This window comes from Chiloscyllium plagiosum, unplaced genomic scaffold (genome assembly GCF_037043375.1).
Source record: "Chiloscyllium plagiosum isolate Xiang-an unplaced genomic scaffold, Cpla_swu_hap1 HiC_scaffold_30, whole genome shotgun sequence".
Classification (NCBI taxonomy): Eukaryota; Metazoa; Chordata; class Chondrichthyes; order Orectolobiformes; family Hemiscylliidae; genus Chiloscyllium; species Chiloscyllium plagiosum.
The window spans coordinates 56,162,274-56,294,252 of NW_028270168.1; the positions used below are offsets into that span (position 1 = coordinate 56,162,274).

At 44.0% G+C, this 131,979-nt stretch overlaps 1 protein-coding gene and 1 pseudogene across 4 annotated transcripts; one reads left to right on the forward strand and one right to left on the reverse strand.

Annotated features, from left to right (window-relative positions):
• Positions 1 to 27,995: 27,995 nt before the first annotated feature.
• Positions 27,996 to 110,967, reverse strand: LOC122563772 (uncharacterized). 3 transcript variants are annotated; one of them, XM_087976967.1, is made up of 4 exons: positions 110,852 to 110,967; positions 74,154 to 74,225; positions 52,291 to 52,578; positions 35,812 to 37,255 (listed from the first exon to the last, which is right to left on the reverse strand). In XM_087976967.1, exon 4 carries the CDS (start codon positions 36,928 to 36,930, stop codon positions 35,938 to 35,940), a length of 993 nt encoding a protein of 330 aa, XP_087833093.1. In that variant the 5' UTR covers positions 36,931 to 37,255; positions 52,291 to 52,578; positions 74,154 to 74,225; positions 110,852 to 110,967; the 3' UTR covers positions 35,812 to 35,937. The 3 variants fall into 3 exon arrangements, with proteins under 3 accessions (XP_043573924.2, XP_087833093.1, XP_043573925.2); XM_043717989.2 differs by lacking the exons at positions 74,154 to 74,225; positions 110,852 to 110,967 and adding an exon at positions 55,079 to 55,206 and having other exon boundaries at positions 27,996 to 37,255; XM_043717990.2 differs by lacking the exons at positions 74,154 to 74,225; positions 110,852 to 110,967 and adding an exon at positions 52,719 to 55,019.
• A 1,167-nt stretch (positions 110,968 to 112,134) lies between these two features.
• Positions 112,135 to 117,922, forward strand: LOC122563776 (uncharacterized; annotated as a pseudogene). Its single transcript, XR_015752188.1, has 2 exons — positions 112,135 to 112,256; positions 115,451 to 117,922. The product of XR_015752188.1 is annotated as an uncharacterized LOC122563776 (transcript).
• Positions 117,923 to 131,979: the final 14,057 nt, after the last annotated feature.

Here is a 131,979-nt window from a genome sequence, read left to right on the forward strand (position 1 = left end):
TTCTCAGAGGGTGGTAGATGGGGTCTAACTCAATGTGCTTGTTGATAGAGTTCCGGTTGGAATGACCACATGACTTCACCACAGGAAATGACATCACCAACCCAAAGAAACTCAAACATATAAATAGAAAGCAGGAATTTTCAGCATTGCTTCGCACGACGTCCACCGAAGATGTCACCTAGTAAGGTAACGAAACATCTGGAAATGAACCTTTCAGCTCAGCAAGCAAACCTACATCCAAAACCTCAACCTGAGCTACAAATCTTCTCAAAACTTGCTAAGACTTCCTCATATTCCTCTTACAATCTGCTGGAAATAACTGACAATGTATCATTTGTCCTCCTCATGAGTAGCTCTACAATCATTTTAAATATCTGATACCATAAACCCCTCTGGACAATAATATTTAATAGTTTCTCACCATTTTAAACCCAAACATTCTGTTTTTCCTATTCTTCGACAAACATGAATTGCATTTCATTACATTATATCTCCTCTTGGCAATGTTTTAAACACCGAAATGTGTTGCTGGAAAAGCGCAGCAGGTCAGGCAGCATCCAAGAAGCAGGAGAATCGACGTTTCGGGCATGAGCCCTTCTTCAGGCTCATGCCCGAAACGTCGATTCTCCTGCTCCTTGGATGCTGCCTGACCTGCTGCGCTTTTCCAGCAACACATTTTCAGCTCTGATCTCCAGTATCCGCAGTCCTCACTTTCTCCTAGAATGTTTTAAATACTGTATACCTCACACAATATAGGCAGCAATGTGGATGACATGATGATCTCTGTCACAGAGAATTCTGTCACACTCAGTACCTCACGTTGCAATGTTATAATATGCAGTCAGAAAAATGTTCTCCCCAGCAATAAACCTCACTGGGTCCAGACTGGGCAGGGCACACATATTTTAATCTGTCACCGAGTTAGTTTGGATCTCTGCGCATGGATATTTCTCCATACTTTATTCTACCTGCCAATTACCTGCCCATTCAGTGAACCTATCCATATCTATTTACAATTTCTTTGGTCTTCCCCACAGCTTTCTCTCCCATTCAACGTGGTCTTCTCAGTGAACCAGGAGACATTACAATTGTTTTCTTTGTCTAAATCATCGATAGCAATTGTAAATGATTGTGACTTTAGCAGTGACACTATTGGCACTCCTACTAGCACCAGCTCACTAGATAGAAATAACCTGTTTACTGTCCACCAGCAAACCCTATACACTGCAGGACACAGCCAACACCGTTACATTGATAGGAATAACAGCAGTTCTTAGGTGAAGGTATTAAATTAGGGGAAGGCAACCGCCAACAATATGATTGGCAGGAACTGGAGAATTTTGATTGGAGGTGGCCATTTAAGGGTAAATCTACATCCAACATATGGGAGTATTTCAAATGTCAGTTAATAAGTGTTCAGGATAAAATGAATAGGTATGGCAAGTTATGTACGAACGACCATCCGAACAGTAACCCATTCCCCTACCCTATTATCCTATAACTACCCCTGACTAATGTAATTTACCTACACATCCTGAACACTATGGGCAATTTACCGAATCTTCACATCTTTGGATTGTGCGAGGAAACAAAGCACACGGCAGAAACCCATGCAGGCACAGGGAGATTGTGCAAACTCCACACACAGTCGCCTGAGGCTGGAATTGAACCCGGGTCCCTGGTGCTGTGAGATAGCAGGACTAACCACTGAGCCATCATGCTGCCCCAAGTAGGAAAGAGCGTAAACAAAGAAATTAGAAAGGCTAAAAGGGATCATGAAAAGTTGTTAACAAACAGTTAACAGTTGGACCTGGTGTTGGGGAATGAGCCAGGCCAGGTTGTAGAAGTTGCAGTGGGTGACCTCTTTGGGAATAGCGACCACAATTCTGTAAGTTTTAGAATACTCGTAGACAAAGATGAGAGTGGTCCTAAGGGACAATTACTAAACTGGGCCAAGGCCAACTGTATCAAAATTAGGCACGAGCTGGGAAATGTGGTTAGGACACAGCTATTTGAAGAAAGTCCACACTTGATATGTGGGAGGCTTTCAAAGATAGGTTGAAGATAGTGCAGGATAGGCATATCCCTTTGAAAACAAGAGACAGGAAAGGCAAAATTCGTGAACCGTGGATGACAAGAGAAATCGTGCGACTAGCAAGAGGAAAAGGGAAGCGTACATAAGGTCCAGGCAGCTAAGAACAGAAGGAGCCTTGGAGAAATATCCAAAGAGTAGGACCAATCTTAAACGAGGAATCAAGTGGGCTAAAAGGGGTCATGAAATAACTTTAGCGAGCAGAATTAAGGAGAATCCCAAGGCCTTTTATTCTTGTATAAGAAGCAAGAGGGGAACCAGAGAAAGGGTTGGTCCATTAAAGGATAAGGAAGGAAGGTTGTGTGTCGAACCTGATAAATGGGTGAGATTCTCAATGATTACTTTGCATCAGTGTTCACTGAGAAACGAGAGGTGATGAATGCTGAGATTACAGATAAAAGTTTGTTTTCTTTGGATCACATTGATATAAGGAGGGAAGATGTGTTGGGTAGGCTAAAGGTGGACAAATCCCGAGGACCGGATGGGATCTATCCCAGGTTGCTGAGGGAGGTGAGAGCGGAAATAGCTGGGACCCCGACAGATATCTTTGTAGCATCCTTAAACACAGGTGAGGTGCCGGAGGACTGGAGGGTTACTCATGTTGTTTCCTCCTGTACAAGAAGTGTAGTAGGGATATTCCAGGTAACTACAGACCAGTGAGCCTGATGTCAGTGGTGGGAAAGTTGCTGGAGAAGGTACTGAGGGATAAAATCTATTTATATTTGGAAATGAATGGGCTTACCAGTGATAGGCAATATGGTTTTGTGGGGGGGAGATTGTGCCTTACCAACTTAATAGAGTTCTTTGAGGAAGTGACCAAGTTGATAAATGAAGGAAGGGTTATAGACGTCATATACATGGACTTTAGGAAGGCATTTGATAAGGTTCCCAGTGGTAAACTAATGGAGAAAGTGAATTCATATAGTTCTAGCCAGGTGGATAAAGAACTTGGAGACAGAGATTAGTAGTTGAAGGGAGTTTCTTGAAATGGAGAAAGGTGATCAGTGGTGTTCCACTGGGATCAGTGCTGGGGCCACTGTTGTTTGTAATATACATAAATGATCTGGAAGAGGGTGTTGTTGGTCTGATCAGTAAGTTTGCAGATGACACGAAGATTGGTGGAGTAGCAGAAAGCATAGGGGACTGTCAAAGAATACAGGAGAATATAGATAGACTGGAGAAGTGGAGGATAGACTGGGCGGAGAAGTGGCAGATGGAGTTCAATCCAGGCAAATGTGAGGTGATGCATTTTGGGAAGTCTAATTCTGGAGTGAATTATACAGTAAACGGAAGCGCCTTGGGAAAAGTTGATGAGCAGAGAAATCTGGGAGTTCAGATCCATTGCACAAGTGGATAGAGTGGTCAAGAAGGCATATGGTATGCTCGCCTTCATCGGATGGGGCATTGAGTATAAGAGCTGGCAAGTCATGTTAAAATTATTCAAGACATTGGTTCAGCCGCATTTAGAATACTGTGTACAGTTCTGGTCGCCACATTACCAAAAGGATGTGGATGCTTTGGAGAGGGTGCAGAGGTTTACAAGGATGTTGCCTGGTATGGAAGGTTCTAGCTATGAAGAGAGGTTGAGTAGGTTAGGTTTGTTTTCACTAGAAAAAAGGAGATTGAGGGGGACCTGATTGAGGTTTACAAAATCATGAAGGGTATCGACAGGATGGATACAGACAAGCTTTTTCCCAGGATGAAGGATTCAATAACGAGAGGTCACGCTTTCAAGGTGAGAGGTGGAAAGTTTAAGGGGGATACACGTGGCAAGTACTTCACACAGAGGGTGGCGGGGGTCTGGAATGCGTTGTCAGCAGAGGTGGTAGAGGCAGACACGGTAGATTAATTTAAGATGCATCTGGACAGATACATGAGTAGGTGGGGAGCAGAGGGATACAGGTGCTTAGAAATTGACCGACAGATTTAGACAGTACATTTGGATCGGCTCAGGATTGAAGGTTCAAAGGGCCTGTTCCTGGGCTGTAAATTTTATTTGTTCAAACAGGATTAAGGAGAATTCCAAGGCTTTTCATATGGATATAAAAAGCAAGAGAGAACCAGGGACAGGTTAGCCCACTCAAGGACAAAGGAGGAAAGCTATGTGTGGAGCCAGAAGAAGTAGCTGAGGTCTGCAATACATACTTTGTGTCGGTATTCACCAAAGAGAAGGACTTGGTGGATAATGATTTCAGGGCAGGGAGTGTCGAATTCCTCAGCCAAGTTGCTATTAAAAAGGAAAAGGTGTTGATCAGCTTAAAAGGTATTAAAGTAGATAAGTCCTCGAGTCCTGATGAGATCTATCCAGAATATTGAGGTAAGAGAACAAATTGCTGAAGCATTGACAGACATCTTTATATCCTCTTTAACCACAGGTGAGGACTGGAGAATAGCAAAGGTTGTACCACTGTTTGAGAAGCAGGCACAACCCTGGAAATTACAGGCCTGTGGGCCTCACATTGGTGGTCGGGAAATTATTGGAAAAGATTCTCAGGGGCAAGATCTGTACACATTTAGAAGCAAATTGACTTATTGGCAATAGACAGCATAGTTTTGTGCAAGGGAGGTCATGCCACACTAACGTTTTGGAATTTTTTGAGAAGGTAATGAAGATGATTGATATTATCTACATGGACTTCAGTAAAGCCTTTGACAAGGTCCCTCATGGCAAACTAGTACAAAAGATGAAGTCACATGGTACCAGGGGTGAGCTGGCAACAGCCTCAAAAGAGTGAGGGTGCAGAGTTGAGTATGGTGGCTATCACCAAGGAAAAGGTGCCAGAAAGACTGAATGGCCTGAAGGTAGATAAATCACCTGGACCAGATGGATTACAGAATGATTAGCCTAATGTCAGTCGTGGATATGATCCTGGAATCCATTGTGAAAGGTTCTGCACGATTTCATCAAGGGGAGGTTAGGCCTTACAAATCTGATGGAATGTTTTGGGCAGTAATGAGCAGGTTAGACCAAGAAGACCCAATGGAAGTTACCTACCTGGGCTTCAAGAAGGCCTTCAACAAGGTGGTCGCACAGGAAGCTATTGAGTAAATGATAAGGGCCTATGGGTGTCATAAGTATGGTGCTAGCACGGATAGAAGCTTGGCTGTCTGGCAGAAATAAGAGAGTTGCTATAAAAGGGTCATCAACCGGATGGCAGCTGGTGATAAGTGGAGTTCCACATGGCTCAGTATTGGGACCACAACTTTTCACTTTATACATGAATGCTCAAGATGAAGGAGCTGAGGGTATTCTGGCTAAGTTTGCAGATGATACAAAAAATAGTTAGAGGGAGAGGTAGCATTGAGGAGGTGGGGAAACTGCAGAAGGGTTTGGACAGGTTAGGAGAATGGGCAAAGAAGTGGTAGATGGAGTGCAATGTGGGAACGTGGGCAGCCATGCACTTTAGTAGGAAGAATAGAGGTATGGACCCCATTTTCTACATGGGAAGAAAATTCAGAAGTCTGAAGTGAAAAGAGACTTGCCAGTTCTCGTCCAGGGTTCTCCCAAGGTAAACTTGCAGGCTAAGTCCATAGTTAGGAAGGCAAATACAATGATGGCATTTATTTTTAGAGGACCTGAATATAAAAGCAGGGATGTGATTCTGGGTAGTCCAAGATGGTGAACAAGAAATATTCTGGCTGTAACAGGCTGTTCCTTTTTTTGAGTTATTTTAGATGTTGGAGGTGATTTCCTTGAATTCCAGGAGCAGCAATTACTACTTTATATTGTTTTGGAACTTTGGAGAAAAAATGTCAAAACAACGGCATTTTTAAAAGGGAGACAAACAGACAATGGCAGCACATGGTGAGGTCAGTGCAGGAGAGAGAGAGAGAGAGAGAGAGAGAGAAAGAGAGAGAAAAAAAAAATCCAAACTGTTAACGGTCACAGCAGTGAACCTGCGCAGTTACTGCCTTTGCTGTTGAATTTATGTATCGCTGGATATTGGAGTGCATTTGGAAAATTAACAAACAGTGAAATTCACAACTAATCTTGGAAGAACCTGTATGGGAGAGGTCACAACATAGAGACAGATAAGTAAATAGTTTTAAGTGTGGTCTTGGGGCCTTGCTGTAAGTCTATAATAGTGAACAGAGTGGGTATTATCAGAATTATATGTTTTATGGAGATATGTCTCTTGATTAAATTTAAAAATATAAGCCATAAGTATTGAGTTAGCCTGGAGCAGTGTTTTGTAGAGGAATAAGACGGGGCTATTTTCTGCATCTGCACATTTGGAGAAGCAGAAATGACCCTTAGTAGAGTGATATGCTCTTTTTAGATTGGATTCCCTACAGTGTGGAAACAGGCCGTTCAGCCCAACAAGTGACCCTCCAAAGAGTAACACACCCAGACCCATTTCCCTACCCTACATTTACCCCTGACTAATGCATCTAATACTATGGGCAATTCACCTGACTTGCACATCTTTGGATTGGAGGAGGAAACCGGAGCACCCAGAGGAAACACACACAGACACGGGGAGAATGTGCAAACTCTACACAATCGCCCGAGGCAGGAATCGAACGTGGGTCTCTGGCACTGAGAGGCAGCAGTGCTAATGACTGAGCCAACGTGCTGCCCTCTTCTTGTGGGAATTGAGAGTTTGTGAGTTACTGAGGATTACATCTGAAATAAATGTCATTGGATGCAAATCCTACCATATCGAATGGATCAGCTGGAGGGACAGTTAGAGGTAATGAGGCATTTACAAGAGCAAGGGGTTGTGATGGATGGCAGTTACAGGAAGGGCGAAAAGTCGCAGATACAGTCACATCGATGGTTTAACTCCAGGAAAGTTAAGAGAGGTAGGCAGGTAGTGCAGGAGTCTTCTGTGGTTATCCCTATTTCAAACAACTGTGCTGTTTTGGAATATGTAGGGGGTGATGGACTCTCAGGGGAATGTCGTATGAACAGCCAAGTTTCTGGTATTAAGACTGGCTTGAATGCAATGACGGATACACTGAGTTCCAAGAGATCGATTGTGTTAAGGGACTCTAATCCGAGGCACAGACAGATGTTTCTGTGGCCAGCAGTGAAAAATCAGAATAGCGTGTTGCTTCGCTGGTGCCAGGATCAAGGATGTCTCAGAGAGGGTGCAGAATGCTCTCAAGGGGGAGAGGGCCCAGCAGGCGGTCATTGCACACATTGGAACCAATGACATAGGAAATGAAAAGGTAAAGATTCTGAAGGGTGAATACAGAGTTAGGCAGGAATTTAAAAAGGAGGTCCTCAAGTATAATGATATCTGGATTATTCCCAGTGCTATGAGCTAGTGAGGGTAGGAATAGGAGGATAGAACAGATGAATGCATGTCTGAGAAGCTGGTATACAGAAGGGTTCACATTTTTGGATCATTGGAATCTCTTCTGGGGTAGATGTGACCTGTACAAGAAGGACGGATTGCACCTACATTGGAAGGGGATTAATAGAAATACTAAGGGCAGAGAAATTTGCTCAAGCTACTCAGGGGGATTTAAAGTATTAAGGTGGGGTGGGGTGGGGGGGGGGGGGGGGGGGGAGGAATGGTGGGACCCAGGGAAGTAGTGAGGAAAGAGATCAATCTGAGACTGGTACAGTTGAGAAAAGAAGTGAGCCAAACAGTCAGGGTAGGCAGGGACAAAGCAGAGAGTAAGGTAGGACTGATAAATTAAACTGGGGTTTAGATTAGAGCTGTGCTAGAAAAGCACAGCAGGTCAAGCAGCATTCGAGGAGCAGGAAAATCGATGTTCCGGGCAAAAGCCCTTCATCAGGAGACAGGAGGGGGAGTGGGGTTTTTGATAAGGGATAGCATTACTGCTGTACTGAGGGAGGATATTCCTGGAAATACATCTAGGGAGATTATTTGGGTGGAACTGAGAAATAAAAAAGGGATGATCACCTTATTGGGATTGTATTATAGACCCCCTAATAGTCAGAGGGAAATTCAGAAACAAATTTGTAAGTAGATCTCAGTTATCTGTAAGAATAATACGGTAGTTATGTTGGTGATTTTCACTTTCCAAACATACTCTGGGACTGTCATAGTGTTCAGAGTTTAGACGGTGAGGAGTTTGTTAAGCATGTACAAGAAAGTTTTCTGATTCAGTATGTGGATGTACCTATCAGAGAAGGTGCAAAACTTGACCTACTCTTAGGAAATAATGCAGGGCAGGTGACTGAGGTGTCAGTGAGGGAGCACTTTTGGGCCAGCAACCATATTTCTACTAATTGTAAAATAGTGATGGAAAAGGATAGAAGTTGAAGTTCTAAATTGGAGAAAGGCCAATTTTGACGGTATTAGGCAAGAACTTTCAAAAGCTGATTGGGGGCAGATATTCACGGGTAAAGTGATGGCTGGAAAATGGGAAGCCTTCAGAAATGAGATAACGAGAGTGCAGAGACCGTATATTCCTGTTAGGGTGAAAGGAAAAACTGGTAGGTACAGAGAATGCTAGATGACGAAAAATTGAGGATTTGGTTAAGAAAAACATGGAAACATATGTTAAGTATAGACATATACTTAGAAGTGAATCCTTAGAAGAGTGAAAAGGCCGCAGAAGTATACTTCAGAGGGAAATCAGGAGGGCAGAAAGGGGACATGAGATAGCTTTGGCAAATAGAGTTAAGGAGAATCCAAAGGGTTTTTACAAATACATTAGGGACAAAAGGGTAACTAGGGATAGAATAGGTAAAGATCAGCAAGGCGGCCTTTGTGTAGAGCCTCAGGAGATGGGGGAGATACTAAACCAGTATTTTGCGTCAGTGTTTACTGTGGAGAAGGACATAGAAGATATACAATGTAGGGAAATAGATGGTGACATCTTGAAAAGTGTCCATATTACAAAGGAGGAAGAGCTGGATGTCTTGAAACATATAAAAGTGGATAAATCCCCAGGACCTGATCAGGTGTACTCTAGAACTCTGTGCAAAGCTAGCGGAGTGAGTGCTGGGCCGCTTTGTATCATTGATAGTCACAGGTGAGGTGCCGGAAGACTGGAGGTCGGTAGATGTGTTCTATGTTGTGGTTCTGTTTGCCGAGCTGGGAATTTGTGTTGCAGACGTTTCATCCCCTGTCTAGGTGACATCCTCAGTGCTTGGGAGCCTCCTGTGAAGCGCTTCTGTGATCTTTCCTCCGGCATTTGTCGTGGTTTGAATCTGCCGCTTCCCAAGCACTAAGGATGTCACCTAGACAGGGGACGAAACGTCTGCAACACAAATTCCCAGCTCGGCGAACAGAACCACAACAACGAGCACCCGAGCTACAAATCTTCTCACAATCTTTGAAGATGTGTTCTATATGGCCTTCAGTTAGACAAGGTACCTCACGGGAGACTGGCTAGCAAGGTTAGGTCTCATGGAATACAGGGATAACTAGCCATTTGGATACAGAACTGGCTCAAAGGTAGGAGACAGAGGGTGATGGTGGAGGGTTGTTTTTCAGATTGGAGGCCTGTGACCAGGAGAGTGCCACAAGAATCGGTGCTGAGTCCACTATTTTTCATCATTTCTATAAATAATTTTGATGTGAGCTTAAGAGGTATACTTAGTAAGTTTGCAGATGACACCAAAATTGGAGGTGTAGTGGACAGCGAAGAAGGTTACCTCAGATTACAACAGGATCTTGATCAGATGAGGCAATGGGCAGATGGAATTTATTCAGATAAATGTGAGGTGCTGCATTTTGGGAAAGCAAATCTAAGCAGGACTTATACACTTAATGGTAAGGTCCTAGGGAGTGTTGCTGAACAAAGAGACCTTAGAGTGCAGGTTCATAGCTTCTTGAAAGTAGAATCGTGGGTAGATAGGGTAGTGAAGAAGGTGTTTGGTATGCTTTCCTTTATTCGTCAGTGTATTGAGTACAAGGAATTGGGAGATCATGTTGCAGCTGTACAGGACATTGGTTGGGCCACTTTGGAATATTGCATACAATTCTGGTCTCCTTCCTATCGGAAGGATGTTGTGAAACTTGAAAGGGTTCAGAAAGGAAATATAAGGATGTTGCCAGGGTTGGAGGATTTGAGCTGTAGGGAGAGGTTTAATAGGCTAGGGCTGTTTTCCATGGAGCGTCGGAAGCTGAGGAGTGAACTTACAGAGGTTTATAAAATCATGAGGGGCATGGATAGGGTAAATAGACAAGGTCTTTTCCCTGGGATGGGCGAGTCCAGAACTATAGGGCATAGGTTTAAGATGAGAAGAGAAAGATATAAAAGGGACCGAAGGGCAATATTTTCACGCAGCGGGTGGTGCACGTGTGGAATGGGCTGCCAGAGGAAGTGGTGGAGGCTAATACGATTGCAACATTTAAAAGGCACCTGGATGGGTAGATGAATAGCAAGGGTTTGGAGGGATATGGGCCGGGTGCTGGCAGGTGGCACGAGATTGGGTTGGGATATCTGGTCGGCATGGATGAGTTGGACAGATCGGTCTGTTTCCATGCTGTACATCTTGATGACTTTATGATTCTATGTACCTCTGAGGCTCTATAAAGCTCTGCTCAGACCACATTTGGAGCACTGTGCACAGCTTTGGACCCTATACATCAGTAATGATGTTGTGGCCCTGGAGTGTGTTCAGACAATGGTCCCAGGAATGAAAAGCTTAGCAATATGAGGAAGGTTTGAGGACACTGGGGCTATACTCAATGGAGTCTGGAAGGATAAGAGAGGATCTAACTGAAACATACAGAATACTGAATGGCCTGGACAGAGCAGATCTATCCATTGTTAGGATAGACTGGAACCCCAAGGCATAGCCTTAGAGTAAAGGGAAAAACTTTTCAAAGAGAGATAAGGAGAAACTTCTTCAGCCAGAGAGTGTGAATCTATGAAATTCATTGCCACAGCAGGCTGTGAAGGCAAGATCATTGAGTATATTTAGGACTGAGATAGATAGGTTCCTGAGTATCAAGAGGATCAAGGGTTTTGGGGAAAAAACAGGAGAATAGGTTGAGAAACTTATCAGCCAAGACTTATAGGAGAATAGACTTGATGGGCTGAATGGCCTCACTTCTACTCCTATGTCTTATGTTCTTATGGATACATAACTGGCTTAGTTTCGGAAACAGAGAGTAGCGGTAGGAGGTTGTGACCAGTGGAGTCCAACAGGTATCAATGCTGAGACCTCTGCTGTTTGTGATCTACATAAGTGATTTGCAGGAAAATGTAACTGGTCTGATTAGCAAGATAAATGGAGTTGAAGATAGTGAGGAGGACTATCAGAGATACAGCAGGATATTGTTATAAAATTGCATGTGACTCTGAGAAAAAGATGAAATTATTACTGAAATAGTGCAACATTTAAGTGTGCGGGAAAAGCCATTAGAATCTTTGGAAATTGCTAAAATTCAATTGCAAATGAGGCAACTGGAGTTAGAAGATAAAGAAAGGGAAAGAACAGCCATGTTAGAAGATAAAGACAGGGAGAGAAGGTTCTTAGCTGAACAAAAAGTACAAGGAGAGAAAGAGAGAGAGAAGAAAGAGAAAGGGAGAGAGAATTTGTGAATTAGTCAGGAAAGTCAATTTAACAGGATGGAGATGAAGGGAGAAAGTAGGAATGTGTCCAAATATGTTAAAACATTGCCACATTTAGATGAGAAAGATGTTGAAACTTTATTTCATATGAATAATTGGCTAGATAACTGTGGATTATGCTAGTTCAGACCAAGCTGGTAGGCAGAGCTGGTGAGGTATATACGGCACTGTCACAGGAGGGATCCAGAGATTATGCAAATGTCAAACAGGCTATTTTGAGTGCTTATGAATTTGTACCAGAAGCACAGACAGCAGTTCAGAAACATAAAGAAGGAACAGGGTCAGACTTATGTTGAGTTCGAAGGAATGAAACATAGTAATTTTGATAGATGGGTGTAGGACTGAAAAATAGATAAGACCTATGAGGCTTGAAGCGAGATTATTCTGCTGGAGTAGTTTAAAAATGAATTCCAGAGATATTAAGAATTTATGTGGATGAATAGAAAGTTCAAGAAGGTAGAAAAGCCACAGAGATGGCAGATGAAGATGCATTGGTGCACAAGCTGAAATTTTACCTCCATCCCGTGATGGATAGAAACTGGGAAAAGAAGAGATCTTTAACTACAAAATAAAGAGTAGATCACCCTGGAAATAGTTTACCACAGGTGAAAAAAAGAAGCCCAAAGAGGTGAAAAGGAGTGGAAAGGCTGATAAATTCTGTCTCCTATGTTCTTGCCCCGCTACATGATGAAGGAGCCACACTCCAAAAGCTTGTACTTCCAAATAAACCTGTTGGACTATAGCCTGGTGCTGTGTGATTTTTAATTTTGCCCACCCCAGTCCAACAACAGCACCACCACATCATGGCTCTTTAAGGAAGTCATTGATAGTTTCGAAATATAACATTGTGTGCCATCCTGAATCGCAGGAAGCCTTGGAAAGGTGGCATCAGATCATGAAGACCATGTTAAACATATACCATCAGGGTTACCCAAATGATTGAGATAAAGGCATTGCACTCATATTGTTTACCATGCCCCAAACAAATCTACTCAATTCACTCATTTTCAGTTAATATTCGGACATGAAGTGAAAGGGCCGTTGAAATTAATTAAGGAAAGATTGATAGGACCAAAGTCAGAGATCTCAACCTTTATGTATTGGAGGTGAGGGAGAGATTAAACCAGATAAGTGAATTAGCTAAACAACACCTGAAGAGGGCAGAGCATAGAATGAAGCAGGAAGCAGATAAAAAAAATAAAATTCAGGCATTTTCTCATGAAGTGGCATATATGTATTGTTACCAATGGTAGGCGATCCCTTCAAATCCAAATATAGTAGTTCCTATCAAACTGAGAAAAAGTTGAGTCAGATAAACTATCTGGTAAAGATGCTGGATAGAAAAAAACTAAAAAAGGAATGTCATGCGAATATGTTCTTACTATAACAGAGACAGGGAACTGGAAAAACAGGTGTTAGTTACTGCCCCGCACTGTGAGGAATCAAATCCAGATGGCGGGGATTTTGATGTACCTCAAAATACTTTAAATAACGAGGAAGCCCTGAAGAATGGATAGGATAGTGAGCTGTATGTCTCAGGAGCAAAGAACAGAGCTGAAAAGTTTGTTGCAGTACGAAGTAGAAAATCTGCAGGAATAGAATGGGGAGGACTAATACTATTGTGCATAATGTGGAAGTAGGGAATACTGTTCTGATAGAACAACACCCCTACAGGCTTAATCCTCTCAAAGCCACACAGGTCCAGAAAGAAGTGGATGTGATGCTCAACTAAGTCATCGTTGAGCCGAGTCAGAATAAGTGGAGTTCACCGATTAGTTCCAAAACCTGATAGGACTCCATAATTTTGTGCAGACTATCAGAAGGTCAGACCCCTATAAATCAGACTCCTCTGCAGTATTAAGTTTGGAGGACTGTGCAGAGAAAGTTGGACAAGCCAATTAGATCACCAAATTGGATTTACTGCATGGTTATTGGCAGCTACATTTATCAGTGAAAGCAAAAGAAGTTTCTGTGATTGTTACCCCAATGGGCTATATCAATTCGAAGTGATGCATTTTGGAATGAAGAACGCGCCAGCCACATTCCAATGACTCACAAACAGAGTTGTGGCCGGATTAACAAATTCTGGAGTATACCTGGATGATGTAGTGATCTTAAGCCATTCATGGAAACATCATATGGTACATTTGACAGAGCTCTTTGGACAATTACAAAAAGCAAACCTGGTAATCAACTTAAAGAAAATAGAATTTGCAGAGGCAGAGGTGATGTTCTCGGGACATGGAAGGACGACCTCCAGGAACATGAATACAAAGGCCATCAAGGAATTTTCATGACCATTCTCGAAGAAAGAAGTGCTTCAATTTTTGGGACTGACTAGATTATACTGAAAGTTTGTTCCAAACTTCAGCATTGCTGACGGATTTACTAAAGAAGAACACAAACTTTCCGTGGATAGAAGAATGCCAGGAGGCATTTGAGAACTTAAAAGTCATATTGACCACCACACCAGTTTTGGCAATGCCAAACGTTCTGAAACCCTTCAAAGTTGTAATCAACGCTAATGATACAGAGGTTGGATGTTATGAAGTCAAAAGAGAGTGTGTGTTCACTTTAAGATAAAACGTGTTTTCTGAACGTTAAAAGTACATTTAAAGTTCAGCCTCAGCTGCAGAACAGAACAGCTAAGAAATAGGCTGTTCCAAATTAAATACATATAGCAAATGGCTGTTAAATGGATACCCGAGTTTTGGTTTCTGTTATGACAACAATTAAAATTTAACCAATTTTAATTTAAATTATGCCCAGGGTACTAAAATCCAAATAAGCTTCAATTTATTGTATTGACAACATCGGACCAATGGCAGGGTATGATGTTGGGGCATGTAAAATCAGGATATTTTGAAAGTTCATCAGAACCCTGAATTTGTTATGGACCAGGCCAGACCCCTCAAAACATTTCAAGAAAGTAGCCCAGACACTTTGCAAGTTGTTTTCAGCAGGTGTAATGCTGATATTCCAGGAGGGATGCAGCTGGTCAAACCACTTAGTTTTAAACAAAACAAAATTTATTTACAAGATTACTGAATGAAACACAAACAAAAGAGAACAGAATACCGAGTAACTTAACCTACCTGAAGACCCAAAAGATTATCCCAACTTAACGGTGCTATTTGAAATACTTGCAACAGTCCCCATAAATACCCCTTGGCACAAAAGGTAAAATCAAACGTAGGGTCTTACAGGAGACATGTCAGAGAGAGAGAGGAAGATCAGTATGGACCTGTTTCTTTGGGTCCAGCAGCTTTTGCAACTGCCTGGTTGCTTTCAGTGAATAGTCAGACCAAACCAGAGAAAAGCTGAATTGGAGGAACTGGCCGCTCCCCTTTTATTGCACAAGTGTTTATTTAAAAACTTAAAAGCCTTTTCTATGAGACAGTATCTGTTAACCATAATCAAATTTACCATAAGACCCTGCAACCCCAGACTTTTCAGAACCTGTGTTTTTATGACCTCCTGAAAAAGAAACCAAGATCAACATAACCTTGTTAAAGGAGCAGTATCATCACACCTCCCCTCTTAAAAAAATGAACCATCAATATCCAAAGATGGCTTCATTTTAAAACCCCTTAAACTTAAATTGTTAGTACTCTACAACACATACGCATTACATTGACAATAACCACGCAAACATGCACTTCTACATTTTGTTTCAGTCTGTTTTACTCCCATCATCGAACACCTCCATTTCTCATCAAATCTCGACAATGCATCGGCAATCACGTTATCTCGTCCTGCCATATGGACAATTTTCAAATTGAATGGCTGTAACAACAAGCTCCATCTGAAGAGTCTGGCATTTTTGTCCTTAAATTTCTCCACAGACTTCAATGGGTTATGATCAATGTACAAGATTGTCTCAGATACATTACTGATAACATAAATATTAAAATGTTGTTATGCCAACACCAAGCTCAAAGTCTCCTTCTCAACTGCTAAATATTTCTGCTGATGATATGTTCAATTTCCTGGAGAAATACCCAATAGGTCTTTCTATCATCTCGTTGTCTTCTTGTAAGAGCATGGCACCACAACACTCGCATCGATAGCCACCTTCAATGGCTTTGCATAATTAGGTGTTGCCAGAATCAAAGCAGTGGTTAACACAGTTTTCAGGCTGTCAAATGCCTTCTGACATTCCACTATCCACTGAGACGTCTTGCCTTTCTTTAGCAATTCAGTGAGTAGGGCAGCCACACTGCTAAAGTTTGGTATGGAGTTTTGATAAAATCCTCTCAATCCCAGGAACCATAGTACTGCTCTTTTGGTCAATGATATGGGAAACTCCCCAATTACCTTTGTTTTTTGTATTCTGTGAAGCCATTTCTCCATTTCCAATAACATGGCCCAGGAAAGTGACTTGGGCTTTGGCAAATTCACTTTTAGCCAGGTTTATCACCAAGCTTGCCTTTCAAAGTCACTTGAACAAATCTGATAAATGGTGCAAATGTCCCTTCCATGCGTGACTAAAAATCACCAGGTCATCGATACATACGACACAATTGGTAATCCAGCAATGACCTTATTGGTTAGTCTCTGAAATGTGGCTGGCACATTTTTCATGCCAAATGGCATGCCTTTAAACTGATATAGTCCATTTGTCATTACGCAAGCCAAAACTGCCTTCATTCTTTCTGACAAAGGCACCTGCTAGTATCCACTGAGCAAGTCCAATTTAGAAATAGAAGTTGCTGGTCCCACCTTCTCAACACAGTCTTCCAAATATGGAATCGGATATGCATCAGTTTTTGTAACTGCATTGACTTTGCGTTAGTCCACACATAACCATTGAGTACCATCTGGTTTTGGAACCACTACTATGGGTGAGCTCCAGCCACCTGTAACTCACTTTGATTATGTCGTCTAGGTGTTTGCATTCAATCTCCTTTTGAATCTGTGCCAACTTTAGAAGATTATACCTAAAAGGATGTTGCTTAATCAGAACAGCATCTCCTATATTTACATGATGCTTGGGACGGCACGGTACCTCAGTGATTAGCACTGTTACCTCACAGCGCCAGGGACCTGGGTTCAATTCCACCCTCGGGTGACTGGCTGTGTGGAGTTTGCACATTCTCCCCGTGTCTGCATGGATTTCCTCCGGGTGCTCCGGTTTCCTCCCACAGTCCAAAGATGTGTGGGTCAGGTGAATTGGCCGTGCTAAATTGCCCATAGTGTTAGGCGCATTAGTCAGAGGGAAAATGGGTGTAGGTTACTCTTCGGAGGGTTGGTGTGGACTTGTTGGGCTGAACGGCCTATTTCCATACTGTAGGGAATCTAATCTTAACTAGGATAGTACTTCCCAGCTTATTTCCATGTATCTCCCTATGTGATAGTAATAACTTTTTCAGGTCATTTCAATTTTCCTCTGAAAGGTAACTCAGTAATGTACCCCAATTTTTGATAACTTTCCCATTGTCCAATTTAATTTGAGGAATATCAAATGCAGAATCCTCCAAACTTGGTTCTTCACTCTGTGTTGTAAACAATAACACAGTCTCCGTTGACTTTTCTTCCTTGTCAAAATACCTTTTGACCATATTTACATGATACATTCTGTAAGATTTGTTTCTGTCTGCAGTCCTTATCAAACAGTTCACAAACATAATTTCCTTACAACTTGATAAGGTCCTCAAAACCTTGCTTTTAAAGGTTCACCTATCACTGGAAATAACACAAACTCTCTCTCCCTCGTAGCCCTACACACGGATGAAAAAGAACACCATTTCGACTGGGACAACACATCTATGCCTTTAAACTGATATAGTCCATTTGTCATTACGCAAGCCAAAACTGCCTTCATTCTTTCTGACAAAGGCACCTGCTAGTATCCACTGAGCAAGTCCAATTTAGAAATAGAAGTTGCTGGTCCCACCTTCTCAACACAGTGGGCTAAGCAAAGACATGCCAGAGAATTCTCAGAGGCCTGGCACTCCAACCACAACGCTATAAACAAACACATAGATCCAGATACCATCTATCAACCCCTCGGAAAACGAACAGGAAATTACATCATACAAACCCCAAGAACCCCATCCAGGACAAACATATAAATAGAAAGCCGGAGACAACAGCTTCGCTTCACTTGGAGGTCGCCACTAATGATGTTATCTAGCCAGGTAATGAAACGTCTGGATATCAAACCTACAGCTCAACGAGCAAACCTACACCCTAAACCCTTAGTAACACAAACACTTTATCTCCAATAGCAAAATTGTGAGTTTCTGATTTCTTGTCTGCTTCTTGTTTCACTGTATGCTGTGATACTTTTAAATGTTATCTAGCCAACTCCCCTGTTCTATTTACTCATTCCCAAAAACTTGACACATAATCCAAACATGTGGCATGTGGTTTCTGAATTCTAACTTACCAACTGCTCCTTAACCTATTTTAGCGGTCCTCTCACTTCATGCCCAAAAACTGATTCAAATGGACTGAATTCGGTTGATTCATTCAGTGCATCTCTGATGGCAAGAAGTACAAACAGAATTCCATTATCCCAATCATCTTCATAATCTTGACTATAGGCCCCCAACATGGTTTTTAAAGTCTGATGCTACCTTTCCAACACTGCCTGCAACTCTGAATTGCATGTAGTAGATTTCAATTGTTTTATTCCTCAGTTGTCCATAACTTCCTTGAATAATTTCAATGTGAAAATTTTGAGTAACTCCTCTATGATCCTTTTAGCTATGATATTGTGCAATAGAATGGCCTATGGAAGTCTAGTGAACGTATCCATTATTGTTAACAAATACTGATTCTCACGTTTTGTTTTAGGTAGGGGTCCTACGCAATCAATTAAGACTCTTGTAAAGGGTTCCTCAAATGCAGGAATAGGTATTAAAGGTGTGGGTTTTATTACTGCCTGTGGTTTTCCAAATACCTAACATGTGGCTTGTCTGGATAAATTCAACAACATCCTTGTGCAATCCAGGCCAATAAAAACGTTTTTGTATTTTAGCGAGGCAACACTTTTCTATAACCCACTAGCAACACGACTTGATGAACTTCTGCCCATTTCTCACCTGCTTGAATATGTGAGGGTGTTCATTTCTTCATTAAGACATTATTTTTAAGATAACAACATTCAGGGATACATTCAAATTCTTTATCTGTGCATGCTTTTTGATATAATTGCTTTAAATTTCCAGCTTTCTGCTATAACTCAGTTAATTTACCTGAGCTAAAGATATCTGTTTTGTCATCTATCTGCTCCAACATCGGATCAAATAAGATCTCCACTGATTCCACTTCAACCTTATCTATACTCTTTAGTCCCTCCTGTTTCAACTGGTGACTTTGTGAGCTTGTTACCACACAATCAGGAAAAATACCAGTATACGTGTCCTGTAATAGTTGAGTTGCCACTGGCACAGTACGCAACACTCCTACCTGTGAACCAGTGATATCATTAGCAAGGATAAATTATATTCCTGGAGCTGAAGGTTTGTCCAATACTCTGACCACAACTTCTCCACTCTTCATTGGACACTCTAACCTCATTCTACATAATTGAGCACTTCTTGTCCTGTTAGTAGCACCTTTTCTCGCAATAGTCTTTCAGAGGTACACATCTCCTCATCTTTCAACATCACAAATTGAGAGGATCCTGTATCTCTTAATATTATAACCTCTGTTGCTCCCGACCTATGAGAGTCAACATTACCTTCACAGGTGAAGGTGATCCTTAACCAACCTCCAACCAGGTTGTATATGCTGGTGCAACTTTCTAGCCTCCACTGTGCTTTCCATAACCACTCCAACAAAATTCACTGGCTTATCCAGAACAGGCTTAGCATTCTCTAGGTGAAGAAATTTCCCCTCATCTCAATCCTAATTGGTAGACTCCATATCCTGTGTGTGTGTGATGGTCACAGCCCGGTGTGTGTGTATGTGTGTGTGTGTGATGGTGCTCATCATAACTTCATATGGCCTACTTTATTGCAGTGAAAACTATGGAGCTTTTTAACTTGACTTTCCCCGTCAGGGTTTCCTAGTTCTAATAATCGTCATTGAGATCTCCCTTTCTCTTTTCATGTGAGGATTTCTCTTTTCCCCAGTTTCTCCCCCTCATGGATTGAAATTGATTTCAGAAGCCACACATGATTTATAGACCAACTCATAATCAACAGTAATTTTAGTTGCTAATCTTGCCATTTTAATTCTCTGCTCTTCCACGAGTTCTCACTATTTCAGGAAGCGAATGCTTGCACTCCTCCAAAATAATCGTCTCTCTTAGAATATCCTAGTTTTGCTTTATTTTTAATGTCTTTATCCACCTATCAAAACTACTTTGCTTGAGCCTTTCAAAGTAGGTTTGACCAGCGTCCCTGCTTAGATTCCTGAAACATTTCTGTAGGCTTCTGATACAAGCTTATATGCATTTAAGATGGTTTTCTTCACGTCCTCACATGTACCAGATACCTTGTCTGATACTGATGCAAATACCTCATTGGCTCTACCTACAAGTTTTATTCAGATCAACAAAACCCACATGGTCTCTGGTCACTGCATTTGTTCAGCCACCTTCTCAACTGAGAGGAAAAAGGCTTCCACATTCTTCTCATCATATTTCAGCCTTTGACTACCATGGTTTCTTCATACTCAGTCTCTTCCTCACTAAGCTTACCTTCAGTTTTCATATCCATCCTTTTACTTTAACTTTCCAATCTAATGTGCCAATTTCTGAAATTCAAACTGCCTCTCTTTCTTCCTTTCCTCTCTCCTTATATCTCGATTTCTGCTAAAGTGATTCATTCTTTTTCTCTTTCCTCTGCTTTTAATCGTAATTTGAACTGATTAATTTCTGTTGCCCTTTCCATGTCTTTTGCCTCTAACTCAAGCTGCTTCATTTTCTGTTGAATTTTAGCCATCTGTAAAGATTTTGATGGCATTTCCAGTGAATTTAAATACTGAGCTACTGCTCTAATTACCTTTACTTTCCAAGTGGAAGGAGGCAGCTCCAACCCAAGTTTAACTGCTAATTCCAGCAGCTTGGCCTTACTCACTTTTGCAAAACCCCCCAAAGTCACTTCTTCCACCCCAAAAAACTCTTGGTGACTGAAAGAGCCATTGCTATTCCAAGCAATGTTTAAACCACTTGCTGCCTTTGTGTCTAACAATCCAAATCCCAATTTGGAACTATAGAACACACCCCGCAAACAGCCCTCAATCTGTTATGGACAAGGCCAGACACCCTCAAAACATTTCAAGAAAGTAATCCAGTCTCTAACTTTGCTCGCTGTTTTAAATAGGTGTAATACAGATATTCCAGGAATGATGCAGTTGGCCAAACCACTTAGTTTTAAAAACAGAATATATTTACAAGATCACCAAAGGAAAGACAAACAAAAGAGAACAGAATACCAAATAAGCTACCCTATCTGAAGATTCAAAAGAGTATCCAAATTTAATGATGCTGTTCCAAATACTTGCGACAATTCCAAGAAACACCCCTTGGCACAAAAGGTGAAATCAAACACAGGGTCTTACAGGAGACATGTCAGAGAGAGAGGAGGATCTGTTTGGATCTGCTTCTTTAGGTCCAGCAGCTTTTACAATTGCCTGACTGCATTCAGTGAACAGCCAGACCAAACCAGAGGAAAAGCTGAGCTGGGAGAACAGTCCACACTCCTTTCATTGTACAAGTGTTTTTTTAACTTAAAAGCTTCTTGCCTGAGGCAGTATCTGTTAGCTGTAATTAAGTTGGCCCTAAAACCCTTCAACCCCAGACTTTTCAGAACCTGTACTTTTACAACTTACTGAAAAAGCAACCATATTACCTTATGAAAGGAACAGCATCATCACAATTGCCACCAAACAGCACAGCAACTGCTGTGGAGCAGGAGAGCTAATTGCCCATCTAACATCTTGCTCTCCAAGAAATAAGAAAGCACTCTCTATCAAAAGGTATCATTTCCTGTAAAAGCAGTAAAAGGAAAGAATAAGGCCAAGGGAGATCAGCAGATGGAAGATTGAAGACAACAGTGAAGACAGGGACTGTGTGGGTTTGAGACTAAATTAATGTAATGTTTAATAATTGTGTTCATGGAGCAGCATTTTTATAGGGTTGAGGTCAGATCGTAATTAGTTAAGAAAAAGGGGACTAGGATTTGTTAATAATTTTTGTTTAGTGTTCTGTTAAGAACATAGAACATGAACATAGAACAGTACAGCACAGTCCAGTCCCCTCAGCGCTCAGTGTTGCGTCAGCCTTTTATCCTACTCTAAGATCAGACTAACCCACATACCTTCCATTGTACTAACTTCCACGTGCCTACCCAAGAGTCATTTAAATAGCCCTAATAAATCTAACTCTACTACCACTGCTGACAGTGCATTCCACTCACCCACTACTCTCTGAGCAAAGAATCTACCTCTGACACCTTCCCTCAACCTTCTTCCAATTACCTTAAAATTATACCCCTCCTGATAGACATATCTGCCATGGGGAAAAGTTTCAGGCTGTCCACTCTATCTATGCCTCTCAACATCTTATACACCTCTAACAAGTCACCTCTCATTCTTCTTCATTCCAATGAGAAGAGCCCTAGCTCTCGCAACCTTTCTTCATAAGACATGCCCTCCAGCTCAGGCAGCATCTTGGTAAGTCTCCTCTGCCTCCTCTCTAAAGCTTCCACACCTTTCCTAGAATGAGACGATCAGAACTGATCACAATATTCCAAGTATGGTCTAACCAGAATTCTAGAGAACTGCAGCATAATCTTGCTGCTCTTAAGGTCAATCCCCCTGTTAATGAAAGCCTACACGCCATACGCCTTCTTAACAACCCTATCACCTTGGGTAGCAACTTTGACAGATCTTTAGACATGGACCCTAAGATCACTCTGTTCCTCCACACCGTAAAGAATCCTGCATTTAACCCTGTCCTGTGCATTCAAATTCAACCTTCCAAAGTGAATGTCTTCACACTTTTCCAGGTTGAACTCCATCTACCACTTATCAGTTCGACATCCTGTAAATGTAACAACCTACAACAGCCCTCCACATTATCCACAACTCCACTGATCCTAGTGTCATCTGCAAACTTACTAACGCTCCCTTCCACTTCCTCATCCAAGTCATTTATAAAAATCACAAAGAGCAGAGGTCCCAGAACACCACTGGGGAATACTACTGGTCACCGAGCTCCAGGGTGAATACTTTCCATCTACTGCCACTCTCTGCCTTCTATGGGCCAGCCAATTCTGTATAAAGACAGATAGGTTTCCCTGTATCCATACCTCCTTATTTACTGAATGAACTTACCATAGGGAACCTTATCAAACGCCTTGCTAAAATCCATGTACACCACATCCACTGCTCTCCCTGTTAGGAACCTAAATAATGTTATTTTTAAATAGTGAAAGTCAAGAGGTCTCATTCACTCCCTTACACCTATAACAGATTTTGAGGTGAGGCGAGCTTTGCTGGGTGTTTAGTTTTAATTAATAGAGAGGTTTGGCCTCCGCATCATAACAATATAGATCATAGAATCATACAGATGTACACCATGGGAAACAGACCCTTCAGTCCAACTCATCCATGCTGAACAGATATCCTGACCTAATCTAGTCCCATTTTCCAGCACTTGGCCCATATCCCTCTAAACCCTTCCTATTCCATATATACCCGTCCATATGCCTTTTAAATACTGCAATTGTACCAGCCTCCACCACTTCCTCTGGCAGCTGATTCCATACACGCACCATCCTCTGCATCTTAGGTCCCTTAGATCCCTTTTATATCTTTCCCCTCTCACCCTAAACTTATGCTCTCTAGTTCTGGACTCCCCACCCCTACCCAAGGGAAAAATCTGTTTATCCTATCCATACTCATGATTTTAAAAACCTCTATAAGTCACCTCTCAGACTTCAACGCTCCAGGGAAAACAGACCCAGCCTATTCAGCCTCTGCCTATAGCTCAAATCATCCAACCCTGAAACATCCTTGTAAAGCTGGATGGAAGTTTGCTTGCTGAGCTGGAAGATTTGTTTTCAGACGTTTCGTTACCATAATACATAACATCGTCTGTGAACCTCCAGTGAAGCACTGGTGTTATGGCTCACTTTCTATTTATGTGTTTAGGTTTCCTTCCAGCATGATGTCATTTGCTGTGGTGATGCCATTTCCTGTTCGTCTTGGAGGGTGATAGATGGGATCCAGATTGCTGTGTTTGTTGGTAGAGTTCCGGTTGGAATGCCATGTTTCTAGAAATTCTCGTGTCTCTGACTGGCATGTTCTAGGATGGGAGTATTGTCCCAGTCAAAGTGGTGTCCTTCCTCATTTATATGTACAGGTACTAGTGATACTGGGAGGCTCACTAATGATTTTACTTAGTATGGTGACAAAACGTCTGAAAACGAACTTTTCAACTCATAGAATCCTGACAGTATGGAAACAGGCCATTTGGCCCAACAGGTCCACACCAACCCTCCGAAGAGTAACCCACACAGGCCTGTCCACCTTCCCTATTATTTCACATTTCCCTGACTAATGTACCTAACCCACACATCCTTGAACACTATTGGCAATTTCACATGGCCAATCCACCTAAAGTACACATCTGTGGGAGGTAACCGGGGTACCTGGAAGAAACGCCCGCCAAGATGGGGAGAATGTGCAGACTCCACACAGACAGTCGCCCAAGACTCGAATCGAACCCGAGTCTCTGGCACTATGAGACACCAAGCCACCATGCTGCCCTATATGGCTTATCTATGTCCCTCTGTAACCCGCAATATCCTTCCATGCTGTCCATAACTCCACCAATCTTCATGTCACCCACAATTTATGAACCCATTTTTCTACGCCATCATCCAGATCATTTATAAAAATGACAAACAGCAGTCGCCACAAAGCAGATCTGCTATTAACTCTAACCAATCAGAGAGGATGGGGGCGGGCTGGACCTCCAAGCTTTCAGAGAGGCGTGGTTATAGAACATAGAACATTACAGCGCAGTACAGGTCTTTCGGCCTTTAATGTTGCACCGACCTGTGAAACTAATCTGAAGCCCATTCTAACTTACTGAACCATCTAACCATCTGAACTCCAGGATGAACATCAACCAAAACCTTCTTACAAGCAGCCAATTTCTGATCCAAACAGCTAAATCACCCTCAATCCCATGCCTCCGCATTTTCTGCAATAGCCTACCATGGGGAACCTTATCAAATGCTTTAATGAAATCCATATACACCACATGAACCGCTTTACACTCATCCACCTGTTTGGTCACCTTCTCAAAGAACTCAGTAAGGTTTGTGAGCATGACCTACCCTTCACAAAACTGCGTTAACTATCCCTCGTCAAATTATTCCTTTCTAGATTATTATAAATCCTATCTCTTATCCTTTCCAACACTTCAACCACAACCAAAATAAGGCTCACTGGTCAATAATTCCCAGGGTTGTCTTTACTCCCCTTCTTGAACAAAGGGATATTTGCTATCCTCCAGACACTATTCCTGTAAACAATGACTTCATAAAGATCCAAGCCAAAGGCACTGCAATCTCCTCCCGAGCTTCCCAGAGAATCCTAGGATAAATCCCATCCAGCCCACGGGATTTATCGATTTTCACAATTTTCGGAATCCCTAACAGCACCTCCTTATGAACTTCAATCCTGTCTAGACGAATAGTCTGCATCTCAGTATTCTCCTCGACAACATTGTCTTTTTCCTGTGTGAATACTGACGAAAAATATTCATTTAGTGCCTCTCATGTCTCTTCGGACTCCATGCACTTCCCATTACTGTCCTTGACTAGCCCTAAACTTACTCTAGTCATGCTTTAATTCCTGACATACTGATAGAAAGCTTTTCCTTGATCCTTCCTGCCAAACACTTCTCATGCCCCCTCCTGGCTCTTCTTAGCTCTCTCTTTAGGTCCTTCCTGGCTAAACTGTAATTCCCAGTTAACTGAATCTTCACATCTCATCTTTACATAAGCCTCCTTCTTCCACTTGACAAGAGATTCAACTTTGTTAGTGAACCACGACTCCTTCATTACACCACTTCCTCCCTGCCTAACAGGTACATACTTCTCAAAGACATGAAGTAGCTGTTCCTTGAACAAGGTCCACATTTCAATTGTGCCCATCCTCTACAGTTTCCTTCCCCATCCTGTGCATCTTAAATCTTGCGTAATTACATCATAATTGCCTTTCCCCCAGCTATATCTATTGCCCTGTTGCACATACCTATCACTTTCCATTGCTAAAGTAAACGTAATCAAATTGTGGTAACTATCACCAAAGTGTTCACCTACCTCCAAATCTAACACCTGGCCTGGTTCAATACCTAGGTTAGTGCTCCAACCAATCAGTGAATGAGGAGGTGGGTCTGGAACTGTGCGTTGAGCATGCGCCAAAGCGTCTATGGAGCTATAACACTCTATCCTGGAGGAAGGGAAGGATGCCTTTTTGCTCACAGTTCTAACAGCACATTGAATGGGAAGCATTTCCAAATCGACATTTTGGGCAAAAGCCCAAAAAGTCGATTCTCTGCTCCTTGGATGCTGCCTGACCTGCTGTGCTTTTCCAGCACCACACTCTCGACATCTCCAGCATCTTCAGTCCTCACTTTCACCTAGCATTTCCAAATCAGCAATTCTAACCAGGTAAGACCTAACAGAGTCACTCCATTCACCACATAAATGAAAAGGTTTGTTGATTGCAAAAGATTTCTGAGATCAGTATCACTGGAAAACCTCCAAGTGTTTCAAAATTGTGCGCACAGCAGCCCTGGAGGATGTGTGCAGGTTGGGCACTACACCTGAGGAAAGAGGGACTGTCAGCCTTCCTGGGGAGGAGCATAGATTTACCCCGCTGATTCCTAGAGTACAGGCTGCAGAAATCAGTCTCCAATTCATTATGGCACAGAAAGAAGTATTTTGGCTGATGAAGTCATTGATTCTCTCCGTTTCCAACCATTGACTCAGAGAACTGGGTAATACCACCCATTCTGGGGGGAAAAAAGCTTTTATTCCCCATGTCTCTTGCCCATCTTGTAAATGGTTGGATCTAATACACTATCCAGTCTTTCAGAATTTACATAAATCATTTAAATAGGGGAATGGTAGCTATGGATGGAAAATATATCATGATTAGATTAGATTAGATTACTTACAGTGTGGAAACAGGCCCTTCGACCCAACAAGTCCACACTGGCCCTCCGAAGAGCAACCCACCCAGACCCATTCCCCTACATTTACCCCTTCACCTAACACTACGAGCAATTTAGCATGGCCAATTCACCTAACCTACACATTTTTGGACTGTGGGAGGAAACCGGAGCACCCAGAGGAAACCCACGCAGACACGGGGAGAATGTGCAAACTCCACACAGACAGTTGCCTGAGGCGGGAATTGAACCCGGGTCTTTGGTGCTGTGAGGCAGCAGTGCTAACTACTGTGCCCATTATAAAGAGTACACAATGAGATTGCAAACAGGGATAGATAGGTTTCGTGAATAGTCAAATTATCTTGTACAAGGAGTATAATGTGGGAAAATGTGAAGACATTCACTTCGGCAGGAAGAATAAATAAGAGCAGAATATACTTAATTGCAGAATGACTGCACATTTGCAAGGTGCATGCGATTTAAAGCGTGAGTCACAGGGTTACTATGCAAATACAGCAAGTAGTGAAGAAAGCTAATGGACTGCTATCTTTTTATGACAGAAGTTAAACATAAATGTAAGGATGTCCTGCTTCATTTGTGCAGGGAATTGGTAAGAATACATCTCTCATACTGTGTAAAGTTTTCATTATCATCGTTCAGGAAGTGTGTATATTTATTAGAGATGATTCAGAGAAGTTTACTGGATTGCCATCTGGAATCAGATGGTTGTTTGAGGAGGACAGCTTATACAGACAATAGGAAAAAGAGCTGGGTCAGAACTGCTGATTAAGAAAGGAAAGTAATGTAGTTGTAAGCAAGGATGTAGGCTGTGGTGAAGTAGAATCCATGTGGGTTAAGCTGAGAAACACCAATGGGCAGAAAATGACAGTAGAGTTGTATGTCAAACACAAGCTGTAGTTGTAATTTTGGGGAGACAATTGAACAAATTTAAAGCTGCACATAATGTGGATATAGCCATTATTATGGATGACTTTAATCTGCATATAATTTGGACAAATCAAATCGGTAGCAATACGACAGAGGAGGAATTCATGGAGTGTATATGGAATTGTTTTATGGATCAATACTTTGAAGAAGCAATTGAGTATCGGGTAATGTTATGGATCAGGCTAGACCTCCTCAAAAATATTTGAAGGAGGTAGCCCGTACCCTAACGTTTTCTTATTTTATAGGCAGTTGTGAAGTGGATATTCGAAGTGTGTGCAGCTGATCAAACCACTCGGCTTTAAGCAAAGTAGAATTTATTTAAACCCTATAGTTGAAATACAAACAGAAGGAAACAGAATTTAGAATAATTTAGCTACTGGAAAACAACCGATTTATAGCAACTTAACTAAGAAACCGTTCTAATCCAGTAACATCCAATAAACACACTCCTTGGCAAAAAGGTAAATTGAAACACACATTCGTACAGGAAGGAGGGAACAACTTCCATAGAGATGTCAGAGAGAAAAGTCAGTCACAAATAATCTGCTGACGCCTGGGACCTTTCCTGGACTCCAGTATCTTCTGGCTGCCACAGCTAAACTCAACTAGAAAAAGCCTGAACTGGGACAACTGGCCATTCCTCTGCCATTGTCAAACCAGGCTCTTCCCAGATCCTTTGGCATCTCTCTTTTATAACCTCTCTTTAAAAAAACTCAAGAACAAAATGACCTTGTTAAAGTGACAGCATTAATAAGAAAGTAAATAGGAAAGACAGTAATAAGCAAGGAATAAGTGACAATCAGATTGACCATTAGGGAACAGTGACCACAGTAGGTTAGAATTCGTCATTAAAATGGAGAGTGATGTCATTCCTTCTGAGAGTAGTGTCCTGAAATTAAATAAATGAAATTACAGTGGTATGAAGTGTGAGCTAGCTGTGATAAATTGTGCATGAGTATTTAAATGGAAAATGGGAGATGGTTAAGGCAAACATTTAAAGAATGAAGAAATAAGCTACAAAAGTTATTTATCTCAGGCAGGCACAAAAACAATATAGGAAATAAGGTCAACCATGACAAATAAGGCAAATTCATGGGTAGTATTTAAGGAAGAAGCATACATATTTGCAAACTAAAATAACACCTTGGGATTTGGAACAGTTTAGATTTCAGCCAAACGATTAATTCGGGGGGAAAATAAAGTATAAGAGTAAGCTTGCAGGAACAACACAATGGTTTTAATTCACAGGATGTGGGTGTCACTAGCTAGGCCAGAGTTTATTGCTTATCCCTGACTGCCCAGAAAGTGTTACAAGTAAACTACTTTGCTATGGGGCTGCAGTCACATGAAGGCCAGAACAGGTAAGCATGGCAGTTTCCTTCCCTAAAGATGAAGACATGAAGGAGTCAGGAGGGTTTCCTGACAATCAACAGGCCTCTTGATTCCAAAGTGATAGGAAAATCTTCAAAGGTCAAAACAAAAAAAAAAAGTCAAGATGAATATATGGTCAGAAACAGATGGCAGACCATTAAATACATATTTAAGCTTTGTTTTCACAAAGGAGGACACCAATATGGGAATCATAGGGTCTAATGGGAAGGACGAACTAAAAGAAATTAGTAGGACATTTAATTATGGGATATGATGAAATGGCTGAGGCATTGAACAGGTATTTTGTATCGGTCTTCATGGTAGAGGACACTAATAACATGCCAGTGATTGACAAAGAGATGAAGGTAGGTGAGGACCTGGAAACACTTATTATTACGGAAGAGGTAGTGTTGAACAAGCTAATGGAGACAAGGATTGATAAGTCTCCTGAACCTGATGGAATGCATCCCAGGGTACTAAAAGAGATGGCGGGAGAAATAGCAGGTGCACTGATGGTAATTTTCCAAACTTCGCTGGTCTCTGTTCCAGCAGATTGGAAAACAGCAAATGTGATGCCACTGTTTAAAAAGGGAGAAAGACAAGAGATGGGGAATTATGGACCAGTTAGCTTAAGCATCTTTCCCACTACAGAAGTTATCAAGGAAGAAGTAGGAAGGTATCTTGATAGAAATTGTTCTGTTGGGAGACACAGCATGAGTTCATGAAGGGTAGGTCATGCTTGACAAATCTTTTGGAATTCTATTAAGATATTACGAGGGAGGTGGACAATGGGGACCCAAGTGGATGTGGTATATCTAGATTTCCAAAAGGCCCTCGACAAAGTGCCACACAAGAGGCTGCTGGATAAGATAAAGATGCAAGTCATTGGGGTAAAGTATTAGCATGGATAGAGGACTGGTTGGCTAACAGGAAGCAAAGAGTGGGGATAAATGAGTGCTATTCTGGCTGGCAATCAGTGACTCGCGATGTGCCACAGTGATTGGTGTTGGGACCGCAATTATGTACAACTTATATAGATGATTTGGAGTTGGACACCACATGTAGAGTGTTAATGTTTGCAGATAACACTGAGATCAGTGGCAGAACAAGATGTGCAGAAGACTGTGAAACTTTGCAGAGGAGCACAGATACATTGAGTGAGTGGGCAAAGATCTGGCAGATGGAATACAATGTAGATAAATGTGAAATTAGCCATTTGAAAGGACTATTACTTGAATGATAAAATGTTGCAGCATGCTGCTATACAGAGTCAACTGGGTGTCCTTGTGCATGAATCATAGAAGGTTGATCTGTAGGTACAACAAGTAATTAGGAAGGCAAATGGAATTTTGTTCTTCATTGCTAAAGGGATTGAGTTTAAAAGCAGAGAGGTAATGTTACAGCTGTACAAGGTGCTGGTGAGGCCACACCTGGACTACTGTGTTCATTTTTCATCTCCTTGCTTAAGAATGGATGTACTGGCATGGGAGGGGGTGATTCCGGAGTTTAGGGGTTTGGCTTATGAGGAAAGACTGACTAGATTGGAATTCAGAAAATTCAGGGGTATTTTATAGAAACATATAAAATTATGTAGGGAATAGATAAGCTAGAAGTAGAGAGGATGTTTCTACTGGCAGGTCAAACTTGGACAAGAGGGCATAGCCTCAAGATCAGAGGGAACAGATTTAGGACTGAATTGAGAAGGAACTTCCTCACCTAGAGAACTGTAAATCTATGGAATTCCTTGCCCAGTGAAATAGTTGACACTACTTCAGTAAACATTTTTAAAGCTAAGGTAGATTTTTTTTGAACAATAAAAGAATTAAGGGATACAGTGAGTGTGGGTAAGTGGATCTGCACCACAAAAAGATTAGCCATAATCTTATTGAATGGCAGAGCAAGCTCGAAGGGCCAGACAGCCTACTCCTGCTCCTAGTTCTTATGTCTTATGTATGTAAAGACTCTCAACTCTGAGTGAAAACAAATATTTCCTCATCTCTTTTTGAACTTGATCACACTTTTATTCAAATGGGTTGAGAACTGGCAGATGGAGTTTAATTTAGATAAATGCAAGGTGCTGCAATTTGGAAAAGCAAATCAGAGCAGGACTTAATGTTAAGGAACTGGAGAATGTTGCTGAACAAAGAGACCGTGGATTGTAGGTTCATAGTTCGTTGAAAGTAGTATTACAGGTAGATAGGATAGTGAAGGCAGCATTTGGTATGCTTTCCTTTATTGGTCAGACCATTGTGTCTCAGAGTTCGGAGATCATGTTGCGGCTATACAGGACATTGGTTTGGCCACTTTTGGAATATTGCATGCAATTCTGGTCTCCTTCTGGATATTGTGAAACTTGAAAGGGTTCAGAAAAGCTTTACAAGGATGTTGCCAGGGTTGGAGGATTTGAGCTATAGGCAGAGGCTGATTAGGCTGGGGCTGTTTTCCCTGGAGCTTCAGAGGCTGAGGGCATAAGCTTAAGGTGAGAGAGGAAAGATTTATAAGGGGCAACCTTTTCACAAAGAGGGTGGTGTGTGTAAAGTATGAGCTGTCAGAGGAAGTGGTTGAGGCTGGTACAATTACAACATTGAAAAGGCATCTGGATGGGTTTATGAATCGGAAGGGTTTAGAGGGTGCTGGCAAATGGAACTAGATTAATTTAAGATATCTGGTCAGCATGGATAGGTTGGACCGAAGGGTCTGTTTCTGTGCTGTACATCTCTGTGATCTGCACCAGGTTGGGAAGGGATCCACCCTTCTGAAACACCAGTGAGTTGACTGGGGGAGAAACTGTTCCCCTGCTCCCACTCTGGGAAAGTGTTTATTTATCCCACCATCTATCCCACCAGCAATTACACACTGGGGAAAAGCCGTTCACGTGCACCATGTGGTGGAAGGGATTTGCCCATTCATGTAACCTGCTGACACACCAGTGAGTTCAACAGTAAATAGTGTTTGGATTTTGCAGCTTATCACATCCAGGCCTTAATCATGTTCAAGGGGCTCTGTTTCTGCTGATGTTCATCAACCCAGAAATGGGTGTTAATACTCTGCGCCTCAAATAAACTACCTTTGTATTACATATAGCGTGATGTCTTTTAAATGTCTCTAACACAAGATCATTTCTTTTCAAGCACTCTCCCTCTCTCCATGTCCTCCATCCTCACCTCCATACAAAAGACCGAGAAACCCATGAAGCTGCTTTGTCAGAAGACTCTATCACTATCTATGCTACTTAACTATGTGATCTGCCTATATTGCTTGGTAGACAAAACCTTTCACTGTGACTCGGTACATGTGACAATAAATTCAATTCAATTCAATTCAGAATGGAGACAATCTGATCAGCTGTCCCTGCTGCTTCCCTCTCTTTCACTCTCCCAATGGGCCAACCTCCCCTGATGGTATCCAGTTTGTCTCTGAACTCCCTTTGGGCAGGTTTCCAATTTGGACTAATGGTGTTAGAATTAGTTGAAGTCTCTTCCCTGCACACACTCTGCTAATGGAAATGCTGATAAAAGCGCGGATGGGGCGAGATATTGTCTGAGATTGACAAAGAAAGCTGTGCCTGAGTTACATTGAAACAGGGAGAAAGTGAGGACTGCAGATGCTGGAGATCAGAGCTGAAAATGTGTTGCTGGAAAAGCACAGCAGGTCAGGCAGCATCCAAGGAACAGGAGAATTACATTGAAACAGACTCACTCATGGAGTGATCAGCTCGCACGGATTTATGACACAAGTCGTATCTCTCTGAGTTACATTTTAAACAGGCTTGGGGATTCGTGAGGTCTCATTGAACAAGCTGTGTTGGAGAGTAGGAATAGGCCACTCAGCGCCTCAGGCCTGCTCCTCCAATCTAGATCACAGGTAATCATCTTTCTCTGTACCACATTCCCATACTATTCCCATATCCCTGATGTCACTAATGAAAGGAAATATATCAATCTCTTTCTTCAACTTCAACCGACTGAACTTCCTCACCCTCTGGTTCATCAAAGATTCATCACCCTCGGAGAGGAGTCTCCACCTCAATTGGAAATGGCTTGCCCTTTATTCTGAGACTCTGTCCCCAGTTGTGGACCCCACAGCCAGGGGTAACATCCTTTCTATATCTATTCTCTATCTCTTTCAAGAAAGTGTACATTTCCATAAGATCATTTCATATTCTAATCAACTCCAGTAATTAGAGACCCAATCTGCTCAATCCCTCCTCATACAACAGTCCCATCATCCCAGGAATCTGTCTGGTGAAACTCCACATGCACTTCCTCTCTGGCAAGTACATCCTTTCCAAGGTAAGGGGACCAGAACTCTGCATAATCCTCCTGGTATGGTCTCCCCAGTGTTCTGTACAAGCGAAGCAAGATTGCTTCAGTTCTTGAATCCTTTTGCAATAAAGGAGAACATCTTCACTGGACCAGGCATAATAACTTTCAGTGAGTTAAAAAAAAAGGACATTTTTGGACATCTTTCCAACCTCTCATCATTTAAGAAATGCCTTACATTTTTTCGAACCAAAGTAGATAAACTTACTTCCCCACATTATATTCCATCTGCCATGCTCTTGCCCACTCTCTATTCTAGTCTAAACTCCTTGAAGCTCTTTACAGATGTCTTGCATTGCACATTCCCACTAACATTGTGTCATCTGCAAATTTGTACATATTATAAATCCATTCCCTCCCCCCTCTAAAATCGTCACCATCAGGTCCCACCTCCAGCTGTGAATAGGAGTCCAAGCACTGATCCTTATAATAACCTATTGATCACAGACTAGCAACCTGAGAATGACCTATGCATTCCTACTGTCTGCATTCTGCCTCTTAACCAGTCTTCAGTTGATCCTAGCATATTCTTATCAATCCAGTGCACTTTAGTTTTATTCACCACCTCTGTACAATGTTATCAAAACCTTCTTAAAATCTACAAAAACCACATTCACTTATTCCCATTTGTTGATTCTGCTGGTAACATATTTAAAGAACAGACAAGATGTTTCTCAAACATAATTTCCCCTTAATAAATCGATCTGACCTGCCCAATTGGATAATTATTTTCTGAATATTCAGTGAGCACTTCTTTATACTAGACTGTAGTATTATTCACCAATTAATGTCAATCTAACAAGTTTCTCGCTCCCTGGTTTCGCTCTCCTTCCTTTAAAAGTGCCGGGTAATTTACAACCTCTCAATCTGCAGGCAATCAATTGCAAAACTAATCAGTCACAGAGATGTACAGCACTGAAATGGACCCTTCGTTCTAACTCATCCATGCCGACCATATGTCCTAAACTAATCGAATCCCATTTGCCAGCATTTGGCCCATATCCCTCTAAACCCTTCCTATTTGTATACCCATCCAGATGCTTTTTAATATTGCAATTGTACCAGCCTCCAGCACTTCTCTGGCAGTTTATTCCATACACTCACCACCCTCTGACAAATTGCACCTTTGGTCCCTTTTAAATTTTTCCTCTCTCACCTTAAATGTATGCCCTCTAGTTTTGGACTCCACTACCCTGGGGTAAAAACATTTGCTCTTAATCCTATCTATGCCCCTCATGATTTTATAAACCCCAATAAGGTCACTTCTCAGCCTCGGACGCTCCAGGGAAAACAGCCTCAGCCTATTCAGCTTCTTGACAACATCCTTGTAAATCTTTTCTGAACCTTTTCAAGTTTCACAACATCTTTTCTCTAGCAGGGAGAGGAGAATTACACGCTGTATTCCAAAATGGCCTAACCAATGTTCTGTACAGCTGCACCATGACCTCCTAACTTCTAAACTCAATCATTGATCAATAAAGAAAAGCATACCAAACACCTTCTTCACTATCTTATCTACATGTGGCTCTACTTTCAAGGAATTATGAACCTGCAATGCAAGGTCTCTTTGTTTAGCTACACTCCCCAGGACTTTCCCACTAAGTGTATATGTCTGGCATTTTAACATAAATTACTAATTTATCTACTGTCTCCACAACCATCAATCAATAATGAAGGTCCTGGAAATGTCTCAACTTACAGACCTATTGATTTCTCCAATTCTACTTGTCTACTAATCTTAGAACTTTCCATCATAATTATTTTTAGGAGACTTCTTGTATGTGACTGTGAAGATAGACACAAGTACGCAGATTCTTTGCTGTTTCTCTATTTTCCATTAAAAATACTCCATCTCCTCCTGGGATAGACCCACAATTCCTTTTGACAATCTTTTCACTTTTGCATACTTACAGACATCTTGACAATCCAGTCAATGACCTTTTCCAGGTCAGTTGAGGAGGAATATGCTTTTAACTCAATCATGACAGGAAACTGCAGGGAAGTATCAAATGAAGACTGGGGGAATTATCTGTCTCACAAGAGTACAGCTCAGAGTAACATTCAACCCAGTGCAGCATCTGGTTATTTCCTTTCCTGCATATTTCACCATCTGCCAATTTCAGGCAGAAGTGATGGTTGTACCAAGTTCTCTCTCGATCGCATCGCACACAGCACGTAGATTTCAATCAGTGACTGCAGTTTGGATTTCTTTGCTCTGACTGACCCAGTGTTTATTTCCACTGTATCTTCCTGCAGTAGACATGACGGTCTTGGTTCATTCCTAGTGGTGCAACAATTGCCAACAGGAATTAATCAGCACTTCCCCATTGGAGAAGTTTATTCATAGAACATTTCAGAGATTGAATTGTAGATCTTGCACCAAAGATCAACTAAAGCAGAAGTTCAGAACAGCAGTGTAATCAGGGAAAGATCACAGATAGTGTTTTAATCAGAGATCCTGCAGCACTGAAAGACAACGACACATCCAGAATATCAAACACTAGTCAGTTACAGGAGATGTTAACAAACCACACTTTGTCAGCCTATCAATCCTGGGTGTGATTAACAGCAGTAGTAACAGCAGAATCCAAACGCTGTACTAATGTGTGAATTTGCTGATGTGTCAGTAGATGAGATGACCGAGTGTATCCCTTCCCACACACTGAGCAAGGGAACGGCTTCTCTCCAGTGTGAGAGAGTTCATGTAAATGCAGGCTGCCAGACTGAGTGAATCCCTTCCCACACTTGGGGCAGGTGAATGGTCTCTCCCCAGTGTGAGTGCGTTGGTGTGCAGTGAGGGTAGATGACTGTCTGAATGTCTTTCCACAGTGAGTGCAGCTGAATGGCTTCTCCTCGCTGTGAATTCGCTGATGTGACCGAAGGCTGGATGAGTTTGTTAGTTCTTTCCCACACACTGAGCAGGTGAACGGCCTCTCTCCAGTGTGAACTCGCTGGTGTGCACTGAGATTGGATGAAGACCTGAACCTTTTCCCACAGGAAGTGCAGGTGAATGGCCTCTCCTCAGTATGAACTCTCTGATGTGACAGCAGGTTCGACGACAAAGCAAATGACTTCCCACACAAAGAGCAGGTGAATGGCCTCTCCCCAGTGTGAGTTCGCTGGTGTGACTGGAGGCCCGACAACTGAGTGAATCCTTTCCCACACTCTGAGCAGCTGAATGGTTTCTCCCCAGTGTGCACTCGCTGGTGCACAATGAGGTTCGATGAACACGAAAACCTCTTTCCACAGTGAGTGCAGCTGAAAGGTCTCTCTTCAGTGTGAACCCGACGATGTAACAGCAGCTGGGAGGACACAGTGAATCCCTTACCACACTCTGAACAGATAAATGGCTTCTCCCCTGAGTGACTGTGGCGATGGTTTTCCAGCTGGTATGGATAATAGAATCCTTTTCCACAATCCTCACATTTCCACGGTTTCTCCATGGTATCATCCCCAATGTGACTGCGTCGATGGCGTTCCAGCCGCGATGGATAATTGAATGCTTTCCCACAGTCCTCACATTTCCATGGTTTATCCATGATATCCTTGTGTCTCCAGTTTGGACAATCAATGGAAGCCCGGATCTCACACACAATACTAGTGTGGTTTCTCCCCACAAGGGAATGGGGAGATTTTTTTCAGGCTGAATCACTGGTTAAAGTTCTTTACAAAGTCAGGAGACTGGAGCACACCATTTGGGCAGGTGTGGGTGATGTTCTCGATCTGTTTCCAGTCACACAGATGTTTGAAATCTTCCTCAAACACAATTTCTCCTTTTACATTGATGTGTAAGTTATGCTGAATCTAGTGAATCTTTCAGATCCTGATGTGAAGTTTACTTTCTGTGAATCCTCTCCTTATAACCTGGAAAAGAAGCATAAAACAAATTCAGGACAAACAATTCTAGTTATTACATCAAAGATATCCTCTCCCTTTCTGTCAAAGCTGTAAATCCTGACCCACACCTTCTCCCTCGGCTGAAATTCAAACTTAGTTCCAGCATTTATTTTCTCCAGCCACAGTTTTCACCCTCCATGTAATAAGGGTTAGAAGGGAGGAAGGGTGTGACACTGAAGGGAACCAGTCCTTGAAAAGGAGCGATCTTGTGTTCGAGAAATTAAAAAGACTCATCACTTAATGTGTTTAAACACAAAGTGAATTTATTTCACATTCATCCATAATATCAGCATCTGTGACTGGACTCAATTAACCCCAACATAAACAGAACATAATGACCATTAGTCAGTGCCAGATGTGATTAACTAAAAAATCCAATCATTGTGGGCGGCACGGTGGCACAGTGGTTAGCACTGCTGCCTCACAGCGCCTGAGACCCGGGTTCAATTCCCGCCTCAGGCGACTGACTGTGTGGAGTTTGCACGTTCTCCCCGTGTCTGCGAGGGTTTCCTCCGGGTGCTCCGGTTTCCTCCCACAGTCCAAAGATGTGCAGGGTCAGGTGGATTGGCCATGCTAAATTGCCCGTAGTGTTAGGTAAGGGGTAAATGTAGGGGTATGGGTGGGTTTCGCTTCGGCGGGTCGATGTGGACTTGTTGGGCCGAAGGGCCTGTTTCCACACTGTAATGTAATGTAATGTAATCTAATCTAATCTAATTGGTGTTACTTGTGAATTTGTTGGTGTCTCAGAATATCTGACTGAATTCCCTGTCCACACATGCAGCAGCTGAATAGGGCTCTCATCAATATGAGTATGCTAGTGTCCAGTGAGTTTATCTGATCAACTGTCACACAGTGGAAGCAGCTGTTTGATCTCTGGTAAATTCATGGGAAATCAGGATCCCAGAACTTCCATAGCACTTTGTGAATTGGCCGGTGTCTCAGCAGGCAATATAACTGAGTGAATTTTCTCCCACACTGGGAACAAGCGAACGGCCTTACTCCTGCGTGAATGTACAGATGAGTTTCCAGTTTGAATGGGTAATTGAATACTTTCCCACAGTCCCCACATTTCCACATGTTCTCCCTATTGTGTCTGCACGTGTATGTAGACAGGTCAGATGATTGCCTGCAAGCATGTGTATAGTTTTTCTCCACTGTGAAAGTGACATAGCCTCCCATGTTCACAATTCAAGACAGCGTTCAGATCCTGAGAAATTGGATTACTCTTTTAGATTCTGATGGAATGTGTGGTTAAAGTTTCTGCCTGCAAATTATTCTGATCCAGTATCTTATGCAACTGACCTAGAAAAAGGGAATGATTGAGAAGCCACAAAATCAAAAAGGCAGGTTGTCAAATTGACAAATTAATTTGATCATTTGTCAGGTCAAAACTAGGAAACGGGAACATAAATATTGATAGACTGTCACTGTTCTATGATCTCCTTCAGTGAAGAAACCCAGTTTCCAGGTCTGCACTTGCATATGACTCTGGCCCCCAAGGGATGAAAGAAAATATTAGAGAGAGGGAGGAGTTCGAAGTTTGAGGAGATTTGTAGTTCAGGTTGTGGATTAGGCTGTTGACTTGCTCGCTGAGATAGGAGTGACAGGGAGCAAAGGTGAACATTTTAGGTGTCATTAACACAACAAGATGCTTGACAGAACTTGCCAAACTTAGAATCTTGAATACAGAAGCAGCTGCATGGAAACATCATTGTTCCTAAGTTTCTCTCTGAGTTCACAGTCTTGACTTGCCCAACACTCAGTTCAAGATACTTTGAAATTCTGCACATTAAAAAATTAGACTTTCAAAGTCATCGTCTTCAATCCCCATTGCAAACACCACACTCCAGCCACTGCTTCCTGTCAAAGGTGTGAGGCTAAACCAGGCTTCTTGAAAGTCTGGTGAATGATTTGCCTTCGAGATGAGCTTCCAACTTCATATCCACACTATCATTATGACCATGTTGTTACATCTCAGGAAAAGTACCTAACTCTACCCCACCTCAGCTCATCTGCTTCTGGAAATTACATGATGCATTTGTCACTACTCAGTTTGATGTTTCTGTCATACAACGTACTATTCCCCATAAATCTCAGATTATCCAGATCACTAAACAAAAAACAAATAACTACAGATACTGGAAATCTGAAACAAAACACTAATTGTTGGAGAATCGCAGCAAGTCTGTCAGCATCTATGGAGAGAAAGCAGGGTCAATATTTCAGGTCCAATGACTTTGTCACATTCCACATCACTGCTTACTATTGATTATCATGTGTGCTGAAGTAGAGAGAAAAACTTTGTTTACAAGCAGTTCTGCAGTAAGCAAGGATGTACAGACCAAAGGTTGTAAAAAAGCTTAGACAGAGGCATACAGGTTACATTGCACAAGACGTGTGCTGGTGAGATCAGCATATTCTAATAACAGCCAGGAAAAATCTGCTGGAGTGTGTGTGTGTGTGCGTGTGTGTTCTGTATCTTCTGCCTGTGAGGTTGAAGGCTCCCTCACATCAAGTTTATTTCACCTATGGTCGTTGTGCTTCGTCATAATGCAGTAGCTCAATTTTTAAAACTCAGATTCTCCCTCATAGCCATGTCCCTCAATATCTGTGTCATCTTCTCCAGCTCTGCATCTCAGAATCCAAAGAGCTGAGCCATTGTCCAACATTCTCATTCGAGATGATACTGAACCCCAGGTATCTGAACTGAAAATGTGTTGCTGGAAAAGCACAGCAGGAATCTTCCTGAAGAAGGGCTCATGCCCGAAACATCAATTCTCCTGATCCTTGGATGCTGCCTGACCTGCTGCGCTTTTCCAGCAATACATTTTCAGCTCTGATCTCAAGCATCTGCAGTCCTCACTTTCTCCCAGGTATCTGAAGCCTGGAACTGAGTGGTACAGTTAGGGCTGGGAAATAAAAAAAAGGACAGTTGAGGAATGCAGTCGAACATTCACAGCAAACTACATTCCATTCACATCGGGAGGGTAAGTTATAGATTAGAAAGACTCACCCACAAAATTCCAGTAAAATATTCCTGGAGGAAAAAGTTTCCTGTCTGGAAATGTTCACCCTCTCCTACCCTGCAAAAGGAGTTTCTAGGAGCTATCAGGCAGTGTAGGACAGTCACACACCAACATTCTCTCTTCCTGCTTCCCAACCATCAGCACGCATGCTTCCCGACTGCCTGTTCTCATTGGCCTGCATATGCACATGTTCACAGCCGCGATTGGTACTGCACCTGAGCAGTGACTCCCCCAGTGAGAATCGGGCAGTCACCCTCGCAGTGCATTCTGGGTAAAATGTATGCCATTAATAACTGATATATCCCCAGATTGCATAATTATCGATAAAATTAAACACAAACAGGCATAAAAATTGCTGAAGGGAAACTGGACTCAAAAGATTCACTCTATTTTCTTTGTTTTTGTTTCCTCTTTCTTAGCATTTCAGAATTTGGGAAAGAAACGTCTGTCCATCGACTAGTCTCCATTTCTTGTGAGGAAATTTGCTGCCAAAGGCTGAATGGCCGAGAAAGCCAAATGGGATTGAATGCTGCCCTCATTCCATCGACAAGCAGGAGACTGGAAGAACACAGCAAGCCAACAGCATCAGCAGATGGAGAAGTCAACGTTTGGGTGTAACTCTTCTTCAGGACTGCATTGGGGGTAAAGGGAGCTGCAGATAAACGGGGTTGTGGGGTAGGGTTTTGAGTGGGGAGAGGGTAGAGTGGTGAGGTGAACACAGGCAGAGGGTTACGGCCTGGGTGATCGACGGGAGGAATAAATCCAATTGTTAGCTGGAAGGAAAGGTTGTCAGAGGAATGGAAAGGAGGAGTCAGGGGCTAGGAAAGGAGTTTATTTGAAATTGGAGAACTCTGTCACCAGAACATTACTGCGCACATGCTAGAAGGTCTCAGCAGAGAATATGCTTGGAGAATACATGATGCACCTCGTGGAAGCTGAATGTGACCTCAGTAATTCTGAGTCTTAACGTCTCGCAGACCTGGGACAGAGCTTTCTGCAGTGAAGGTGTAGGACACCATGGAGCAGGCTGAATGTACGTGAACTGGAATATTCACACTCTCTTCATTGATACATCTGAGTTATAGAGTCATAGAGATGTACTGCACGGAAACAGACCCTACGGCCCAACTTATCCATGCCAACCAGATATCCCAACGCAATCTAATTCCACCAGCCAGCACCCAGCCCATATCCCTCCAAACCATTCCTATTCATATACCCATCCAGATGCCTTTTAAATATTGCAAATGTACTAGCCTCCATCACTTCCTCTGGCAGCTCGTTCCATACACATAACGTTTTCTGCATGAAAACGTTACCCCTTAGGTATCTTTTATATCTTAACCCTCTCACCTTAAACCTATGCCCTCTAGTTCTGGACTCCCCACCCCAGGGAAAAGACTTTGTCTATTTATCCTATCCATGCCCATTATAATTTTATAAACCTCGATAAGGTCACCCCTCAGCCTCCGATGCTCCAAGGAAAACAGCCCTGGCCTATTCAACCTCTCCCTACAGCTTAAAATCTCCAACCCTGGCAACATCCTTGTAAATCTTGTCTGAACCCTTTCAAGTTTTGCAACATCTTCCGATAGGAATGAGACCAGAATTGCACGCAATATTCCAACAGTGGCCTAACCAATGTCCTGTACAGCCACAACATGACCTCCCCACACCTGTACTCAATACTCTGACCACTAAACAAAAGCATACTAAATTCCTTCTTCGCTATCCTATCTACCTGCGACTCTTCTTTCAGGAAGCTACGAACCCACATTCCAAGGTCTCTTTGTTCAGCAACACTCCCTCAGACCTTATCATTAGGTGTATAAGATTTGCTTTCCCAAAATGCAGCATCTCACATTTATCAAAATTAAACTCCATCTGCCCCTCCTCAGCCCATTGGCCTATCAGATCAAGATCCTGCTGTAATCTGAGGTAAACTTCTTCACTGCCCACTACACCTCCAATTCTTGTGTCATCTGCAAACTTACCTCTTATGTTCACATCCAAATCATTTATATAAATGATGAAAAGTAGTGGACCCAGCACTGATCCTTGTGACATTCCACTGGTCACAGGCCTCTAATCTGAAAAACAACCCTCCACCACCACCACCCTCTGTCTTCTACCTTGAGCCAGTTCTGTATCCAAATGGCTAGTTCTCCCTGTATTCCATTAGCTCTAACCTTGCTAACCAGTCTCCCATGGGGAACCTTGTTAAACGCCTTACTGAAGGCCAAACAGATCACATCTACTACTCTGCCCTCATCAATCCGCTTTGTTACTTCTTCAAAAAACTAAATCATGTTTGTGAGACACGGTTTCACAAGCACAAAGCCATGTTGACTCTCCCTAATCAGTCCATGCCTTTCCAAATACATGTACATCCTCTCCCTCAGGATTCCCTCCAAAAATTTGCCCACCACCGACGTCAGCCTCACTGGTCTATAGTTCCCTGGCTTGTTCACTTTTCTTAAACAGTGGGACCACCTCAGTCAACCTCCAGTCTTCCGGCACCTCACCTGTGACTATTGATGATACAAATATCTCAGTAAAAGGCCCAGCAATCACTTCCCTAGCTTCTCACAGAGTTCTAGGGTAGACCTGATCAGGTCCTGGGGATTTATCCACTTTTATGCATTTCAAGACATCCAGCACTCCTCCTCTGTAATATGGACATTTTTCAAGATGTCACCATCTATTCCCTCTTCCACAGTAAATACTGATACAAAATACTCGTTTAGTATCTCCCACATTTTATGCGCCTCCACATAAAGGCTGCCTTGCAGATCTTTGAGGGGCCCTATTCTAGTTGGTGAGCCTTTCCAGCATTTTCTCTCATTGCAGACTTCCACCTCTCATATCTTTTTTGCTTGTGCATGTTTCAGGGATTGCTCTTAGAAATCACTGCAGAAGCACAGACGGGCAGATATATGTTGGATGAGAAAGACAGTCTCTTGCATGTGAGATTTTATTTAATTGTATCAGTTTGAGGTGGAGATGGAGGAAAAGTTGCTGATTTTCAAAAATAATCCAACTAAACAACTTCCAATTTGGTACTGTAGAGGAGACAAGTTTTGAGAGATATCGAGTTATTAAATAGGCATTATCCATGCTGTGTGAAAGAAATATTATGTTAGATGGAGGGAGCACTGGTACCTGGTCAAGGTTGTCCACACCCAGATTAGCAACTCCTGGAGCTCCATTTCTACTGAGCCCAGGAAATTCCTTTTCTACTGAATTAGAGTCAAAGTATTTATACAAAGTGAACTCAAGAGAAACATTTGTCTTTCCTGGACTGAGAATGAAAGGCTTTGGAGTGGCTGGTTATTGAAGATCGAAGGGCAGTGAGCTGGAAATTGTACTCTGTTCCCCCTCTGTCTCCAAAGATAATGCCAGACCTGCTGAGGATTTACAGCACTCTTACTTTCTTGCAGACTTTTCTTACTGCAACACATTCTTGTGTCTGTTGTAGGAATTGCTCCCAGAACCCAGTCTCGAACCATAGGCAGATCGATTAAAGAGCTGTTTTACATCCTGGAGATGGTTGGATGCAGAGGTTGGTCCGAGGCCTCCTGTGAAAGTCACTTTTTGTTACTTCCTTTTCATCCAGAGTGGAGTGCGAGGAGAAGCTGCTGGATTTAACTCCCGCACTGCTGAGACTGATCGGCTCCAATAACTTCCAATGAGAGGCTTTTAAGGGAAGTATTCCCAAGATTAGTTGCTAAACTGAAGTTGTGTGTCCAAAGTTCAGGATTTGTTTTAGGATGAGGTATTTCTCAAGAATAGTTCTAATCTAATTTTATTACTGAGACACGTCCAAGTCTAAAGAGGCCAGCATTCTCTGCTGTGCTGCTGTGACAGTTCTCCCACAGTGCTGCTCAGTAAGGAGTTACAGGATTGTCAGACAGCAGCCAAAACAGCGACATGTATCCACAAGAGGACAGTGTGCGTCTGGAGGCGAGTTTACAGCTAATGGTTTCCTACAGACGTTGGTCTTGATGTTCTTCAAGGGAGAATCTGTCAGTGTTATTTCTGTGATGTAGATGAGGAAACCATGAATTGATATATCCCACTGCTCTCACTGTCTCCCCTCCCATTGAGGGCTGAGTCTGTGAAGGCCCAGGACAGACAGTAGATTGCCATCCTTGAAGTACATTCATGAACTAGTTGAGTTTTCATGATAATTCAGTAATATTATTTCTGAGTGTCTTTCACACAAATTACCATATTCAAGCAACTCCATTTCAGAATTTCCCTTACTGTCTTAAACAATTGTCTTTCTCATACTCACCTTTTCCTAATTTAAATTTGTTTTACAGAGAATCACAGTGCCACATTTATCAGCAAGAATTCCAAACAAACATCCCATCAAGATCTGACATGAGTCAATTCATCAGGACTTGAAAACCATTGCATTGTCAATATCTGTCTGTTCTGTCTTTGGGAAAAGATTTCCAACATCAGTGTGACTGAAAACATTAAGGTACATCCATTCATGTGAATATTCCAGTGAACGACTGTGGACAGGTCTTGAGCCAATACCACAGCTTAAAATAACATCACCCTATTCACAGTGGGGAGAATCTGTATCCCTGTCTTGTGTATGGGTGAGGAGTCAGCTGATTATCCAGTATGGAGAGACATGAGGATACCTGCACCACAGAGAAACCATGGAAATATGGGGACTGTGGGAAGAGTTTCAAATACTCATCCCAGCTGGAAGCTCATCGACGCACTCACCACTGGGGAGAGGTCGTATACCTGTTGTGTGTGTGGGAAGGGATTCACTCGGTCGTTTGACCTTCTGAAACCTGAACATACTCACATTGGGGCGAGGCCATTCACTTGCTCCGAGTTTGGGAAGGGATTCAGTGACTCATCCAATCTCCTGACACACCAATGAGTTCACATTGGAGACAGGCCATTCCCCAGCTCCGAGTGTGGCAAGTAATTCTCTGTTATCCGACCTCAGTGCACGCCAACTGGTTCACACTGCTGAAAGACCTTTCCAATGTTCGCACTGTGACAACTTCAACTGCAGACATGAAGTGCTGACACATGAACACAGTCACACTAATGAGAAGCCATCCCCGTGCTCCAAATGTCAGAAACAATTTGTCCATTCAAAAAAACCTTCTGAGGCACAAGCTAGTCTACACTGGTGAGAAGTTGTTACCTGCTCCCTCATGGGAAAGGAGTTACTCTGTCATCCCACCTGCTGAGATACCAGCCAGCTCACAACTGACTGCAGAGCAGCTGTCTGTTGCTGCTGTTGTTCTTCGTAAAGCTTTGAGTTATCCATCCCCCAGAGGACTGGGTAATTGATATGACGGAGAATTGATCCATCCACTGGAGAGCAGGAAGCAGGTGTAGTGGAACAGAAAAATATCTACTGCTTATGATGTGTCATGGAGAAGCAAGCAGAGAGACACAGAGTGAGAAGGAGTGACTGTGACTTTGATTCATCACATTTTAATTCATTCATTCAAAGTGTGACCCATTGCAGCCAGAGCTGGGCCTCCACACACACACTGACACGGAGAGACACAAAACCATATTCATAGACACACATACACCCAGACAGAGAGAACACATAGACAGGTCACATCAACAGACACAGAAAAACAAAGATACACAGGCACACAGAGAGAGACACAAACACAGATACACACACATAGGCACTCAAAAAAACATCCATATAGAGATACACACAAACACTGTTCCACAGCATATCTCCACGGTTGAACTCAAGTTCATTTATACAATAAGCTTGATCATTTGCACAATAGATTTGTGTAATTACCGTTCGTTTGTGAAATGGTTTGATGCATTTGTAGATTTCTCAGAAACTCAAAGTAAACCTGCTGATTTTGAACTAGATGAGAGATTAGATTCCCTACAGTGTGGAAACAGGCCTTTCGGCCCAACCAGTCCACACCAACCCTCCGAAGAATAACCCACCCAGACCCATTTCCCTTTGACTAATGCACCTAACACTATGGGCAATTTACCAAGGCCAATTCACCTGACCTGCACATCTTTGGTCTGTGGGAGGAAACCGGAGCACCCAGAGGAAACCCATGCAGACATGGGGAGAATGTGAAAACTCCACACAGTCAGTCGCTCGAAGCTGGAACTGAACCTGGCACCCTGGTGCTGTGACGCACTGAGCATGACTTGTTCACTTCAGTCCCACTTATACCTTGTGTTGATCTGTGTGAAAAATTCTGTTGTCCCTTGTGAAATAAATATGTTCATTGTTTGCAGAAGTCTGTGTTCTGCTGTCTAAATGAATCTGAGTTGTGGTTGCTGCCAGTTTGAAACAACAGCAGCTTTGTCTTGGTATGGATTTCAAGTCTGAGATGAAGTGGGAGAAGGACAGGGACAAACAGAGGCAGTCTGGACTAAAGTATTCAGCTGCTTTTTCCCCTCACACCACTTCCTTTCCCTTCGAATCTCATAAATATGCCTCTTGGTGTGGTTCATACCTGGGGAAGGTTTGCTCCAGTAAACAGAGCTGGGAGCCAACTGGATGAGTTGAGGTTTGGGTGGAGACGGGTCATTGAGTGACAGACCTGAAAGTATTTGAAATAGCTCCTTGCAGCCATTGCAGCCATTGACCAGGCGAAGAAGGCAGTATCAGAGATTTCTGTCTGTCTCTACATCTGTGTAAGGGTATTGTTGGAATCTCAATGTTAGTTTTGATCCATTAACCTACCACATGCCACCCTCTCCCTGAAGCAAATCCCAGAAGCAGGGTCTGGCCCTCCTGGAAGTGAGAGAGCGTGAGAAACTAGTGAGGAAGCTCGGACCCCAACTACAACAGTGAATATCACTTCTCCAGTCTCTCCATAACTCCTGTATGTTTCTCTGACTTCTTTTCACTTTTCTTGCTCTCTCTCTCTCTACCTCTCTTTTATTTGTGCTCTCTTACTTTGTCTCGTTCCTTTGTACTTCTACCGCTTTCTGCCTTTGTCTCTGTTCTTTCTCACACCTTATTTTTGTAATCCCATTTCTTTTTCATGCCGTTTTTCTTTGGTTTCATTCTCTACCTCGTCTTTCTGTCTTTATCTCTGTTCTTGCTCACAGTTTACATTTTCCCTCTTCTTGTTTCCTCTCTTTTTCCTAATTTGTGTTACCTTGTCTCTTTTTTCACTGTGTCTTTACAGATCTCTGCCAGGTTCTGCAGCCCCTCTACAAATTATACATCCCCAAAATGATGCCGTCCTCCCACCAAGTTGTGTGTCCCCAACAAATTTTGTAGTCCCACAATATTGCACCCTCTCTATCCCTCAGATGTTTGCACACCCTCTAACATTGGTTCTTCTCCTGAACCCCAGTTTGTGTGGCCCCATCCAATTTTGCAAACCCACAAATCTTGCTGTCCCTGTGCTAAATTATACATCCTCAATGCTATATTCCGTCCAAAAATGGACATCCCATTTTGTCCCCCCAAAACTTGGACGTGCACCTCTCAAATGTTGCACCGCTCCAAATATTGTGCCCCAAATAGTGTGCACCACCCTGACTTTACATGCCCCAGTTTTGTGCCACCAATCTTGTGCAAACTCCTCCAGTTTTGCACCCCCTGATATTATTCTCTCTTGCAGCCCCCAGAATGTCCCCACTAAATTATGCACTGCCTCATTTTGCTGCTCTCCATGTCTTCCTCAGCCCCAATTATACAGTACCCAATATTTTGCTGAGTGTCCCAAAAGTTTTACACATTCTCCCAAATTTTGCACACCCCCAAGATTTGTGCCGCTGCCAAATTTTGGATTGCTAAGATTTTTTTTCTATATTCATTCATGAGATGAGGACATTGCTGGCTGGGCAGCATCTATTGCCTACCCCTAATCTCAGACAGCAGTTAAGAGGCAACCATATTGTTTTGGGTCTGGAGTCACATATAGGCCAAACCACGTAAGGATGGCAGTTTCCTTCCCTAAAGGACATTAGTGAACCAGATGGGTTTTTCCTGACACTATCACATAAAATCCCCCTATTTTTGTGCCTCCAAATTTTACACTTCCCCAAATGCTGTATCAGAATGAGTATCAGAAATAAGGTGGGTGAACTTAAGGCGTGGATCGGTACCTGGGACTACGATGTTGTGGCCATCACGGAAACGTGGATAGAGAGGGACAGGAATGGTTGTTGGAGGTTCCTGGTTACAGATGTTTCAGTAAGATTAGGGAGGGTGGTAAAAAAGGAGGGGGGGTGGCGTTGCTAATTAGAAATGGTATAACGGCTGCAGAAAGGCAGTTCGAGGGGGATCTGCCTTTGGAGGTAGTATGGGCTGAAGTCAGAAATAGGAAAGGAGCAATCACCTTGTTGGGTGTTTACTATAGGCCCCCCAATAGCAGCAGAGATGTGGAGAAACAGATTGCAAAACAGATTTTGGAAAGGTGCAGAAGCCACAGGGTAGTAGTCATGGGCGATTTCAACTTCCCAAATATTGATTGGAAGCTCTTTAGATCAGGTAGATTGGATGGGGCGGTGTTTGCGCAGTGTATCCAGGAAGCTTTTCTAACTCAGTATGTAGACTGTCCGACCAGAGGGGAGGCCATATTGGATTTGGTACTTGGTAATGAACCGGGACAAGTGATGGGCTCGTTAGTAGGTGAACATTTTGGTGATGGTGACCACAATTCTGTGACTTTCACCTTGGTTATGGAGAGAGATAGGTGCGTGCAACAGGGTAGGTTTTACAATTGGGGGAAGGGTAATTACGATGCTGTAAGACAGGATCTGAGGAGCATAAGTTGGGAGCATAGGCTGTCGGGGAAGGATGTTGTGGAAATGTGGAACTTTTTCAAGGAACAGATACGACGTGTCCTTGATATGTATGTACCGGTCAGGCAGGAAAGAAATGGTCGTGTGAGGGAACCTTGGTTGACGAGGGAGGTTGAATGTCTTGTAAAGAGGAAGAAGGAGGCTTACATAAGGTTGAGGAAACAGGGTTCAGACAGAGCAGTGGAGGGATACAGGATAGCCAGAAGGGACCTGAAGAAAGGGATTAGGAGAGCTAAGAGAGGGCATGAAAAATCTTTGGCGGATAGGATCAAGGATAACCCAAAGGCATTTTATGCGTATGTGAGAAACATGAGAATGACGAGAACGAGGGTAGGTCCGATCAAGGACAGTGGTGGGAGACTGTATATTGAGTCGGAAGAGATAGGAGAGGTCTTGAATGAGTACTTTTCTTCAGTATTTACGAACGAGAGGGACCGTATTGTTGAAGAGGAGAGTGTGAAACGGACTGGTAAGCTAGAGGAGATACTTGTGAGGAAGGAAGATGTGTTGGACATTTTGAACAACTTGAGGATAGACAAGTCCCCCGGGCCTGACGGGATATATCCTGGGATTATGTGGGAAGCAAGAGAGGAAATTGCAGTACCGTTGGCAATGATCTTTTCGTCTTCACTGTCAACGGGGGTGGTACCAGGGGACTGGAGAGTGGCGAATGTTGTGCCCCTGTTCAAAAAAGGGAATAGGGATAACCCCAGGAATTACAGGCCAGTTAGTCTTACATCGGTGGTAGGCAAAGTAATGGAAAGGGTACTGAGGGATAGGATTTATGAGTATCTGGAAAGACAGTGCTTGATTAGGGACAGCCAGCACGGATTTGTGAGGGGTAGGTCTTGCCTTACAAGTCTTATTGAATTCTTTGAGGAGGTGACCAAGCATGTGGATGAGGGTAGAGCAGTGGATGAAGTATACATGGATTTTAGTAAGGCATTTGATAAGGTTCCCCATGGTAGGCTTATGCGGAAAGTCAGGAGGCATGGGATAGAGGGGAATTTGGCCAATTGGATAGAAAACTGGCTAACCGGTCGAAGTCAGAGAGTGGTGGTAAATGGTAAATATTCAGCCTGGAGCCCAGTTACAAATGGAGTTCCGCAGGGATCAGTTCTGGGTCCTCTGCTGTTTGTAATTTTTATTAATGACTTGGATGAGGGAATCGAAGGGTGGGTCAGTAAATTTGCAGATGATACGAAGATTGGTGGAGTTGTGGATAGTGAGAAGGGCTGTTGTCGGCTGCAAAGGGACTTAGATATGATGCAGAGCTGGGCTGAGGAGTGGCAGATGGAGTTCAACCCTGCCAAGTGTGAGGTTGTCCATTTTGGAAAGACAAATAAGAATGCGGAATACAGGGTTAACGGTAGGGTTCTTAGTGAGGTGGAGGAACAGAGGGATCTTGGGGTCTATGTTCATAGATCTTTGAAAGTTGCCAATCAAGTGGTTAGAGCTTGTAAGAAGGCCTATGGTTTATTAGCGTTCATTAGCAGAGGGATTGAATTCAAGAGTCGTGAAGTGATGTTGCAACTGTACAGGACTTTGGTTAGGTCACATTTGGAGTACTGTGTGCAGTTCTGGTCGCCTCACTTTCGGAAAGATGTGGAAGCTTTGGAGAGGGTGCAGAGAAGATTTACCAGGATGTTGCCTGGAATGGAGAATAGGTCGTATGAGGATAGGTTGAGAGTGCTAGGCCTTTTCTCGTTGGAACGGCGAAGGATGAGGGGTGACTTGATCGAGGTTTATAAGATGATCAGAGGAATAGATAGAGTAGACAGTCAGAAACTTTTTCCCCGGGTACAACAGAGTGTTACAAGGGGACATAAATTTAAGGTGAAGGGTGGAAGGTATAGGGGAGATGTCGGGGTGGGTTCTTTACCCAGAGAGTGGTGGGGGCATGGAATGCGCTGCCTGTGGGAATGGTAGAGTCAGAATCTTTGGTGACCTTTAAGCGGCAATTGGATAGTACATGAATGGGTGCTTAAGCTAGGACAAATGTTCGGCACAACATTGTGGGCCGAAGGGCCTGTTCTATGCTGTATTGTTCTATGTTCTATGTTGTGTTCTTTGTCCCCACCTCAGATTTTTACTCCCCCCCAATAATTTTTGACCTTTCCTCAAACATTATCCCTCCCCATATATTTGTGCCATTCCGAATTTACACCCTCCCCACATTTTGGATGCAAAACTGGAGGGTGTGACACCACATTCCCCTTTTCTCCTCCAAGTTTTACACCTTTCAATTTTGCCCCCACCCTCCAATTTTTAAACTACCCCAAGCACCTCAATAAGATTCCATCTCTAACTCACTCCCATGCATCTATGACTCTGTACATAAATCACCTCAAACCCCTTAATTAGATTTTAGTCTGTAACTCACTCCCAGGTGTCCATTAGTCTATATAAAAACCAGCCTGAATCCCTGGATTAGATTCTAGTCTGTTACTCACTCGTGATTTTGTTATCGTCTTTATAAAACAACTCAAAATTCCTCAATTAGATTTGACTATAACACACTCTCCAGAATGTGTTATGCTCTATATAAAACCCTTGTCCCCTTGAATAGATTTCAGTTTGTAATTCATTTCCTGTTGTGTTATGCTTTAAATAAATTCACTGAGACCATCAATGAGATTCCAGCCAGTAGAAACTGAATAACTGAATGTTAAACTGGGAGCAGGAAAAGAGAGAGCTGCAATTTAGTTTCTGCTACATTCTGTTTCTCCAAACAAATAATTTTATGAAGTGCAGAGATTCAATAAGGCAGCTCACTACCACTTTCTCAAGGGCTGATAGAAATGGGGGATAAATGCTGATCCAGCCAGTGATGCTCTCATCCCCAGAACAAATGAAAATATACAATGCCTTTGCCCTCATCATCAACTGCTACTGCCGCAGTCGAACTCAATGTGATGTGATTCCTATCCCAGGACACTCACTCCCTTCTGTATCTGAATCCTGCAACATCTCCCCATTTAAATTAAAAGATCTCTAAACATTCTTCCTGATAAACATCATACTCTCCACTCTGTACCACATCAGACAATGTTTTACCCACTCACTGACCATCTCTACATTGCTCAGTTTGTATACCCTTTACATCCTCTTCACTACTTATCTTCCAAATGATTTTCAGCAAGAAAATGTTCAATTTTTAAATCAAAGACTGACCTGAACTGATGCCTGTTGGAAATCCAAATATCCTTCTGTTGCTCTCTGTCCCTTGGTCAGCGTGTTTCTGTCTGTTTCTCTCTCCTCTTCTAGAATATCTGTAATTGCCACTTTCATCCATCGGCCTTCTTGAATTGGTTCATTGTGAGCATGTCCCCTGTACAATCACAGCAAGCCTTCCTCACTTCCCTAGTCCAAAGCCGTGGTAATAACTGGCAACCCATTAGTTGTTCTATTAATAGTTGGTGACACCATGACATTAGGTTTTCATGAATCGTGTTCAACAATCTGAAAAATAATGTTTAATAACTTAAGTTCAAGGGTAAAGGACTACATACACACATACACGCGCACATATATTTATTAGGAGCATGGAATGTCAGATTAACACAGGACATTAACACAGCTGTGTCAGAATCAAGGCTTACCTCCCTGTGAAACCAGACAGGCTCCTGTATCACACATTGTGTTGGAATCAAATGTTATTTGTGGGAGCAGACCATAGCACATGGGATAGGATGACTGCATGGGTGGATATTAAGGACCAGGAATTTAATAGAAAATCAGAACAGAAGAGAGCGAATCAAATAAAGAACTTGGAGTTGAATTTGTGGAGTGGTCCCATTTTTATTGAGAATGTTTGACCAGTGACGTTTTGATGCTATCGTCTCAATGGCAAGAATTCAAGGATAAATCTTTGTATGTTTGTGTGTGTATCCAATGCAATTTTTTAACTGTACCAGGGAGTGGTTGATGGGGACATTGGAGAGCAACTTTACTTTCTTTCCATACCAATGCTATCCTGTGTGGGCGGCACGGTGGCACAGTGGTTAGCACTGCTGCCTCACAGCGCCAGAGACCCGGGTTCAATTCCCGATTCAGGAGACTGACTGTGTGGAGTTTGCACGTTCTCCCCGTGTCTGCGTGGGTTTCCTCCGGGTGCTCCTGTTTCCTCCAACAGTCCAAAGATGTGCAGGTCAGGTGAATTGGCCATGCTAAATTGCCCGTAGTGTTAGGTAAGGGGTAAATGTAGAGGTATGGGTGGGTTGCGCTTCGGCGGGTCGGTGTGGACTTGTTGGGCCGAAGGGCCTGTTTCCACGCTGTAATGTAATCTAGTCTAATCAGTCCTGGAATTGCTTGATGAGGATACAGTAAAGGGAGCTTTACTCTGTATCTAATACCATGTTTACATTACCTGGGAGTGTTTGATGGGGCTATGTAGGGGATGTTTGCTTTGGAACACAGGAACAGGGGTAGGCCATTCAGCCCTCAAGCCTGCTCCATCCTTCAATGGAATTATGATTGACCTGTAGCCTATTGGCCTGACCCCAATACCTTCCTCTGGCTCATATCCCTTTACGTAGCAAAAACCTATCTATCTCAGTGGAAGAGAGTTCCAACATCTACCATCCTTTGTGGGTCAAAGTGCCTCCTCAATGCTCAGACTCTGCTCCCTCATTCTCAAGTCTTCAACGAGTGGAAATAGTTTATCTTTATCAACCCTGTCTTGTCCTATTAAGAACTTAAAGTCTTCAATCAGATCAGCTCTTAACCTTCTAAATTCTCCAGATAACACTGCTCATTTGTATAATCCCTCCTCAGAACATAATTCGTGATGTCTATTTATAAACCATCCCAAACCTCAATAAGATTCCAATCTGTTACACACTCCCACGTATCTGTTATTCTACATATAAACCGCATTGAAATCTAATAGAGGTTCAATCTGTAACTCACTCCTTCAATCCAGTTATTCTAAATCTAAACCACCTCTAACGCTTTGATTAGATTCTAGTCTGTAACTCATACCTGAGTATGTGTTATTCTATGTATATGACACAAACGCCTCGATTAGATTCCAACCAGTAACTCAGTCATGTGATTCTATAATTCTCTATATAAACGAGCTCAAACCCCTCAGTTAGATTCTAATCTGCAACTCACTTACATGCATCTGTTATTTTAAGTATGAACCACCACAAATCTCTCGATAAGCTTCCAATCTGTAAGTCACTTCCATGTATCTGTGACTCTGTACGTAAACCAGTCTGAATCCCTCAATTAGATTTCAGTCTGCAATGCTCTCCTGTGTATCTGGTATTCTACATACAATCAACTCCGAACCCTTCAGATTCCAGTTTCTAACTCATTCCAAGGTATCTACTTTTCTACATAAAAACCATGACCAATCCCCTCAATTAGATTCCAGTCTGTAACAAACACCCCAACCACTTAATTACATTCAAAATGGTAACCCACTCTTGGGCATCTGTGACTCTGGACACAAACCACCTCAAACCCCTCAACTACATTCAATGCTGTAACTCTCAGTCTTGAGTATTTGTTATTCTGTATAAACACCACACATCCCCTGGATTAGATTCCTGTCTGTAACTCACTCCATCGTACCTGTAACACTGTATATAAATTATCCCAAATCCCTCCATTAGACTTCTGACTGTAAGTCAACTCCCCTTTGGGGCTGCTGGTGACGTCAGGATGGGGATACTTGACAGTGAGTTTAACTGTGTCTCTCTCCTCAGACTATACCTGTCCCTCACATTATGGATTGGGACATTATCAAGAGAACTTTACTTTGTCCCAGATGCAATGTCTGAACAGTCTAGGGACTGGTTGATGGGGACAGAGCTGGGAATCTTTACTTTGGGGCAGAGGAACAGAAGGCCATTCAGCTCATTGAGACGAGAATCTGATCGAGGGGATCGTGGTGGTTTAAGCGTAGGGTAGTGTTCGACGCAATATTGCGGCACAAGGAATTCATAATTACTCAAGATCTGAAGTCCCAAATATAGGTTTTCCGGAGCCGCAAGGAGCCCCCGGCTGCTGCCCTGAAACATTCACCAGGTTTCGGCCGCCATCTTGGTTCACCGGGGGAGGCGGGGGTCAGCGCGGTGACGTCACCGTATGTGGGCGGTGTCATGTGTCGCCCCGCCCCCCATCCCGGCTCTCCACAAACCTGAGCTCTGTGGGTTTGTTTGGTTACTTCTGGTGGGAGGGAGGGCTTACTGCGGGAAAAGGGCATATATGAAGGGGAGCTAAAGCTGGTTGTGATAAAAAAAAGCAGCAATCCCAGTAGAATTCAACTCCTGTAACCCCAGGAAATTTACAGGACTCTCAGCAGCTGGATACCTTACTGAATCCTTCCTGCACTTGGAGCAGGGGAATGGTCAGTCCCCTGTGTGACTGCACCATTGGGTGGGCAGCTCAAGTGGGAAACAGTATTCCTGTCATTGTCCTGATATTTCCACCGGATCTACATAGTGTCTTATCTCTCGACTAGATGGTCAGATTAATTCTAGTCCAATGCACAGAACATTGAATAGTGCACAAAGTCATTTCAAGTTAAAGCTCTTTCCATAGTCAGAACATTCGCACTCAAGCTGTGCAACAGCTTTCTCTACCGTCTACTGCAAGACCATATGTAATATGAATAGGAGTAGGCCACTGGGCCATTCCTGATGAAGGGCTAATGCCCAAATGTCAATTCTCCTGTTCCTTGGATGATGCATAACTAGCTATGCTTTTCCACAACCACATTCTTCAACTCTGATCTCCAGCATCTGCAGTCCTCACTTCCTCCATTCGGCCATTTAAGCCTGTTCTGCCATTCAATAGTGTGAGAGACGATTTCGGTACAAACAACTGAGATGTGCATGACCCCAGGGTCTAAGGGGAATAGAGCCATAGGGGTAGGGTAAAACATGCTTCTCTGTAATAAAAGACGAGACATCTGCTGCTACGGGTTGATAAGACCACTCACATTGACAGAGTAGAAAAACAAGTCCTTGATTGATAAGACCACTCACACAGAATAGAAAAACAAGTCCTTGATTAATAGGACCACTAACTCTGACAGAGAAGAATAAGTCCTTGACTGATAAGACTACAGGGTAAGAAGAAAAAAACAACTCGGGAGACATCTGCTATAGACTTTAAGATAAGGATATAGAATGGAAAATTACTGAACGGTTTAGAATGTGAACCTCGTGACTCTTTAGAGCCACAGAGGGGGGGGACTTGTCCTGTATTTAATCAGAAGACATTGTTAGCCTCGGGCGCTTTTCTCAGAAGAGTGCCCAACTCTGCAGACTTGCTAATAAAACTTTGTTTTCCTGAATTTGTCTAGAGCGATTATTGAGAAGCGATTTTCGTTTCTAACAAACTTGGGGGCTCGTCCGATCAACACTCCGGCCGCGAGGGGGGCTGAGGAAGGACATCGGAGAAGGTGCACCCTGCCGAGTTCGGCAGTCCCTGATTCCTTGCTTGTCGCCCCGCGCGGCTTGAGCGAGTGATATCCGGAAGGCTCAGGAGAACAAAGGAGGGGTGTGGCCGAGGCAGTGGGGACGGTTAACGATCGAGTAATTTCGGTGCACCGAACCCAGGTAAGAACAGACTTGCGGGAACCGTCTTTCCAGAGAACTGGGGACCTGCGGAGTGCCTGTAGATTTTTCTACAGAGACGTGGGACTCAGGAATCTAGAGACCGGGGCTCGTCTGTGCGAGATTTTGCAGAGACCGTGTTTGCGGAGGAACGTGGACCTACGGGGTGCCTGTAGATTTTTCTACAGAGACGTGGGACACAGGAATCCAAAGACCGGGGGTGCCTGCAAAGGGACCTGGGCGATCACAGGACTGAAGGTCCGGGAATTGGCTAAATAGTGATAGATTATCACGGGATAATACAGGAATCTCCGATTTTACAAAGTCCTCGGCAATGGGAAATAAGGGATCCCAGGCGGATAAGGGAGAGGTAGGCTTGAGCGTAGACAATGAAAAATACCCCGGGGTACCTGCCGATAGTCCGTTAGGTATAATGTTAAATAATTGGGGTCAGGGTAGGGAAAAAGGACAATCTAGACAGAAGATGGTGAAATACTGTCGAACGTGGTCCCAAAAACCTATTCAGGGTGACTCAGTGTGGTGGCCTAAATTCGGCACTGATGAAGACTGGGTCCGGCCAGCTCTAATTTTATATGTCAATTCGAAACCTAATGTTACTCGGGAGGAAAGTGATTACGCCCTTTGTTGGCTACCAGTCGCACTATCTTGCAAAATGAAGGTAGCCAATGAAGACTCGAAAGGGCAGAAAGATTGGGAACCTTTAGATCACTTACCGCCGCCCTACGTGACCCCGTCTGCCCCGCAAAATAGTCCTTCGGGTGGCGACGATTCAGGGGAAGGGGAAGAAAGCGGGGAGGAACCACCCGGTGCCTCAGGAGTACAGACTAGATCTCAAGCTGAAAAGAGTCACAGACGAAACTCTGTCCCGATTGCAAGAATGAATCCACTCCGGGAAGTGCCCATGGGAGGCGCGGAAGGAGGGACGGGATATGTGAACGTCCCCTTAACGAGTACTGAAGTACGGAATTACAAGAGGGAGATGAAGGGCCTCCTGGAGGACCCCATGGGCCTGGCTGAACAATTAGATCAGTTCCTGGGGCCAAATACTTACACGTGGGATGAGATGTATTCCATCATGGGAACATTGTTCTCTAGCCAGGAGCGACAGATGATACGACAAGCTGCACTGTTGGTCTGGGAGAGAGAGGGAGGAGCAGGAGGGGAGCAGAAATTTCCCCTCACCGACCCCGAGTGGGATAAGCAAACGGAAGAAGGAAGACGCAACATGAGGGACATGCGGGAATATTGGATAAAAGGAATAAGGCAGGCAGCCCCGAAGGGGCACAATTTTACCAAGGCCTTTGGGAATCATCAAAACCCGGAAGAAACCCCTACAGACTTCCTAGACAGGATTAGGAAGAACTTGCAGCAGTTCGCTGGGGTGGACCCTGAGACGGCAGAGGGACAGCAACTCATACGGGTAGAGTTTGTATCAAAAGCCTGGCCAGACATACGAAAGAAGTTAGAGAAAATGGATGATTGGGATAGTAAACCTCTGAGTGAACTACTACGGGAGGCGCAAAAGGTGTTTGTGAGAAGGGACGATGAGAAGTAAAAGAAGGCGACAAAGATAATGATGCAGATGGTGCAACAAGTGACAGCTGGAAGGAAGGAAAAGGGGGAGCCATGGCAGGAACAGGAAAGGGGAGAGTCATGGCAAGAGCAGAGGAAAAGAGGACCGGGGCCGGAACAAAGGAAGGGTGGAGGAACTCAAGGCCGCGACAGGGAAACGAGGAGGATACTCAGATGTTACTACTGTAATGAAGAGGGACATTTTAAGCGAGAGTGCCCCCGCTACAAGCGGGAAGTGCGGTCGTAAGCCCTGATGGAGGAAGATTAGGGAGGTCGGGGATTCCTACCCTTGGGGCAAAAGGACTATCGACAGGAACCCCTGGTAAACTTGAAAGTAGGGCCCCAAGGGTCGGAGATCACATTTATGGTGGACTTGGGAGCCGAAAGATCAAGTATAATCCAAATACCCCCCGGCGCCCGAGCAGGAAGAACAGTTATGGGGGTATCTGGCATTGGAGGAAAGACATTGCAAGTCCCAGTAGTGGAGGACGTGGAAATTAGATATGAACACAGAACTACTAAACGAGACCTCCTTCTACTGCCATCGGCGGGGTTTAATTTGTTAGGAAGAGACTTGCAGGTCAAACTAGGGATCGGAACGGTACCAAGTAACGGGGAAATGGTGGTAAGGTTGTTCGCCCTCACCGAAAAAGACGATCAACAGATAGACCCGGGAGTTTGATACCGAGAGGGGAACAGAGGGGGTCTAAACATCAAACCTCTCCAAATCACCATGTTACCAGGAAGAGGCCCGGTAAGAAGGAAACAGTACCCGATTGCTATGGAAGGACGGGAAGGGTTACAACCTGTGATAGAAAGATTAATCACAGATGGACTACTGGAGGAATGTATGTCCCCTTTCAATACTCCAATACTCCCTGTGAGAAAGCCGGATGGGACGTATAGGCTGGTGCAAGACTTGCGGGGGTTGAATGAAGTAGTCCAGGCTAGATACCCGGTGGTGCCCAATCCCTACACGTTAATGAGTAAAATTCCCCCCGAACATGAATGGTTCAGCGTAATAGATTTGAAGGATGCCTTCTGGAGTTGCCCCCTTGATGAAGAAAGTCGGAACCTTTTTGCATTTGAATGGGAGAATCCCTTCACAGGACGAAAGTGACAGTTAAGATGGACAGTCTTGCCGCAGGGATTCACGGAGTCACCCAATTTGTTTGGACAAATACTGGAGCAGATCTTAGGAGGATTTCGGTGTAACGCGGAGAATCAATTGCTCCAATATGTCGATGATCTCTTACTCTCAGGACCAAGAGAAGAGGAAGTACCGTTGCCCTGCTGAACTTCCTGGGGAAACAGGGCCTACGCGTCTCCAGGTCAAAACTCCAGTTTGTGGAGCAAGAAGTAAGATATCTGGGCCATCAGGTCAGTAAGGGGCATCGCCGTATCACACCAGAACGAATATCGGGGATTACGGGTATGCCAATACCCAGGACGAAGAAGGAAATCAGACAATTCCTGGGGCTAGTAGGGTATTGCCGGATATGGATTGAAAGTTACACCACTCTAGTAAAGTTTTTGTACGACAAACTGGGACAAGAAGAACAAAAGCTGGACTGGTCAGATGAGGAGGAGCAGCGATTTAATATTCTTAAAAATAAACTGATCCGAGCTCCGGTATTGGCTTTACCCACCCTGAAGAAACCGTTCCAGTTATATGTTAATAGCGCCGGCGGAATTGCCCAAGGTGTGCTTACCCAGCTGCGGGCAGGGAAACGTCAGCCGGTTGCATTTTTGTCAAAAATGTTAGACCCCGTGTCACGTGGATGGCCGACCTGTATACAGGCAGTGGCAGCTACGGCAATGTTAGTAGAAGAGGCCCGGAAACTTACCTTTGGAGGAAGAATCACAGTATACTCCCCACATTCGGTTAGTACCATACTGGCTCAAAAGGCTCACCGCTGGTTAACAGACTCTCGCATCCTGAAGTATGAGACGATTTTGATGACCGGAGACGATCTCAATTTTGCAAAAGATCTCAGTTGCAACCCTGCCCAGTTTCTATACGGACGTCCTGCAGATGGGGAACAGGAGCATGATTGTGTGGAATTTGTAGACTTACAGACCAAAAGCCGAGAGGACCTGCAAGAGGCCCCGCTGGGTGAAGGACAGGAACTGTACATCGACGGGTCCTCCCGGTGCATCAGTGGGGTACGGTACAGTGGCTATGCTGTCGTAGATGGCGCAACGAAACGGACAATCGAGTCCGGACGACTGCCCGGGAAGTGGTCAGCCCAATCCTGTGAGTTATACGCCCTCCAGAGGGCCCTGAAGTTATTGGAAGGGAAAGTGGGGACCATATATACTGACTCAAAGTATGCATACGGAATCGTTCATACTTTCGGGAAAATCTGGAAAGAGCGAGGATTGATAACTTCCCGGGGAAAAGAATTAGCTCACGAACAAATGATCAGCCCAACGTTGGAAGCCCTGGCGTTGCCTACAGAACTCGCAGTAGTACATGTACCCGGTCACCAGAAGGGGTCGACACCGGAAGCGGTGGGAAACCGGCTGGCAGATGAGGAAGCCAAGCGGGCAGCGGTCGAAAAACACGTCCAATTATTAACATTAATACCGTTGAGGGAAGGGCTCGCTAAACAACCCGTCTTCACCCAGGGGGAGATTGATAAAATGGATCAATTGGGTGCCCGGCTAGAAACTAACGGGAAGTGGACGGTTCCTGATGGGAGACAAGTACTAAACAAACAGATCACCCGGAGTATTCTGCACCGATTACACCATCACACTGGGGGGTGCAAGCCATGTGTGACACGATCCTGAGAGACTATGTATGTAGGGGGATATACACGTTAGCCCAACAAGAAATAGTCGGATGCCCCACTTGCCAGCGAATTAACAAGAAAGCCATGCGTTCTATGCCAGCTGGTGGTCAGCCCCTCGCAATTAGGCCATTCCAGAGGATCCAAATTGACTTTACAGACTTACCCCCAGTACAGAGATGGAAGTATCTGCTAGTAATAGTAGACCATTTCACTCACTGGGTAGAGGCTTTCCCAACCGCCAAAGCCGATGCACCAACCGTGGCCCGACTATTGTTAGAGAACATAATCCCGAGATATGGCATAATGGAATCTATCGACTCAGACTGCGGGACACATTTTGTTTCTAGGCTACACCATTTGATCTGTACTGCCCTGGGTATCCAATGGAAATTCCATGCACCCTGGCATCCCCAGAGCTCGGGTCGAGTTGAGAGAATGAATGGCACACTCAAGACCCAATTGACTAAGCTGATGTTAGAAACTAAGTTACCATAGCCAAAATGCCTTCCCATTGCCCTATTGAGAATACGTACAGCACCTCGCCGGGATATTGGGGTCTCCCCCTATGAGATGCTGTTCGGATTACCATATTGGAGTAAGGTTGATGGGTGTCCCACTCTACAAGGGGGAGATGTATTTGTCAGAGACTATTTACTGGCCTTATCCCGTTCTTTTGCAGAACTCCGGAGGAAGGGTCTCCTGGCTCAGACTCCGCCGCTCGACTTCCTCTTGCATAAGGTGGAGCCCAGAGATTGGGTACTTGTAAAGACCTGGAAGGCCGAAAAGCTCCAGCCACAGTGGGAAGGACCGTTCCTGGTCCTGTTAACAACTGAAGCCGCTGTTCGGACAAAAGAAAAAGGGTGGGCCCACGCATCGAGGATAAAGGGGCCTATTCTGCCAGAAGGAGAGAGTACTTGGACATGCGGGCCAGGGGACAAGCCGTTGGTGGTAAAGCTGAAAAGACAGCGACAATGAACTCTACCTGGACTGTATTGATGGGGATATTGATCAGTTGTGGGTAAGGGCGAGGGGAGATGTGACAAATGTCGGACTACGGTGAGGCTTGGGAGTCAGATCTACTCGGGGTCATTTGTGTCTCACTCCCATTTGAACAATTGGTGTTACGATGTGAATGCACGGCAAGAATGTTGGGAGGGTGGAAAACCCTATTATCAGGTGTATAATAAAGGGTACGGTGGCAAAGCCCATGGATGCCCTAACAATGACCGCTGGGTGTGTGTTAACAAAGCTGGGCAGTGGGGGCTACCCTCTGTGTTGCTCAAAGAACATGTGGACAGAGTCAGGGAGACATTAGTACAGAACATTAAACGGAAGTTAGAGAAAGAGCGCGACCGTCAAAGGACGGTCGTTGTCTCCAAGGTGCCGTCTATATAAAAGGAGGTAGAAGAAAAGATCAAACTCCCCGATGTAACACAGAACCTGTTTATTGATCTTACGTCGAGGATAGCCACCGTGTTAAATATTAGCAATTGCTGGGTTTGTGGGGGGCCACATATGACTGAACAATGGCCGTGGTCTGGTCAAAGCTTAGATATATGGGAGTTGCTTCAGTATAATTGGACGCATGTCAATGAAAGGAAAGGGCAGGTGTGGAGACTGACTAACAGCCCAGAAGGCCAGTTCTGTGTTGAAGGGAAAGGGAAGGTTGAGGTGGGTATCAGCCCCTGTCAGAGTGTGTTGAATGCAACCACACAAGTCTGGTGGCCTGAGGATATCACATGGTACATTGCGAAACAGGAGAACCGCAATTGTGTGAGGCTGAGTGATGACTCTCGGTTTTGGAATTGTAGCGGCACCGGCCCTTATGAGGGCATCCCTGGGATAAAAGAGGTGTGGAACGAAGTTGCGAAACAGGGGGGGCCTGCCCCAGATGGCCTATTCTGGATATGTGGTAATCAGGCATATGCCAAGTTGCCCATAGGATGGGCTGGGGTATGCTTCCTGGGTCTAATTAGACCAGAGTTCTTCTTATTACCCCGGGAGGAGGGCCACGACTTGGGGGTTAAACTATTTGACTCCCTGCGGAAGCCAACAAGGGATATCCAAGTTGGTGATTGGGGGGATGAATGGCCACCGGCCCGTAATATTGAATACTACGGGCCTGCTACATGGGCACAGGACGGATCATGGGGATACCGTACTCCTATCTATATGTTAAATCGAATTATCAGGCTCCAAGCAGTCGTAGAGGTCATTACTAATCAGACCGCCCTGGCCCTGGAGTTGCTGGCTAAGCAGCAGAATCAGATGAGGGCTGCTATATACCAAAACCGGCTTGCCTTGGATTATCTGTTGGCCTCGGAAGGGGGCGTGTGCGGGAAGTTTAACCTGACTAACTGCTGTCTGAAAATTGACGATAATGGTAAAGCGGTTTTGAAGATTTCCGATAAAATTCGGAAACTGGCCCATGTGCCGGTTCAATCCTGGCGTCCTCTTGGTAGCATCGGATGGTGGGATGGTCTCTTAGGTGGTAGTTGGTGGCGCACGGTGTTACTGGTGGCTGGGGGGGGCGTAATGCTTTTACTCATCTTACCCTGCCTGACCCCTTGTGTTCAATCTTTAATCCAGAAAAATATTTCCCAACTCCAGGCAGTGGCGATACCCCAACATGGAACGCAGGAACTTAAGGTGCTGTTGCTGCGAAAGACCCAAGGATTTCCCGGGCCCTTGATGAGAGGAGGCTTATCTTTGTCATGCACATAAAAAAAAAAGGGTGGAATTGTGAGAGACGACTTCGGTACAAACAACTGAGATGTGCATGACCCCAGAGTCTAAGGGGAATAGAGCCATAGGGGTAGGGTAAAACATGCTTCTCTGTAATAAAAGACGAGACATCTGCTGCTACGGGTTGATAAGACCACTCACATTGACAGAGTAGAAAAACAAGTCCTTGATTGATAAGACCACTCACACAGAATAGAAAAACAAGTCCTTGATTAATAGGACCACTAACTCTGACAGAGAAGAATAAGTCCTTGACTGATAAGACTACAGGGTAAGAAGAAAAAAACAACTCGGGAGACATCTGCTATAGATTTTAAGATAAGGATATAGAATGGAAAATTACTGAACGGTTTAGAATGTGAACCTCGTGACTCTTTAGAGCCACAGAGGGGAGGGACTTGTCCTGTATTTAATCAGAAGACATTGTTAGCCTCGGGGCGCTTTTCTCAGAAGAGTGCCCAATTCTGCAGACTTGCTAATAAAACTTTGTTTTCCTGAATTTGTCTAGAGCGATTATTGAGAAGCGATTTTCGTTTCTAACAAATAGATTGTGACCGATCTTATGTTCCTAATGTCCTCTTTCAGCACATTTCCTGTAATCCTTGTAAAATAACTCCACTAAGGCCAGTGTCCTGTCACCAAGTCACCCTTTATTGACATGGGGATAGTATTTGACATTGGTCTAGCTCCCTCAGCATTTACTCTGAGAGTAAACAGAACCTCTGGCAAGCCTGTTTGTATCTGTCAGCCCCAATCAAGGAACTCATATTCTATGAGGTCCATCTCAAACTGTCCATTTTGGCCTTAAATATGCACATGGACTCTGCCCTCACAGTTCTGTGGCAAGGAGTTCCACCTGTCTTGACAGAAGGAATTCCTCCTCATTTCACTTTAAATTGGAGCTCTTTATTCAGATACTATGCCTTCTAGTCCTAGACACTCCCATGAGGAGGGAACATCCTCTCAGCATTTACTCTGCAAAGCCCCGAATGAATCCAATTTGTCTCAATGAGATCACTTCTCATTGTTCGAAATTCAAATCAGTACTGTCACACTCACTCAATCTGTGTCACTACTTAAAGCTCTTCCACAGTTAGTGCACTGTGTTGGAACCCTTGCTGATTACTTAAAAATAATTTTTGGTTTGAAACTGAGAGCTAAATGGGGTCTTCTGGACTGTGAGCAGCAGCTTATGTTAAAAAGAATAAACAAGCTGTTGTTTGTTTTTGAGGCCAGATCTGAAAGTTAATTGCAGGTTTGTTCTTAATCAAAAATTCTACTAGACTCTTTCACTCTGGCATGTGGCAGGGAGGCATAGCCAGACAGGAGCCATTTGGCCATTAATGAGGTCAGTATCTGGGAACTGGTGCCAGCAAATCTGAGAAAAACAAACAGAAGGAGGGGCTAGAGTTTTTTGAACTAGGATTTTCTGAGAAAAGGAGTTTGCCTCTTGATGCCACAGCATGAAGGTTTGACAATCCTATGTTCCTGTGAAACAATTTATCATGGAAACAGCTTAAGTAATCTGGTCAGTTTTTATTTAACAATTTTAATTGATCCATTAACTGTTTGTCTCTCTGTCTTTGGTGTGAATGGGGCTGAAACAAAGATGATTGGGTTAAATCATTGCTGTGTTCACTTCGTATGTGCAGCCTGTTCTTGAAAGGCTGTCGTGAGATTGATGGGAAAATGTCTGCAATTTGTCATGGAGCTGGCTGCCAATGTCAAAAAAGGCTGAGAGAATCGGTCAGAGAGTGAACTGAGTGGGTGGGGGTGATTTGGAAATTGGGGGCATCTTCTCCAACGCCCCCCCCCCCCCCACCGGCACACATACACCCTCTAAACCCTGGCTCGAGCTTTCATTCCCTCCCCCATTTCACTGCTTCCCCACTGTGGGATATAGGTGAATTGATGTTATTTCTGCAAATTATAAGTTCTGATACAGAGTAAATGAATTCACATCAGTCTGTGATTGTTTTCTCAGCTAGGAGCTGAGTTAGCAAAAATGGGAACTACATAGAGGAAGTACGTTAGCATGAGACGTGATTACAGAACAATGGTAGAAATACAGGCACTAGATAAAATGCTGTGAAAAGAGGCCTTTATAAACAATAGGTTTCCCACTTGTACAGAGACACAGGAACAAACCCCAATTAAAAGGGCTTAGTGATAAGATGCTGTGAGGGGCAGCGCAGATGGAGGGAGTAGATAATGGTAAGCAAACAACCTTATGGGAGCCAGAGATAGGCATTTGTCACTGACAAGGCCGGATAAACAGTAGTTGTGGGATCAGTCTTAAGGAAATGAGTGATGTAAGCGGAGGAGGCGGCAAACAATGAAAGAAGAAAAAATATGGGGATTCAAACTGTATAAATTTCGAGAGTTTGTTGGATTTGATGTGCATTTGTCATTGCCTTACCTGGCATTAGACATTGCACCCACTTGCAAGTGTACAAATAAACGACACTGTTTCAGATTTTTGGTCTCGGACTGAAATTATTGAAGTAAGTGAGCTTTTGTTTCTCACAATTGGGGGCAGTCCGGGATTTTCTTCCATCGCCGGGGGGAGTGGCTGGCCTTGGACACTGGGAAGACGCGTCCCGTTCCCCATTGAGGAGCGGTCTCATGTCCCGGTTTGGTCCGCTCCCTTGGGTGACTGGTGTGGATCCTACAAGAGAGACATCTGAATCAGACAGTGATAGGAGGTTGATAGACAATACAGCAGAAAGGGGCCAGGCAACTCTGTGCACAGACCAAGGTAAGAAAATTGACTTTTAAGTATTGCCTTGGTGGCCGGGATTGAGTTTTAGTAGTTAATAAGGGACTAACGAAGGAACTCAATATGGATTGTGCTGTGGGTGAGGAAAAAGCTCCGGGAAAACAAAAGGCAATGGAAATGGAGGCGGGGTCCCTTACAACATACCTCCAGAAAGTCCTTTGGGCAGGATGTTGTGGAATTGGCAAAATAATACTTGTACAAGGGAGAAAGATGATTAAATATTGTTGCTTTGTATGGACTAAGGAATCCATTCTTCGTCCCGCTGTCTTCTGGCCAAAGTACAGATCGGACGAAGACTGGGTTTGTAAATATCTGAATTTATATGTCAATGTGCGAGAGAGAGAGAGAAAATGAAAAGAGCTGTACAGCTGGTAGGAAGTTTAACCCTTTGTGATTTGGTTTGAGTGAACATTTGTTTGTTGATGATTGAATGTTTGTGTTTTATTCCCTGGAGCTTGAGTTCCAGAACTGTTTTGAATCTGATTTTTATTATGGAAACTTAACATGATTTCTTTTAAGGTTAAGGATTCTATCGAGATTATGAAAAAAAAAGAATGATAACTCCTGTTCCTTTTACAGATCATGACTGCCTTACTATCAGTTTCTAACTAATCTCTTTTATCTTCACATAAAAGCGATTTATGGAGGACAGTTGAAGTTTCAGTTCAACATTAGATTGTAGTAAAAGCAAAATTCTATGGTCAATATCTGTGACCTTGGATTCAGCCATTGTTCATGCATTAGAGGTTTTTTTAAAAAACTTGAATAGACAAATTCTTTTAAGGCAGCTCTGATTATTTTACGACCTATAGTATTGTAATTGAGCAATGATTGGTCAGGACTATTTAAGAAAACGAATTTTGGATCTAAATTAAAGGACTAAAACTGGGTAATTACAGTGAATTGCAAAATTGGGAACTGTATGCATTTTGCATTTTAACTATTAAATACTGAAGAAATGAACATAAATATATAAATATATTTATAAGTTAGGAACAGGCTTTAAAGGTTAGTCAAGCATGAATTGATGAATTGGTGTTTGAAGTTATGGGGAGCTAGAAATATTGCAATATTTCTTTAAAGAAAGAAAAAGGGGAAGAACGTGACGACTTATCCCCTTCGGGAGGTACCCATAGGGGACAAAGAGATTGGGTTTGTAAGTGCCCCCCTCACTAGTGAGGAGGTCAGAACATTTAAAAAGGAAATGAAGGTCCTGGTTGAGGATCCGGTGGGGTTGTCTGAACACATTGATCAATTTCTGGGGCCCAGTCTGTATACCTGGGCTGAATTAATGTCTATTTTGAATATACTATTTACTGGGGAGGAAAGGGGACTTATACGAGGAGCTGCGATTAAAATATGGGACAGGGAACACCCGATTGGAGATGGGGATGCTGGACAGGGAGAGGTGAAGTTTCCCCTCAAAGACCCCCAGTGGGAAAACCAAAACCCGGAGCATAGAAAAGAAATGAGGGAATTGAAAGACCTGATTCTAAAAGGAATAAGAGAGGCAGTTCCGAAGTCACAGAATTTGGCTAAAGCCTTTGAAGTTAGACAGGAGAAAGATGAGACTCCCTCAGCTTTCTTGCAAAGATTAAGGGACTCAATAGGAAATATTCTGGAATGGACCCTGAGGACCCAGTGGCACAGGGTCTTTTGAAAGTACATTTTGTGACAAAAGCATGGCCAGACAAACAGAGAAAGATACAGAAGGATGGAGCGAAAAACCATTAGATGAATTGTTGAGAGAGGCACAGAAAGTGTTTGTAAAGAGGGAGGATGAGAGACAAAAACAGAAGGTGAAAATGATGGTAGCTACAGTTGATGAGGTAGTTAAGAGCAGAATGGAACCAATAGTGAGCAACCGGAGCAGCGGGTGGCAGTTTGTAGGACAGAGAGGGAGAGGGAGAGGACAAGGGGGAGCATTTGATAGAGGGTTTGGGCGACAGGGGCAGAGATGGAAGTCTCCACAGGCAGGATGCTATTATTGTGGAAAGATAGGGCATTTTAAGCGGGAGTGTCCTGATCTACAAAGGGAAGAAAGGGCAATTCCGCTTATGAATGTTGATGAAGAATAGGGGTGTCAGGGGTTCCTGCCCTCGGGGGCCCACCAGGAACCCTTGATAAACTTGAAGGTGGGACCCTGTAGGGAGGAGGCAGTCTTCCTAGTAAATACTGGGGTGGCACGGTCATCGCTGAATTTTAAACCAAAGAGGGTAGAAATGTCGACACGGTCAATTACTGTTTCGGGGGTAAAAGGGGAAGGATTGTTCCAGTATTTGAACCTATGATGATAGAAGGTCCTAAGGATAGGGTCACAGGGGAACTGCTGTATATCCCTGATATAGGAAGTAATTTACTAGGGAGAGACTTAATTATCCTTTTAGGACTGGAGATTGGAATTCAGGAAAAGGAATTAGTTGTACAACTGGCGACGTTGACAGAGGATGCAGAGAGAAAGATAGACCCTATTGTATGGGCTAGAGAAGGGAATCGTGGAAAACTACAGATCCCTCCCCTTTTAATAAATTTAAAACGGAAAGGGGACGTTGTCTGTGAACGACAATACCCTATTTCCATAGAAGGTAAACGAGAACTGCAGCCAGTAATTGAGGGACTCCTTATAATACCCCAATTCTACCAGTGTGGAAATCTGATGGAACTTATCGATTAGTGCAGGATTTGAGAACATTAAATCAAATAGTACAGATCAGGCACCCAGTGGTGCCAAACCCCTACACGTTATTAAGTAAGATCCCTCATGATTACAGATGGTTTAGTGTGATAGATTTAAAAGATTCCTTTTGGGCTTGTCCCTTGGCGGAGGAAAGATTTGGGACTATCCCCCTATGAAATCTTATTTGGATTACCTTATCTGGGAACGAATGGAGAATTGCCAATTCCCGAAACTAAAGATTTGTTTTTAAAGAAGTATATACTGGGCTTGTCCTCCTCTTTATCTTTCCTCAGAAAACAGGGTCTATTGGCACAGACTCCGCCCCTTGAATTCGCTGTTCACCCCATCCGGCCAGGAGATTGGGTCTTAGTAAAATCATGGACAGAGACTAAATTGCAGCGGGACTGGGAAGGGCCGTACCAGGCTCTTTTGACTACCGAAACGGCAATAAGGACGGCGGAAAAAGGCTAGACTCATTACACTCAGATCAAAGGGCCTGTGGACCCTCCAGTTGAGGAAGAAGTCTGGACAGCCAAATCAACGCAAGACCCGCTAAAACTCAGACTAAAGAGACTTTGAGTAACTGACTATACAGTGGCGACGCGAGCGCGGGATTATTTCTGTAAGATTGTATATTAAGCCTTTTTGTGCTTCAGCATGATGATTAGAATGCTGGGAATGTCTAGAGTTATGATGCTAGCCCTCTTGGTATTAGGATTTTGTCAAATATCATTTTCATATGTATTATTAATGGTTCCTGAGTCTGATAATCCACAAGTAATAGACACTGATGCATGCAGCTTAGTAAATTGTGGGAATGTAGCTAATCAGAGACAGTACCGCAGTTCTAAGATACATCTTAAGTCCTATGGAGATGGCCTCAGGGATGGTACCTGGTAAAATGGTCTCGTCACAGTACACCGGGCCCCCTTCCGACCAGCTCGCGATTGTCTCGATAAGAAGTGTAACCCAATATACTTAACGATAAGGAAAGCCACATGGCATGAAGCAATTCTGGGTGGGGGGCACTTATGAGATACAATTAAATGAAACATTTGGGATTGAAATGAAAACAAATGGGAAGGAGTTCGTGGGCTGTTGTTTTCGAATTAGTGGGAAAACGGGTAGAATTACTGGGTAATGAGATACAACCTTTCACCCCTCCCGATGATCCTAAAGTAGTAAAAATTATAGAGGTAAAAGACTTGAAACAGACCATCGAGATAGAAACTGGATACGGGGATGCAAATGCCTGGGTTGAATGGGTAAAGTATACTGTAAAAAGTCTGAACAAAAGCAATTGCTATGGATGTGCCTCCGGTAGGCCAGTGGCCCAGGTGGTTCCCTTTCTGCTCGGGTGGAAGCAAGACAGGAAGGGCATAAAATGTATGATATCCCTGTACCAGGATGAGACTGCATGGAATGATAGGAATTGTACCTCCCTATCTCTGATGTTCCCTCCCTTGGAGAAGAAACATGTGAAAGTTCCCCCCCGCATTTTCCGCCGCAGTTAGATTGTCTCTTATTGATGATTGTTACAAAGGTTGGGGGGGGGGGGGGTTGATGAGCCTCTGATAATTAAAACTGAAACACCCAGAAAGGAGCACTTAGCCTCATAATCTGATAAAGAAGTGTGACAAGGGGTATAAATTACCTCTCACCCCCATAATCTGTTATAAAGGGGTAGTGAAATGAAATGAATTCCTTTCACTCATTCTACAGTTAACAAGTAACAATTTATTTTTCTAACTTCAACAGTGAACAAATTAACAAATTCCAAAGAAACTGAACAGTTACTCCCTAACTACGACCTATTCCCTAACTTAACTAAATGGTGTTGGTATGCTGTTTCAATAACACAGGTCCCATTTATATAAATCCAGTAAAAAGAAAATAATAAATTAAAACTTAAACTCTCAAAATTCACAAAGAATGTGTCTCCACTGATTCTACTGTCTAGAATGTTTTCTCTGTAGTTCTTCTGTTCTGAATGGCTCTCTCCATCGAATTCTGGTGTCAGGAATATTCACTAAATGTGCTGAGTACCTTTGTGAATAGATAGAACATAGAACATAGAACATAGAAGAATACAGCGCAGTACAGGCCCTTCGGCCCTCAATGTTGCGCCGATCCAAGCCCACCTAACCTACACTAGCCCACTATCCTCCATATGCTTATCCAATGCCCGCTTAAATGCCCATAATGAGGGAGAGTCCACCACTGCTACTGGCAGGGCATTCCATGAACTCACGACTCGCTGAGTAAAGAACCTACCCCTAACATCTGTCCTATACCTACCCCCCCTTAATTTAAAGCTATGCCCCCTTGTAATAGCTGACTCCATACGTGGAAAAAGATTCTCACTGTCGACCCTATCTAAACCCCTAATCTTATACACCTCTATCAAGTCACCCCTAAACCTTCTTTTCTCCAATGAAAACAACCCCAAGTGCCTCAGCCTTTCCTCATACGATCTTTCTACCATACCAGGCAACATCCTGGTAAACCTCCTCTGTACCCGTTCCAGTGCCTCCACATCCTTCCGATAGTATGGCGACCAAAACTGCACACAATACTCCAGATGTGGCCGCACCAGAGTCTTATACAACTGCAACATGACCTCAGTACTCCGGAACTCAATTCCTCTACCAATAAAAGCCAGTACGCCATATGCCTTCTTCACCGCACTATTTACCTGGGTGGCGACTTTCAAAGATTTGTATACATGGACACCAAGATCCCTCTGCTCATCCACACTACCAAGTATCCGACCGTTAGCCCAGTACCCCATCTTTTTGTTACTCTTACCAAAGTGAATCACCTCACACTTAGCTACATTGAACTCCATTTGCCACCTTTCTGCCCAGTTCTGCAGCTTATCTATATCCCGCTGTAACCTGCCACATCCTTCCTCACTGTCTACAACTCCTCCGACTTTCGTATCATCCGCAAACTTACTCACCCAACCTTCTAACCCCTCCTCCAGGTCATTTCTCAAAATGACAAACAGCAATGGTCCCAAAACAGATCCTTGCGGAACACCGCTAGTGACGGCACTCCAAGATGAACATTTGCCATCAACTACTACCCTCTGTCTTCTTCCAGCCAGCCAACTCCTAATCCAAACCTCCAACTCACCCTCAATGCCATACCTCCGTATTTTTTGCAGTAGTCTACCATGGGGAACCTTATCAAACGCCTTACTAAAATCCATATACACCACATCTTCTGCTTTCCCCTCGTCCACCTCCTTAGTCACCTTCTCAAAGAATTCAATAAGGTTTGTGAGGCACGACCTGCCCTTCACAAAACCATGCTGACTATCCTTGATCACATTATTCCTATCCAGATGTTCATAAATCCTATCCCTTACAATTCTCTCTAAGATTTTGCCCACAACAGAATTGAGACTCACCGGCCTATAGTTACTAGGGTTATCCCTACTCCCCTTCTTGAACAAGGGAACCACATTTGCTAGCCACCAATCTTCTGGCACTACTCCTGTAGACAACGAGGACATAAAAATCAAGGCCAATGGCTCTGCAATCTCCTCCCTTGCTTCCCAGAGAATCCTAGGATAAATGCCATCAGGCCCAGGGGACGTATCTATTTTCACCCTTTCCAGAATTTCCAACACCTCTTCTCTACATACCTCAAAGCCATCCATTCTACTTAATTGTGACTCAGTACTCACATTGACAACAATGTCCTGTACCTGAGTGAATACTGACGAAAAGTATTCATTCAGTGTCTCCCCAATCTCTTCAGCCTCCACACGCAACTTCCCACTACCATCCTTGACTGGACCTATTCCTACCCTAGTCATTCTTTTATTCCTGACATACCTATAGAAAGCCTTAGGGTTTTCCCTAATCCTACCAACTAAGGACCTTTCATGTCCCCTCCTTGCTGCTCTTAGCTCTCTCTTCAGGTCCTTCCTGGCTACCTTATAACTCTCAATCGCCCCAATTGAACCTTCACGCCTCATCTTTACATAGGCCGCCCTCTTCCATTTAACAAGGGATTCAATTCCTTATTAAACCACGGCTCCCTCACACGACCCTTTCCTCCCTGCCTGACGGGCACATACTTATCAAGGACACTCAATAGTTGCTCCTTGAACAAGCTCCACATATCAATTACACCCTTGCCTTGAAGCTTACTTTTCCAGGCCACACATCCTAAGTCATGCCTCACAGCATCATAATTTCCCTGCCCCCAGCTATAACTCTTGCCCTGTAGTGCACACTTATCCCTCTCCATCACTAGAGTAAAAAAGTCACCGAATTGTGGTCACTGTCCCCAAAGTGCTCATCTACCTCTAATTCTAACACCTGGCCTGGTTCATTACCCAGAACCAAATCCAGTATGGCCTCACCTCTTGTTGGCCTATCTACATATTGTGTCAGGAAACCCTCATGCACACATTGGACAAACACTGACCCATCTAACGAACTTGAGCTATAGCTTTCCCAATCAATATCAGGAAAGTTAAAGTCCCCCATAACAACCACCCTATTACTTTCACTCTTCTCTTGAATCATCCTCGCAATCCTTTATTCTACGTTTCTAGGACTATTAGGAGGCCTGTAAAAAACTCCTAACAGGGTGAGCTCACCTTTCCTATTCCTAACCTCAGCCCAAACTACCTCAGATGGCGAGTCTTCATCCATCATCCTTTCCACAGCTGTAATACTATCTTTGACAAGCAATGCCACACCTCCCCCTCTTTTACCCCCACCTCTGACCCTACTAAAACATTTAAACCCTGGAACCTGCAACAGCCAATCCTGTCCCTGTTCTACCCATGTCTCCGTAATAGCCACAACATCGAAGTCCCAGGTACCAACCCACGGTACAAGTTCACCTACCTTATTTCGTATACTTTCGTATATGATTTTTATCCTGAGAACATGGAGATTTCTTATCTCTTCAGCAGTTATCTGTAAGAACAATAAGGTGTTTATGGCAAGGGCTTTTAACATTCCAAACATAGACTGGGACTGTCATCGTGTTATGGATTTAGATGGAGAGGAATTTGTTAAGAGTGTATAAGAAAATTTTCTGATTCAGTATGTGGATGTACCCACTAGAGAAGGTGCAAAACCTGACCTACTCTTGAGAAATAAGGCAGGACAGGTGACTCAAGTGTCAATGGGGGAGCACTTTGAGGCCATTGACTATAATTCTATTAGTTTTCAAATAGTGATAGAAAAGGATAGACCACATTGTGGGATATAGGTAAAATAGTGTTACTTCTGCAATCATAATTACTTATGCAAGGTAAATGCACTCACACCAGTATAATTGTTTCAAACAAGAGCTGAGTCAACAAGAATGAAAACTATGTAAGGAAATATATAATTGGTTTTGTATTAACTAAAATGTGCATACAAGAATGAAACGTGCCTGCAAACAATGGTAGATGTTACAGACAAATAGATAAGGTGCTGTGAGGATGTAGGTTAAGCCAGATATGCTTCTACAAGCAGTAGTTATAAGCATCTGTTTCCCACTTCTGCAAAAAAAAACCCCAATTAAAAGGTCATCAGGTTCAATATGGTTGGGAAAGGGAGGAAATGTCACAAGTGGGGGAAATAGATAACAGTGAAGGAGGATATACCTAACAATGGACCACAGCAGGATGGCCAAGTAAAACTTGCACAATGGCCAAGTAAAATTTGACGAAAGTATTTGAAGTTAGACAGAAGAAAGATGAGACTCCCCCAGCTTTCTTGCAAAGATTAAGAGACTCAATGCGGAAATACTCTGGAATGAACCCTGAGGACCCAGTGGCACAGGGTCCTTTGAAAGTAAATTTTGTGACAAAGGCATGGCCAGACATACAGAGAAAGATACAGAAGATAGAAGGGTGGAGCGAAAAACCATTAGATGAATTGTTAAGAGAGGCACAGAAAGTGTTTGTAAAGAGAGAGGATGAGAGACAAAAACAGAAGGCAAAAATGATGGTAGCTACGGTTGATGAGGTCGTTAAGAAGAGAATGGAACCAATAGTGAGCAACCGGAGCGGCGGGTGGCAGCATGTAGAACAGAGAGGGAGAGGGAGAGGGGGAGGACAAGGGGGAGCAGTTGATAGAGGGTTCGGGCAACAGAGATGGAAGTCTCCACCAGCAGGATACTATTATTGTGGAAAGATAGGGCATTTTAAGCGGGAGTGCCCTGATCTACAAAGGGAAGAAAGGGCAATTCCGCTTATGAGTTTTGATGAAGAATAGGGGTGTCAGGGGTTCCTGCCCCCGGGGACCCACCAGGAACCCTTGATAAATTTGAAGGTGGGACCCTGTAGGGAAGAGGTAGTCTTCCTAGTAGATACGGGGGGCAGCACGGTCATCGCTGAATTTTAAACCAAAGAAAGTTTTGGGGTAAAAGGGGAAGGATTTACTGTTCCAGTATTTGAACCTATGATGATAGAAGGTCCTAAGGATACAGTCACAGGGGAACTGTTGTATATCCCTGATATAGGAAGTAACTTACTCGGGAGAGATTTAATTATCCTCTAAGGACTGGAATTGGAATTCAGGAAAAAGAATTAGTTGTACAAATAGCAATGTTGACAGAGGATGTGGAGAGACAAATAGACTCTATTGTATGGGCTAGAGAAGGGAGTCGTGGAAAAATACAGTTCCCTCCCCTAGAAATAAGTTTAAAAAGGAAAGGGGACGTTGTCTGTGAGCAACAATATCCCATTTCCATAGAAGGTAAACGAGGACTGCAGCCAGTAATTGAGGGACTGATTAGAGGTGGACTGTTGGAGCCATGTATGTCTCCTTATAATACCCCAATTCTACCAGTGCGGAAATCCGATGGAACTTATCGATTGGTGCAGGATTTGAGAACATTGAATCAAATAGTACAGATCAGGCACCCAGTGGTGCCAAATCCCTATACGTTATTAAGTAAGATCCCTCATGACCACAAATGGTTTAGTGTGATAGATTTAAAGGATGCCTTTTGGGCTTGTCCCTTGGTAGAGGAAAGTAGGAATTTGTTTGCCTTTGAATGAGAAGATCCCAAGAAAGGACGGAAACGGCAATACCAGTGGACTGTGCTTCCCCAGGAGTTTACGGAATCCCTGAATTTATTTGGACAGATGTTAGAACAAATATTGGAGAAATTTAGTAGCCCCAAGGGTACTACCCTGTTGCAGTATGTAGACGACCTCTGAGTAATAGGAAAAAGAAGAGAAAGAGTAGTAGAAGCCACTAACAAATTATTGAATTTCCTGGGTCAGCAGGGACTGCGAGTATCTGAAAACAAACTACAATATGTGGAGCGAGAAGTAAAATACTTGGGACATTTAGTTAGTGAAGGAAAGATAAGCCCGGAACGGATAAACGGAATAGTGGGGATGCCACTGCCCAGGACTAAACAGGAGTTACATAAATCTTTGGGTTTAATGGGATATTGCAGAATGTGAATTGATTCTTATGCTCAAAAGACTAAGAAATTATATCTCAAACTATTAGAGGAGGAACTAAAGTGTCTAAGTTGGGATGATGAGGAAAAAGAACTAGTTGAGGAACTCAAAAGAGATCTGATCCATGCCCCGTGTTAGCCTTACCTTCCCTAGATAAACCTTTCCACCTCTTTGCTACCGTAGATAAGGGAGCGGCTTTGGGAGTATTAACCCAGAGGTGGGGAGGAATGAAACAGCCAGTAGCATAACTTTTGAAGCTATTGGATCCAGTATCCCAGGGGTGACCTGAGTGTGTGCAGGCCGTGGCTGCCACTGCACTGTTGGTGGAGGAAAGCAGAAAGCTTATATTTGGGGGACCCCTAATACTAAGCACCCCATACCAATTGAGAATGATCCTAAACCAAAAACCTGGGAGATGGTTGACAGACTCACGGATTCTGAAATATGAGGCAATATGAATAGAGAAGGATGATCTAGTGTTGGTCACGGACAATTGTTTAAATCCAGCTGCCTTTCTTTGGAAAGGGGAAGGAGAATCTCCTCAGAATCCAGAGTATGACTGCGTTGACATTATAGAATACCAAACTAAGGTTCACATGGATCTGAGAGATGTTCCGCTTCATGCATGAGCCTGACCTTTTATAGACTGATCATCCCGGGTGACTGAAGGGAAAAGACGTAATGGGTATGCAGTCATAGACAGGACGAAAGGTAGTGTGGTCGAGGCAGGAAGGTTGCCAAATGGGTGGTCAGCTCAGACCTGTGAACTCTATGCATTGGAAAGAGCCCTTAGGGCGTTAGAAAATAAAGAGGGAACACTGACTCTAAATATGCATTTGGTGTTGTGCATACTCTCGGAAAGATATGGCAGGAAAGAGAATTGATCAATAGCCAGGGGAAGGAATTAACACATGAGGAGTTGATTAAACGGGTCTTGGAGTCCCGATTTCTCCCCCGAGAAATAGCGGTAGTGTATGTAAATGGTCATCAGAAAGGAAATGAACCAGAAGTTAGGGGGAGTAGATTAGCCAATGAAGTGGCTAAGGAAGCAGCCCTGAACCCACAAGAAGTGGTGATTCATTCCCTAATACCTACTGTCCCAGATCTTCAGGAAGCTCTATATTTACTGAAAGAGAGGAAAAAGAATTGAAAGATTTAGGGGCTGCAAAAACATCAGAAGGGCATTGGATGTTACCTGATGGAAGGGAAATGTTAAACAAAATGATGATGCGAGAAATTATGGCTGTCCTACATTAAGGCAGCCATTGGCGAGTACAAGCAATGTGTGATTTAGTTCTTAGGGAATATGGATGTAAAGGAATATATACAATTGCTAAACAAATATGTGAGGGATGTATAATATGCAGAGAGGTAAATAAGGAAGTCTTGACAAAACAGACCCCAGGAGGAAGAGACCTGGGATTGAGACCTTTCCAGAATATACAAGTAGATTATACTGAACTACCCAGAGTAGGAAGACTAAAATATATGCTTGTCATAGTAGATCATCTATCTGGTTGGGATGAGGCTTACCCCCTAGCTACCGCCACTGCGAATGGGGTGTCTAAAAATATTAGAGCACATAATTCCCCGATATGGGCTAGTAAACCGTATAGATTCCGACCAAGGAATTCATTTTACCTCTAAAGTGTTACAGGGGGTAATGAAAGGGTTGGGAATTTCCTGGGAGTTCCATACTCCATGGCACCTGCCATCATCAGGAAGAGTTGAGAGAATGAACCAAAAACTCAAACGACAGCTCTCTAAATTTATAAAAGAAACCAGACTCCCGTGGACCAAATGTTTACCTTTAGCTCTCTTGCGAGTACAAACAGCCACAAGGAAAGATTTGGGACCATCCCCCTATCTGGGAACGAATGAAGAATTGCCAATTCTCGAAACTGAGGACTTGTTCTTAAAGAAGTATATACTGGGCTTGTCCTCCTCTTTGTCTTTCCTCAGGAAACTAGGGTTTATTGGCACAGACTCCGCCCCTTGAATTCACCGTTCATCCCATCCGGCCAGGAGATTGGGTCTCAGTAAAATCATGGATAGAGACTAAATTGCAGCCGGACTGGGAAGGGCTGTATCAGGCTCTTTTAACTACCGAAACGACAATAAGGAAGGCGGAGAAAGGCTGGACTCACTACACTCGGATCAAAGGGCCAGTGGAATCTTCGGTTGAGGAAGAAGTCTGGACAGCCGAATCAATGCAAGAAGTGATTATACAATGGCGACGCGAGCGCGGGATTATTTCTGTAGGATTGTATATTCAGTCTTTTTGTGCTTCAGCACAATTTTTAGAATGCTGGGATGCTAAGAGTTATGATACTAACTCTCTTAGTATTGGGATTTTATCAAATATCATTTTCATAAGTGTTATTAACGGTTCCTAGTCTGATAATCCACAAGTAATAGACGCTGATGCATGCAGCCTAGTAAATTGTGGAGATGTAGATAATCAGAGAGAGTACCGCAGCTCAGAGATACATCTTAAGTCCTATGGGGATGGCCTCAGAGATAGTACTTGGTATACTGGTCTTGTCACAGTACACCGGGCCCACTTCCGACCAGCTCTCGATTGTCCCGATAAAAAGTGTAACCCAATACACCTAACGATAAAGAAAACCACATGGCCACAAAGCAATTCTGGGGAGGGGGGGGTGGGGGGGCGGCGGCGGGGGGAGCATCTATCAGGTACAATTAAATGAAACATTTGGAATAGAAATGAAAACAAACGGGAATGATTTCTCGAATTAGCATAGGACAGGGAAACCGGGCAGAACTACTAGATGATAAGGCACAGCCTTTCATCCGATGACCTTAAAGTAGTAAAAATTATAGAGGTAAAGGACTTGAAACAGACCATTGAAATAGAAACTGGATATGGGGATGCAAATGCCTGGGTTGAATGGGTAAAGTATACTGTAAAAAGTCTGAATAAGAGCAATTGCTGTGCATGTGCCTCCAGTAGGCCAGTGGCCCAGATGGTTCCCTTTCCGCTCGGGTGGAAGCGAGACAGGAAGGGCATGAAATGTATGATAGCCCTGTGTCAGGATAAGACTGCATGGAATGATAGGAATTGTACCTCCCTATCTCTGATGCTCCCTCCCTTGGAGAAGAAAGATTCAAAAGCCCCCTTACGTTTTCAGCCGCAGTTGGAAATCACACGTCGTGTGTGCACCGAAACGGACAAGGGAGGGAACTACCCATTACTAAAGGTTCCCTGAGCAGATCGATGATGGTACTGTGGAGGCAAAATATTGAGACCCACCCTACCTCCAGATTGGAGAGGGATATGTGCAATTGTACAATTGGCAATTCCATTTACCCTGGCATTTGAGAAGGAAAAGATAGTAGAGAAAAAGTGAAGGAGTAAGAGATCACGTTAGACACTTCTTTCAATGACAGGATTTATCTCGATTCGGTAGGAGTCCCTAGGGGAGTACCTGATGAGTTCAAGGCTCGTAACCAGATTGCAGCAGGCTTTGAGTCAACTCTCTTTTGGTGGGTAACAATTAATAAAAATGTAGATTGGATAAATTACATTTTCTATAATCGACAGCGATTTATAAATTATACAAGAGATGCGGTTAAAGGAATATCAGAACAGCTTGATGCGACAAGTAGGATGACATGGGAAAACAGAATGGCCCTTGATATGATTTTAGCGGAAAAAGGGTGTGTGTGTGTGATGTTAGGAGGAAGCTGTTGTACCTTTATTCCTAATAACACTGCGCCTGATGGTTCAATTACTCAGGCCTTAACAGGATTGACTACCTTAGCAGAGGAACTGGCTGAGAATTCAGGAGTACATAGAACATAGAAGAATACAGCACAGAACAGGCACTTCGGTCCATGATGTTGTGCCGAACATTTGTCCTAGCTTAAGCACCTATCCATGTACCTATCCAATTGCCGCTTAAAGGTCACCAATGATTCTGACTCTGCCACTCCCATAGGCAGCGCATTCCATGTCCCCACCACTCTCTGGGTAAAGAACCTACTCCTGACATCCCTCCTATACCTTCCACCCTTCACCTTAAATTTATGTCCCCTTGTAACACTTTGTTGTACCCAGGAAAAGTCTCTGACTGTCTCCTCTATCTATTCCCTGATCATCTTATAAACCTCTATCAAGTCACCCCTCATCCTTCGCCGTTCCAATGAGAAAAAGCCTTTCAACCTATCCTCGTACGACCTATTCTCCATTCCAGGCAACATCCTGGTAAATCTCCTCTGCACCCTCTCCAAAGCTTCCACATCTTTCCTAAAATGAGGTGACCAGAACTGCTCACAGTACTCCAAATGTGGCCTTACAAAGGTCCTGTACAGCTGCAACATCACCTCACGACTCTTTAATTCAATCCCTCTGCTAATGAACGCTAATACACCATAGGCCTTTTTACAAGCTCTATCCACCTGAGTGGCAACTTTCAAAGATCTATGAACATAGACCCCAAGATCCCTCTGCTCCTCCACCTTACTAAGAACCCTACCATTAACCCTGTATTCCGCATTCTTATTTGTCCTTCCAAAATGGACAACCTTACACTTGACAGGGTTGAACTCCATCTGCCACTCCTCAGTCCAGCTCTGCATCATATCTAAGTTCTTTTGCAGCCGACAACAGTCCTCCTCACTATCCACAACTCCACCAATCTTCGTGTCGTCTGCAAATTTACTGACCCATCCTTCGACTCCCTCTTCCAAGTCATTAATAAAAATTACAAACAGCAGAGGACCCAGAACTGATCCCTGCGGAACTCCACTTGTAACTGGGCTCCAGGCTGAATATTTACCATCTACCACCACTCTCTGACTTCGACCGGTTAGCCAGTTCTCTATCCAACTGGCCAAATTTCCCACTATCCATGCCTCCTGATCGGAATGCAAAGTACTGGGCTATTGGTAAGATTCTTGGGAGTGCAGATGAGCAGAGAGATCTCGGTGTCCATGTACATAGATCCCTGAAAGCTGCCACCCAGATTGACAGGGTTGTTAAGAAGGCATACAGTGTTTTGGCATTCATTAATAGAGGGATTGAGTTCCGGAACCAGGAGGTTATGCTGCAGCTGTACAAAGCTCTGGTACGGCCACGCTTGGAGTACTGTGTACAGTTCTGGTCACCGCATTATAAGAAGGATGTGGAAGCTTTGGAAAGGGTGCAGAGGATGTTGCCTAGTATGGAAGGAATGCTGAGGGCCTTGAGGCTGTTCTCGTTAGAGAGAAGAAGGTTGAGAGGTGACTTAATAGAGACATACAAGATAATCAGAAGGTTAGATAGGGTGGACAGGGAGAGCCTTTTTCCAAGTATGGGAATGGCAAACACAAGGGGACACAACTTTAAAGTGAGGGGAGATAGGGAGAAGACAGATGTCTTTACTCAGAGAGTAGTAAGGGTATGGAATGCTTTGCCTGCAACGGTAGTAGATTCGCCAAGTTTAAGTGCATTTAAGTCGTCATTGGACAGGCATATGTGTAGGTGGGATGGGCTTCAGATTAGTATGACAGGGCGGCGCAACATCGAGGGCCAAAGGGCCTGTACTGCGCTGTAATGTTCGATGTTCTATAATAAATCGATTGTGTTAGCCTGAATCAATATTAATTGATTCACACATTCTCAGTGACCAGTCATATTGATTCATGGTTAATTTAAAACATGACTGCATTAATTCATTGTTAATTAAAGAATGGAAAGCTACAATATTGGCTGATAAAGTAACTAAAGAGGCAGCCCTGAATCCACAGGAAGCGGTTGTTTATTCCTTTATACATATTATCCCAGGTCCTCGGGAAGCTCCTATCTCTGGCCACTGCCAATCCCAGAAACTAAAGATTTGTTCTTAAAGAAGTGTATACTGAGCTTGTCCTCCTCTTTGTCTTTCCTCAGGAAACAGGGTTTATAGAACATAGAACATAGAACAATACAGCACAGAACAGGCCCTTCGGCCCACGATGTTGTGCCGAACTTCTAACCTAGATTAAGTACCCATCCATGTACCTATCCAAATGCCGCTTAAAGGTCGCCAATGATTCCGACTCTACCACTCCCACGGGCAGCGCATTCCATGCCCCCACCACTCTCTGGGTAAAGAACCCACCCCTGACATCTCCCCTCTACCTTCCACCCTTCACCTTAAATTTATGTCCCCTTGTAACACTCTGTTGTACCCGGGGAAAAAGTTTCTGACTGTCTACTCTATCTATTCCTCTGATCATCTTTTAAACCTCTATCAAGTCACCCCTCATCCTTCGCCGTTCCAACGAGAAAAGGCCGAGAACTCTCAACCTATCCTCGTATGACTTCCTCTCCATTCCAGGCAACATCCTGGTAAATCTTCTCTGCACCCTCTCCAAAGCTTCCACATCTTTCCTAAAGTGAGGCGACCAGAACTGCACACAGTACTCCAACTGTGGCCTAACCAAAGTCCTGTACAGCTGCAACATCACTTCATGACTCTTGAATTCAATCCCTCTGATAATGAACGATAATACTCCATAGGCCTTCTTACAAACTCTATCCACCTGAGTGGCAACCTTCAAAGATCTATGTACATAGACCCCAAGATCCCTCTGTTCCTCCACCTGACTAAGAACCCTACCATTAACCCTGTATTCCGCATTCTTATTTGTTCTTCCAAAATGGACAACCTCATACTTGGCAGGGTTGAACTCCATCTGCCACTCCTCAGCCCAGCTCTGCATCATATCTAAGTCACTCTGCAGCCGACAACAGCCCTCCTCACTGTCCACAACTCCACCTATCTTCGTATCATCTGCAAATTTACTGACCCACCCTTCGACTCCCTCATCTAAGTCATTAATAAAAATTACAAACAGCAGAGGACCCAGAACTGATCCCTGCGGAACTCCACTTGTAACTGGGCTCCAGGCTGAATATTTACCATCTACCACCACTCTCTGCCTTCGACCGGTTAGCCAGTTTTCTATCCAATTGGCCAAATTTCCCTCTAGCCCATGCCTCCTGACTTTCCGCATAAGCCTACCATGGGGAACCTTATCAAATGCCTTACTAAAATCCATGTACACTACATCCACTGCTCTACCCTCATCCACATGCTTGGTCACCTCCTCGAAGAATTCAATAAGACTTGTAAGGCAAGACCTCCCCTTCACAAATCCGTGCTGGCTGTCCCTAATCAAGCAGTGTCTTTCCAGATACTCATAAATCCTATCCCTCAGTACCCTTTCCATTACTTTGCCTACCACAGAAGTAAGACTAACAGGCCTGTAATTCCCGGGGTTATCCCTATTCCCTTTTTTGAACAGGGGCACAACATTCGCTACTCTCCAGTCCCCTGGTACCACCCCCGTTGCCAGTGAAGACGAGAAGATCATTGCCAACGGTACTGCAATTTCCTCTCTTGCTTCCCACATAATCCTAGGATATATCCAGTCAGGCCCGGGGGACTTGTCTATCCTCAAGTTGTTCAAAATGTCCAACACATCTTCCTTCCTAACAGGTATCTCTTCTAGCTTACCAGTCCATTTCACACTCTCCTCTTCCCTCTCATTCGTAAATACTGAAGAGAAGTACTTGTTCAAGACCTCTCCTATCTCTTCCGACTCAATACACAGACTCCGCCCCTTGAAGTCACCATTCATTGGATTCAACAGGTAGATTGGGTCTTAGTAAAATCATGGACAGAGACTAAATTGCAACTGGACTGGGAAGGGCCGTATCAGGCTCTTTTGACCGAAACGGCAATAAGAATGGTAGAAAAAGGCTGGACTCACTACATTCGGATCAAAGGGCCAGCGGAATTTCCAGTTGACGAAGAAGTCTAGACAGCCGAATCAACAGAAGAACCACTGAAAGTCAGGCTAAAGAGACTTTGAGTAACCGATTATACAGTGGCAATGCGCACGCAGGATTATTTCTGTAGGATTGTATGTTAAGTCTTTTGGTGCTTCGGCATGATTTTTAGAATGCTGGGGATGCTTAGAGTTATGATACAAGCTGTCTTAGTATTGGGGTTTTGTCAAATATTAATTTCATATGTGTTATTAATGGTCCCTGATAATCTGCAGGTAATAGATCCTGATGCATGCAGCTTCGTAAATTGTGGGGATGTAGATAATCAGAGACAGTACTGCAGCTCAGAGATACATCTTAAATCCTACAGGAATGGCCTTGGGGCTGGTACTTGGTATAATGGTCTCGTCACAGTACACCGGGCCCCCTTCTGACCAGCTCTTGATTGTCCCGATAAAGAGCGTAACCCAAAATACCTAACGATAAATAAAACCACATGGCACGAACCAACTCTGAGGGGGCACCTATGAGATACAATTAGATGAAACATTTGGGATAGAAAAGAAAACAAACGGGAAGGATTTCTCGGGCTGTTGTTTTCAAATTAGCGTAGGACAGGGAAAACAGACAGAACTACTGGATAATAAGATACAACCTTTTGCCCTTCCCAACAACCCAAAAGTGGAAAAATTATAGAGGTAAAGGACTTGAAACAGACCATCGAAATAGAAACAGGATACGGGGATGCAAATGCCTGGGTTGAATGGGTAAAGTATACTGTAAAAAGTCTGAATAAGAGCAATTGCTGTGTATGTGCCTCCAGTAGACCAGTGGCCCAGGTGGTTCCCTTTCCGCTCGGGTGGAAGTGAGACAGGAAGGGCATAAAATGTATGATAGCCCTGTATCAGGATGAGACTGTATGGAATGATAGGAACTGTACCTCCCTATCTCTGATGTTCTCTCCCTTGGAGAAGAAAGATTTAAAAGTACAACACCACCCCCTCCCCCCCCCCCACACCCCTCCCCCCCACCTACATTTTCAGCCGCAGTTGGAAATCACAGGTTGTGTGTGTGGCAGCAAGGTACAAATCGGTCTAGCGACTTGGGGGAGCTGAAATTATGTACAGAGATTAAGAATGTCACCGAAACGGACAAGGGAGGGAACTACTCAGCACTAAAGGTTTCCCAAGCGGATCTATGGTGGTACTGTGGAGGCAAAATATTGAGACCAACCCTACCTCCGGATTGGAGAGGGATATGTGCAATTGTACAATAGGCAATTCCATTTACCCTGGCATTTGAGAAGGAAAAGATAGTAGAGAAAAAGGGAAGTAAAAGATTATTAGACACTTCTTTTGATGACAGGATTTATCTAGACTCTATAGGAGTTCCAAGAGGGGTACCTGATGAGTTCAAGGCTCGCAACCAGATTGCAGCAGGCTTTGAGTCTCTTCTGGTGGATAACAATTAATAAAAATGTAGATTGGATAAATTACATTTTCTATAATCAACAGCGATTTATAAATTATACAAGAGATGCGGTTAAAGTAATATCAGAACAGCTTGATGTGACAAGTAGGATGGCATGGGAAAACAGAATGGCCCTTGATATGATTTTAGCGGAAAAAAGGTGTGTATGTATGATGTTAGGAGGAAGCTGTTGTACCATTATTCCTAATAACACTGCGCCTCATGGTTCAATTACTCGGGCCTTAAGGGGATTGACTACCTTAGCAGAGGAACTGGCTGAGAATTCAGGAGTAGACACATCTCTCACGGGATGGCTTGAATTGTGGTTTGGAAAATGGAAAGGGGTGTGGTGGTCTCCATCCTTACTTCCCTGATAGTAGTAACCAGGGTATTGGTAGCCATTGGCTGTTGCATTATACACTGTATACGAGTGCTCACCCAAATACTGATTGAGACAGCCTTAATGTAACAAATGCCCCTAAAGAGCAATCAGAGAGAAGGGCTCTACCTGTTAAACAATGAAGGAATAAGTGACCCCGGGGAGATTTCGAAAATAAATGAAATTTCTGGAAAGATGCTCGTCAATTTGGAAGCGACATATAAGAAAAATGCAGAAGATAACAAATGATAATTAAAGAAAAAGGGAGAAATTGTGGAATAAAGGTAAAGCAGTGTTACTTCTGCAATCATAATTGTTTATGCGAGATAAATGAACTCACACCAGTGTATAATTGTTTCAGCCAAGAGCTGAGTTAACAAGAATGAAAACTATGTGAAGGAAACATATAATTGCCTTTGCATTAGCTAACATGTGCACACAAGAACGAAATGTGCCTGCAAACAATGGTAGATGTTACGACAAATAGATAAGGTGCTGTGAAGGGAAGGGGTGTAGGTTAAGCTAGATATGCCTATACAAACAGTTACAAGCATTTGTTTCCCGCTTCAGCAAAATCAAAAAAAGACCACCATTAAAAGGTCATAAGGCTCTGTGTAAATAAAGAATAAAAGGAAATATTGCTTTGGTAAGCACGGAAACAGATGGCAGTGAAGAAGGATAAATAACAATAAGACCACAGAGGGAGGTGGTCAAACGGCCTTGTGAGGCCAGAGATAAACATTTTGTCATGGACAAGGCCAGATGAGTTCAGAGATAAACAGCCAGGTTTAGATTAGAAATAGATGTAAACAGGGGAGGAGCAATGGGAGGAGGGCAGAGAAACGAATTACATAAATATTGTGTACTCGTTAAATTCAGTGTGTGTGTGCCTTGTGGACAGTGGACACCACACCCCTCTTGCAAGAGCGTAATAAACGATGCTACTGATTCAGATCTTGTCTCGGACTGAAATTATTGAAGTTATCTCACATGAGATAACTAGAGTCCAGAGACAGTATATTCCTGTCAGGGTGAAAGGCAAGGCTGGTAGGTGTAGGGAATGCTGGATGACTAAAGATATTGAGATTTTGGTTAAGAAAAAGAAAGAAGCATATGTCAGGTATAGACAAGAGAGATTAAGAATATCACTAGAAGAGTCTAAAGGCAGGAGGAGTATACTTAAGAGGGAAATCAGGAGGGCAAAAAGAGGACATGAGATAGCTTTGGTAAATAGAGTTAAGGAGAATCCAAAGCATTTTTATAAATACATTAAGGACAAAAGGGAAAGAATAGGCTCTTCAAAGATCAGCAAGGCAGTCTATGTATGGAGCTGCAGGTGATGGGGAAAGATACTAAACAAGTACTTTGGATCAGTGTTTACTCTCGCGAAGGAAAATATAGAGTATGGGGAAATAGATCGTGGCATCTTGAAAAATGCCCATATTTCAGAGGAGGAGGTGTTGGATGTCTTGAAATGCATATAATTGGATAAATCCCCAGGGCCTGATCAGGTGCACCCTCGAACTCTGTGGGAAGCCAGGGAAGTGATTGCTGGGATATTTGTATCATTGGTAGTCACAGGTGAGGTGACCAACGTGGTACGACTATTAAAGAAAGGTGGTAAGGAAAAATCAGGGAACTATAGACAGATAAACTTGACATCGGTGGTGGGCAAGTTGTTGGAGGCAATCCAAATACATGTATTTGGAAAGGAGAGAGTGAGGACTGCAGATGCTGGAGATCAGAGCTGAAAATGTGTTGCTGGAAAAGCGCAGCAGGTCAGGCAGCATTCAAGGGCTCATGCCCGAAATGTCGATTCACCTTTCCGTGAAGAAGGGCTCATGCCCGAAATGTCAATTCTCCTGCTCCTTGGATGCTGCCTGACCTGCTGCGCTTTTCCAGCAACACATTTTCAGCACATGTATTTGGAAAGGCAAGGACTGATTAGGGATAGTCAGCATGGCTTTGTGTGTAGGAAATCATGTCTCACGAACTTCATTGAATTTTTTGAAGAAGTAGCAAGGAGGATTGATGAGGGCTGAGTGGTGGACGTGATCCGTAAGGCGTTTGGCAAGGTTCTCCATGGGAGATTGATTAGCAAGGTTAGATCTCATGAAATACAGGAGAACTCGCCATTTGGATATAGAACTGGCTCGAAGGTAGAAGACAGAGGGTGGTGGTGGAGGGTTTCTTTTCAGACTGCAGGCCTGTGACCAGTGGAGTGCCACAAGATTTGGTGCTGGATCCACTACTTTTTGTCATTTATATAAATGATTTGGATGTGAACATAGAAAGTATAGTTAGTAAGTTTGCAGATGACACCAAAATTGGGCAGCGCAGAAGATTGCTTCAGAATACATTGGGATCTTGATCAGATGGGCCAATGGGCTGAGGAGTGGCAGATGGAGTTTTATTTAGATAAACACAAGGACTTATACACTCAATGGTAAGGTCCTAGGGAATGTTGCTGACCAAAGAGACCTTAGAGTGCAGGTTCATAGTTCCTTGAAAATAGTTGGACCAAAGGGTCAATTTCCATGCTGTACATCTCTATGACTCTATGAGATAGCAGTTGGCTCTCCCCTTTCTATCCAATTGCCCCCATGTGGACATATTAATTTCTTTTCAACAAGATTTTTTCAAGGTTATCAACACCATCAGATTTAAATTTGATTGTCTTTCAATCTCTAAATGCTTGACTTATATTAATTGATTGATTTTGAAAAGACTTGTTGTCTTCAAATGTGCGAAGGACAAAACACAAAGGAGAGTCTTTGTGGGTGATCAATCTAGAGTGATCAGTATACCAGGGTAAACAGGGAAACCGGCCTTCAGCACTACACTGAGCCTGGCTCCACCAGGCCCACACTCACCTCTCACAAACCACATTGCCGTTCCCTTTTCCTGCTGTCCACTCTGTTCTTGTTTTAAACCAATTGCGGGTCAGAGAAGAGCAGCTGACATTGCTGATGTGGGACTGTAACATGCAGGGAAGCATTTCTGACTGGTCCACAGCTAATTCTGCTTCAAAAGATCAGGCAGTATTTTAAATTTATTACTGTAAATGTTAACCATTAACAGGTCATGGCGGAGAAAGTACTGAATCCTAATGACTAGACGACCAGGGAAGATCTCTATTTATATCATTCTGGACACTGTCTGATCCAGCATTGCATTCTCCCCTCCTTCCGGACATGATCCCCTCAGCTCTGTCTCGACTTTGTTGCATCTTGCTTTATAATGTACAGGCTATCCAATCATCTATTATATTGCAGTTTCTAGTGCATGAGACCTTATGGGAAAAGATCTGCCACCCTGCTTACCCACAGCATGGCCATCCAGAAAACAGAAAATCAAGCCTGCCCAAACCGAAGAAGAAACACCCAGAATGCCTCAGCATTGACCAAACAGGCTGACACTGGAAACCAGACATGACTACAGTCATTTGCTAACCAGGAAATACATTTCCCAAGACAACCTGACAATAAGCTTCCTGGACCAGATAAACAAAGCTGTCCCAAAGCCCTAAGGGCAGTCTCGTTCCCTAGTGATATCAAAGCCACACAAAGGTCAGGTCAGATGGAGAGGCACCAGAAGACCTTGCTCACACGAGAGCAACAATGGAAACACTTTACTGCCACCTACCCTCAAAGAGAGCTGGAATCTCCTGATCCCATTAAAAACTGATTGATACTGCCGGATGTCTCATTGTATCTACATTCAGGACATTCTTCTGATAATTGCTTTGTGATTATCACCATCGTAACTTGATTACTTGACTATCAAAACCATTGTAGTTTCACTATTTTTAAATTAGCATCATTGTACTAAATTCCTATATAAAAAAACTGGCTTGATTCTCAGCCCAGGGTTTCGGCTACCTGGACTGACTGTGCCGTTTCAGCCTGGTCAATTTATCTTCTGTGATATCGCTGTGTTAATAAATAGTTTATTAATTGCACTTCGATCTGTGTTTTGTGATCTCTGCTTTATTGGGCTAATTTCTCTGACAGACCCCCCTCTCTCAGTATGCGCTGTAGTGTCTCTGTAGTGGCTCTGTAGCTCAGTGGTTAGAGCAATGGTCCCGGGATCAGGGGTTATCAGGTCAAGTCTCATTGGGGCTTGTCAAAGTATTTCTACACCTGCTGTATCCAACATCCAAGCAAGCACTTTGCTGTAAGCAGACTCTGGTACTGAACTCTGAAATGAGTCCAAATAAGCTAAGTGGGTGAATATCTACTTGGTCTTTTTTGAGGCTTCTGCCACTCTTGGGGGAATGTGTCTGTGTGTTTCCCTCTGTGGGTGAAAATGAGGTTCATTCCCTGAGGGGGCAGGAACACAATTTTCCCATTTCCAATAGAAAGCAGAAGCTGCAGGAAAAGTTGTTTCTGAGGAAAGTTTACCCAAAGCATTAACTCTGATTTCTCTGCACAGATGCTACCAGCAATTTCTGTTTTTGTTTTCCATCCCAATTAGACAATAGACAATAGACAATAGATGCAGGAGTAGGCCATTCAGCCCTTCGAGCCTGCACCGCCATTTAATATAATCATGGCTGATCATTCCTAATCAGTATCCTGTTCCTGCCTTATCTCCATAACCCTTGATTCCACTGTCTTTGAGAGCTCTATCCAACTCTTTCTTAAATGAATCCAGAGAGTGGGCCTCCACTGTCCTCTGGGGCAGAGCATTCCACACAGCCACCACTCTCTGGGTGAAGAAGTTTCTCCTGAGCTCTGTCCTAAATGGTCTTCCCCGTATTTTTAAACTGTGTCCTCTGGTTTGGCACTCACACATCAGTGGAAATATGTTTCCTACTGCCAGAGTGTCCAATCCTTTCATAATCTTATACGTCTCAATCAGATCCCCACTCAGTCTTGGAAACTCAAGGGTATACAAGCCCAGTCGCTTCAGTCTTTCAGTGTAAGGTAGTCCCGCCATTCCAGGAATTGACCTCGTGAATCTACGCTGCATTCCCTCAATAGCCAGAATGTCTTTTCTCAAATTTGGAGACCAGAACTGCACACAGTACTCCAGGTGTGGTCTCACCAGGGCCCTGTACAGCTGCAGAAGAACCTCTTTGCTTCTACACTCAATTCCTCTTGTTATGAAGGCCAGCATGCTATTAGCCTTCTTCACTACCTGCTGTACCTGCATGCTTGCCTTCATTGACTGGTGTACAAGAACACCCAGATCTCTCTGTCCTGCCCCTTTACTTAAATTGATTCCATTGAGGTAGTAGTCTGCCTTCCTGTTCTTGCCACCAAAGTGGATAACCATACATTTATCCACATTAAACTGCATCTGCCATGCATCTGCCCACTCACTTAACTTGTCCAGGTCACCCTGTAATCTCCTAACATCCTCCTCACATTTCACCCTGCCACCCAGCTTTGTATCATCAGCAAATTTGCTAATGTTATTGCTGATACCATCTTCTATATCATTAACATATATTGTAAAAAGCTGCGGTCCCAGCACGGATCCCTGCGGTACCCCACTGGTCACTGCCTGCCATTCCGAAATGGAGCCGTTTATCACTACCCTTTGTTTCCTATTAGCCAACCAATTTTCAATCCAATCTAGTACTTTGCCCCAATACCATGCGCCCTAATTTTACTCACTAACCTCCTGTGTGGGACTTTATCAAAAGCTTTCTGAAAGTCCAGGTACACTACATCTACTGGATCTCCCTCGTCCAACTTCAGAGTTACATCCTCAAAAAATTCAAGAAGATTAGTCAAGCATGATTTCCCCTTCATAAATCCATGCTGACTCTGTCCTATCCTGTTACTACTATCCAGATGTGCAGTAATTTCATCCTTTATAATAGACTCCAGCATCTTTCCCACCACTGATGTCAGACTAACTGGTCTATAATTTCCTGCTTTCTCTCACCCACCTTTCTTAAAAAGTGGTATAACATTAGCCACCCTCCAATCCTCAGGAACCGACCCCGAATCTATTGAACTCTGGAAAATAATCACCAACGCATCCACGATTTCCCAGGCCACCTCCTTGAGTACCCTGGGATGCAGACCATCAGGCCCCGGAGACTTATCAACCTTCAAACCCAACAGTCTCTCCAACACCAAATCCTGGCAAATATAAATTCCCTTAAGTTCAGGTCCTTCAGCCACTGTTACCTCAGGGAGATTGCTTGTGTCTTCCCCAGTGAACACAGATCTGAAGTACCCATTTAATTCCTCTGCCATTTCTTTGTTCCTAGTAATATATTCCCCGGTTTCTGTCTTCAAGGGCCCAATTTTTGTCCTAACCATTTTTTTGCCTTGCACATACCTAAAAAAGCTTTTACTATCCTCCTTAATATTCTTGGCCAGTTTACCTTCGTACCTCATTTTTCCTCTGCGTATTTCCTTCTTAGTAATCCTCTGTTGCTCTTTAAAAGCTTCCCAGTCCTCAGTTTTCCCACTTATCTTAGCTATGTTATACTTTTTCTCTTTTAACTTTATATGTTTCTTTACTTCCCTCGTCAGCCACGGCCACCCATGCCTCCTCCTGGGATCTTTCTTCCTTTTAGGAATGAACTGATCCTGCAACTTCTGCATTATACACAGAAATATCCACCATTGTTCCTCCACGGTCATCCCTGCTAAGGTATTGCACCAGTGAACTTTGGCCAGTTCCTCCCTCATAGCTCCATAGTTCCATTTATTCAACAGAAGTACTGTCACTTCCAACTGTACCCTCTCCCTCTCAAATTGCAGATTGAAGCTTATTGTATTATGGTCACTACTTCCCAATGGCTCCTTCACTTTGAGGTCTCTGACCAATTCTGGTTCGTTACACAATACCAGATCCAGAATTGCCTTCTCTATGGTCGGCTCCAGCACCAGCTGCTCTAAGAATCCATCTCTGAGGCACTCCACAAAGTCTCTTTCTTGAGGCCCAATACCATCCTGATTCTCCCAGTCTACCTGCATGTTAAAATCCCCCATAACAACTGTAGTGACATCTTTGCGACAGGTCAATTTCAGTTCCTGATTTAACTTACATCCGACATCCAGACTACTGTTTGGGGGCCTGTAGATGACTCCCAAGAGAGTCTTTTTACCCTTAGTATTTTGAAGCTCTATCCACACTGACTCTACATCCCCTGACTCGAGGTCCCCCCGCGCAAGGGACTGAACATCATCCCTTACCAACAAGGCCACCCCACCACCTCTGCCCGTCAGTCTGTCCTTACGGTAGCACGTGTAGCCTTGAATATTCATTTCCCAGGCCCTGTCCACTTGAAGCCATGTCTCAGTTATCCCCACAATATCGTATCTGCCAATTTCCAAAAGAGCCTCAAGCTCATCCATCTTATGTCTAATGCTTCGTGCATTCATGTATAGTATATTTAATTTGTTACTGCTCTCACCCTTCCCATCAACCCTTATTTCACTCAACCTTACAGCATGATGCCTTTCCGAGTTTTCTGCCTCATTGATACAGTTGTCTTTCTTGACTTCTCTTGTTCTAACTTTCCCTTCAATTTCCTTTTTAAACATCCAGCTTGTCCCCTCCCCCCCGCTACTTAGTTTAAATATAGCGGTGTTGCAGTAGAAAACCTGCCTGCCAGAATGCTGGTCCCTAACCTATTAAGGTGCAAGCCATCTCTCTTGTAGAATTTATGCTTACCACAAAATATACCCCAGTGATCCAAGAACTTAAATCCTTGCTTCCTGCACCAGTTCCCCAACCACACGTTCAAGTCCAATGTGTGCAGGAGGGTTTCCTGACACAATATGTAGATAGGCCAACAAGAGGTGAGGCCATACTGGATTTGGGTCTGGGTAATGAATCAGGCCAGGTGTTAGAATTAGAGGTAGGTGAGCACTTTGGAGACAGTGACCACAATTCGGTGACTTTTACTCTAGTGATGGAGAGGGATAAGTGTGCACTACAGGGCAAGAGTTATAGCTGGGGGCAGGGAAATTATGATGCGGTGAGGCATGACTTAGGATGTGTGGCCTGGAAAAGTAAGCTTCAAGGCAAGGGCGTAATTGATATGTGGAGCTTGTTCAAGGAGCAACTATTGAGTGTCCTTGATAAGTATGTACCCGTCAGGCAGGGAGCAAAGGATCGTGTGAGGGAGCCGTGGTTTAATAAGGAATTGGAATCCCTTGTTAAACGGAAGAGGGTGGCCTATGTAAATATGAGGCGTGAAGGTTCAATTGGGGCGATTGAGAGTTATAAGGTAGCCAGGAAGGACCTGAAGAGAGAGCTAAGAGCAGCAAGGAGGGGACATGAAAGGTCCTTAGTTGGTAGGATTAGGGAAAACCCTAAGGCTTTCTATAGGCATGTCAGGAATAAAAGAATGACTAGGGTAGGAATAGGTCCAGTCAAGGATGGTAGTGGGAAGTTGCATGTGGAGGCTGAAGAGATTGGAGAGACACTGAATGAATACTTTTCGTCAGTATTCACTCAGGAACAGGACATTGTTGTCAATGTGAATACTGAGTCACAATTAAGTAGAATGGATGGCTTTGTGGTATGTAGAGAAGAGGTGTTGGAAATTCTGGAAAGGGTGAAAATAGATAAGTCCCCTGGGCCTGATGGCATTTATCCTAGGATTCTCTGGGAAGCAAGGGAGGAGATTGCAGAGCCATTGGCCTTGATTTTTATGTCCTCGTTGTCTACAGGAGTAGTGCCAGAAGATTGGAGGCTAGCAAATGTGGTTCCCTTGTTCAAGAAGAGGAGTAGGGATAACCCTAGTAACTATAGGCCGGTGAGTCTCACTTCTGTTGTGGGCAAAATCTTAGAGAGAATTGTAAGGGATAGGATTTATGAACATCTGGATAGGAATAATGTGATCAAGGATAGTCAGCATGGTTTTGTGAAGGGCAGGTCGTGCCTCACAAACCTTATTGAATTCTTTGAGAAGGTGACTAAGGAGGTGGACGAGGGGAAAGCAGTAGATGTGGTGTATATGGATTTTAGTAAGGTGTTTGATAAGGTTCCCCATGGTAGACTACTGCAAAAAATACGGAGGTATGGCATTGAGGGTGAGTTGGAGGTTTGGATTAGGAGTTGGCTGGCCGGAAGAAGACAGAGGGTAGTAGTTGATGGCAAAGGTTCATCTTGGAGTGCCTTCACTAGCGGTGTTCCGCAAGGATCTGTTTTGGGACCATTGCTGTTTGTCATTTTTATAAATGACCTGGAGGAGGGGCTAGAAGGTTGGGTGAGCAAGTTTGCGGATGATACGAAATTCGGAGGAGTTGTAGACAGTGAGGAAGGACGTGGCAGGTTAAGCGGGATATAGATAAGCTGCAGAACTGGGCAGAAAGGTGGCAAATGGAGTTCAATGTAGCTAAGTGTGAGGTGATTCACTTTGGTAAGAGTAACAAAAAGATGGGGTACTGGGCTAATGGATGGATACTTGGTAGTGTGGATGAGCAGAGGGATCTTGGTGTCCATGTACACAGATCTTTGAAAGTTGCCACCCAGGTAAATAGTGCGGTGAAGAAGGCATATGGCGTACTGGCTTTTATTGGTAGAGGAATTGAGTTCCGGAGTACTGAGGTCATGTTGCAGTTGTATAAGACTCTGGTGCAGCCGCATCTGGAGTATTGTGTGCAGTTTTGGTCGCCATACTATAGGAAGGATGTGGAGGCATTGGAACGGGTGCAGAGGAGGTTTACCAGGATGTTGCCTGGTATGGTAGAAAGATCGTATGAGGAAAGGCTGAGGCACTTGGGGTTGTTTTCATGGAGAAAAGAAGGTTTAGGGGTGACTTGATAGAGGTGTACAAGATGATTAGGGGTTTAGATAGGGTCGACAGTGAGAATCTTTTTCCACGTATGGAGTCAGCTATTACAAGGGGGCATAGCTTTAAATTAAGGGGGGGTAAGTATAGGACAGATGTTAGGGGTAGGTTCTTTACTCAGCGAGTCGTGAGTTCATGGAATGCCCTGCCAGTAGCAGTGGTGGACTCTCCCTCATTATGGGCATTTAAGCGGGCATTTGATAGGCATATGGAGGATAGTGGGCTAGTGCAGGTTAGGTGGGCTTGGATCGGCGCAACATCGAGGGCCGAAGGGCCTGTACTGCGCTGTATTCTTCTATGTTCTATGTTCTAGGTTCTATCTCCCTGTTTCTGGCCACACTAGCCCGAGGAACTGGAAGCAAACCGGAGATAACCACCTTGGACGTCCTGCTTTTCAGCCTTTTCCTAGTTCTCCGAAGTCTCGCTGTAGTATGTTCCTCCTCTACTTCCCGACATCATTTGTGCCGACATGTACCACCACCTCTGGCTGTTCACCCTCATCCTTGAGGATTTCCTGCACTCTGTCTGCGATGTCTTTCACTCTAGCACCAGGAAGGCAACACACCATCCTTAAATCTCGTCTGCTGCCACAAAAACCCCGGTCAGTTCCTCTCACGATGGAGTCCCCTATTACCACGGCTCTGTGCGATGTCCGACTCTTCCGCTCTGCCTCTGCGGCAACTTTTGATTGACAAACTTGGCCGACTTGCGAACTGGCAGTGTCATCAGTCTCTGTTTCCAAAATCTTCAACTTGTTCCTGACAGGTACTTCTCCCGGGGTCTCTTGCACCTGTCTCCTCTCCGCCTTCCTCATCATCTGCTCTCTTCTGCTCTCTTCTGGCATGATTGGTGTAATAACATCGCTGAAGGTCTTGTCCAGAAAGATCTCATTCTCTCGGATGAGCCTAAGGTCCTCGAGTTCTTTCGTCAGCGCTCGGTCAATTGCTGAATTGGTCAATTGAGTTGGTTGAGTACAAAAGGGCATAGCTACTGGACTGGGTCTGTGGCAAGTGGTGAGACAATCAACAAGAGGAAAAAACATACATGACCTCATCCTTACCAAACTGCCAGCTGCAGATGAATCTGTCCATGACAGTATCAGTAAGAGTGCCACTGCACAAACCTTGTGGAGACAAAGTCCTGCCTTCACATTGAGAATACCCTCTATCGTGCTGTGTGGCACTATCACTGTGTTAAATAGAACAGACTTTGATCAGATCCAGCAACTCAAGGTTGGGCATCTCTGAGCTGCTGTGGGCCATCAACAGCAGCATAATAATACTCCAGCACAATCTGCAACCTCATGGCCCTGCATAGCCCCCACTCAACCATTAGGCCAGGAGATCAACCCTGGTTCAATGGAGAATTTAGGAGGGCATGCCAGGAGCAGTACCAGGCACACCTGAAAATGAGGTGTCAATGTGATGAAGCTACCAAACAGGACTACTTGCATGCCAAATGGCATAAACAGCAAGTGTTAGACAGAGCTGAGCAGTCCTCCAACCAATGAATCAGATCTAAGCTCTGCGGTCCTTCCACATCGAGTCGTGAGTAGTGTTGGATGATTAAACAACTAACTGGAGGAGGAGGGTCCACAAAGATCTCCATCCTCAATGATGGAGAGCCCAGTATATCAATGCAGAAGATAAGGCTGAAGCTTTCGCAGCAAACTTCAGCCAAATGTGCCAAGTGGATGATCCATCTCAACCTCTTCCAGTGGTCCCCAGCATCACAGATACATGCCTTCATTGAATTTGATTCATTCCATGTGATATCAAGAAACTGTTGGAGACACTGGATACTGCAAATACTACATGCCCTGACAACATTCTGGCAATAGTACTGAATATTTTGCTCCAGAATTTGCCACTCCCCTAACCAAGCTGTTCCTGGAGTTACAACACTGGCAACTACCTGACAATGTGGAAAATTGCACAGTGGCACAGTGGTTAGCACTGCTGCCTCACAGCGCCAGAGACCCAGGTTCAATTCCCGCCTCAGGCGACTGACTGTGTGGAGTTTGCACATTCTCCCCGTGTTTGCGTGGGTTTCCTCCGGGTGCTCCGGTTTCCTCCCACAGTCCAAAAATGTGCAGGTTAGGTGAATTGGCCATGCTAAATTGCCCGTAGTGTTAGGCGAAGGGGTAAATGTAGGAGAATGGGTCTGGGTGGGTTGTGCTTCAGCGGGTCAGCGTGGACTTGTTGGGCCGAAGGGCCTGTTTCCACACTGTAAGTAATCTAAAATCTAAGTAATCTAATCTATATCCTGTATGTAAAAAGCAGGACAAATCCAACCCAGACAATTACCTCCCCATCAGTCCACTCTCAATCATCAGTGCCATCAACAGCACCTTCTAAGAAAAAAAGGAGAGAGAGCGAGAGAGAGAAAAAGAAGACAGAAAGAAAAAAGAGGGAGAGAGAGAGAAAAACAGAGAGAGAGAGAGAAGGAAGAAGGAGAGAAAACGAAACACACATTGATAACCAGCTGACACTTCAAAAAAAAATCTGGACAGCACACATCAGTAACTAATCTCTTGACAGTGGAGTGTGTCTAAGAAAAATTAACAAACAGCAAAATTCACCGCTGGCCTTGGTGTGGAAGAGTTCACAGCATGGGAGAAGCTAGGTGCATAGTTTTTAAGTGTAACATTGCTGTAAATCTGCAAAAGTTAATAGAGTGGATTCTTTTTGGTTTATGTTTTATTGAGATCTGCCCCGATGAAATTTTAAAAATATAAAACAGAGGCACTAAGTGTTTTTTAGAGCAGTAGGACAGTGCTATTTTCTGTAGACTATTAAGGAACAAAGATGGCCTTTAATAGAGTGATATGCTCTTCCTGTCGGATGTGGGAGTTTCCATGTTACTAATGATTATGTCTGCAATAAGTGTGTTTGGGTGTGAATCCTATCAGGTCCAATGGATTGTTTGGAGCGGCAGTTAGTGGCAATGAGCAATTTACAGGAACTAGGGGGTGTGATGGATGGCAGTTATAGGAAAGGAGAAAAACCGCAAGTACAGTCAGGTAGATGGGTTACCTCCAGGAAAGGTAGGAGAGGGAGGCAGGTAGTGCTATCCCCACCTCAAACAAGTATGCTGCTTTGCAAAGTGTAGGGGATGATGGACTCTCAGGAGAATGTAACATGAATAGCCAAGTTTCTGATACCAAGACTGGCTCTAATGTAATGGGTACATCAGGGTCTAAGTGATTGGTTGTGATAGGTAACTCTTTAGTCAGAGGCACAGACAAACATTTCTGTAGCTGACAGCAAGAAATCAAAATGGTGTGTTGCCAAGATCAAGAATATCTTTGAGATAATGCAGAATATTCTCAAAGGGGAGAGAGACCAGCAGGACGTCATTGTACACAATGGAACTAATGTCATAGGAAGGGAAAAGGAATGAGATTCTGAAGGAAAATTTAAGAAGTTAGGTAGGAATTTAAAAAGGATGCCCTCACGGTTAGCAATATCTAGATTACTCCCGGTGAGAGGAGCTAGTGAGGGCAGAAACGTGAGGATAGAGCAGATGAATGAGTGGGTGAGGAGCTGGTGCAGGAGAGAAGGGTTCACATTTTTGGATCATTGGAATCTCATCTGGGTAGAAGTGACCTGTACAAGAAAGACAGATCGCATTTGACTTGGAAAGGGACTAATAAACTGGCGAGAAGATCTGCTAGAGCTGCTCAGGCCGATTTAAACTAGTAAGCTGGAGTGGTGGTTGGGGGAGGCAGGGGCGAGTAGTGGCACCCAGGGAGCGAGTGAGGAAAGCGATCAATCTGAGACTGGTACAGTTGGGAAAATGAAGGTGCCAAACAGGAAGACAGGAACAAAACAGAGAACGAGGTCGGACTGGTAATTTAAACAACATTTATATCAATGCAAAAGGCATAACAAGGAACGCAAATGAACTCAGGACATGCTTAGGAACATGGGACTGGGTTATCATAGCAAGTACAGAGACATAGCTCAGGGATGGACAGGACTGGCATCTTAATGTTCCAGGATACAAATGCTACAGGAAGGATCAGCACAGCAGGTCATCAGGGTGAAGGGCTTATGTCCAAAACGTCGATTCGCCTGCTCCTCGGATGCTGCCTGACCTGCTGTGCTTTTCCAGGACTACACTCTCAACTTTGATCTCCAACGTTTGCAGTCCTCACTTTCTTCTATATGAAGGATAGAAAGAGGGGCAAGAGAGGAGGGAGATGTTGTTGACCTTGGAGTACACGTCCATAGTTCCTTGAAAGTGGAGTCACAGGTAGATAGGATAGTGAAGAAGGCATTTGGTATGCTTTATTGGTCAGAGCATCGAGTACAGGAGTTGAGAGAACATGGGTGGCTGTACATGACATTGGTTAGGCCACTTTTAGAATATATTGTGCATTTATCATCTCCTTCCTATAGGAGGAAGGATGTTGTGAAACTTGAAAGGGTTCAGAAAAGATTCACAAGCATATTGCCAGGGTTGGAGGATTTGAGCTTGAGGGAGAGGCTGAATAGGCCAGGGATGTTTTCCCTGGAGCTTCAGAGGCTGAGGGGTGACCTTTATAGAAGTTTATAAAATCATGAGGAGCATGGATAGGATAAATAGACAAAGGCTTTTACCTCGGGTGGAGGAGTCCAGAACTAGAGGGCATAGGTTGAGGGTGAGAGGAGAAAGATATAAAAGAGACCTAAGGAGCAACTGTTTCTCACAGAGGGTGGTATGTTTACAGAATGAGCTGCCAGGGGAAGTGGTGGAGGCTGGTACAATTATAACATTTAAAAGGCACCTGGATGGGTATGTGAATAGGAAGGGTTTAGAGGGATATGTGACAAGTGCTGGCAAATGGAATTATATTAGATTGGGAAATTTGTTCGGCATGGGCGAGTTGGATCAAAGGGTCTGTTTCCATGCTGTACATCTCTATGACTCTACAACTCTAATAATCTGCTCAGTGACGCCCAGTTTGGGTTTCACCAGGGTCACCCAGCTCCTGACCTTATTACAGCCCTGGTTCAAACATGGACAAAAGAACTGAATTTCAGAAGTGAAGTGAAAGTGACAGCTCTTGACATCAAGGCTGCATTTGACTGAGTGCGGGATCGAGGAGCCCTGGCAAAACTGGAATCCATGAGAATCAGGAGGAAAACTCTCCGGTGGTCAGAGTCATCCTGACACATAGGAAAATGGTTGTGGTTATTGGAGGTCTGTCATCTCAGCTCCAGGACATCTCTGCAGGAGTTCCTCAGGGTAGTGTCCTCGACCAAACCATCACCAATGATTCTCCCTCCATCTTAAGGTCAGAAGTGTTGATGTTCTCCAATGATTGCTCAATATTCAGCACCATTCAGATATTGAAGCAGACCATGTCCAAATGCAACAATATCCAGGCTTGGGCTGAAAAGTGGCAAGTAACATTCACACTACATAAAAGCCAGGCTATGATCATCACCAACGACAGACAATCTTACCACCACCCCTTGACACCCCTTACCTGCATTGAGTCTTCCACTATTAACATCCTGGGAGTTCTCCTTTGTCAGAAACTCAACTGGACTCACCACATAAATGCAGTGGCTATAACAGCAGGTCAGATGCTCGGAATACTGCAGCAAATAACTCACCTTCTGATTCCGTAAAGCTTGTCCACCATCTACATGGCATAAGTCAGGAGTGTGATGGAATATTCCCCACTTGCCTGAATGAATGCAGCCCCAACAACACTCAAGAAGCTTGACGCCATCCATGATAAAGCAGCAAGCTTGATTAGCATTACATCCACAAACATCCTTGACCACTTACGCTGAGTAGCAGCAGTGTGTACCATCCACCAGATGTATTGCAGAAATTCACCAAAGATCCTTCGATAACACCTTACAAACCCACGGCCACTTCGATCTAGAAGGACAAGGGCAGCAGATACATGGGAACACCACCAACTGCAAGTTCCCCTCCAAGTCACTCAACATCCTAACTCTAAAATATATCACAGTTCCATCACTGTCACAGGCTAAAACCCTGGAACTCCCTCCCTAATGGCAGTGTGGGTCAAGCCACAGTGGTTCAAGAAGGCAGCTCACCTTCTCAAGGACAACTAGGGATGGGCAATAAATGCTGACCAAGCCAATAACACCCACATCTCACAAAATGAATACAAAAGAAGATTTTCAGTCCCATTTGTTGTGTTGTTTAAGATTAAAACATCACAGGGAAAATATCATTGACATGAGAACTTTAAACATCAGAGCAGGCAAGGCTACAAGCCAGGGCTCATTTCCCAGTCAGGGAATCAGGGTTGTTTGTTCCTGACTGTGACACCAGCAAAAACAGAGCAGATCTAACAGGAATCTGTTCATTGTCTCGGATCAGTTAATATCCCCAAATATATCAGAGGCCCCTCTGAAAGAAGGGGAAATTGCCTTGACTCTCTCTGCTCAGTCAGACAGTACACCTCTCCTCTGATTCTGCCTCCCAAAGAATTTGTAAAGATTCACAAAGGTGAGACTGGGCTTTGTTGTTGGTTCCCTTTCCTTGGGTTTGGGAAATGAAAAGGTGCCCATGAGCAGCATGTGGGACTATTTCAGCTCCCCTCCTCCGACAGCACTGTGAGATTGATTCTGGTGTTATCAGGGACATTTACTCATGGGAGACATTGAAAGGATTCTCATCCCTGCAGATCAGGAGTTCAAACCACATCTTGGCTTCAGGACAATGAGAAAGATGAGTTTGGAAGTACAAAGAAGCTGTGAACGACACTCAAGTCAAGTGGGAGCGGAACCTACAATCTCCTGATGTAAAGTCAGACACATTGCCCATTGCGTCCCTGACCCTGTACAGACCAACACCCCCATGCTGCAGAGTTCTGAGGTTTACACGGATATGAGCAGCAATGGGAACAGTCACAAGGTGAACAACTAGTAAAGATCATCACTGTCACTGCTTCACTTCACTAATCTCCACTTTGTGAAGTGATGCCATTTACTGGCAAAGGAAACATATTTGTCTTCAGGTGCCTGCTTCAGGGTTGCCTCCTTCTCTGCTGGAACTATCCATCGTTTTGTTCCCAGTTACTGTGCTATGTCATGATCCACTCCAGTAAAATCTACTTTCATTCTTTGAGTCATGGATTCTTTGAGTCAAGATGTTGAATAAATTCAGTGAGAAACCCCTGGTCATTTCCAGCTGGGGATCTAGAATTAGGCAAGTTGAATAACGCCTTTATTAGTGCTGTCCCTTCACTGCAGCTTAATGTCTCAAAATGAGCCCTTGTTAGCATCAGCCTGTTGTATATCTTCCTAGAGTACCGGAACAACATTAGATTATCACAGTAAAACCTAGGATGATAATATGAACTGTTTGAAAACTTGGAGTGAGAAACTTTACTGCTGAAGATGGTTATGATATAAAGAACAGACATGTGGGTATCACGGCTGCAAGGGGATCAGGATTGGGAGCTGAATATTCAAGGGTGTACATCCTATCAAAAATATAGCCCAGTGGATAGTGGGGGTGGGGATGCCTTATTAGAAAGAAATGAAATCAAATCAATAATAAGAAGTTAAGTAGGGTCAGAGGCTGTAGAATCTGTGAGGGTAGAACTTAGGAACTACAAAGGTTAAGAAGAACCATAAGCCTCCAAACAGTAGTCAGGATCTTGGGCGCAAGACACACCAGGGGATAGAAAAGATGTCTTAGCAAGGGAAAGTTACAGCGATCATGGGGGATTTCAATGTGCAGATGGACTAGGAAAATCAAGTCGGTAGCAGATTGCAATGGGGCAGCACGGTGGCTCAGTGGTGAGCACTGCTGCCTCACAGCACCAGAGACCCGGGTTCGATTCCAGCCTCAGGCAACTGTCTGTGTGGAGTTTGCACATTCTCTCTGTATCTGCGTGGGTTTCCTCTGGGTGCTCTGGTTTCCTCCCACAGTCCAAAGATGTACAGGTCAGGTGAATTGGCCATGGTAAATTGCCCATAGTGTTAGGTGCATTAGTCAGAGGGAAATGGGTCTGGATGGGTTACTCTTCAGAGGGCCGGTGTGGATTTGTTGGACCGAAGGGCCTGTTTCCACACTGTAGGGAATCTAATATAATCTAGAAAAAACAGTTAAGGGAATTTGTGAAATATCTACGAGATGGCCTTGTGGGGCAGCTTGTGATGGAGCCCACTAGGGAACAGGCAATACTGGATTTAGTGTTGTGCAATGAGGCAGATTTGATAGACAACAGACAATATGTGCAAGAGTAGGCCATTCTGCCCTTTGAGCCAGCACCACCATTCATTATGATCATGGCTGATCATCCTCAATCAGTATCCTGTTCCTGCCTTATCCCCATATCCCTTGATTCCACTATCCTTAAGAGCTCTATCCAACTCTTTCTTGAAAGTATCCAGAGACTTGGCCTCCACAGCCTTCTGGGGCAGAGTATTCCACACACTCACCAATCTCCGGGTGAAGAAGTTTCTCCACAACTCTATTCTAAATAGCCTACCCCTTACTTTTAAACTGTGTCCTCTGGTTCGGGACTCACCCATCAGCGGAAACATGCTTCCTGCCTCCAGAGTGTTCAATCCTTTAATAATCTTATACGCCTCAATCAGATCCCCTCTCAGCCTTCTAAACTCAAGCGTATACAAGCCCAGTCACTCCAATCTTTCAACGTAAGATAGTCCCGCCATTCCAGGAATTGACCTCGTGAACATATGCTGCACTCCCTCAGAATGTCTTTCCTCAATTTGGAGACCAAAACTGCACACAATATTCCAGGTGCAGTCTCACCAGGGCCCTGTACAGCTGCAGAAGAACCTCTTTGCTTCTATACTCAATTCCTCTTGTTATGAAGGCCAGCATGCTATTAACTTTCTTCACTGCCTGCTGTACCTGCATGCTTACTTTCATTGACTGATGTACAAGAAGACCTAGATCTCATACTGCCCCTTTACCTAACTTGAATCCATTTAGGTAGAAATCTGCCTTCCTGTTCTTGCCACCAAAGTGGATAACCACACATTTATCCACATTAAACTGCATCTGCCATGCAGCTGTTCACTCAGCCTGTCCAGGTCACCCTGTAATCTCCTAACATCCTCCTCACATCCCTGCCACCCAGCTTTGTATCATCAGCAAATTTGCTAATATTACTTTTAATACCATCATCTATATAATTTATGTATATTGTAAAAATCTGCAGTCCCAGCACTGATCCCTGCGGTAACCCACTGGTCACCGCCTGCCATTCCAAAAGAGAGCCGTTGATCACTACTCTTTGTTTCCAGTCAGCCAGCCAATTTTCAATCCAAGTCAGTATTTTGACCCCAATACCATGCGCCCTAATTTTGCTCACTAACCTCCTATGTGGGACTTTATCAAAGGCTTTCTGAAAGTCCAGGTACACTACATCCACTGGATCTCCCTTGTCCAACTTCAGAATTACATCCTCAAAAAATTCCAGAAGATTAGTCTGGATAAGGGAGCTTAAGGCGAAGGAACACTTAGGAGGCAGTGATCATAATATGATTGAAATTACTCTGCAGTTTGAGAGGGAGAAGATAGAATCAGAGGTAATGGTATTACAGCTGAATAAAGGCAATTACTGAGGCATGAGGGAGGAACTGGGTAGAATTGACTGGGAGAGGCAACTTGGAAGAAAGACAGTGGAACAGCAATGGCAGGAGTTTCTGGTGGTAATTCAAGAGAAACAGCAGAGATTCATCCTGAGGAAAAAGAAGCATGGTACAGGGAGGATGAGGTACAGGGAGCATGGTACAGGGAGGATGGCTGACTAGGGAAGTCAAGGATAGCATAAAAGCAAAGGAGGAAGCATATAAAATAGCAAAGGGCATTGGGAAACCAGAGGATTGGGAACCTTAAAAAGACCAACAGAGAACAACAAAAAAAGAAGATTAAATATGACAGTAAGCTAGCCAGTAATATAAATGAAGACTGCAAGAGTTTCTTTGGATATATAAAGGGCAAAAGAGTAGTAAAAGTGGATATTGTGCCACTGGAAAATGATGCTGGAGAGATAGTAGTGGGAAATAAGGAAATGGTTCGAAGAGTGTAGTGCTGGATCAGGCAGCATTTGAGGAGCAGGAGAATCAATGTTTCAAGCATAGGACATCCTGATGAAGGGCTTATGCTCGAAATGTTGATTCGCCTGCTTCTCAGATGCTGCCTGACTGGCAGTGCTTTTCCGGCATCACACTCTTTGACTCTGATCTCCAGGAACAAGGAAATTGCCAAGATATGAGTATTATCCCAAACATTCAAGAGAGTGAGGGGGCTGAGCTGAGCGTGGTGCCATCACCAACGAGAAGGTGCTACAAAAATGGAAAAGCCTGAAGGTGGATAAATCACCTAAACCAGATGGACTTCTAAGGGAGATAGCTGAAGAGCTCTGGAGGCATTTAAAGAGGGAGTATGGCAGAAGATGGAAAATTACAGACTAGTTAGCCTAACTTGGTCATGGGTTAGATCCTGGAATCCATTGTGAAGGGTGAGATTTCTGAATAAACAGAAGAGTAAGGTAAAATGGGGCATAGTCAGCATGATTTCATCAATGAGGAGAAATTGAGGTCTGCAGATGCTGGAGATCAGAGCTGAAAATGTTTGCTGGAAAAGCGCAGCAGGTCAGGCAGCATCCAGGGAACAGGAGAATCGAAGGGCTTATGCCCGAAACGTTGATTCTCCTGTTCCCTGGATGCTGCCTGACCTGCTGCGCTTTTCCAGCAACACATTTTCAGCTATGATTTCATCAATGTCATGCCTGACAAATCTGATAGAATTCTTTGAGGAAGTGTCAAGCAGGATAAACCAAGGAGACTCAATGGATGTTATTTACCTGGACTTCAAGAAGACATTTGACAAGGTGCCGCATGGGAGGGTACTAAGTAAGATAAGGGCCTACGGTGTTAGAGGCAAGGTGCTAGCATGGATAGAAGCTTGGCTATTTGGCAGAAAGCAGACACTGGGAATAAAAGGTCCTTCTCAAGATGGCAAGTGGTGTTCTGCAAGGCTCAGTGTTGGGACCACAACTTCTCACTTTATGCACTAAAGATTTAGATGAAGGAACTGAGGGCATTCTGGCTAAGTTTGCAGACGATACAAAGATAGCTAGAGAGACAGATGGCATTGAGGAGGTAGGTAGGCTGCAGAAGGATTTGAACAGGTTAGGAGAGTGAGCAAAGAAGTGGCAGATTGAGTACAATGTGGGCAAGTTTGAGGTCATGCACTTTGGTAGGAAGAGCAGAGGCATGGACGATTTTCTATGATGGTGTGATTACGCAGTTAATGTGCCCCGAGAGGATGAACGCATCCTCTTTATCCTGTCAGTTTAAACAGGTGAAAATATCAGTTTTAAGCCAATGCAAGATGTGATTGTGTGTTTACAGTGGAGAATGTTCAACTGTGACCTGTCTGTGTTTGCAAAAGTAATTCTCACTGAGGAACATCGATACAGAAAAAGCAATCTTTGAGTTACTGTGGGCAAGGAAATGCACAAATGGATGGGAAAAGTGTGGCGTCGTGGCTTAGTTGGTTAACATTCCTGCCTCGTAAACTTGGCGGTGCCTGTGCCTTACTTTCAAGGTTCGTTGTTTAAACTTCTTGCAAATGCCGTGTTGTTGATCCAGGATGTGGAAGGAGACAACTCTGAATGCTTCCTGTGCTTGAGCTCAGCCTGTTATGATTTGGTTCTCACCACCCCTGTCGCATGCATTGGTCCTATCCGTGAGTGCTGTTTCTTGTTCACTATCAATTCAATCTGGAGTGTCCTACCTCTGTTCCACAAGCACATCTGCTTCTCCTTTTCTTTTACTCTCATTCCTTCATTCCCCGTTTGGTAGGAATAACAAGCTGAGGCAGGAGACGCTGCAGACTTGCCGGGGGATGTTGTGGTAATGGCTCAGACACCACGAGCTGATCCTCCTCATTCTCTGTTGTCACCATTCATTCATTTAACACCAACAGCAAAGAGGGAGAAAATGATGACTGCAGGTGCTGGGGATCAGAGTCAAATAATGTGATGCTGGAAAAGCACAGCCAGTCAGGAAGCATCTGAGGAGCAGGAGAGTCGCTGTTTCGAACATAAGCTCTTTATCAGAGCTAATGGGATGCTGCCTGACCAGCTGTGCTTTTCCAGCACCACATTTTTTGGCACCAAGAGTAAAGACGTTATTGTAATCCTGTAATTGTGGTGGAATTGTGATTTTTTTTCTACTGGATTATGAATTCCATTTAGAATTAGGAACATTGAATATATTTCTAAAGGGTCATAATATTTGGAGGGAAGAAATGCCTCTTTCCCTTGGGCCTAAGTGACAGAAACATTATCCGGAGGATGTGAGCCCAGTTCTGGACACTCCAGCCTGGAGGGAAAAAGCCTCTCAGCAGCTTCATTGTCAAACTGTCTTCGAATGTCAGACTTTTCAAAGAGCAGAAATGGAAAATGAGGGATATGGAAAGACGGAAAGTTGGAGAATGTGGAAGAGAGTCAGGTAGATACACACAGACAGAGACAAATAGAGAGGCATATTGAGGTAGACACTGAAAGGACCAATTCTCTACTCGAGATGGCTGCTCACTGACAGGAAAAGAAAAAATAAACCACATCCTTTCACCAGTTCAGGGCAACAGAAGCAGTATTTGACATTTATAACGTTGATAGTTGTAAGCTAATGAGAGATTTTGATAAATATACTGATTCAAGAGATAAAACTGGTAATTTCCCTGAAATCTTAATGTAGAAATGCATCACTAACCTGATTCTGTCGATCTTAAACATCTGTTTTTCTTAATAGATGCTGTGCTGCCAGCCCTGCTGGATTTCTTGATCAATTCCTGATTTTGTTTCAGATTTCCAGCATCTGCAATCCTTTATTTTATGTTAACCTGAATGACATTTGGGACAAAAGTGATTGCCTGCCAGCTCATTTCAGGGTTCAGAAAAGCTCTCCCATGGTAAACTAACAGAGCAGAAATCCCATTCCTCAGCAGATCAGTTTCTCCCCATCTTCGAGCGTTTACAGCGTGGAAAAAGACCAATCTGCCCATTGTGAGGGTCATCAGACATCCATCTATTCTAGTCCCTGGTTCCAACATTTGGCATGCAGTCTGGTGTGTTCTGATGTTTCAAGTTTAAAATCACACAACACCAGGCTATAGTCCAACAGGTTACACTGGAAGCACTAGCTTTTGGAGCACAGCTCCTTCATCAAGTGGTTGTGGAGTATAAGATTGTAAGACACAGAATTTATAGCAAAAGTGTACAGTGTCTTTCAAAATTCTATAAATTCTATGTCTCGCAATCTTATACTCCACAAACACCTGAACAAGGAGCAACGCTCCGAAAGCTAGTGCTTCCAATTAAACCTGTTGGACTATAACCTGGTGTTGTGTGAATTTTAACTTTGTACATCCCAGTCTCAACACCAGCATCTCCAAATCCTGATGTTTCAAGCACTCATGGAAATGAGATTATCTCTGTGATCTTAAATGACACAACGATGGGACTGAAGTTTGACATGGTCGGACTGTGTTAAAATCCCTTGAGAAACTCATCCTCATTTTCAGCCACGGGGGTGACACACAGACACATCCTCCCAACGGGGACAGTGGCCTCAGGATAATACATCACAATTGCCCTGATCTTCTTGTGAGCTTCCCTAGGGGTACGAGGGAGAGAGGGTCGTGTCTTTTTGTGGCTAGCTGGTGTTCGTGTATCCTGGTGGCTAACGTTCTTCCTGTTTGTCCTATGTAGCGTTTGTGGCAGTCCTTGCATGGAATTTTGTAGATGATGTTCGTTTTGTCCATGGGTTGTACTGGGTCTTTTAAGTTTGTTAGTTTTTGTTTGAGAGTGTTGGTGGGTTTGTGTGCTACTAGGATTCCGAGAGGTCTTAGTAGTCTGGCTGTCATTTCTGAAACTTCTTTGATGTATGGCAAGGTGGTTAGGGTTTCTGGCTGTGTTTGGTCTGCTTGTCCTGGTTTGTTCTTGAGGAATCTGCGCACTCTATTTTTTGAGTATCCGTTCTTCTTGAATACATTGTATAAGTGGTTCTCCTCTGTTTTCCGAATCTCCTGCACATGGATGAAAAATCCATTTTGACTGGGACAACACATCTATCATGGGACAGGCTAAGCAAAGACATGCCAGAGAATTCCTAGAGGCCTGGCACTCCAACCACAACACCATAAACAAACACATAGATTTAGATGCCATCTATCAATCCCTCAGAAAATGAACAGGAAATGACATCACCACAAACCAACGGAACCCCATCCAGGAGAAAGATATAAATACAAAGCAGGAGACAACAGCTTCACTTCATTTGGAGATCGCCACTGATGATGTTACCTAGCCAAGTAATGAAACGTCTGGATATCAAACCTACAGCTCAGCGAGCAAACCTACACCCTATTGAAGGTTCCTCATTTACATTTCTCTCAAATGCCGTATCAGTAATCAAACCTAGTGAGATCGAAGGAGACAGCTGCGCATATTTCCTGTGCTTGCTTGATCCCAGTGCACCCACACTTGTTGCTTGCGTTTGCACCCATCAGGGAATGCTGTTTTGTGAACTGCAACAATTACCGGTTGTAAACTAATCAGAGAGAGACATTTTGATCAATATGCGGATTCAACAGATAAGATTAGATTACTTACAGCGTGGAAACAGGCCCTTCGGCTCAACAATTTCACACCATTAAAGCTGAAATTTCCCACAGCGTTATAATTTAGAATGCATAACTCACCTGGTTCTGATGAAAGGTCCTTGGACTTGAAACGTTAACTCTGTTCTCTCCACAGATGCTGCTCGAGAGTTATGAATATTTGTCTCAAAAGATCCTTAACAGACAGTGAAGCGATCAAAGATGTTCGTTTTGTATTTTGACATCAGCTTCCTCCTTTACTTGCTGAAAATCTATTACATTTCTAATTTTCATCAGTTCCGATAAAAAGATGTTGACCTGAAGATTTAACTCTGCTTCTCTCCACAGGTGCTGTTATGCTCCGTATTTTCAGCGCCTTCTACTTTTATTTCTGTTTTCCAGCTTCAGGGTTATTTGTTTCTGCGCCGAGGTTGAGTGGAAACATAGAAAGTAGGAGCAGGATAGCCAATCGGCTATCATCCTGCTCCACTATTCAATATGATCACTCGTGAATATCAAACGCAGTATCCTATTCTCACTTTCTCCTGTACTCTTTCATCGTTTGGCCTTATGTAACTCCTTTCTGCAAACATTAAACGTTTTAGCTTCAAATGTTTACCGTGACAGAAAATTACATAGGTTCTACAACCTCTGGCTGAATAAATTTCTCCTAATTCCTGTCCTGAATGGTTTACCTCGGGTCACCAGATTGCGAACCCTGGTTCTGGACACCCCAGTCATTAGGGACAGGTTTCTGTGATATCCTGATCAGACCTGTCAGAATTATATACATCCGGGGCGGCACGGTGGTTCACCGTGTAGCACTGCTGCCTCACAACGTCAGGGCCCTCGTTTGATTTCAGCCTGGGGAGACGGTCTGTATGGAGTTTGCACATTCTGCCCGTGTCTGCGTGGGTTTCCTCCTACAATCCAAAGATTAGGTACATTGGCCATACTAAAAATTGTCCATAGCGTTCAGGGATGTGTAGGGTAATTGCAGTGTAAAGTGATGGGGAATGGGTTTGGGTTGGATATTCATCGGAGGATCGGTGTAGACTTGTTGGGCCGAAGGGCCTGTTTTCACACGTTTGGGATTCTATAAAACCTATAATTTCTTGAGGTGGCCCTTATTCGATGAAACTCCGATGAATATAGTCGAAAGTGAACCAATGACTGGAATTCCTATGACTGGACTGATTCTTCGAAGGAGAGCTACTGCAGATTCCAAAGTCCGCCTTCAATCGCATATTGAATCCATGGAATGGTGCAAGACAAACCCAGAATCCTCCGCGGGGATGGAGTCTGTCTATCTCTGCTTAGGGCTGTACTGCGCAAACGCAATGTGGCCCTATCTCCCGGAAGGTGAGATGTCCTTGCGGTACATGCGTAGTGCGGTTTCCGGAAACTGTATGCGGTCTCAGTCAGACCAGGTTAGAGCCATCTGCATCGGGGGAGACGCTCGGGGGGTGAGGAGCGACTTGGAGTGGATAGTTATCGAAGACCAAAGGTCAGTGAACTGGAATCACAGGCGGGACAGTTAAAGAGGTGCTTTACATTCGACTGATGGTTGGGTGCGGAAGTCGGTCCCTGGCCTTCTGTGTTGGTCACGTTCTTGTTTGAATTTCATTCGGAGTGCAGAGCGAGGAGAAGCTGCTGGGACTGAAAGGCCCCAATAACTTCCAATGGGAGACTGTCGCGGGAAGTATTCCCAGGGTTAGTTGCTAAACTGAAGGAGTCTGTTCAAAGTTCAGGCATTTATTTTCGGAATAGTATTTCTCAAGAATAGTCCTAAATTAATTTATATCTAATTTTATTACTGGCACATAAGGCTAAACGGGTCAGCATTCTCTGCTGTGCTGAGGGTCTGTCAAGGACAGTAGTGGGAAGTTGTATGTTTGAGACCGAAGAAATAGGATAGCTGCTAAATGTGTTCACACTGGAAAAAGACAATGTTATTGAGGTGAATACCGAGATACAGACTATTAGACTAGATGGTATTGAGGGTCATAAAGTGGAGATGTTAGCAATTCTGGAAAGTGCGAATGTAGCTATGACCCTGGGCTGGATGGGATTTTAGGATTATCTGGGAAGCTACGGAGGAAATTGCAGAGCCTTTGGCTTTGATCTTTATCTGAAAATGTGTTGCTGGAACAGCGCAGCAGGTCAGGCAGCATCCAGGGAACAGGCGAATTGACGTTTCGGGCATAAGCCCTTCTTCAGGAAAATTCCCGAAACGTCGATTCTCCTGTTCCCTGGATACCGCCTGACCTGCTGCACTGTTCCAGCAACACATTTTCAGCTCAGATCTCCAGCATCTGCAGGCCTCACTTTCTCCTTTGATCTTTATGTCGTCATTATCTACAGGAATAGTGGCAGAAGACTGGAAGGTAGCAAATATTGTCCCCTTCTTAAAGAAGGGGAGTAGGGACAACCTCATTATAGACCAGTGAGCCTTAATTCAGTTCTGGGTAATGTGTTGGAAAGATTCTTAGAGATAGGATTTATAAGCATCTAGAAAATAATAAGTTGATTAGGGATAGTTAACACGGTTTTGTGAAGGGTAGGTTGTGCCTCAAACTTTATTGAGTTCTTTGAGAATGTGACCAAACAGGTTGATGAGGGTAAAGCAGTTGATGTGGTGTATATGGATTTCAGTAAAATGTTGGGTAAGGTTCCCCACGGCAGGCTATTACAGAAAATACTGCATGGGATTGAGGGTGATTTAGTGTTTTGGATCAGAAATTGGCCAGCGGACAGAAGACAGAGGGTGTTGGTTGCTGGAAAATGATCCTCCTGGAGTTCAGTTACTTGTGGTGTAAGGATCTGTTTTGGGTCCACTGCTGTTTGTTATTTTTATAAATGATCTGGATGAGGGCATAGAAGGATGGGTTAGTAAATTTACGGGTTCTGGATCAGTGGTGCTGGAAGAGCACAGCAATTCAGGCAGCATCCGAGGATAGGCAAAAACCCTTCATCAGGAATAAAGGCAGAGAGCCTGAAGCATGGAGAGATAAGCTAGAGGAGGGTGGGGGTGGGGATAGAGTAGCATAGAGAGAGAAGGAAAACTTCTTCAAGGCAGGCATCCTTGCAAGAGGATTCGCAGTAGGGTTAAAATCAACGAGGTAAAAACAATGACTGCAGATGCTGGAAACCAGATTCTGGATCAGTGGTGCTGGAAGAGCACCCTACTGCGAATCCTCTTGCAAGGATGCCTTTATTCCTGATGAAGGGCTTTTGCCCGAAACGTCAATTTTGCCTGTCCTCGGATGCTGCCTGAATTGCTGTGCTCTTCCAGCACCACTGATCCAGAATCTGGTTTCCAGCATCTGCAGTCATTGTTTTTAACTAGTAAATTTATGGATTACTCTAAAGTCGGTGGAGTTGTGAACAGTGCGGAAGGATGTTGCAGGTTACAGAGACACATAGAGAAGCTGCAAAGCTGGGATGAGAGGTTGCAAATGAAGTTCAATGTGGAAAAGTGTGAGGTGATTCAATTTGGAAGGAATAACAGGAATACAGAGTGTTGGGCTAGTGGTATGATTTTTGGCAAGGTGGATGAGCATTGAGATCTCTGTGTCTATGTGAATAGATCCCTGAAAGTTGACATCTAGGTTGATAGAGTTGTTAAGAAGGTGTACGGTGTGTTAGCTTTTATTGGCAGAGGGATTGAGTTTCAGAGCCATGAGCTCATGGTGCAGGTGTACAAAACTCTGGTGTGGCCGCACTTGGAGTATTGCATACAGTTCTGGTTGCCGCATTATAGGAAGGATGTGGAAGCTTTGGAAAGCATGCAGAGGATATTTACCAGGATGTTGTCTGGTATGGAGGGAAGGTTTTATGAGGAAAGAGTTGGGGACTTGAGGTGGTTTTCATTTGAGAGAAGCAGGTTAAGAAGTGACTTAACAGAGGCATACAAGATGATCAGAGGATTAGATAAGGTGGACAGTGAGAGCCTTTTTCCTTGGATGGCAATGGCTAGCACAAGGGGACATAGCTTTAAAGTGAGGAGTGATGGATATATGACAGATGTCAGAGGTAGTTTCTTTACTCAGAATAGTGGTGGTGTGGAACGGCCTGCTTGCAACAGTAGTAGCCAACTTTAAGGCCATTTAAGGGTTCATTGAGTAAGTATATGGATGATAATGAAAAAGTGTAGGTTAGATGGACTTCAGATTGGTTTCACAGGTTGGCACAACATTGATAGCCTGTACTGTGCTATACTGTTCTATGTTCTGTGCTCTTGAGAGTTCTCCCATTGTGCCATTCAGTGAGCAATTACTGGTTTCTCAGGGACCAGCTATAAACAATGACATGTATCCACAAGAGGATAGTGTGTGTCTGGGAGGGGGATTTATAGATAATGGTGCCCCATGCATGCTGGTCTTGACCTTGTTGGATGGAGGATCTATCAAAGTTATTCTTGTGATGTATATGGAGGAAACCATGCCCTTAAGTATCTCACTGTCTTTATGTGGAGGCCCAGGACAAGGAAGAGGAATAAGCGTTCTTAGCTGAAAGATATTTGTGAACTAGTTGAGTTTTTATTCAATAGCTTACAATTCAATAGCTTTTCATGGTCACTATTTCTGAGCGTCTTTCATACAAATTACCAGATCCGATGAACTCCTTTTCACAATTTCCTTTAATGTTTTAAACAATTCTCTTTCTCATATCTTTTCCTGATTTAAATTTGTTTTACAGAGAATCACAGACGCACATTCATTAGCAAGACTTCCAAACAAACATCCCATCAATACCTGAGAGATCACCAGGTCTTGAAAACCATTGGATTTTCAATGTTTTGTCTAGGAAAATGATTTCCAACATCAGTATGATTGGAAATGCATGAGAAGACATCCACCAAAGTGAGTGTTCCAGTGAACTAACTATTTAGCGAGCTCTAGCCAGTTACACAGCCTGAATAGCATCACCCTATTGGGGAGAAACTGTATAACTGAACAACATCACATTGGGGAGAAACTGTATCGCTGTCCTGTGTATGGGCGAGGAGTCAGCTGATCATCCCATATGGAGAGATATGAGGACACCTGCACCACACAGAAACCATGGAAATGTGAGGACTGTGGGAAGGGATTTAAATACCCATACCAGCTGGAAACCCATCGACGCAGTCACACTGGGGAGAGGCCGTATTCCTGCTCTGTATGTGGGAAGGGATGCAATTGGTTATCTGACCTTCTGAAACATGAACGCACGCATACTGGAGAGAGGCCGTTCATCTGTTCTGTGTGTGGAAAGGGATTCAGTGACTCATCCAACCTTCAAAAACACCAGCAAATTCACACTGGGGAGAGGCCATTCATCTGCTCTGAATGTGGGAAGGGATACATTACGTCACCACACCTGCTGAAACACCTGCGAATTCACACCGGGGAGAGGCCATTCATCTGCCCCGAGTGTGGGAAGGCATTCAGTGACTCATCCAACCTGCTGATACACCGGCGAGTTCACACTGGGGAGAGGCCATTCATCTGTCCCGAATGTGGGAAGGGATTCACTACATCAGCGCATCTGCTGAAACACCAGCGAATTCACACAGGAGAGAGGCCTTTCACCTGCCCCAAGTGTGGGAAAAGTTTCATTCAGTCATCTCATTTGCTGACACACCAACGAGTTCACACTGGGGAGAGGCCATTCTCCTGCTCTGAGTGTGGCAAGGCATTCTCTCGGCTGTCCCGTCTTAAGGCACACCAACCGGTTCACACTGATGAGAGACCTTTCAGATGCTCCCACTGTGAGAAGAGCTTTAAAAGCAAACATGAAGTGCTGACACACCAACGCATTCACATTGGAGAGAGGCCATTCTCCTGCACCATGTGTGGGAAACAATTTGTCCATTCAAAAAACCTTCTGAGACACCAACGAGTCCACACTGGTGAGATGTTGTTACCTGCTCCCACTGTGGAAAAGGATTTACTCTGTCACCCCAGCGAGTGAACCAGCGAGTTCACCAGTGATTGCAGGACAGGCATCTGTTACTGCTGTTGTTCTTAATAAAACTTTTCCTCATGTCACCCGTGCATCTCTTTCCCAAATTCTTAACTCCAACTCCCCTCATCCTTGGACCGTTGCATAATAGAAACAATGGTTTGTTTCTCTAACTCAAGTAACCTTCATATTTGAGATACTGAAGCATGGTGACCAGAACTGGACTCTACTTCTGTTCTAAAGCCAGGTTTTGAAAGGTCAGCATTTTCTCCCTGATTTTCTCCTCAATATCTTGATTTATGAAGTTCAGGGTTCCAAGTGTTTTCTCACTGCTGTCTCAATACGTCCTGTCATCTGCATTGTGTCTTAACCTCTTAACAAGAAGCTCTGGTTTCAAGACCCACCTGCTATCAAGTTGTGTCAGAGCAGATTGATTTTTCAAAATTCCTTAACTGATGATTGAGCCATGTCCATTGGGGTTTGTATCTGTTGAAGGTCCATTCCCCTGCAGGACTGTGTGATCGATGTGATAGGGAATTGATTCAGTCCTGTGGAGCAATGGATGATGGATGTGTAGCGAGATTGATCCATCCTGCTGGAGGACCAGGAAGAAGCTGCAGTGGAACAGAGCAGTATTTGGTGCTTGTGATGTCACATGCAGAGGCCAGCAGAGGATGGATTTAAACACCGGCAGGGGGGGAACAGAGAGAGACTGACTGTGACCATGACTGGTTCATCACAGCTTATTTCATTCAAAGTGTATCTCATTGCAGACAGAGCTGGGCACGCACGTGCGCCCACACACACACACACACACACAGGCACAAAACTAGATTCAAAGACACAGATGGAGACGCACACACAGACAGGCAAACACAGCTGCACTTAAACTTCCCTCTAGGTACACTGTGTCCAATTGCAGACAGAGCTGGTCACACTGATGCAAATAGACACAGACAAACATACAGATACAGAGACACATGGTCATAGACTCACGCATATCTAGACATACAGACACTCACTAACATATCCATATAGAAATACACACCGACAAAATGTCCCTTTGTATATATCATCAGGGTTGATTTGTTGAATAAACTCAGGTTTATTTGTACAATAAACTTGTTGATTTGTATTGTTAATCTGCGTAATCACCTTGTTTGTGAAATGGACTGATTCATTTGTAGAAGTCTCAAAAAAGCATTAAAAGTAAACTTGCTGGCTTGTTCATTTCAGTCCCACTTACATTTTGCATTGATCTATGTGAAAATCCTGTGTTCCCAATATTATGAAATAAAGTTGTGTCCCTTGGTTGAAGAACCCTCTGTTCTGTTATCTAAAGGAACCTGTGTTGTGGCTGCTCCCGGTTTGAAACTGCAACTTGTCTCTGTGTGGATTTCAAGTCTGGGCTGGTGTTTGTGAGGTGAGGAGGTGGGGGAGGACAGGGACAAACAGAGGCAGTCTAGTCTAAACTATTGAGTGACTTCTTTTTCTCACACCTTCTTCCCCCTTCTAATCTTGCAAAGATGCCTCTTCGTATCTGGGGAAGGTGTGCTCCAGGTAGCTATTGGAAGGATGTTGTGAAACTTGAAATGATTCAGAAAAGATTTACAAGGATGTTGCCAGGGTTGGAGGATGTGAGCTACAGGGAGAGGCTGAATAGTCTGGGTTGTTTTATCTGATGCATTGGAGGCTGAGGGTTGACCTTAAGGAGGTTTATAAAATCATGAGGGGCATAGATAGGACAAATAGATAAGATCTTGGTAAAAACTTGTATTTTTCATTTACCTAAACTATGACTAAAGTTCAATTTAAGGTTAAAAATAGCAGGAGATCTCAGATCCGTGTTATACTCCTTTTGCTCAATGTCTCTGGCTCCAACATGTGCAGGAAGTGTGTCCAATTGCAACTCTTGTTAGACTGCATGACAGCTCTGGAGCTGCAGATGGACTCACTTTGGAGCATATATGATGCTGAGGGGTTCATGGATAGTGCTTTTACTTAATTGGTCACACTGCAGATTAGGATTGCTGAGGGAGAAATGAAATGGAAAAGGAAAAGGCAGAGAAAGAACAAGAAGACAGTACAGGTGTCCCCTGCAGTCATCTCCCTCCAAAACAAGTATGCCATTCTGGATACTGTTGGGGGAGATGGCTGATCAGGGTGGGGCAGCAGTAGCCAGGATCATGGCACCATGGCTGGCTCTGCTGTACAGAAGGGCAGGAAAAAGAGTGGAAGGGCTATAATCATAGGGGATTCAATTGTAAGGGGACTAGATAGGTAGATCTGTGGTCGAAAATGTGACTCCTGAATGGTTTGTTGCCTCCCAGGTGCACAGGTCAGAGATGTCTCAGATCGGCTGCAGAACATTCTGAATGGCGAGGGTGAACAGCCAGTTGTTGTGGTGCATATAGGCACCAATGAGAAAGGCAAAAAATGGGATGAGATCCTACAAGATTTAGGGAGTTAGGATCCAAGTTAAAAGGTAGGACCCCAGAGGTAGTAATCTCAGGATTGCTACCAGTGCCATGCGCCAGTCAGAGTAGGAATGATAGAGCAAGCAGGATGAATGCATGGCTTGAGAAATGGTGCAAGAGGGAGGTGTTCAGATTTTTGGACCGGTTCTGGGGGAGCTGGGACTATTACAAATTGGATGGTCTCCACCTAGACCAGACTGGAACCAATGTCCTTGGGGTGCTTTTGCTAACGCTGTTGAGGAGGGTTTAAACTAATATGGCAGAGGGTGAGGAACGAAATGAGGTTAGAGGACAGTAAGGAAGCTGTAACCAAGGCCTGTAAGGAACGAGATAATGAAGTCAGCATGGCTAAGGGGAAGAAGAGGCAGGGAGCAGATGATGAATGCAAAGGAATTGGTGCATTTGTTTTAATGTGAGAAGTGTTGTAGGTAAGGCAGCTGAATTTAGGGCTTGGATTAGTACCTGGGAGCATCATGCTATTGTATTACTGAGCCTTGTTTTAGGGAAGGGCATGATTGGCAACTAAACATCCCAGGATATCGATGCTTCGGGTGGATAGAGTGGGAGGTAAAGGGGTGGAGGTGTTGCATTTCTGGTCAGAGAGAGTATTGCAGCTGTGCCGAAAGAGGGCACTATGGAGTACTCTAGCAGTGAGGCAATATGGGCAGAGCTCAGAAGTAGGAAGGGTGCAGTAACAATGTTAGGGATGTACTACAGGCCTCCCAATAGTGAACGTGAGGTAGAGATATAAACATGTAAACAGATTATGGAAAGATGGAGGAGAAACAGGGTGGTGGTGATGGATTTTAATTTTCCCAACATTGACTGGAATTCACTTAGTGTTAGAGGTCTCGATGGAACAGAATTTGTAAGGAGCATCCAGGAGGGTTTTCTAGAGCAGTATGTAAATAGTCCAACTCAGGAAGGGGCCATACTGGACTTGGTGTTGGGAAATGAGCCCGGCCAGGTGGTTGAAGTTTCAGTAGGGGGATTACTTTGGGAATAGTGATCATAATTCCATAAGTTTTAGAAGTTTGTGGGCGGCACGGTGGCCCAGTGGTTAGCACTGCTGCCTCACAGCGCCTGTAGACCCGGGTTCAATTCCCGACTCAGGCGACTGACTGTGTGGAGTTTGCACATTCTCCCCGTGTCTGCGTGGGTTTCCTCCGGGTGCTCCGGTTTCCTCCCACAGTCCAAAGATGTGCGGGTCAGGTGAATTGGCCATGCTAAATTGCCCGTAGTGTTAGGTTAAAGGGGTAAATGTAGGGGTATGGGTGGGTTGCGCTTCGGCGGGTCGGTGTGGACTTGTTGGGCCGAAGGGCCTGTTTCCACACTGTAAGTAATCTAATCTAATCTAATCTAATCTAATACTAATGGAGAAAGAGGAGAGTGATCCTAAAGGAAGAGTGCTAAATTGGAAAAGGCCAACTATACCAACTGGGGAATGTAGATTGGGAGCAGCTGCTTGAAGGTAAATTCACATTTGATATGTGGGAGGCTTTAAAAGAGAAGTTGATTAGAGTGCAGGAGAGACATGATCCTGTGAAAATAAGGGATCAAAATGACAAGGTTAGGGAAGCGTGGATGACAGGTGAAAATTGTGAGACTAGCTAAGAGGAAAAAGGATGCATACATAAAGTCTACGCAACTGAAGACAGAAAAAGCTTTGGAAGAATATTGGGAATTTAGGACCATTTTTGAAATGAGGAATTAAGAAGGCTAAAAGGGGTCATAAGATATCTTTAGCAAACAGGGCTAAGGAAAGACCCTAAGCCTTTTTCTTTCACATATAAGGAGCAGGAGGGCAACTAGAGAAAGGATTGGCCCACTCAAGGACAAAAGAGGAAAATTATGAGTGGAGACAGAGAAAATGGGTGAGATTCTTAACAAGTATTTTGCATCAGTATTCACTGAGGAGAGGGACATGACAGATGAGGTTTGGGATAGATCTTTGATTCCTCTAGGTCAAGTCGGCATAAGGAGGAGGAAGTTTTGGGTATTCTAAAAGGCATTAAGGTGGACAAGTCCCCAGGTCTGGATGGGACCAACAGGTTACTGAGGGAAGCAAGAGAGGAAATAGCTGGGGCTTTAACAGATATCTTTGCAGTATACTTGAATGTGGGTGAGGTCCTGGAGGACTGGAGAATTGCTAATGTTGTTCCCTTGCTTATAAAGGGTAGCAGGGATCCTCCAGGTAATTATAGACCGGTGAGCCTAACTTCAGTGGTAAGGAAGATGCTGAGGGATAGGATCTATTCCCATTTGGAAGAAAATGTGAAGCATTGTTTTGTGCAGGGAAGGTCATGTCTTACAAACCTAACAGAATTCTTTGAGGAGGTAGCAAAGTTGATTGATGGGGGAAGGGCTGTAGATGTCATATACATGGACTTTAGTAAGGCATTTGATAAGGATCCCCATGGTAGGCTGATGAAGAAGGTGAAGTCGCATAGGGTCCAGGGTGTTCTAACTAGATGGATAGAGAACTGGTTGGGCAACAGGAGACAGAGAGTAGCAGTGGAAGGGAGATGCTCAAATGGAGACCTGTGACCGTGGTGTTCCACAGGGATCTGTGTTGGGACCACTGTTGTTTGTGATATATATATATATATATATATATATATATGAAGATACCGGTTGCATGATTAGCATGTTTACAGATAACGCTAAGATTGGTTGAGTAGCAGTAGTGAAAGGGACTGTCAGAGAATATAACAGAATATAGATAGATTGGAAAGTTGGGCAGAGGAATGGCAGATGGAGTTCAATCTGGGTAAATGCGAGGTGATGCATTTTGGAAGATTCAATTCAAGAGCAAACTATACAGTAAATGGAAACATTCTTCAGAAAATTGATGTACAGAGAGATCTGGGTGCTCAGGTCCATTGTTCCCTGAAGGTGGCAATGCAGGTCAGTAGTCAAGAAAGCATATGCCATGCTTTCCTTCATTGATGGGGTATTGAGTACAAGAGTTGGCAGGTCATGTTACAGTTATATAGGACTTTCGTTCAGCTGCATTTGGAATACCTTGTACATTTCTGGTCGCTACATTACCAAAAGGATGTGGATGCTTTGGAGTGATTGCAGAGGAGGTTCACCAGGACGTTCCCTGGTATGGAGGATGCTAGCTATGAAGAGAGGTTGAATAGATTCAGATTATTTCCATTAGGAAGACAGAGGTTGAGGGGGTGAAAATGTGTTGCTGGAAAAGCGCAGCATGTCAGGCAGCATCCAAGGAGCAGGAGAATCGACGTTTCGGGCATGAGCCCTTCTTTGGCTCTGATTTCCAGCATCTTTCTCCTCGAAGAGGTTGAGGGGGGGACCTGATTGAGGTCTACAAAATCATGAAAGGTATAGACAGTGTGGATAGCAAGAAGCTTTTTTCCCAGTGTGTGGAACTGATTTACTCAAAGTAACAGTGGAAAAGTTTTGGGGAGATATATGTGGGAAGTTCTTTAGGCAGAGAGTGGTGGATACTTGGAACGTATTGCCAGTGGAGCTTCAAGAGGTGGGAACAATGACATCATTTAAGATGTACCTAGACAGATACATGAATGGACAGGGAGCAAAGGGATACAGACTTTTAGAAAATAGGTGGCAGGTTTAGATAGAGGATCTGGATTGGCGCAGGCTTGGAGGGCCGAAGGGTCTGTACCTGTGCTGTACTTTCCTTCGTTGTCTTCTCCCTTGAGTGGGGGAGTCCAGAACTAGAAGGAATAGGTTCAGGCTGAGAGGGGAAAGATATAAAAGGGACCGAAGGGACAACGTTTTTACACAGAGGGTCGTGCGTGTATGGAATGAGCTGCCAGAAAAAGTGGTGGAGGCTGGTATGATTACAGTATTTAAAAGGCATCTGGATGGGTATATGAATAGGAAGGGATTAGAGGAATATGGGCCAAGTGTTGGCAAATGGGGCTAGATTAGGTGAGGATATCTGGTTGGCATAGACGAGTTAGACCGAAGGGTCTGCTTCTGTGCTATACATCTATATGACTGGATGAACTGGGTTGGGCAGAGAGAGGTCTTTAACAGGCCTGAATGTATTTAAAGTAGGCCCTGGCAGCCATTGTTCTTTTTGCCATGTAAAATAAGCAGGAAAGAGACTTCAGCAAGGCATTTGATAAGGTTTCCCATGGTAGGTATGGGATACAGGGAGATTTGGCTGTCTGGATTCAGAATTGGTTGGCTGACAGAAGGCAGAGAGTGGTTGTAGATGGAAAATATTCTGCCCGGAGGTCAGTCTTGAGTGGTGTCCCACAGGGCTCTGTTCTTGGGCCTCTGCTCTTCGTAGGAGGTTATGGGGTGGGTTAGTAAATTTGCAGATGAGACAAAGGTTGGAGCTGCAGTTGATAGTATCGAGGGCTATTGCAGGCTGCAGCACGACATAGGCAGGATGCAGAGCTGGGCTGAGAAATGGCAAATGGAGTTTAACCTGGATAAATGCAAAGTGATGCATTTTGGAAGGTCAAACTTGAATGCTGAATATAGGAATAAAGACAGGATTCTTGGCAGTGTTGAGGAACAGAGGGATCTTGGCGTTCAAGTACATAGATCCACTCCAAAGTTGCCACTCAAGTGGAGAGGGTTTTTAAGAAAGCATCTGGTATTTTGGCTTTCTTTAACAGGGGGATTGAGTTTAAGAGCTCTGAGTTTTTGCTACAGCTTTACAAGTCCCTGGTGAGACCACACTTGGAATGTTGTGTCCAGTTCTGCTCACCCTACTATAGGAATAATACGGAGGCTTTGGAGAGGGTGCAAAGAAGGTTTACCAGGATGCTGCCTGGACTGGAGGGTTGTCTTATGAAGAGATGTTGACTAAGCTTGGACTTTTCTCTCTGGAGAGAAGGAGGAAGAGAAGTGACATGATCGAGGTATACAAGGTAATGAGAAGCATGGATAGAGTCAATAGCCAGAGACTTTTCTCCAGGGCATGACCGACTGGCACGAGAGGTCATAGTTTTAAGATATTAGGAGGAAGATATAGAGGGGACATCAGAGGTAGGTTCTTTACATAGAGAGTTGTGAATGCATGGCAGTGGTGGTGGTGGAAGCAGAGTCATTCGGGACATGTAAGCGACTGCTGGACATGCACATGGACAGCAGTGAATTGAGGGGTATGTAGGTTAGGTTATTTTATTTTACATTACAATTAATGCTCGGCACAACATCATGGGCTGAAGGGCCTGTTCTGTGCTGTACTTTTCTATGTTCTATGAAATGAGTACTAGAGGGTTTCTGTGTCTCTCTGTGAAAGTATGTGGGTACTTGGAATCTCAATGCCAGTTTTGATTTTTTAACCTCCCCTCTGCCATCTCCTTAACCATCCAGGCTGAAGCAAACTCAAGGTAGGAGTTTCATGGTGAATGGGAGGGCCATTCAGGAGTGTAGTGGAACAGAGAGACCTTGGAGTTCAGGTGCACGGTTCTCTGAAAACAGTCACAGGTAGACAGGGTAGTGAAGAAGTTTATTTGGCCCACTGGCCTTCATCAGGGCAGTGAGTACAGAAGTTAGAAAGTTAATTTGATTAGATTAGATTCCCTACATTTGGGAAACAGGCCCTTCGGCCCAACAAGACCCTCTGAAGACCCACCACTCTGACTAACGCACCTAACACTACGGGCAATTTAGCATGGCCAATTCACCTTACCTGCACAACTTTGGACTGTGGGAGGAAACCGGAGCACCCGGAGGGAACCTGCGCAGACATGGGGAGAATGTGCAGACTCCACACAGACAGTTGCCCAAGGCCGGAATCGAACCTGGGTCCCTGATGCTGTGAGGCAGCAGTGCTAACCACTGAGCCACCGTGCTGCCCCACGGTTGCAGTTGTACAGGATGTTGATGAAGCCACACTTGGAGCATTGTGTTCAGTTTTGATCATCTTGCTATGGGAAGGATTTTATTAAACTGGAACGAGTGCAAAAGAAATTTACAAGAATGTTGCCAGGGCTCAAGGAACTGAGGAAAAGGGAGAGATTGGACAAAATAGGAGTTTTTGTTTAGAGAATAGGAGACTGAGAGGGATCTGATAGAAGTGTATAAAATCATGAGAGGCATGGATAGGGTGAATGCCTCAGTCTTTTTCCCAGAGTTGGGGAACCAAAGACTGGAGGGCATCAGTTTAAGGCGGGAGGGAAAGAATAAACAGGATTCCGAGGGGCAACGTTTTGCACACAGAAAGTGGTATGCATATGGAATGCGCTGCCAGCAGATGTGGTTGAGGTGAGTACCTTACCAACATTCAAAAGCCATCTGGACAATTACATGGATAAGGAAGGATTAGAAGGATATGAACCAAGTGCAGAATAGTGTGGGTGGACATTTTGTTCAGCATGGACCAGTTTAGGCCAAAGGACTAAATGCTGTAGGACTCGATGAGAGAGCTGGAACCCACTGGAATGGTGAATATCCCTTCCAGTCTCTCCACGTCTTTCCTTAACTCCTGTCTTCCTCTCTCTCTCTCTCTCTCTTTTCAGTCTGTCTCCCTCCTCTCTAGCTTTGAGTCTGTGTTTCTTTATCTCTGTGTCTCTCTCTCCCTTTACCTCTGCCTGCCCTCTCTCTATTTACCTCCCTCTGTGAATAGTGACGAAGGATGTTGTAGGTTACAGAGAGATATAGATAAGCTGCAGAGCTGGGCTGAGAGATGGCAAATGGAGTTTAATGCGGACGAGTGTGAGGTGATTCACTTTGGTCGGAGTAACCGGAATGCTAATGGTAAGATTTTTGGTAGTGTAGATGAGCAGAGAGATCTCGGTGTCCAGGGACACAGATCCTTGAAAGTTGCCACCCAGGTTGACAGGATTGTTAAGAAGGCATACAGTGTTTTAGCTTTCATTAATAGGGGGATCGAGTTCCGGAACCATAAGGTTATGCTACAGCTGTACAAAACTCTTGTGCAGCCACATTTGGAGTATTGTGTACAGTTCTGGTCACCACATTATAAGAAGGATGTGGAAGCTTTGGAAAGGGTGAGGAGGAGATTTACTAGGATGTTGCCTGGTATGGAGGGGAGGTCTTACAAGGAAAGGCTGAGGGACTTGAGGCTGTTTTCGTTGGAGAGAAGAAAGTTGAGAGGTGACTTAATAGAGACATATAAGATAATCAGAGGGTTAGATAGGATGGACAGGGAAAGCCTTTTTCCAAGTATGGTGACGGCGAGCACAAGGGGGCATAGCTTTAAAGTGAGGGGTGATAGATATAGGACAGATGTCAGAGGTAGTTTCTTTACTCTGAGAGTATTAAGGGTATGGAGTGCTTTGTAGTAGTAGATTTGCCAACTTTAAGTGCATTTAAGTCATCATTGGACAAGCATATGGACGTACATGGAATAGTGTAGGTTAGATGGACTTCAGATTGGTATGACAGGTCGGCGCAACATCGAGGGCCGAAGGGCCTGTACTGCACTGTAATGTTCTATGTTGTATATGTCTGTATTCTTTCCCAAATTCTATTTTATCTCTTTCCATGTCTCTTCCCATCACCCAGTCTCTTTTTCTCTGTTACTTTCTCTTGTATGTCTCTTACCTCAACGCTGAAAATGTGTTGCTGGAAAAGCGCAGCAGGTCAGGCAGCATTCAGGGAACAGGAGAATCGACGTTTCGGGCATAAGCCCTTCTTCAGGAATTACCTCAACATTTTGCTTTTGTTTCTGTTCTCTCCCACCCTTCTTTTCTTTTTTCCTCTTCTCTTTATCCCTGTTTCTTTTTTTCCCAACTCCTTTTTGCTCCCGTCTGTTTACCTCCCCATAGTTTTTACCCTATTTGTTTCCTTTTTTTTACTGTCTCACTTTTTACCCATTTCTCTTTTATCACCTGGCTCTTTTTTCCCCTATCTCTTGATATCACCCCCAAATGTTTTCCACTATCGCTTTCTTTTCCACTGTATCTATTTATTCCTGTCTTGCTTTCCCCCAGAATCTCTCTACAGACCCCTGCCATGTTTTGCAGCCCCTTCATAATTATCGCCTTGAAAATTATGCATTAATCTCTCACCCCTAAATTCTGTGTTCTCATCAAAATTTTAAGATTCCCCCCCTCACAGACTTTGTGCCCCAAAGTTTTCCACACCGCTAAATTTGGTTCCACCTCCCTGGCTTGTGTGACCCCTTCCAATTTTGCAAACTCCCAAATCTTGCTGTCCACCCACCCCCAAATTATACAGGACCCCCCCAGTGTTGTCTCCCCTCCAATTTTGCAGCCCCCCAAAAATTGTTCTCTCCCTCCAAATTTTCATGCTGAGCAATTTTGCATCACCCCAAAATTGTGCCCTTTACCCAGATAGAACATAGAACAGTACAACGAAGATCAGGCCCTTTGGCCCTCGATGTTGCGCCAACCTGTGAGCTAATCTAAGCTCATCCCCCTACACTATCCCATCATCATCCATGTGCTTATCCAAGGATTGTTTAATTCTCCCTAATGTTGCTGAGTTAACTTCAGGAATGAAGAAGGGCTTATGCCCAAAATGTCGATTCTCCTGCTCCTTGGATGCTGCCTGACCTGCTGCGCTTTTCCAGCAACACATTTTTCAGCTAGCTACTTTGGCAGGCAGGGCATTCCACTCTCTAAGTAAAGAACCTGCCCCTGACATCTGCCTTAAATCTATCACCCTTGAATTTGTAGTTTTGTCCTCTTGTACAAACTGACGTCATCATCCTAGGAAAAAGACTTTCACTATCTACCCTATCTAATCCTCTGATTATCTTGTATGTCTCTATAAAATCCCCTCTTATCCTTCTTCTTTCCAATGAGAACAGACCCCAGTCTCTCAGCATTTCCTCATAAGACTTTGCTTCCAGACCAGGCAACATCCTGGTAAATCTCCTCTGCACCTTTTCCAATGTTTCCACATCCTTCATGTATTGGGGCGGCCAGACCCGTACACTATAGCGTTTTGTATAGTTGTAGCATGACATTACAGCTCTGGAACTCAATCCTTCTACTAATTAAACCTAACACACCATATGCCTTCTTAACAGCACTATCAACCTGGGTGGCAACTTTCAGGGATCTATGTACATGGACTCCAAGATCCCTGTGCACATCCACACCACCAAGAATCTTTCTATTGATCCAGTATTCTGCCTTCCTGCTATTCTTCCCAAAGTGCATCACCTCACATTTATCTGCATTGAACTCCATTTGCCACTTCTCAGCCCAATTCTGCAGATTATCCAAGTCCCCTTGCAACCTGCAACATTCTTCCACACTGTGCACTACTCCACTGACTTCTGGATGATGATGGCATAGTGTAGGGGGACAAGTTGAGAATAGTTCACGGGTCAGCGCAAAATCGAGGGCTGAAGGGCCTGTTCTGCGCCGTATTGTTCTATGTTCTATGACTTTAGTGTCATCTACAAACTTACTAACTGATCCACCTATGCCTGTGTCTAAGTCATTTATAAAAATGACAAACAGCAGTGGTCCAAAAACAGATCCTTGTGGCACACCACTAGTATCCGGACTGAAAATGTGTTGCTGGAGAAGCGCAGCAGGTCAGGCAGCATCCAGGGAACAGGAGAATCGATGTTTCGGGCATAAGCCCTTCTTCAGGAATGAGGAAAGTTTGTCCAGCAGGCTAAGATAAAAGGTAGGGAGGAGGGACTTGGGGGAGGGGCATCGGAAATGTGATAGGTGGAAAGAGGTCAAGGTGAGGGTGATAGGTCAGACTGGGGTGGGGGCGGAGAGGTCAGGAAGAAGATTTCAGGTTAGGAAGGTGGTGCTGAATTCGATGGATTTGACTGAGACAAGGTGGGGGGAGGGGAAATGAAACTGGTGAAATCCGAGTTCATCCCTCATGGTTGGAGGGTTCCTAGGCGGAAGATGAGGCGCTCTTCCTCCAACCGTCGTGTTGTTGTGGTCTGGCGATGGAGGAGTCCAAAGACCTGCATATCCTTGGTGGAGTGGGAGGGGGAGTTGAAGTGTTGAGCCACAGGGTGGTTGGGTTGGTTGGTCCGGGTGTCCCAGAGGTGTTCTCTGAAACGCTCCGCAAGTAGCCGGCCTGTCTCCCCAATATAGAGGAGGCCACATCGGGTGCAGAGGATGCAATAGATGATGTGTGTGGAGGTGCAGGTGAATCTGTGGCGGATATGGAAGTTTCCTTTGGGGCCTTGGAGGGAGGTGAGGGGGGAGGTGTGGGCGCAAGTCTTGCACCTCCTGCGGTTGCAGGGGAAGGTGCCGGGAGTGGAGGTTGGGTTGGTGGGGGGTGTGGATCTGACGAGGGAGTCACGGAGGGAGTGACTCACTAGTATCCGGACTCCAGGCTGAATATTTTCCATCCACCACCACTTACTGCCTTCTTTCAGAAAGCCAGTTTCTAATGCAAACTGCTAAACCACCCTCAATCCCATGCCTCTGCATTTTCTCCAACACCCTACCATGTAGAACCTTATTAAATGCTTTACTGAAGTCCATGTACACCATGTCAACTGCCCTACCCCCATCCATTTGCTTGGTCACCTTCTCAAAAAACTCAATGAGGTTTGTGAGACATGACCTGCCCTTGACGAAACCATGTTGACTATCTGAAATCAAATTATTGCTTGTTAGACGAGTATGAATCCTATTTCTTACAATCCTTTCCAAAAGTTCATAAGGCTCACTGGTCTATAATTACCTGGGGTCATCTCTACTGTCGTTCTTGAACAAGGGCACAATTGCAATCCTCCAGTCCTCTGGTACTGAACCTGTAGACAATGACGACTCAAAGGTCAAAGCCAAAGGCTTCTCCATCTCCTCTCCAGCTTCCCAGAGAATCATTGGATAGATCCCATCCAGCCCAGGAGACTTGTCCAGTTACACTCCTTCTAGAATTGATAACACCTACTATTCCTCAAATACCTATAGAAAGCTTTAGGCTTCTCCTTTATTCTAAGCAACCTCACAAAATTTTGATATGTACTCCATAAATTTTGCCCCTCCCAAAATATTGTGCCAAACTCATCAAATTCTCAATTATCCTCAATTATGCAACCCCCGCCCCAATATTGTTGTGTCCCCAGACCAATTTTACACACCCTCACTTTCCTGTGATCTGCCAAATTTTGCAAACTCCCAAGTTTTGTGGACCTACCAAACTTTGCACCTTCAAATACTCCACCCCTAATAGCTCGCACTCCCCCATCTGTAGCACCCCCACCAAACTATACAGCCCTCTACAATGCCTCCCCCGCAACGATTGTGTGACCCATCCCAAAGTTTTGCAGCCCATAAATTAAGGGCCTCCTTGTTGCAACCGCCTCAATTATGCAGTCCTAACAATTTTGTGCCCTGCATAATTTGCAGTCCCACAAGTATTCTGCAAGCTCCTACGTTCACTGTATTTTCATGTCTGTAAATTTCGCTCTTCCCCAATTATTGTGACTCCCACAGGTTTCACAGCCACACAAACCATGTGTGTCACCGCAGAAATTTGGCACTCACCTCCTCCAAATTGTTCACCTTTCCCAAATGATGTCTCTTGTCCATTTTTGGACACCCACTTCATGTTTTGTGCCATCATTCTCCCATTTTGCACACACACCTATTTTTGCCCCCTCCAATTAAATGCCCCCAAAATTTGGAATTCTCTATTCTGGAGGGCTGTTGAAGCTTAGACATTGAGTAAGTGGAAAGTAGACATTGGAGTCACAGGTGAAGATGAGAGGCCTAAATATAATATTTGAAAATTTGTAGATGACACAAAGCTGTGTGGAATGCTAAATTGTGAGGAGAATAATGTTATTTGGACAGACAGAGTGAGTGAGCAAATGCAAATTCTCTATTCTGGAGGGCTGTTGATAGTGAAGAAGGCATTTGGTATATTTTCATTTATTAGTCAAGAATATTGAGTACAGGAGTTGGGAGTTCATGTTGCGGCTGTACAGGACATTGGTCAGGCCACTATTGGAATATTGCATGCCGTTCTAGTCTCCTTCCTATCGGAAAGATGTTGTGAAACTTGAAAGGATTTAGAAAAGATTTACAAGGATGTTGCCATGACTGGAGGATTTGAGCTACACGGAGAGGCTGAACAGGCTGCAGCTGTTTTCCCTGAAGCATCAGATGCTGAGGGGTGACCTTATGGAGGTTTATAAAATCATGACGGGCATGGTTAGGATAAATAAACAGTCTTTTCCCTGGAGTTGGGGAGTCCAGAACTAGAGGGCATAGGTTTAGGGTGAGGGGGTAAGATGTAAAAGAGACCTAAGTGGCAACGTTTTCACAAATGGGGTGGGACATGTATGGAATGAGCTGCCAGAGGAAGTGGTGGAGGCTACACCTAAAAGGCATCTAGACGGGTATATGAATAGGAAGGGTTTGAAGAGATATGGGCTGGGTCCAGGCAGGTGGGACTAGATTGGGTTGGGATATCTGCTCAGCGTGGACGAGCTGACCGAAGGGTCTGTTTTCATGCTGTACATCTCTATGATTCTAAGTGGATGATCAGTTATTGTATTGAATGGTACAGCATGCTCAGTGGCTGGATGGCTACCTCCTGCTCTGCATACAATGTTTAAGATCTGACCAGATTATTAGCAGATGATTTGTTTTACAGATCTCCCAAACTCAAGAAAGGAATCTCCTTAACGACAATTGATTTCTACCTGACACCAGCTAGTTCTTAGCTGTGTGCTTGATTTTCTCATTTTCTGATTACGCACTTTGCAAAACTTCTGAATACTATGAGAAAGATCCCTCCTTATTATTCTAAATTCCAGTGAATACAAACCTAACCAACCCAATCTCTCCTCATAGAGCAGTCCCGGCTGTCCCAGGATTCAATCTGGTAAACCTTCGGTGCACTCCCTCTACAGCAAGAACATCCTAT

What these genes read in the sequence shown, in the direction of transcription:
- LOC122563772 (XM_043717989.2), bottom strand. Translation starts at nt 36,930, where the DNA reads ATGGATAAACCATGGAAATGTGAGGACTGTGGGAAAGCATTCAATTAT.